We start from the raw sequence: 144,179 nt of genomic DNA on the forward strand, positions 1-144,179 counted from the left end.
AAGACAACTGGTATGGGTACCAAAACGTTTATTAAAATAAAGTACAGAACAGCTTTTCAATCTTCTTAGGAACACCTTCAGATTTACAGGTTGTTAAATGTTATTTATGCATCTACACCTTCAAACATTCAACGCTCATAGTTGAAGTAAATGGAAATAATCAAGAAAATGCATGATATAACTATAACAAAATTCATTCGGACTTACTTAAACTTGTGGTAAAAATTGATTCAAATAGTTGGAAATATATGACATGAAGTCCAAAAGAAGTAACAAATCATTACATCTATGTCGTCAATTATGCATTACATATACTGTATTAGATCTAAAGACAACAAATTTAACAATGTTATTCTTCTATGGATGTACTCCGTATCCTCATTTTACCGAGTAATCATATTCTCCTCTCCTCACTTCATCTATTGTTTTGGATCTGAGCCCCTTCCCTCCAAATGGTCTCTGCATAGATTTATAATTAAAGGTTTGAACTGCACGAAAACTTTGCTACAACTCAAATTTTTATCGTAGCTTAACTCGCGTACAGTCTTCATGATGCTGTAAATTTATCATTTTGGTGAAACTCATTTTAAGGTATTTCACTAATCATTTGGATGAGATGCTAACATGCTGATCATTAGATCAGTGGCTTTCAAGATTCCCCTACAATTAATACAAAATATTATTCCTCATAGAGAGATTCAGCTTTGAATGTCAACATAATAAAGCCAACTTACCACCCCCTACTAGTACAGCGGTAAGTCTACGGATTTACAAGGCTAAAACCAGGGGTTCGGTTCTCCTCGATGAGCTCAGCAGATAGCCCGATGTGACTTTGCTCTAAAAACACACACCCACTAGCTTACTTAATTATGCAAATTTTCACTTTACATGAAGATCTTATATTACTGGTGCAAATTAAAGCATGAAAATAGTGTTTACATTTTTTGATATATTTATCTTAAGTTGACTGCAGTAAAATATGATAAACTTTCATGTGCAAATAAAGTTGTAAATAAGTTAACTTTATAAATATACAGTTAAACTGTTAAAAACAAGGGATCACTTTTCATTACCATGTTCTTAGTCTGGCGTTGTATAATCTACATATGTTCAATGTTTGATTAACTTTTACATCCAGAAAGCATCTCGTATAACCACAAATTTTCTTTTGTGCTGAATAGTTCACAACTATTAATTAATGTATTATATATATTTAACAAAGAATTAAACACTTTAAAGTAAGATTTTCATGCATACAATTACATATCTAATGCCTTGGAGGGTTTGTTTGCTTTGAATTTCGAGCAAAGCTACACGTAGAAAACATTTACTAACTCGTACAATCGTTCCGACAGTTTCATCCACGTGGTTAAAGCACTCGACTCGTAATTTGAGGGTCGCGGGTTCAACTCCACGTCGCGCCAAACATGCTCACCCTTTCAGCCGTGGGGCGTTTTTATGTGATGATGGTCAATCCCACTAATCAATGGTAAGAGTAGTCTATGAGTTGGCGGTGGGTGGTGATATTTAGCTGCCTTCACTCTAGTCTTACACTGCTAAATTAGTGACGGCTAGCGCAGATAGCCCTTGTGTAGCTTTGCGCGAAATTAAAAACAAACAGTTTCACCCCAAACTCGCACGGCATGACTAGGTGGTTAGGGTGCTCGACTCGTAATCTGAGGCTTGCTGATTTGAACCCCCATCACACCAAATATGCTCGCCCTATCAGCTCACTGCTTTCACTGTTGTCTTACACTGTTAAATTAGGGACGGCTAGCGCAGATAACCTCGTGTAGCTTTCGCGAAATTAAAAAAAAAACAAACAGTTTAACCTCTTTGCTAAACTGAAGATAACAGAAAAAGGTCGAAACGTTGTTCTGTACTTTATTTTAATTAAAGTCCTAATATCCATACGAGCCATCTTAAGGATACGGTTTTCGTTCTTGCATGTGACGTATATTCTTCACTGTGTGTTGTGCCTGTTCTCGAAATTTGTAGAGTTTGTTTGTTTGTTTTTGAATTTCGCACAAAGCTACTCGAGGGCTATCTGCGCCAGCCGTCCCTAATTCATCAGTGTAAGACTAGAGGGAAGGAAGCTAGTCATCACCACACACCGCCAACTCTTGGGCTACTCTTTTACCAACGAATAGTCGGATTGACCGTCACATTATAACGCCCCCACGGCTGAAAGGGCGAGCATGTTTGGCGCGACGGGGATGCGAACCCGCGACCCTCAGATTACGAGTCGCACGCCTTAACGCGCTTGGCCACGAAATTTGTAGAGAAATTTTGAAAGTGAAAAGCAACAATATTTGTTTACGAAAATACACTAGATCATTGTTGCAACAAAACTTTGGTGAAGGTTTTAGAAACTCGCGTGATTTGTATAAAAGTAACGCGCCTAAAAGAATGTTATTGGACACCTACAATCAGTACGCTATAGATCTAGAAATCAATAAATATGATTAACGTCTATATTTAATTGGAAAACTACAGAATTTGACCAGGAACGTTATAGATTTCGAACATTACAAACCGTTAACTTCAGTGAATTACTTCTGACGTCAGAATTTCTACCAGGACATGAAATATCTTACTCGATAAGAAGTGAACTTCTAACTGGTGTGTGTGTTTTCTTATAGCAAAACCACATTGGGCTATTTGCAGAGTCCACAGAGGGGAATTGAACCCCTGATTTTAGCGTTGTAAATCCGTAGACTCACCACTGCACCAGCGTGGGCCTAATCGTTGTGAGGCTAGTCAAGAGAGATGTCATTAGCTCAAGCAAAGTGCAACAGTATCAACGCAGAATTAATTGGCTCGTCGATAAAATATTCAACTCTAGACCGGTTATAAGACTCAGTATCATTTGTAAAACTGTTGTATATAAATCATTATTTTTAATAACTGTTTTTATAAATTGTATTATTATATTTGTATATTAAAATATATTTCTGTTAAAAAAATGTAATTTTGTGTACCAATCTTGTTAGCAAATAACATTTAACACTCCTACGAAAAGACGTTTCTAGTCCTGATTTCTCCAAGCCCGTTCCCCTGGCTGTGGTTTCGCTATATAGTAGATAGGGACAGTGGGAATCTCGTTAATCCATTCATTAATGGATTTAAATGGCAATTTCATTTAAATACAAAATTATTAGCTTAATAATAATAACCTTTCAAGTTGCTCTGGGGCCTATTAGGCCCCACTTTTCGTAGGAGTGTTAATTAACTACTGAGCTCAACTTCAAGTTCCGGTTATTTGAAGTAGTAATACATAACGTAATAAATCGAAGACCCGCCTAAAATAAATAATAATTTTTGTTTTTGAAATTCGCACAAAGCTACTCGAGGGCTTTTCTATAAATCATTTTATTGCAAAGTGACAGTATATAGAGGATTGAATAGGTAATATTAAAATAATTTTGAATATGAAAATATCTTGGTTGATTACCACTGCCAGCATGAAATCACAAAGGAGCAGTAGAAAACAGAATTATATGTTGAAATTGCTTGCTTTATCACTGACAGCTGATCACGTTTTGGAAGTGTGTGGAAGAACTGTTTATAATATAAAGTATTCATACACATAGACCATATACATATATTCAGATTGGAGATTTAAAATTTACAAGACAGAGGCATACCTTGATTCTGGATCAATTAGGGACATTAGCACCATCCAGTGAGAGCCTCAACACATCATACTCAAACCATGACAAGTAAAATGCATTTTTTAATGTGTGAAAAATCTATGAAAACAAAGGTCAATAACAAAATCCATGTACATGTTCTAGGCAACAGTATGCCGCATAATCAAGAAGGATCTCCATCAGGAAATGGGACCAATAAAGCTGGGTTCACCATGATAAGTTTTCACTCATACCTTCTATTCAAGTATCAGATACCTCAAGCAGCTGAAGAATGAAATGGGTATTTATGCTATTCTACATTAAGACACAATGATCATGCTGCTACAGGTAGAGCCTATTTCTCATACACTAAATGGATTATAGAAAGCAAACAGGGATTGTTGTACTTAGGACTTAATGGCTTTACACACAAGGTTCGTTGTACTTAGGACATGACAGCTTTACAATGAAGTCTTTCGAAATTAAAATTATACTGCAGTTATTGTCAAGATGAAGTGTGATTAAAATAAAACAGAACTTGACAACATGGAACATAATGCAATAGTGAGGCTTCACACTAATTTTAACATAACATACTCAATCTGAGAATATATAAATATGTATATCTTATTGAATAAACAGATGAACGTCATGCATAAATTTTCAATTTATCAAATTTAGTTTCATGTTTTAATGTAGGGGAATAGTTTTAGCAACAAATCTAGTTTCTGTTATTTTAGTTTGATGGATGCATTAAAGTTAGTAATGAAAAAAATAATCTTTTAACTGTTTCTGTATAAAACATTAAACAATGTACTGATAAAAGGAGAATAACACTTGACATCCTGCATCCTTACTACTGAAGTTTTTTCTTTAGGAAGAATGCTGTTAAATATAAAAATTAAGAAATTTAACTTAATTTAAATAATGTTCAAATCACTGATGCAAATGATGCTGATATCTTGTGGCACAAATAGCACTTTACTGGCTAAAGTGTGCTTAAATATATTGTACACCACAATAGACGAATTGGGTGCTTTCTGTCCTTAATTTCATCAACTTCAAGTTTAAAATTATGTAGATGAAGAGTAACTCAGGTCTAATATCAACTACTAGAATTGTTCCAAACTGACAAATAAAGATCAATGCTGAAATCACATGATCATTTTCTTGTTGGAGTGCAGATAAACCTTAAAAAACAGCCAATATGTTTGTAATTTTAAAGACACCTACTCTAGTACGTGTTAAATTCATATATATAGTGTCCACTTGTTACTTAATAATAATATAATAATTGTTCACTCTCCCAGAACATAATGTTTTTGTTTGTTACACAATTATTAATGCCACTTTTATGGGCTTACACATTAAAATGTTTTCCCTTATTTATTAATTATGTGAATTAATTCCAACCAGTCATCCCATATGCAAAAATTTCCTTTTAACAATCATGTATAATTGACTGTTTGTAGGAAGTAACATGAATTTCCAAATATAAGATTTATCACAGAATCAAAATTTAAGACACTACTTTGAGTATTTTATTTTAAAAGAAAAGTATTTATTACATCCTGGCTAAATAATGGCAAGTAATAACAGCAACACATTTAGTAGTCTTTCTGAAAGAGACCCAGTAGGATATCACTGGTTCTGAGGTGGAGGTGCTTGTCTCAAATAAACCAACACACCAAGCAGAACTGCTAAAAATGTCATCACATACAAATCCCAGTCTGGCCCTAGCATTCTCACCAAGTTGATGTGGGGAAGAAGAGAGTCCAAATTAATCTGAAATAGAAAAAAACGTTGGTCACTTAAGGCATATGAAACCATAATTTTACCTATGCTAATAAAAGTATATAGCATATCATATTTCATACTTTATATGCATAATATAATCTATCATGTCTTTATCACAGACTTTCAATGTTCTAGATTTTGTATTCTGTTTTGTCATATAGATGTTTCTGTATTTTGGAGAATAGAAAACAAGATTAATATACACTGCTGGCCAAAATCTTAAGGCCAATGAACATAAAGAAAAAACATACATTTTGCATTGTTAGACTCAACCACTTATTTGAGTAGAGCTTCGAAGATGAAAATAAGGAAAAATAAAAATACTTTTTTAGCATTTAACAGGGAAAATGTGAACACTATGAAATTAGCCTAAATACCAGTTGGTCAAAAGTTTAAGATCATACTGAAACGAAGCATTAATCAGTACACACGTAACAAAATTTAGTAATTTTTGTTCAAGCATTAGCATTGTCAACATCTCCCACTGACATCTCCTATGTGTTACACTGGGTAAAAACATGACAAAGACTAAAAAGTTGACAGAGTTTGAACATGGCAGAATTGTCGATCTGCAAAAGCAAGGTCTCTCTCGATGTGCCATTGCTGGTGAGATTGGGCATAGTAAAACTGCTGTTGCAAATTTCTTAAAATACCCTGAGGGATATGGAATGAGAATTTCAAGTGGTTGGCTCAAGAAAACTTCACCAGCATTGAGCAGGAGGATTTGACAGGTTGTCCAGCAAGACATCAGCCGATCATCGAACCAGATTAAGGCCCTTATGGATGCAGAATGCAGTTCATGAACAATAAGATGGCATCTATGAGAGAAAGGCTTCAAAAACCGTAAACGACTTCTAAGGCCACACAACGAAACAGCATGGTTAAACTTTGCTGAGAAGCACCAAACATGGGACGTAAAAAAGTGAACAGAGGTTTTGTTCTCTGATGAGAAAAAATTTAACTTGGATGGTCCAGATGGCTTCCAACGTCAGTGGCACAATAAAGATATCACACTGGAGACATTTTCTACATGACACAGTGGAGAAGCTTCCATCATGATCTGGGATGCCTTCTCCTTCCATGAAACAATGGAGCATCAGGTTATACAGGGGCATCAAACAGCAGCTGGCTACATTGGCGTGTTGAAGAGAACATCCTTATTGACTGAAGGCCATCGCTTGTGTGAAAATGACTGGATCTTTCAGCAAGACAATGCCCAAAGGACTTTTTCATGGCGAATAACGTGATTCTTTTGGACCATTCAGTGTGTTCGGCTGAACTGAACCCCACTGAAAATGTTTGGGGGTGGATGGCAAGGGAAGTCTATAGAAATGGACATCAATTCCAAACAGTGCATGATCTTCGTGAAGCCATCTTCACCACTTGGAATAATCCCTCTGCAAACGCTTATATCGACCATGCCAAAGCGAATGTTTGAAGTTATTCACAATGTAGCTGTGCAACTCATTTCCTACCCTGTTTAGGACTTCTTTTTGGTATGATCTTAAACTTTTGACCAGCTAGTATTTAGGCTAATTTCATAGTGTTCACATTTTCCCTATTAAATGCTAAAAAAATTTTTTATTTCTATTTTCCCTTTTCTTATTTTCATCTTTCGAAGCTCAACTCAAATAAGTGGTTGAGTCTAACAATGCAAAATGCATATTTTTTCTTTATGTTCATTGGCCTTAAGATCTTGGCCAGCAGTGTATATGTAAAATGTATATTTTGTTTGTAGTTTTTGCCAAATGTTGGTTATTTTTCTGTTGATGTGAGGAATATGACATTCCAGTTAATACCAAATTTATTAAAAAATAGGCACAAAACTAAGGGCTATACTATGTAAAAACTACATTGACAAACACAACACCAACATTATTTATAAAATACAATGTGATAATTGCCATGACTTCTATATTGGAGAAACAAGTAGAAAAATTGAAACCAGATTCACAGAACACAAAAAGTCACCTTCACACGTTTTTGAACACTGCAAATCAAATAAACACAATATAACCATAGAAAACACCCAAATACTAAATAAAGAAACATAAATGCAAAATTAAAGAAGACTTACTTATACAACAACTCAAGCCCAAAATAAACCAATACAAAGGAACACCCTTATACCTATATTAATAAATATAATCCAACATTTAAGCACGCCCTCTACATTCCTACACTCAATTACACAACTGCCTTTAAACATGTGGTCAGCTATCGGTCAGTTACCTCTTTCTTTCTTCGTGAACCTGATGATAACCGAAGAAGGTTGAAACATTGTTTGCTGCTTTACATAGAGATTTCTCTACTCATACCACCCATTTTTACATATATATTTTTCTCTACAAGTGGGTTTTCTCATCATCACAGAGAAACCAAGATTATTTATAGCAATACAGCAGATGTACAACTTGGTCTAGATTCAAGTTGATGGCATTGCTACACAAATTAACATGAGGATATACAAATCATTTGAGATAAATACTTACAAATTATTATCTCAAAGATTATGTATTTCAAATAAACTTTTATTAAGGATATTTCACCATCAATTAATACCTAATTACTTTGAATATTTAATTTAAAAAACAAGCAACATTAAACTTCACTCAACATTTCTATGGTTTTATATTCTCCATTAGACTCCAAAAGTTCACACCTGATAATGGAATCTGAGCACAGGTTTATTCTCACAAGAAAAATAAATTCCCATGCACATCCTCTTTTTTTGATTATATCATTTTACTGTGAAAAATAGCCAGATAATCAGAACATTTTAATATCAGTGACTTGAAATACCAACTACAAAACTTAAATTGCAAAAAGAAAATACTTTTGTCAGTTTATCTCTGAACTTTAGAATTGTTCTTACAAAGCGGTGAAGAAGAAAATCATGCAACACTGAGGCTTACAGGCAGCTTATAAATAGGTTTGAACAGACAGAATCAATTGTTAATTTAATTTGAAACTCAGTAACACTCTTCCACTTCATTAAAGAATTTTGAAGGAAACAGTAGTCTTTATACAATTATTTTTTATAACTTACAGCATTTAAAGTATGGAAGAATATTTTTGAAAAAAGTACAATGTTTGGTATTCAAAATAACAAGATGAATATAAAGACAACTGTAATGCCAATAATATCACAAAATGGCAGGGTCTTTCGATTTGATCCTTATCAATTTTGTGGCTATAGAGCCACATAAGGTATTCAATATATTGTGACATGCTTGTGTACTTCTGAATGGCCACACCATAGAATTCAAACACAACAGGAAAGAGCATTTAATATTTTTTAATCTCATAAACAATTGTTAGCAGGCTTCTCCAGTGTAAAAACTGTCACAGCCTTTACGTGTAATTTGAATCAAGAATCCTGCAGTAATCTTGTTTGCATCAATGAAATTTGACTTACAATTTCTTTCTAGTGAGAAAAAAATGTCAGACCTAAATCCATGTTGTATTACTTAAATATTTTTAATCAAGTTTTCAGATGGCATGCAAAAGATGGTGTAATGCAATAAAAAGATGTATTTTCCAAATCGTTGATTGTATCTTTGGGTTGAGATTAGTTTTCCAAGGATGACAATAAAATTTTATTTATAACTGTAAAAGGATAGTTAATTTGTGTTTTAAGATGTGACTTTAAGACATTTATTTTAGTTGACAAAGCCTGTTGAAAGGAACAAATACTTTAGTTGTACAAAAAAGAATCTTTATGGTCTCTAGTTATTTTAGGAAAGAATTCCAATGAATGCAAAACTCCAGAATATATGTCTTTATGAAAAACAGTGAACTAAAATGTATTTCCATTTTTTTCCCAACCAAAACATTAAAAAAAATAATTAATTTCATTTTCATGTGATGTTGGGGTGCATTGCATTCAAATGTGAAACAAAACTATTGACATTAGTAATTTTCTTAAAGTCTTTAAAAATGTGATGTAAATAATAGATCAATAAAGTTGGAAGATGGAATAAAGTACAAATTTCTTCAATTCTTTCTCTGAATAAATTAGTTAAAATAGGTAAAACTGGATTTCCCAGAATCATATTACTGATCTGATCTTGATGAACACTGAAATAGAAAATTTACAAGAACATGATTGATGCATAACGTTAAGTGACCATTGTGAGAGGCAAACAAGCTATTGAAGTCCATTGCCTAGACTCATCAGTCCTTTCAGTCACAAATTGGAAGACTTTGCTTTTGCTATCACTCTACACATTTTGAAAGTAACTACTTTCTACACTAAACCTCGAAAGCATTTCAACAAAATATCAAATAAAGTGACAGCATTTGAAATTTTTGTTTGTTAAGAGAAAAATTTTCAAATTAGTTGCTGAAATATTTTTTAATTGTGTTTATTAAAAAAATGCTCCTAACTGTATCAACCTTTTAACTTTAAAAAAAGAAATGAGAATTTAAAATACCTTATGACAAAGAAGACACACACAAATTATGCTGACTCAATTATTTAAAGTTTATCACTTCCAAGCTCAACAAATATGCTTGCATCATGTGTGTTTCAAATCTCAGTACTTACACGGTCACTTTTGACATTTGTCTAAAATCAGGGAATATTAGCTTTTGCTCCTGATAAAGATGTATATACTCCCTTGTTAGTTGCAAGTGCAACGGGCAGTTGTTGTAACCAACTGCCCACATTTATGATCCTTGTTTTTCAACCATTTGCTTTCTAATCAAAAAACAAAAAATAGCTGGTTTTCTCATTCACAAGTAATCCAATCAATCAGCAATCATGTTTGTTTAGCCACAATTAACTTTAATGTAACTTTTTGAAACTATGCCATGGCTATTAAAAAACTAAAAACTTTATCAAGTTGGACAGTGTCACCATCACCAATAACACTGTCCAATGTTACGGACAAACCCTGGAACAGAACATGTTGAAAATAGTGCTGTCGTTGAGAGTCGTAACAATGGCAAGAAAGTAAAATGTGGCTTACAGTGATTTGAGTGTTACACAAACTACACACTGGTGCAACAGTTCCAGATAAAAGAAAACGATGAGTTAAAAAACTGTGACCAATGCGTAGTCTAGTTAGAACAACTTCCTCCTTCCGAACCTTACAGAAGCTAGACGGCCAAAGCCCAATATAAAAAAATATGAAAAAGCTTGTTGTCGCGTTGTTCACTACAAGTGGACTGCCAGACTTGAATATAGGACCATAGTCCATGTACAGAAAAGGCACAGTGGTGATAGTGCCAGAGCAGATAGATTTAGCTGCCATGCATGCAAGCTCGTTCCCATGAATATCAACGTGGCCTGGTATCCAGAAAAACTGGATAGAAGTTGATGTTAATGAGAAATGGGCCAGTCGGTTTTGAATATCAGTGAGAACAGAGTGTGAGCCAACGTGAAGTGATTCCAAGGCCAGCAGAGAACTAAGGGAGTCAGTATAAATAGCGCAGTCGGAGTACTGCTCAGCTTCAATATGATCCAGGGCATGAGATATGGCGTACAGTTCAGCAGTGATCACAGAAGCTGTAGAGGGGATTCTGCGCACAACCACCGAACCTCAATAAACCATAGCAGAGCCCACACAGTCACCTGATTTTGAACCATCCGTATAAATTGGAATAGAAAGATGGTTCGAAAGGTGTTCAGTAAATAAAAGATGGTACTTCCAATCAGGAGTATCTGCCTTTTTCAGATGACTTAAAGAAAGGTCACATTTGGGGGCTATAATAAGCCATGGTGGAATGGGCTGACCAGAGGATTCTGCAATGTTATCCAAGGACAGACCCAATTCATCCAATTGCACCTGGATGCGAAGGCCAAAAGAAGCAACGGCAGATCGTCTGTTCTGAAAAAGTGTGGCCCACTGAGGAAGGAAAACACATCCCCAGGTGAGATGCTTTGGTGAGGACCGAATTTTCAAAGAATATAGTAAAGACAGTTGCAAACAGTGAAGGTGCAAAGAAGGTTCATGAGATTCTACGTATAAGTTTTGAACTGGGGAGGTGTGGAAAGCCCCAGTGCAGAGTCGAAGTCCTTGATGATGAATGGGGTCCAGCATCTTTAAGGCCGAGGGTCAACCCTCCTTGAAAAATGGAATAATAATGAAGGGGAGCAAACCAAGAGATCAATAGTGGTAAAGGACTGATTAGGTGCATGAAAATAAGTAGAAGAACCAGTATTGAAAAGAGAAAGATTGTTATCAGAGAGCATACTCACTACAGAGCGACCCCTCCTATCAATAACAGCACTTCCCCAGAGAGGATGATGTCCATTAAAGTCCCCCAGGGTTACAAAGGGAGACGGCAACTGTTCAACGAGAGCATCAAGGTCTGATTGATCATATATCTCTTCAGGGGACAGGTAGAGAGAACAAACAGTGATGGTATGACCCAAGGAAACACGGATGGCTACTGCCTCCAAGGGTGTGTTGAGTGACAAATACAGGGTGGGCACATGCTGATCAACCAATAGTGCCACCCCTCCATGTACTCGTCCATCACACAGCTTGTCATTTCTGTACAGAGAAAACTGCCGAATGGTGACTGTATCAGCAGGTTTTAGAAATGTTTCTTGTAAGGAAAGACATACAGGATGGTAGGAAGCAATCAGTGTTTTGATATCATCCAGATTAGAACATAAACCTCGACAGTTCCATTGTATCAAGGTGGCTATTTTTAATGATGGGTAGATGAAGTGGCTGGAAAACCCTTCTGTTTATGTCCACGTCTTTTTCCTTACTGTCTTTATTCGGAGGACGTCTATCAACCTCCGTGGATCCTACCCTGGGTCCATTGGGCAGGTCTTTGTTGTTGGAAGGGGATTTCAGTGACTGAGGACACATATGAATGATTGTTTTGCATCTTGGGGTGGGAGAAAAAGATGTATCAGAAGAAATGCCTGTATTTGAAACCAAAGGATGTGGATCTTGAGGTTTGTTGAAATGTATGGGAGGAACAGAGATGGGTGTAGAAGTCGATTTATCAACCTTTTTAACCATGGACGTCAAAAGGCTTTTCATTTGTTTTGAAAACGATTCTCTTGGAGGCACAGAGAGATCTGTCTGCACTCCCACTGTAGTTGTGGAACGAAGTACAGCAGCATATGTCCGAGATGGAGTGGCGGACAGCACTTTCCGAGCCTCAGGATAACTAATGTTTTGAGTCGTTTTCAAACACTGCACTTCTTTTTCCTCCAACCATTTTGGGCAAGAACAAAAGTAGGAAGGGTGAGAACCATTGCAGTTGACATAATGTGGGTCTGTGTCACACTCATAGGCATCGTGGTCTATGCCACCACAACGAGTACATGTCAGGGAACCACGACATGACGTCCTTGAGTGGCCAAACATCTGACACTGGAAACATTGGAGAGGGTTTGGAATGTGCAGCCGTACCCTGCAAATTAGATAACCTGCCTTGATGGTGGCAGGTGCACGTGGTGATGTAAATGTCAAAATGAGGATATCTGTCGGCAGTGTAGCTCCATCTTTGCAAGTGGAGATGCGCCCTCACTGCAGAGACTCCTTGAGTGGAGAGACCAGCAAGAATCTCTGACTCGGTGACGTTCTTCAAATCCCTCTCAACAATAACTCCTCGTGATGAATTCAAGGTAGCATGAGGGGTAACCTCAATAGGTACATCCCCAATTGCCTTTGAATTCAAGAGGAGTTCACTGTGTTGGCATGTGGATGTTTCAACCAAGACAACTCCAGATCGAAGCTTCCTTACTGACTTTGGAGAGCCAGAAAGACCCTCTAGTCCCTTCTGAATAAAAAAAAGGGGGACATTTGCCCTAAAGGTTTTTCTAAAAGAGAATGTAATATAAGAAAATAAGATACGTGTATTACAGATGTTGAAGATTGCTGCTCAGAGTCTTCAAGATGTGGTTGTTTACCTATTGACTGTTTTTTCACTATTTTGCTTAAATGTTTTGTAGGAGGATCCATAGGAAAAAAGGAAAATTTCGGTACCCACTGACCCCACCCACCATGGAGCCCTATGAGGTGACGCACTACAAAGTCATGCAAGGACATTGCAGCAATGCCAGGGTTTCGTGAGCACTATACCCAAACATCAGCATCAGGCACAATGTCCACAACACCTGTTGAGAACTTCCAACACTGGTACTTGTTGACTCTAGCCGAAGTGAACCAGCCGACTGACCCAAGGGGGGCCACCCGTCTACAGGAATTCAAGGCCAAAGTGGTGTGTTAGGGTTGGACCCCTCAACCACCAAGATCCTTTCCTCCCCTTCACGGGTTGCCACGCATGGCAAACACGTGGGTAGACATTTAGATCCCAGAGGAGGTAAACTGAAAGAACAGAACCTTCCCTGGGAGGTCCCCTCACCACGTACAGGAATCCAAACCGAGGGGCAAATGAGAAAAGAAAACATATTAGAAAGTAATGGGGCATTATAAATTCCATACTGCTCAAATGTCAAGAGTTCTTTGTGACCTCCCAGACAATGAGCAAAGAAACAGAGCTATACAAATGGGGAGTCACAAGGTGCATCATCCCAAGAAAATTGTCACAAAAGTAAGCATAGGTTGCCAGTAAACATACAATGTGTATTAGCTCTGTGCTTAGGATTTTGTTGTCAACTGTTTACGAACATACAATTCATAAAGAAATTGGTGTGCTTTGCAATATGTGGAGCATCAAGTTATGTAAATAAGTGAGGAATAGACACAAATGTTTTGAGCTGATGATATTTTATTCTATGGTGAATAGTTTCTCATGTTTGTGTAGTTAGAAAAAGTACAGGATTGTGATTGCAAGCATAACTACAAATCAGAAGATTTTTGTTGTGAATAAAGAGATAGTGTTATTTCCAATTTCTCAGCAATCAGTTTTCCATGATTGGAAAATTTGATAAATTATATTCCAACTGTCACCCAATTATGCAATAATCAGCACAATTCTGATTGCTGAATCATTTATTAGTAAAACACTGTTCTTTTCAATTAATAATAAGTTATTTTAGTCATACATGTTGTTTGAATACAAAAATATTTTACTGTTACTTACCATACTCACAAAACCTGACTAAAATTTTTTTTATGCCTGATGTCTTTTCTTAAAAGAATATTTTTATCATTTTCAAAGATGTAATTTATCGCAAACATATTTAATGAATGAAAAAATCTAAAGAAACTATAAAACAAATCAAATCACATTATTTTGTGTACCATTATTTTAATCATCTGCTTATAAAAAAAAAAGGTGGTAATAAGGGGCTGTAGTTATAAACTGACTTACAGAAAAGGAAAAATAATAACATGAAAAATAAGATATTTAGTATAAAATATACAATATTTTCAAGGTATGAAATTTTGTAGCAAATATAAATCTAAATACTTGATAAGTGCATTATCTATAAAGGAGACAGACTCTTCACAATTACGCATAATTTAAAGTTGAAGATTTTTTTTTTGTTTCATTTTTGTTTGTGAATTACACAAAATAAATGTGACATTCAGTAGAAAGTTGTTTAAGTAGATTTAAATTTATTATATTTACTTAAATTTTGAAATTTGATATTCAGGCATGCACTTGAGATCTGAAAGGCAGTCACTGGTTAAGATGGGGTTAAAAAGATAAAATCCTACATGAGTAAAAAAGTAAATAATTAGTTAGTATTCTACAGAGTCATTTGTATTTTAGATTCATTTATTTCCAGTCTTACCTCTTCTACATAATGTAGGCTATATATTACTCCAAGTTTGGCAAGTGCTAGGGCAACAGGAATCTGAGCATCAGCACTTGTTTCTGCTGCCATATCATAATAACGTTTTGCTAGATGGTAGTCCTGTAACAAAATAGTTTATACAGTAATTCTTACCAACATTAATAGTTAGAACCAATTAGTAATCAAATACTTATATTATTTTTAGTGCTAATATAACTTTTGCTAACTTTCAAATGGAAAAAGGACATAGATGGGTATGATCTTAGCAATTAAAACTTTTCATTTCAATTGAGAAAAATTGCTCAACAAAATATTCTAATTTAATAATTGAGTCAATCATGTAAGAACATTACATCAAATAACTAAATAAACCTTTTTCTGGACTGAATAGGGTGTTTTATTCCAGAAAATTGTATGAAGTGTTTCAACCTAATGACCTTATCTCAGTCAAAGTATGCATGTCATGGCATTTTACAAAGTTACATTCAAAATTTAACTAAATAATTTTATTATCAATCTACATAATACATTTGGCATAAAAATAGTTTATAATTCAAAGTTTTATTTTTTTTAATTTCAAAAGATAATATTTAAATAATTTCTCTATATCTCTTTGACCTTAGGCCAAATACTGTTCTCTGTATCTCTATATTTCAATACAAGGGTTATACAACCCTGCCTGTGTTTATAAACTACTTTTGCTGGAAATGTGACTGAGAAACTGAAGATTGAGCAAAATATTACTGAAAGAGAATTTCAATTAATTATTGATATAGTGTCTACACTGCAACTAAAATTTATGTAAGAATATATTTCACTAAAACACACAAATCTATCATTCTTTCAATGCATGTACGTTCAGTTACAAAATCAACCAATTTCTATGAATTCTCCAAATGATGGAGAAAAGTGTTAATTGTACTGTCAGATGAATATGTTGACATAATTAAAAACTTGATAAACTCAAATAATAATCAAAATGCAGTTTTACCTCTCACAGTAAAAACACTACTTTCATTAAAAAATAGGAAAAGGCTTCCTATCTATCTATAATTACCTATTGCTCAAATTACTCTTCTGGAAAAAAGGTTTGTATTTTGCTATTTTCCTTAAAGAAATTCATCACCCTTACATTATTACAGGACTGGATGATACTCATCAAAGAACCCTAATCACTTTCAGCATGTGATCACAATAAATGTTTCTTTTTGATAAAAACCTTTATATATATATGGTTTTTTAATGTCCCCAAAACAGCAAATTACCCAGCCTTTACTATAAATGCACCAAATATTTCTTTTCTTTTGTTTAAAATGTAACATTCAACTTATGCCAATTTAAAATACAGGCTTTAAAGTCCAAAACTTCTACTATTATTTAAAAGCCAATAAAGATAATTTAGTGGTAATCATATACAGAAAAGAAAATCTAAAAAAATATTAATTGATCCTGAATTAAACATAGAAATTTTAACCTATTTCAAGGACACCACCTTCCCCCCCATCCAGAAAAAAACTCAACAGTTATCTATTATCACTAAAACAAGTCTTCTTTCTTTTAAATTGTACAATTTTTAAAATTACTGATTTCAGAAGTTCTCAATTATACTGTCTTACTAAAATCCATAATAAAAGTGGCAATTCCAACCACTCTCTCAGCAAATGGTGCTTACAATTAGAAACTAGACAACTTTCAGACAAAGGATGTCTCTCCTTAAGAAATTTGTATTTCGTTATGTATAAACAAATGAAAAGGGTCCAAAAATTTCAAAATTTTGATTCAAGTGTTCATACATTCAGTTATAATGTCATTTCTCTCTTCATGCAAGCAAAGGTTAAATTTTATTCCTGGCACAAAATGAAGTAGTGTTTGTTCACATAAACTCCAAGACAACCACATTAGTACCATACATCAAGCCATATAGGTGATACAAGGAGAAAGTCAATACCAGCATAAACAGACACAATCGTGCACTTTCTCATATCTCATGCTCTTCAAGTAATTTCTAAGGAGAACAATAAGTGAAAAAGTCAAGGAAACCATCTACAAACAAATATCTGGTTTCTTACTACATTTATTCACTGATGGTATTTCAGCTGCTTTATGATCGCTTCACTTTAACTGTTTTAGTGCCAAAGGTACTTGTATTTTGTACCTGGATAATGGCAAGTAAGATTGTAATAGCATTTTGTCTTTTATTGTTTTTAATCTTCTTTAACAAACATTTTATAATTTGTCTGAGCAATACTTTCAATCTCATTGCCTGGATATGAATAAATGCTTTACCTTTTTCATTCCAAGACCTTGCTCATGCATATAACCCAAGTTGAACATTGCTTGAGCATTGTGCTGTTGTTCTGATGCTAGTCGATAGTGACTGGCTGCTTCTTCATAATCAACATTTGTTCCATATCCATAGTAGTGATAATCTCCTAGTTTCACTCTTGCAGCAGAGTAACCTGCAAACATACAATATGGCAGTAAAGAAAGACTAAATATTATGCAAATGGTGTTTTTAGTTATCTTTTACATCACCTACGAACTAAACTACATTCATGTAGCATTTGACAAATATGTTGCATAAAAAACTACTAAAAATGATAAAACATAAAGACCACCACCTTGTCTTCTATTTTAATTTTTTCTTGTCTGCATTTACAGAGGAAGGAGAATACCTTGACACTGCTATTACCCAGTGATAAGTGGTGAATGAAATGTCAAATTGGATTTCATATTCATTTTTAAGACAAAATATGTTCAATATAAATAATTTAGAACTACTTTCAATATAGGCTCAAAACAGTGCATATGACATGATGACATCATTTCTTATGAATTTTTATTTTTTATTTTTATTTATTTATTTTTTGTTGGAGGAAGGGCCTCAGAATAAGTAAATTTCAATGTGGAGTTGCAAAGCCTCCTTAAAATCCAAAGAAAAGTAAAAAAAAGTCTTTAGGGAACATTGAAATTTACAATTTAATTTAATATACTCGATATTCCAAACAAAAATTATATAATATTATTTTTTACAGCTGATCCAACAACTTTAACACAGTAACTTCAACATGCGCTTTCAAATTTGAATCAGTACAATAAATGAAAATTTAAATTTTATAACACCTCTAAAAAAACAGGTACCTCCAAAATTTTAAAAAGGTACAGTGGTAAATGATACTCTACATACAGCACCAGAAAGTAATATTTAAAGTTATCATGAGTAATCAAAGTATGTTACAAACTAGACTAGAACATCATTTTAACACCAAACCTTGAGCTGCTGCTCTGTTCCAATACAAAAGTGCTCTAGTATAAGTTTCATTACTGGGGAAAAAGTCCACATCTCCTGTCAAATAATTAAATTACAGTATTAAATAACACATACTTTTAAAACTTACACCACCACCACTCCACATATTGTTCCTGAACAACACATTAAAGATGTCATTATTACAGAACATCTATATCATTACCATAGCACATAAAGAATACCAGTACCATAACACATCAAGGATATCACTATGAAACCACATTACACTCGTATTTCGTTATTATTATACACCACAATCATTTTTAAGATGCTGAAATCAGCAAATGAAATGCTTTTTAAAATATCATTTTATAACTACTCTAACATGTTAACATTAGCTTTACAAACATTATGTGAAACTTGAAGTTATTTCTTTCTGATTAGTTTTAAAACCCTAAGTAACCCTTACATCATTTACTACCATTATCCCCACATACATGAAAAGTACATTTTTATTTTATACTGTTTCTAACACCATGAATCATAAGACAATGCTAAAGGGTGACTACGAAGTAAATACTTGTTTTTGGGTTAAACCCTCCAAAAAGAGACAAGACCTTCAAATTTAATAACTACTTATTTTATGGAGACCTCTTTCCCACTTGAAATGAAAATGATTACACTTTCCACCTTGTCTGATGAAACAGAAAAGATATGTTAATAAAACTTGGGTTACGGTTACAGACCATCTCTACAAATTAAATCTTCAAATCTGATAAGATTATATAGGTAAGATATTCTTATCTCACAAACACACACAAAAGTAGATTTTTCTTATTACACATTTTCAAGTGAGATTAAACTCTTAGAACATACTCACATGCAAAAGTTTTGAAGAAAAAACTTTAGAAATGTCTTTTAGACTATAAAGACCTAATATGCATATAGTTATCAATGGAAAAGCTGTAAAAAGATGCTGAGGAGAACTCAAAGCTTTGATATTTGAAACAGGTACAACAAATTCAAGAAATATAACTTGAAAATTTTAAATATTAACACCAATTTTGTTTATTTCTAACATACCAATAATTATAATGAAAAAAACAAGACAAAAATATAACAACATAATTTTTTAAGTAACAGAATGGGATATGCAGAGGTTGGTGACTCATTTATACACATATTTGTCTGTATCATGAATAGTTAAATTCTCAATTTACTTAGACAGTCAGTGACTTATTGTTAAATGTATTATTGCAACCATGGAGAGAAGTACGTGTAAAAGATAATTTAACAATATGGAGAAAGAATCACTTTGTGTTTAAAAGAGCAAATTTGAATTATTCATGTATTATGGATATGTTTGTGACCACATTTTAATACTTTTTTTAAACATCTTGCATTATTCTGTGTTGTAGCCCCTTCTGTATATCCTAGATTAGGATTTTGGTTTATATACATATATTACTGAAGAAATCTTCAGCTACAATTAAATATGATGCAAAGGCTGTAGATAAAAACAAGTGCTATTTCTTTTTAACCTTATTGATTTGGGTATCCCTTTCTGAGCATGTTACAATTTTACATTTACATTTGGAATTTTATTAAACAGTTTTACTATCACTGTTTGGCAATGAAATTAGGCTTATAATGTATTTATATACTTCACAGTTTTAAACTATGTAAATTGTTACTCCTTTATTTAAAAAAAAACATTAAAAAATGTTTACTTATTTTGTTGTCACACAATGTAAGATGATTCACGATTTTTAACTTTTATTTTCTGAAAAATTTTGCATGTGTACCTCTAGATACAATCTATGTTTATTATATTATTTATGTGTTTGCTTCAGAGACTTTTGGTTTAACTTATTAAAAACTAAAACCCATGCCTACCTCTAATAACTTAGACTTGAGATTTTCAAACTATATGCACTTATTTGTAGTACATGTTTATAACAAACATAAAGAGCTTATTTTAAAGTAAAAGTTACCAATGGTTATTTTGAAATTGGAAGTCAATATTCATTAACAAGTATAACTAATGAAGTTATTTGTCCTCCATAGCATTAACTATTTTGCTTATCCACACAGATGTTAGTACAACAGAGTTAGTTGTACTTCAGTTTTAGTTTTACATTTTAGTGAATTAACTCTTATTTGTTTTAACATGCATACTTTAAAGTTATAATAATTTTTTTTTTAAATATAACTCAAACTTTGCCTCAGTTCATAAGGGTTTAACTTATGAAAGTGAAAAACATTTTGCTGAAGGTTTACATGTTTCTGCCAATAATATCAAAACATACTGGGGTCTTCCTGTTTTTGTATGTTGAGATGAATAATGAACAATAAAGGACTAGCTAGAAATATATAGCATTAAATATACACTATATGTGAAAAGGTAAAGAGGTGAAATTATGCACACATCCAAAAGATATTTTAAGATTATTCAATAAATAATTAAATACTATGGACATACTTCTATTTCTTAATTTTAAACAAATTGATTGCATCATACACTGATGATAATAGCTACAGTTAGTGACACAGTGGAGAAAATGAAAAATAACTATAAACATTTACCTTAAGCTTGATATTCATTTAGAACATTCTAGAGACAATGCAAATGAAATCTGATAAATATTAGGTTAAAAATTTATTGCCAATAAAAATCACATCACACTTGGATCAGTCTGAATAAAACTGATTAAAATAAACTGAAATAAATCTTAAGTTGAAATGCTATATTGAAAAAAATAATTATTTTTTGTGTACAAAATACTTTTAATCTTTAATAAAAATCTCTCCAACTTATGTAAATATACAATAAGAATATTCAGTTATAGCACGTATTCTTAACTGTTTGCTGCATGGCACAAACTTAATTTTTCTTTTATGAAAACTAAAATTATAATGTAAAGACACCATATTTTTGTATTTAAACAACTGAAAATTCAATATATTGCATATATTATGTTTTTAGTATAAATTACCTCTGTCTAGAAGATATGCAGCATTACTCTGGGCAACCTCATATCCCAGTTCTGCTAGTAAGGCATATTTCACAAAAGCTTCATTTACTCTGCCTTCCTTATAGTCATTGTAAGCTTGCATAAGCTTTTCACCCCATCTGCCTCTTTCAGCAACATTTTTAAAGAGCTGGAAAGAAACTGGTATTTTTTAAAGTGAAACTATTTTACTTCATGAGTTTAAAATAAATTATTTTTCCTACTTTACAAACCACAAATAAATGTGTATACAATTAACATTACTTGAAATTAGCATAAAATGCAAATTGGCAAAAACAATTTCAAATAACAAGAATGTTTCTTCAATACAACTATGGTACAAAAGTTAAGACATCTGATAAACACAAAGTAAACATTTTCTGTTTCATAATAAAATTCTTCAAAGTAGCTTAAAATAAACTGGCATAACAAATAATAACTTTACAAATTAGTTCATAAATCAAATTGTTTCATGCTCATATACTTGATATACAGAAACTGCTTTAATCCAAATAAACCAGTCTTTCAATTATTGAACTGATATACACATATATACACACACACACATATGTGATCAAGGTTGTTGACTATAAATTTAAAACAAGTTCTATAAAGTTCCAAAAATTATTTCATATAATATAAAAAACAGGCATAAAAATAATTATACACAAATAGTCAAACATTAAAACCAATTAATATCATCCAAATAGATTAAGTTTTTATTTTGCTTCTGTTGCCTAATAACAAGCTTAATATTAAAAAATGTGTCTTACATAGCACAAGATATTTTAATGGAATTAAATGAAATTCAAGAGTTAAAAATAAATAAGATAATGATAATAATTATTAGTGTTTCCTAGTTCAGTTTAGTTTAATAATAATAATAATAATAATAATTTTTTTTTATGATTCCCAGTTCAATAATATTAAGTTAATTTAACTTAACAATAAATATATTTGGGGTTACCAGTTCACTAATGCTGTTATTTTCTATACTGAATATATATATTTTAAATAGGCACTTGTATCCTCTCACATATATAGCCCCTCAATATGTAAAAATATTTTTAAATATCACAAGCCTTGAACTTCTATGTACCAAGCTATCACTTTGAAACTAGACAGAAGAGAAAGCTCTGATTTCCAGCTGGGAGGTAGAGTGGGAAGTGCAAAAAGAGTTAAGTACCTATCAGAAATATGTTTTCAGTATAGGAAAATAATTTCCAATATGGTACATTACATCCTTTCATGTGTATACCTAAAAATCCCATGCCAAAAGGCATGTTGTATACACTTGGAAAGTGGGAGGAGCACAATGAAGAAAGGGAAAGAGAACCAGGTGAGATGTAAAGGAAGCAACATGCCTAGACAATCTGGATCTATTTGCAATGGACCTAACAAATGCTAGGTGTGAAGACAGAGGGTGGGAAGGACAGGATGAAGGACTAGTGATCAAAGTTGATGTACTAGGAATGGAGTAAGAGAAAGAGGCAATGGATAAGTGGTGTGGAGCTAAAAGAATCAAGAAAACCAAGATTGTGCTAGTCAGTAAGGAGCAAGAAGGACCTGATAGAGAGTGGCATGAATAAGTTAAATGCATCTCAGTAAGGTGTCAGATGGGAGGGAAAACATAGAGGTAGCAGTTGGTACAATCCTGGCTGAGAGCATCCACAGGTCATGCCAAAGGATGAGGAGCAGGAAAACAAAATAGAGGTAACTTGGTATTAACCTGTTGATTACCAAGTATTTCAGCTGCTACAATACAACTCTAATGCTTCTTCATTTTGTAACTTTTTTCGTGATGCCATTTTGGATCGAAAGTGAAACAATTTGTAAGTGGGTCAAATGCATGTATGGTGCTGACATCTAGCGTTGAAGTTAGGTATTATTGAGAACGAATTAACTCATCCATGGCACTGTGTTACCGATTGGCTTGGATGAGTTATTTTGTCTATGGCACTGAACAGGTTAAGGCAAGCTGCAAATTTCAAAAACTCAGTTATATCTTTAGAAACAGAAAATGGAGAAAAGGAAATATTCATACGTCACTACAATAAGTGGAAGGTAGATGAACCTGTGACAAGACACTGTCAATCCTAATAGCAAAGAAACCACATGTGAAGGGATGGAGCTGAAGGGGACAATTGTACAAATGTGAAAGTAATGGAAGAAAAGGTATCCTTGAAAATCCCTCAGGAGATTGATTGAATGCTTCAGAAAAGAGGTATATGGTGGATAACTACCAAATGAAAGCAATAAGGGTAAGATAAAGGGAGAAAAACTGTGAATGAAATAAATAGACATAATTTAAAAAAATAAGAGCAAAGGTAAGTTATACAATCAACACTGCACTAAACTGGAGCAGAATAATAGATTGAAATCTACTTCATAGAAAATTTAAAGAAACATGAAGAGAGCATAATCAAGAAATGTCTGCAGTAGATCACTGCCAAACAATAAATGCTAGTTCTGTAAAATCAAAGAATAGATGGAATCATATATCAGACAGGTGTGTTGTACTCCTATTGATAGAGGGTTGTCACATGATGATTTACATGTGAAATACAACCAAACCATGTTGTTTCTATGGGATGTGAGAGTTCAAGACTTGTGGATTGTAAAAACATTTTTGCATACAGATGGTAGTACTGAATGAAAATACATTGAATAGAGGTAATGTAACATTGAAAATTAGGTTAGTTTATCTTATAATAATAATAGTCAATACTTTTGGTGTTCCTAAGTTCAGTGATATTAAGAGAAGTTACTTTATGTAATTGTAAATTAATACATCCTCTTAATCTATAAATGATGAGTAGGTATAAAATAGGAATCAATAAATAACTTGTATTGTTTTTTTAAATATAAATCTAACTGCTAGATGAAGTAAAATTTTTATGAATATTGATAACTGAGTTTTATCAAATGAATCATTAAATGTTCTAACAAGACAAGAGAGTAGTTTGAAATTAAGTTTTATTTAGTCTTGAGACAAGGATTTTAGCAAATAAACCATGCAACATACTAGCTAGTTAAAACAGTAATTTCAAATCAAGTTTTATTCAGTACAGACTTTGATTGAGATTTAGATTTTAGTAGTTTTAGAAGTTGTACTTTAGTACTCTTGCTATGGGTATGTCAAACTGTGCATATCATGACAATTTAACACTCAAAATTTAACTAAACTACATTATCGATGCACATGTGAATAAATGTGGCATCAAAATGTGGTTAATAAATGAACTGTTGATGTAAGTTTTATGTTCTTAATTTTAAAAAAGAAAATTTTTAAAAATGCTTAATTTCCCTTAGTATGAGAATTATGACATTTGGTCTCTATATCTTCTCCCTTCTTTAATTTATTTACCACCCCTTTCTAAAGTGAGGAATTGAACATAAATTACTTAACATATATTGTGTTTAGGCAAAGTCTAAATTTTATAGCTTTCAATTTTATTTATTTATGGAAACATAAATTAGAAATTAAAACCAACATACCTTGCTCACCCTTCACATTCTTCTTTCAAAAACAACCAATAGTTATCTCTGATGCTTTATACTGCATTATTTATAATCAACAGAAAGGAAAACATTTTATTTATCAAATGATGTATATAATTACATTGTTTTCAACACAGGGTACTGTCTATTTCTTCTTCACTTTGGAAGTTTCTCTTGCAGTGTTCAGATTGATAAGCTTAGCAAATTATTTAAATAATTAAAAAGCCAAAAAGTTAGAAAACCACTGAATTGGTTAAACTGACTGATTTTGCAAAATTTATAGCCATTACAGTTTCCATACTGTAACTTTAAATACAGTATGTGTATATTCACATAATTTGCCAGACATTTAGTAAAACTAGCTGGTCTTTTGTCACAAAAATCAGTTTTTTTTAAATAAATTATTTTCATGATAAAATTAAAAATACTTTTCTTTATCTCAAATTTCACTTGCATAATCTTAAAACCTCCTAAATAAATTTTAAACATTTTCTCCAGTAAAACTTTCTATTTTATCTGTTTTTTTTCTACTCTTAATTCTATACTATATTGGTTAATTTGACCAACTTCATAACCACCAAAACATTCAAAACAAATCTTAATTACCCATTTGTCTTTCTATAATGACATCATATTGTAATATGAAATTGCAATTATTTATACTAAATAGCTTAGAGGTCAAAACAGTGTACATATCTTCCTTGTTAAAATTTATTGTTTAATTGTCCTTTGAATTGTGTTTAGTTAATTAATATTAATATTCATGTTATATAAGTTGTAAATCATATGGCGAGCATACAGCTCATATTGCAGTGTCAAATTATAAACAGTGCATTGATTACTCATAGCTGTTTGTGAGCATACCTCATGAAAATTTTTTTATACTACTTTTTCACACTCAAAGATTTGCAATTTTTTTCACTTTAGTTACTTTTGTAATAATAAATAAGGTCTGCACATAAAAACCATAAAATAAACTATGTACTTGTATATTTTTTATACCTTCTACAGTTGATGATAATTAACCCTACTTTTTATATTAATGGTAGTGATGCATAAAAATTAATAAAATAGTGCATCAAAGAACACAGAATAATCAGATGCAAAAGTAGACAATGTCTCATAACTATTACAATTTTTTGGCTTTCTTCTTATTCAAGAAAAGTCATTACAAATTCAGCTAAACTCATCTTAGTATTTCCAATGGGAATAAAGTTTGAACTGAAAGCATGATTGAGAAATCTGTGTATAGAAAACAATGTAACATAATACATCATTTAACAGATTAAAAGCTTGGCTTTCTACTAGTTACAAATAACATAGCATTAAATGTCAGAAAGAACTATCAGCAATTTTGATACAGAGGTAGTGACAGGTGAGTGTTGGAAGAGGGCACTGATTTTCTATTTGATGGCTCTGTTACCAAATAAGATTAAAGGCTATAAAAGTATGCTGTGCCTGAGCAATGAAAATATTATAATATGTAATTTACATTGAATTTCATAATTCTTGGAAGAGTGACAAATAAAATAAGGAAGAGGAGATGCCAAGAGAAAAAAAAATCAAAATTATTGGACTATCGACAAAGAGAAATTCAGGTTTAATTTTTCTAAATATTGCCTTATAAAAATAATAACTTAAAATTTATACACTATTAAAATTTGGGTTATTGACTCCACTGAAAGTTAAACTATTTTTATCATGGTATATTTATAAGTTTGACATAAAAATGGAGCCAATCACCCAAATTACAATGAATAACTCATTTATTAGGTTGAGGAATAATTCGTGAGCATTTTTAAATAATTTCATTCAAGCATTACATGCAAGACTATACAATACTTCAATGCATGAACACATTACACCCAAAACATTTATTATGATACTTTATTTCATGTAATACCTAGGTATATAGTATGCATTGTTTTAAACGAAATTGCAAGAAATTAAATGCGAAAAGCAGATGGTGTCGAAAATGCTCGATTTTGTCCACTTGACATTCCATTTAATGAGCTGAAAATGAAAGCAAAATTAAAGACATATGAAAATCAAACATACCATCTATTAGAGCAAAAAATTATCTACCAAATGACATGAAATATTTTGAGAAAGTGTTTCATTTATGAATATATTTTTTAACTTGAAAAAACGCTCACGAACTATTCCTCAACCCAATACTTAAATAATGAACTTAAACTCAGAAATATAAAGCAAATAATTTCTTGAACAAGTACAATCACTATGAAAAAGTAGGTTTAAATTTTGCAAGCATTTGACATCATAAAACAAGAGGTTAAAGGTGTGCACTGTATTTTTTGGTATTAATGATTATCTTTTATTTATTATTGTAAAAGTACTTGAAATGTAAAAATCAGAAACTTATTAACTTAGATTATGTAAGCTAATGACTATTACTACCAAAACACTTCATTTGGTATGCCCAACCCTGTATAGTTATACTATAAAAAAACATAAAATATAAAATCTCTCTTTGAAATAATTATATTCAGTAAGCATTTTTATGGATTACACAAATGAAAGTTGAAAATTGTCATATTAAAAAGAGTATATCTTTAATCTTAACATCAAAATCATTAATTCTCTCAACATGGCCTCAGTTCATTTCATTGATTATGTAACCACTGTACTTGTTTAAAGTCTTTACAGTCTTCATGTTATTAACTTTTAATATAGTAAGTATATCTTCACAAAATTTGGCACACTTTCCATAAACATTATCAGTTTTTATATACAAAAATCATGTTTCTCTGTGAAGTATTTTTAATAAACTAAGACAAAAAACATATGTCCATGAATATAATTGTTTTTTTTTAATAGTCCAAGTGAAAAGTGCTTTTTCATGTTAAGGTTATTAAAAACACTTTTTCACCTTAAAAATATCAAATTTCATTCATGTAATCTCTAAAACCTCTTGGATACATTTCAAATTATTTTTTCAGTAAAACTTTACATTTTGTTATTTTCTCTACCCTAACTCTATACAAGGTTGGTTCATTTTTTGACCAGTCTCATAACCACAAAAAATAATTAAAATGGATCTACTTTACCATTTCTTTTTCTTTCTAGAATTATTTCAAGTTTTAACATGAAACAACCTGCATTTAATCTAAGTATCTTAAAACTTTTAACAGTATTCATCTATTTCTACTTAAATTTTATTGTTTTATTGCCATTTGAAGAATGTCTAACTATTTTTCATTTCATTACAAGTTGTAAATCATTTAGTGAATTTGGAGCTCATGTTATATTATCAAATTATAAGCTGCCAGCAGGCATGCCTTCTAAAATATTTTTATTATATTATTTATTTTACCTAGTCTAACCTTCACTGTCCAAAAGAGATCACTGTTTTTATATTTTTATCTACTTTTATAATAATAAATCAAGAATAAACGTTAAAAACAGTAGATAAAGTACTTACCTCAGCTTTTGTTTTTTCATGTTGTTGTTATCTTTTGATGACACTTAATCCTACTTTTTATATTAATGGTAGTAATACACCAAGTAAATATTATTTAATTATTGCAACAATGTTAATTGGTTTATAGCACAAAGCACTTAGGCTATCTGTGTCAAAAATCTGTTAAAATTAAAGTAAATTTAGTAAAATTCATGAAAGGAAATTAAGGTAATACAAAACAAAATTAAAAAAAAAGCATTCAAACCAATGTTTACATCTAGTCTATAGCAGTAAGAGAAAAACTACAATAATACAAGTTTGAAAGGACTGTAGCATAATTGTAATTATCATAACTCACCAGGAAAACAAACAGGTAAGTTCAAAAAACCACCATCAGTCACCTGAAGTTGGCCTCTCAAGTCCTGGTTCCGATTTATTTGACATTATGGCCATTTTCAAAAAGTAAAGTATTAAAAGTTTTAAAAGACTTGTAGCAAAATTTTAATTATAACTCGCCAGGATGACTAACAGGTAGTTCAAACAGCAGCATTAATCACCTGAATGGGCCTTTTTAGTCCTGGTTTCAAGTTATTTGATATTACAGCTATTTTTTAAGTTCAAATTCAACTAGATGGACTTTTATTCCTAAAAGGGAATCACATTAAAAAAGGTGTAATGTATAAACTAAAAAACTTAAATAGCATTAAAAAGATTAATGGTCTTTAACAAACTAAAAACATTTCCAAGGTGGACAATGTCACCATCACCAATAACACTGTCTAACATTATGAATAAACTTTGGGACAGAACATGTTTAAAATGATGCCATCATTGAGAGTCATAACGATGGCAAAACATTGGTTTTGCTTACTGTGACCTGAGTGTTACACAGACTACACATTGGTGCACCAGTTCCACATTAAAAACAAAACAAAACGATGAGTTAAAAAACTGTGACCAATGCATAGTCTAGTTAGAACAACTTCCTCTCACTGATCCTTACAGAAGCAAGATAGCCAAAGTCCAATAGAAAGTTTTATTTGGAAAAGCTTGTTTTCACGTTGCTCACTGCAAGTCAACTGCCAGCTGGCATGGAGCTGAGCCTTGAATACAAGACCACAGTCAATGTATGGAAGAGGCACAGTGGTGATAGTGCCAGAGCAGATAGATTTAGCTGCAGTGTTGGCAAGCTCATTCTCAAGAATACCAATATGGCCCAGTATCCAGAAAAACTGGATAGAAGTAAATGTTAAAGAAAAATGGGCCAGTCGGTTTTTAATATCGGTAAGAACAGGGTGTGAACCAACTTAAAGCAATTCCAGGGCCAGTAGAGAACTAAGCAATTCAGTATAAATAGTGCAGTTTGAGTACAGCTCAGCTTCTATGTGATACAGGGCAAGAGAAATGGCATACAGTTTAGCATTTAACACAAAAGCTGTAGAGGGTATTCTCCGCAAAACCACCAAACCACAACAAACGATGGCAGAGCCAACACAGTCACCTTATTTCAAACCATCTGTATAAATGGAAATGGAAGGATAGTTTGAAAGATGTTCAGCAAATAACAGACAGTATTTCCAATCAAGAATGTCTGCTTTTCTCAAATGACTTAATGATAGATCACATATGGGGACTGTAAGAGCCACAGTGTAATGGGCTGACAAGTGGATACAGCAGTGTTATCCAAGGACAGACCAATTCATCCAACTGCATCTGGATTCGAAGGCCAAAAGAAGCAATGGCAGATGATCTGTTCTCCAAAAGTATGACCCACCGAGGAAAGAAAACACAACCCCAGGTGGAATGTTTTGGTAAAGAACGAAGTTTCGTGGCATATAGTAAACACACTTGCAAACAGTGGACGTGCAAAGAAGGTTCATGAGACTCTGTGTATAAGCTCTGAAATGGGAAAGTATGGAAAGCCCCAGTGCAGAGTCAAAATCCTTGATGATGAATGTGGTCCAGCATCTTTAAGGCCGAGGTCCTGGCAGAGCCATAGACCAGTGATCCATAGTTGAGTTTCGATCAAATAAGAGCACAATACATCTTTAGCATAGATGAATCTACTCCTCAAGTGGTGGAAGAGAGCAGATGGAGGATGTTCAGTGCTCTTGTACATTTTACTCATAGTTGCTTGATGTGTGGTATAAAGGTCAGCTTACGGTCAAAGATAAGCCACAAGAACTTTGTCTCAGGGATCACAGGCAGCACAACTTTACCGATACAGAGTTCAGGATCAGGGTGAAAACCCCCATTGGTGACCAAAGTGCATGCAAAAGGTTTTGAGAAAGGTTGAAGCATTTGCTGTGGTCCACTTTAGTAAATGATTGAGGGCAGTCTGTAGCTGCCATCATGTTATACCTCATGTTTGACAACTGACATGAGGTGTGAAAGTCATCAACATAGAGCCCGTTTGCAACAATAAGAAAAAGTTGTTCAATGATGACATTAATCTTTATACGAAAAGTGTGACATTCAAAACACAACCCTGTAGAAAAGAACGGGAAAGTGTCAAACCCACATGAACTTAGAATCTCCTGTCCATTCAAAAAGTTTTAATAAAAATGGGCAAATGCCCACATAACCCATATATATGAAGGTCTCGCAAAATGCCATACCTCATCTTGCATCATAACCCTTCTCAATATCAAAGAATATTGATACAAGATGTTGTCATTTGAGGAAGGCTTCTCTGATTGACATTTATATCGAATTAGGTGGTCCATGGTAGAGCACTGCCATCAGAACCCACATTGGGTGGGCGAGAGGAGGTTGTTTGATTCAAGGAACCAAACAACACAAGCATTAACCATCCTCTCTAAGGTCTTACAGAGACAGCTCGTCAAAGCAATTGAACAGTAGTTTGAAGGAATTTTGGGATTCTTTCCAGGCTTAGAGAATGGCAGGACAATAGCCTGGTGCCAGGCATCAGGAAAAAGATTCTCCTGCCAGATCCAGTTAAAAACAATCAGAAGAATAGCAAGAGAAGCAGGAGATAGATGGGCACAGCATTTCATAGTGTACTTCATCAGGTCCAATGAAGGACCAGGTTGAGTTTCACCAGTGTAAAGGGACGATTATAGTAAAAGAGACAATCAGCTCAAAAGGAAAGAGGTGATCCCTGTGCCCGAGTCTTAATGGCTAAGAAGGTGGAGGATGAAGCAGAAGTGCTAAATACCCAGCAAAAGCTTAGATATCCAGTTTACTTGATCCAGCTTCTACCAGGGCACACGAATCGGGTGGCATCAACCACAGCCAGTCTCTCTCAAAATTACAGGAAAATAATCACTGCCTCATAGATTATTGTCAACCCTCCATGAAAAATAGAAGAATAGTGAAGGTGAGCAAATTAAGAGATCAATAGTAGTAGAGGACTGACTAGATGCATAAAAATAATTAGAAGAACTGCTATTGAAAACAGAAAGGTTGTGATCAGAGCTCTATGGAGTGACCCCTCCTATCAATATCAGCCCTCCCCAGAAGGGATGATGTCCATTAAAGTCCCCAGGATTATAAAGGGAGACGGCAACTGTTCAATGAGAGTATCAAGGTCTAATTGATCATAGGTCTCTCCAGGTGACAAGTAAAGAGAACAAACAGTGATGGTACAACCCAAGGAAACACTGATGACTAAGGCCTCCAAGGGTGTGTCGAGTAACAAAGACAGGGTGGGCACATGCTGATCAACCAATAGTGCCACCCCTCCATGCACTCGTCCATCACACAGCCTGTTATTTCTGTACAAAGAAAACTGCTGAAAGGTGATTGTATTGGCATTTTTCAGAAATGTTTCCTTTAAGGAAAGACATACAGGATGGTAGGAAGCAATTAGTGTTTTGATGTTATCCAGATTAGAACAGAAACCTCGACAGTTCCATTGTATCAAGGTGGCCATTTTTATTTATGTGTAGATGAATTTGGTGGAGAACCCTTCTGTTTATGACCATGTCTCTTTTCTTTACAATTTTACTGGCTTTCTAATTATACAAGAGCCATTTCAAAATCATCCATGCTAATCAATATTTTTCTTATGAGAATGAGGCATTTAATAAAAGAGAAACTGAAAATTCTTCATTCAGAAAACAACATAACATGTCATTTGATACATGAAAAGGTTGGCTTACTATTGGCTATATATAACAATATTAAACATAAGAAATAACTATTAACAACTACTGATAAATAGAATATAACAAACTGATGTAGCAAAATGGGTCTGATTTTTTATTTGATGGCTCCGTAACTAAACAAATTTGAATAATATAAAAAGTATGTTTTCTCTGAGTAATGACAACTTGATATTGAGTAATTTATGTTAATTTTCATACTTATCAGAGGGGTGGTAAATCAACTGCATAAGAGGGGATGCTTAGAGAAAGATTATAATACTTATCATACTAGGGGAAATTCAGAATTTCTTTTTAATACAGCCTTATAGAATAAAGAACTTAAAACTTACTATTACACACACACACACACACACATATATTATATAGATTATTAGCTAGGATTCTATGCTACACTCATTTATATAACATAAACAAGATGTAGTTTATGTTTTAAATATATGTCACTAAAAATCTTATGCTATGCACAGAAAAGGATGACTGTTGCAAAAAGGTTAATTAACAAGAACTATGTCAACATTATACAGGTGGAATATTTTATCAAAGACACTCCATTATCATAAATTGTTAATTTGAATATTTAATAAAACACATCTTTATTAGTATATACATATTCAAGAGAATGACCCTAGTTATATTCTGTAGTGTAATAAAGAATTTTAATATGTTCTAGTATTTTTAATAAATGAAAACTGTTGTAAAAGAAATGTTTATTGAACCAAACTATTTTACTTTTGTTTTATACAGTAAAAAACAGAGTAATTAATTTCAATTTCAGTATAGCTGGGTTCCTCTCAAAGTAGAATGCAGGAATAGTAATCATACTAAAGAGAAAAACTCATTACGCTAATTAAGAAAAAAGAAGGGTTTGTATGATATAACTATGGATTCTAAAGGACACAAATACCTCAACAGCTGTCTGACATGACCTTACTGTTCCTGTTCCTGTGGCATGCATCTGGGCAAGATTATAGAAAGCCAGCACATGACCTGACTGAGATGCTAAAGAGTAAAATTTGATGGCAAGCTTGTAATCTCGTTGAACGCCTAATCCACCTGTTATACATAACAAAAGATCACTTAGAAAAATAACATAATATCAAAAGTATAAACTGTGCAACACTGAAAACGTAAACCCTCCACTTCTTTTGAAAAAGTGCAATCTAACAGAACATTTAACCATATGACTACTAGTGCACACTTTCAATTCCTTTCTGTACATGTTACAAAGTGTTACTAAGTTACCTTCAAAATTTAATTAAAGTACTTTACAAACAATGTAGTTTAATGAATTTAAGCATTACCAAGTACATTATAATTCAACATTTTATATTATTTGTTTTTATTTCATTATTTCAAACAAAACCTCTAAAACATTAATTAAAAATTCATTTTCTTGCCATGTAATATGCTTATGATTAAAAATACCTTAGCTGTTCCTTCTTTTACTTCAACTGCATTATGTCTTAGTACAGTTTTTGCTCAGATGGTCAAAAGTACATACATACTGTATATTTACTTTTAATTAAGTCAAATTCCAAGAAAGATGTTATAAAAGTTTTCCCCACCAGAAGGATCCAGAGGTGTTGCTTAGCAATAGATTACATTTGAATGGCATGACTATGACCAATAAAAAGAGCAGATTTCAAAACACATTTCTGATTTGTTTTCTACAATCTCATGCAATGTTAAAGTTGATTATTAAAGGTGTAGAGATGCTAAGTGCATTCTTGAAGATCATTCCTAGAACTTGACCATTTTTCTCACCTGATACATATTAGTTTTATGGACAATTAAATTGCATTTCAATTTTACTTTTCTACCTTAGTTAATTATATATTACTTGTGTTTTATAATTCGTATTTGGAAGGTTTAATAATTAAAAAAAATTATTTTCTCTTCTTCGTTCAACATGTGTTTTGAAACATTTTACAAATTTTAGTAGTACAAGATGTAGTGATAGATAAAACAAGCACTACAGAGAAATTAGCTGTTTATTTGCATGCTGGAACACATATACAATGTGAAAATTGTAAGATAAATAAACAGTATTTTTACACATAAATGAACAATCACCTTGCATGTGAACTATTCAGGATATGAATATTTATGGATATTTCTGAACATATGAAAATGAATAGTGAATATTTTTATTAAAAATTGTAGAAAAAAATCAAAATTAAAAGTTGTTCACACTTTTAGGAACATTAGGGTCAACGTCTAAACAATTTCATTCACTAGTTTCATTTCTGTAAAGAACTTTCATAATGTTTACATCACCTACTTACAAACTAAGTATATTGTTGTTATAGGATTAAATAATACCTAAAACAATCTATATTTTTCATGTACAACAATACACCTATATAAAAATTATAACAAAATCAACCATAAGGAAGTTATATTTGAAATGTTAAAATAAATAATCAACCCAAATCATAAACAAAGACTGCTGTTTTAGTAATAAAAAATGTTATCAGTCTTGACTACATTGATGACATAAACTTTGAATTCAAAGTATTATCTTATGACTTACTCATTAAGTATTATAAATGTTCTCTTTAATATAATTAAAATTAGATTTGTTTTCATTTGAAGTACAACATTATTATAACAAAAAAACAATCCCCATACTGTAATACATATTTCCAAGCTGTAGCTGTCCATCTACCCATCCTTGATTAGCTGCTAAGGAGAAATATTTGAAAGCTTTACTGTAGTCCTGTTTAATAAAGAATGATCAACATATCAGAATTTATAAGAAATACTTTAGATAAGACGTAAAAGTAATAAAATACAGTGATTTTACTCAATACTATAAAATTTTCAAACTACACTACATAACAATAATGAAACTGATTATCCCATTTGTTATTTATAGAAATATTTAGGGCACTCCAAATGATAAAAATGGCATAACATTTCTACATGCCTATTTTTGCTAGACAGATGTGGCAAACACCTAGAAATTGCAATTCCACCGTTGATGCAGCAGCCTGTTCAAAGATTACAATTGTGATTGAATAGCAGAGTAATATTTCTGTCAGTAGTTAAAGAGTCAGACACCTTTAGAGTGAATACAATAAATAAAAACCAAGATATATTTCTTGTGGTTGTGTACTCAAAGTGTCCAACAGGAAGATCATATCTAATGTAAATGATGAAACCGAATGTTGTGGGTCTAAAATACTAAGGTTCTGGATACAAAACAGACAATGTTAATTGAAAAGACAATATAATCAGATGAATGAGATTTTGCAAGTGATGCTGATGACTAGAGATCATTAGTATTTAATCATTAAACAGCACCCACCATCAACTGATGCTGCTATCTACAACTTTCCCACCATTTAAGGGTTATGTTGACTGCAACTGTGATAGGGAAGGAGAGAAAAAGACAGCTGATGGAATATTTAAACTAGGAATGACAAGTGAGAGATATTACTGGTTGATAGACTGAACAAAATAATGCAATCTAATGTTGATAATCATATTAAGAGAAACAGAGATACTTGTATAAAACGAGGCAACTGTTGAAACATACTTGATTATATAATGGTACAACATTCCAATAAAAGTGTGTAAAGACTGTTTTTAATGATAAGTGCAGACAAAAAGTGTGAACAAAAACTGTTGAAAAATGCTAGAGCACATGAAGTTAAATAGAAGTAAGGTCTTCAGAGATATTACGTAAAAGCAAATTGAGCTTGAAGATGTATTTAATTACATGGTATCCAATTTGATATATCCTGTTTTGAGGGTGAAACTCCACCATTGAAAAAAAATTTAGAAAATAAATTTGAGCTTGCTTTCCAAGCACAAACAACTTCAACACAGATGTTTATTCAACAGAAGTTTATTTATTTTGTACAAATATCTTTTTGATTTCAAATTTTGAGATTGTTTCAGCATATTTCAAACAAAAACATTAGGCTGGCAAAGGAAAAAGAATACAGAGCTAGCTAGATAATTCCATGTCAAGTGAATTGTATCAGTATTAGCTTAAAATTAACTTGCTCATTGTGAACCCTAGATAAGATACCATAGAAGTGTCAGACCAGATAGAAAACTCAATACTGTTTGTAAGTTTGTTTAACTTTTGTATAAAGCTCATCATTATTGGTAGTAACTGTTACTGTAAACTATATTATTGTTTGTACATTAAAATATACTTGTATAAAAAAAGAAAACTGTGTATGTCAATCTTGTCATATAAACATTTATTTATCTTCTAAATTTAGATTATCATTTAATCAAGTTTCAGGCCACTTGAAATTATTAGATTATGTACTGAACTGGAGTTTTGTCCCAGATAAATTGTAAAATATAATATAATAAATTTGGAGCTTCTCTGGGTTCTAAATCAGAGACAAAATTTGATCTTAATAAAAACTCAAATCATAATTCAATTTATATTTATCCATGCCAACAAGGTTTGATCATGTCTGCTTATCAAGACTTTCTTGAATCACCACCCCTCAAACAACTAGAAAATATAACAAAAGTAAATTGCTTGAAACTGCCAAAGGTATACAACTAGAAGTACAGAAATCAATGAGAAAAAATAAACTGAAAATAATATTACTCATATACTATTTGATGAAGATTTGTTATATTAGGAAGTATTAGAATATTCTAGTGTCTTCACTGGCAAATCAGGGTTAAATGATAGTCAGAGATCCAACTGAAACTAAAAAAAAATTGAGCTTGAACAAGCTCATAAGTATTACTATTATTTACTTATATACACTAAATTTTTAGTTATCTTTCTTAAAGCATAGAACAATAACTAAAAAATATATAGAAAACTAACATTTCCAGTACTTTTTATGTTAAAAACTGATTAGCACTCGTGTTGTATTTACTAAGCCTTGTTTATTCTCTCAAGGGGGAAGGGGAAGACAAATCAAGTTTTTGTAGGTTTCAAAGCTACATTTCAGAAATTATCAAACTTTTACAGATATATACTGTAATGTACTTAATTTATTTTGGATCACAGCAGTGACTTAGTTAACCACATTGATACAGATCTTGTTTTCTCATCTTGTTTACTCCCATTCAAAATTTTATTCAACTATCATTTTGTGAATTTATTCCATAAGTTTGGTATCAGTTTGAAGATTCAAGTTTTAATATTATATATTTGTTAATTCATTAGTTTAAAAGTCAATATAAAAAAAGACACACCTAAATATTAAATTGCATGTTTGCTGCAGCTTTGTTTCAAATTAGATGTTTGGGACATTAAAATACAAAGTCTATAGTTTCTTATGAATTAGGAATTGAAATTACGTGTATTGACCAGTTAGAATATAAAAAAACACCTATATTTTCCTTTTGTTAAGATACCAATACATTTACTTACTGAAACACAGTGGCCATGCCCATACCTTTTTGATTTCTGGAAAAGTTTAAGTCTGTGACGTATGAATAAACAATAGAAAGCTCACAATGTCTCCCTAGGGTCTTTCTCAGCCTTTTTCAAATATATGGATATGGAACTCTTTAGTTTTATAAGGTTCCAACTAGTGTGAAATTTATAAGGCATAGCAACCTACAGCAAGGAGCAAATTAGTAAACAGTTTGTAACTGGTAGAGATAATTGATTGCTATACTTCTTTATTTACTGCTCTATGTTTTAAGAAAAATAAGTCTAAGAATATATTTCTAAATAGTAATAATGTATATATACATAAATGTTTATAACTGAAATGTGATCATATTTTACAAGATATTGGTTCACAGAATTGGCCAGTTTTATATTCTTGGATATGATAACATGAGTGCTTGTGTATCACATCATTGCAACATCTGTAATGTTAGTCAGACATGGTTGGAAAGGTCAATATAATAAATATGTATAAATGTTTAATGTTATGAGACTTAAGCAACTTAGACTAAACACTTGTGTTTTATCTTATAATCTGTAGTCATTTTAAAATGAGAAAAGCATAAAGTAAATTTAATTCCTAATTTTTTATGGTGGTTAGACAGTTGGTCAAATCAACAGACCATATGCAGAGTTAAGGTAGAGAATATCACAAATAAAATACAAAGTTTCACAAAAAAAAATTTTGGAAGTTGCAGATATTATACTAATGATATTTAAGATTTTCAGAATAAAGAATAGTTTTTTACTCATAAAATGAAAATCTCTTTGCACTTGGACTAATAACAGATTTGATAAATTCATAAACAAGTCTTTAGCATAAAATACTTCATTAAAAATCCAATTTTTTGTATGGAAAAGACTTGTAATGTTTACTAAAGGTCTACCAAATTTTATAAAAACAAATATACTTCATTAAAAGTTATAGTATAAATATTTAATGTTTGCAAATGTGTATACAAACTTGTGTATTTTATACCAAGCCTGTTACAAAATGGTTAACAGATTTTATCACACCCAGTAAAATTATAAGTTTCCTTTTCAAGCCAATTACAAATGACTGTCTTATTTAAGTAGCTTGGGATGTACTCTTTCTATTGGTTATAAACACATATTTAAAAGAAGTAGCCAACTGCAGACAAAAGATTTCAAATAAATTGAGTGGTAGACATGACTGCCTGGTTGTTTTACAAAATATATCGATATCTCAGCAATTAAAAAATGTGGGAAGTTTATATTTTTATTCTAGCTTTTAACTGTATTAAATTTGGGCTTATAATTTGTTAACCATTATAGATGTTGCATGGTAAGTGTGATATATTATAAACTATGAAATAAAACAAGAAAACATGCCACATGACATAAGAAGCATACTTAGCATTTAAAAAAAAATTGTATTTTGAATTAAGAAATTAAAACATATATAAATTACATTGTGATGCTAATTTTATTGGCATAAGATGGTAATAATGACCTGTCCATAGCAACATGGTTAAGCAAAGGGAATCAAATAATCATAACTTATTTATTCTGCATATGCATACTTTGCCAAAGTAAAACCTAGTACTTTTGATATTTTACTAGTAGTCTAAATTTAAATTCAAACAACATATTTAGAGCAATGACAATTTATTTTGTCAAACAAAACTTCTGATAATAGTAACTTTATATTAGAGTATGAAAACCTTTAAGAAAATGAATAAAAAGAAAATTTCAAATTTATTTGTTTCTGGCAAAGCTACTAAGGACACCTTCCACTTTCTCTAATTGTGATCTGCCAAAAAATTTATAGTGGGACTGACTAATTATAATGTTCCCACAGCTGAGAAGACAAACATATTAAAGATGAGTATCAAATCTATGGCTACTTGAAAAATAAATTGGGTGCTTTTGTTAAGAGGATGCATGGAACACTTTTAACAATGCATTAAGTAAAACAAACATTTGTAGCTTGAACCAGTAGGTTTTATTTTAAAGCTTCATTTTAGAAATTCTTGCTATTTTTTGATTTTTAACTAAACTTCCTGTGAATGTACTAAAGAATTCTATGTAAACATAACCTCTGGCACTTGTCTTATACTGTTGAGTGAATTTAAAGAATTTTTATGATAGCAGTCACAAACTAATCTGTTATAACACAGCAACTGTCTGCTCTGACAAGGCAATGAGTCAATGCAAAATCATGAACAGTGTACCAAACTGAGTTAGTCATGTCCAATAAACATGTCAGAGTTGGAAAATTTGTAACAATTAATGAAATTAAAAAAGTACTCAACTACAAACAAATCCATAACTTTTCATGATCTTACAATAAAATTCCAATTTTCCAGAATATTCATGTTTTTAAGAATCCATATAAAACCAATAAAAACAAAAAAGTCATAAATATGGTAAATGAGTCAAATACATGACCCGAAGACTGGATTCTGTTGTTAGAGCTAGTAATTATTGCAAAATGCAGTGAAAGCCATGACTGCAAAGAAATTTGGACAATCTTCTTGATATCCCATGCTTTTGACTTTATGATGAAGATTACAAGGAATAGGATGATTACGGTAGTGAGAAAAGATATCATGAAAACATTTTGGCACTGATAAACATCTTTGAAAAAGTGAGAGGGAAGCAGAATTTTACAGACCTATGACTAGTGCATATCAATTACTCCAAAACCTTTGAAACTGTAAAATATTAAAAAAATTATATACAAGTTCAATAATGTAAACGTAGAGAGAAAGGAGAATGAATGCAGGAGCTGCTTTAATATGAGAATGGAATGAGAAAAGGCTATCCAACACCCTCATTGGTATTCAAATACAGCTTTTATGAACATTATCAATATTACAAATGCTAGGCTGAAAAATTGAAAGTGTTGACACTGGTAGAATAAGGATATAAAATCTTTAGTATATGGATGAGAATTTCTATGAGAAAAAAAAGTGACAGGCAAATTGGAACACATCCAGAAAATGAAAAACATTAGCAAGGCACTCAATGTTATGGTAATAAAAGAATGACAATGGAGTACTGTTTCTTACTGATGTGGAAACTGACCCATGAAGAAAATCAAACATCATTTGAGACGTTGTACTGGAGGTGAGCACTTCAAGCAAATTTGAAGTACAATAGAACTGACGGGTGAGAAATGTGGTAAGAATCCTGGAAGGTTTGTCAGATGAAATGAAGAAAATTGTCAAAATAAGCTTTCTGCAAAGAAGAGGCACAAGCTAAGTACTGGCAACAAATGAAGACAATACATATTGTAATGACAGACAAGGAAGGGAAAAAGTGATAATGAATGAATAATGGCAAGTGGAGATGCAGGAATATACAATATACGGGATGAAGAACTGCAGTAAAATAAGGTCTCATCTGAAGAGCCCCAAAAATCCCTTAGGACTATGTGAAAAATCAAGCAATCAATTACAATAAAAATATCATTGAAAGAGTACTAATGATTGAAGCGTATGTAGGATTATGTTTTAACTTTTTGTATCATTACTGGAAGATAGATGCAACAGTTATTTCAGTTGGTGATGTACTTGACCTATACGAGTCCTAGGTTCATCTGTCCTGGTTAACGATACATAGTTTGGGGCCCTAGTATCAATTCAGGATTCTTCCAACAATGAAAATGGCACAATATTTCCATGTGCATGCTTTTCTTGTTCAGATTGGACAAAGTCATACTGCAGTTAAACTTTGATGCTTCAGCCTGTCTGAAGACTACAATCATCCTTTAAAAGCAAAATGGTGCCTCACAAGTTTCTAATACAGACAGATATTTTTAGGAATGAATGCAATTAATAAAGACTAAGATATGCTTTTATCAGTTGTGCCCCTCTTACACAAAAATTGATGTTAGTTTCTTGCTATAAGAAACATATAAAACATGAGAAAGTGGAGCAATAATTGAAAAGAGAATTCTTCTTAAAGTACAGGAGATTGCAATTTGGACATCCAAAAAAGCTAAAACCTACTTCATTTGATGTAACTTAGTAAAAGCTGCCCAGAAGAGTTGAACAGTAATTTAAAATGACAGGAAATATATTTACAATGTTTAAAATTTGTCCTCAAGTAACAAGTGGAAAATATAATGGTGAAAGGTGTTTTCTACACACCTTCTCTGAAAAGAACATTAGAATCTTTGTTACAAGAGAAGGGCTTATCTGAATAATACAGTCAATGTGGCAGTTTGCTTAATGCTGTGAAAACATCAGAAGACCATACTACCAAGCCCAACAGTTAAAACTGTTTAAAATTTCAATCTTGAATTAAGGAATGAAAGAAATAAGTAGAAATGAGCAACCTCAATGAAAAAATACCCTTAAAATAGTCTTTCAGTACTGTGCCTGTAAAATAAATCCTCCACAGACAGATTAAAAATGGGCAAATAAGGGTGTTCAAAATCCAGTAAAGCCATAAAAACAATATCTGCAAAATATAAAACTGCAACTCCAAACTCTTACTGAAAAGCCAGCAGAGTTCTTAACATTCCAATATGTGCCACACAACAAGTAACCAATTACTGGAAAATAAATAAAAGCCATATGCAAATGTAAACATTTGTTAGAATAAACTTAAAGAATTATGCGATTTTTAAATATTAAACTATAAAACAAATACTAGCTTTAAAATGAATTTAGATTCTTTAATAAGTAACTAGTACAAACAAACATCAACTTACTTTTGGTACACCTTTTCCATAAAGATACATCAGTCCAAGACCACTTTGACCAACTGGGTTGTTCTAGAAAGTTATGATATGATTAGATAAAAAATATGCTCTCCTTAATATATTTACAAATTACAAGTTAATTATCATGAGATAATAAAAACCACAGAAATTATTTACATGTTCCTGACTGATACAATTCAGTGACTATGAACTGGTCACACAGAAGCAGGAGAGAGCTATTTTCCAGACATACACACAGTTTTCTGATAGAATATGCATTAAGCATGAAAAACATAGTTATAACACACAAAAATCAGCTTCTCATCTGATGTATTACAAATGTAAGACTTGGAAATGGAAGTTAAAAAAGAAAACTATACATGTTTACTTCAGAAACTTAGAATAAAAAACAAAAACAAATGATATATATGTGTATGTTTAAAGAAGATGGACTGGAAGGTATTCATATGGAAGAAAAACAGATTAGAAACTACAGAAGAATTCACTTAACATCTCAAAGAGTACATACATATCTTCAGCAGTGGACTCCTAATTTCTGAAATATTATTTGAAAGCTCATAAATAGTACTAGTAATAAAAAATAAGATTAAATATTTTACAAGTATTTTAAAATAGAATAATATTCCATACACTTCTCAAATATTTCAGAATTATTCTAACCTAAAATAATTTTACCTTTTCAGCAGCCATGGAAAAATACTTAAATGCTGTATCATTACTCTGCTCAATCACTGGACTTCCTTCTAAATACATCTACCAAAAAGTTAAGAAAAATTAAACTTAACAAAATGAAAATATTTTATATTAGAGAAAACTTTATAAAGTTTGTTCTTAACTTAATACTTGGTTAAATCAAGTATTAAGTGTCATACAAATTGTAATAAATAATTTTCAAAATTAAAAGTACGTCAATAAACAATGAAAATATGGTTTATTGTTAAGTAACAAAAATAAAATTTATTATTGTGACACACTCTTGTAATTTACATAACAGAAAACTAATACTGAAAAATGCATCTATAACTATATTAAAATAATGAGATTCAAAATAAGAGCACTTACACACTGTGTGGTATCTATTGTCTAGTGTTATAACTTTATGCAATTCATTCCAAAACTTAGAATCAACATGAAACCACCTTTCAAGCAAACTGCTCAAAACAATTAAAGACCAATTAGAATGTTTTTACATTCTAGCTGTGACAAGGAACAACTACTGTTACGAAATAATGCCAGTCACCCTGAGTCTGCTTTATTCAAAACAAGTGACTGGTAATGTAAGTGCCTGCTGCTGAAGAAATGTCTGTAAATGTTCATTTGGGAGTCCAAAGTTTTAAGTCCAATAAATGTCACAAAAGTTTGTTATTAGATCAGCTGATCATCTCAGGCACTACACCAAGTCATACATCAATATGGAATACTTAAAATTAATGAATCAATGAATTGTTTTCAATTCATGAACAATACTTCATTTGAAGTGAATTTGGTGTGCCCAGATTCTTATTTCAATCGAGATGCAGTGAGCCAAAGCATTCTTTCAGATAGTTGCCAAGTTCAACAAGGTATCATCTATAACATGAAAGTTCTAATGAATTATACCTACTAATGGTAACACCAACTGATGAAATGCTTGTACCTGTGAAAGTTCAAGTGCCACATCACAGCACATACATTAACGAGGTCACCTATAATGAACCTTGCCATATGTATCTTTTCTCAGAAAAATTGCTAAATACATTTTATGAGAATTGTAGCAACCTTTTAATGACTTGTTGCATTTCACCAGCTTCTTGTTCATCGGCTACCTTTCACACTATGCAAGTTTCCAAATGCCTCTGTTTGGGTTCTGATACATTTCATTACCTGATTTTCTGTATACACACTGTAGTTGTTCAAATTAACTAAAACCAAAACTGTTTTCCTTTAATTCTCCACATCACTGAAAGTTAACACTCTAAAATTATATTGGTCTCTATAAGCACAAATTTTCACTTGCTGCTAGCCTTGATACTCCCACCTATCCTGATCTGTATTCATGTGCAATATCTATATGCTATCACATAAAATTATCATGCAGCAAACCTCTGCTAACAGGAGTGCAACACAACTCTTATCCTCACTAGTGCCCTGTGATTCAAGCAACCTATAATCACTTTACAGTAAAGCAGTAGATACCAACTACCACTGGATGTGAAATGGATGGGTGGGAAACATGAGATGAGGTATTTAAAAATATATATATATATATATATATATATGTAGAAAAAAATTAACTTCCAAAAGAGTATCTTAATTTTTTTTCACATACAGTTAAAATCTGATAATGAGTTTATTGCAGATCCATGAAGAAGACAATGTCCCTTTTTAAAGCACCCAAAGGAAGACAATAGGATGTGCAAACAAACAGGTCAACATGCTCTTGTAAGACTGTGCTACTTCTGAAACAGGAATTCTCTTTATCAACATGAAATTTTGTTGCAATAAGGATGGGAACAATGGAGGAAACTCCCCAATTTAATCTTGTGTGCACGTCCAACTCGATCAACACCACACCTACCACGAGCCAACATCTGGGGGCAAGGTGTACAGCAAAGTGCAACCAAATATGAATGAAATTATGGGACCATTGGTGTAGAGTGGCAAGGGTACATCAAACCATAAATGCGAGATTGACCTCAACCAACACAAGAGGAATTGTGATAGGGATATTCAGTCTATGATAGGAAAAGTCTTCTACCTTTCACCTCTGATATGGAAACAGGTAGGGAAGATGAGCCTCTGTAACAAGAATCAGCATTATCATCTTCACACATTTAACACAACAGAACCTAACAGAAGAGGAGAAGCATGCTAATTTGGCAATCAGGAGTGTCAGAGACTTCTCTGAAAACTTATCTTGGAAATGATGAATAGCCTCAGACAACAGATGTAGGAAGGACAAGCAATAGAGAAGGGCTAATAGAGTGATACTAATGTATTAAAAACAGTCTGGGAAAAGAAAAACAAAGTAATGGGATAAGTTCCCCATGAAAGGGCAAACAACTGCAAACCTTGTGAGTCTACATAGAGAAAAATTAAAATGACGGTATGGCAGAGCATGATTATCCAGAGTTTGTATGGGTAGAAGCATACCAATATCTGCATGAAAATGGTCCCGTAAACAACTTGCACAAACTCCAACATCAAGAGACTCATGAGCTAGTCACTGAAAAGGGCAGATATAGAATTATAAGAAACTGGAGATAAGAAGAAAACACGACAAACCTGATTGATTATGTCTAGAAATGGGAAAGGATAATTAAACACATCCCCCTAAATTACATAACTGTAAGGCATAGGCAGGATAGAGAAACTGGCTGTCTAAATCCTTATCATCCTATTCAGACAGCTCTTGCATAGGAGGAAAGGACAATCACCAGGCAACTCAAAAGTGCATAAAAGTAGCTAAATATCCCTATGAACTAGAACCATTACTTCTGAAGCACATAAAGTTTGCTTAGCTGCAGTAGAGGCCGTGTGGAATTGAGTACATTACTAGTAAAGTTAACAAGAAGAAAGAAAATTCTTCTGCAACTTCTTTAACAAACAATAAAATTCAAAAATGTACTGTATAAAAAAGCAACTGAAAAATGTTTCAGTGAGAATGACATGAGTGAAAAAGAAGTGATTATGAGCTACAGAAGAGAAAGCACCAGTTGTAATATGAGTTGTGCTGCACTCCTATTGGTGGAGGGTTGGTATTTGATCATTTGCATAATAGCATGCAGATGTCACACATGAATACACAAATAAGGGCACACAGGAGCATCAAAAATAGTGGCAAGAAAATATTTGCATATTTAGAGGGCAGTATGCATCAAGAAAAATCAAGAAAAGCTATGTATTGAGGAAGGAAGATATTTTGGAAATACGACAGGTTATTTAGCACTTTTCATATACAAATGAATGTAGGAGTGTCATGTCATTCACACTATTCAATAACAGTGATTATGCTCTGTCACAGAATAAAATTCCCATTAGCTCTTCATTGTTTTGAGTAGTGTAGTTCTATGTGTGTGTGTGTGTATATACACACACTCACAAATAATTAAGTTTTACCTTTCCAAGTAATGCCATGGCATTAGCATTTCCTGCTTCAGCTGCTTGCGTGAAGTAATTCAAGGCACGCTAAAATATAAAGCAGTTTCACTTATCACCACACATTTAATAAAGTATACCAGTGGATTTAGGCAGTAATCATGTTTTAAATCTCATATTGTTTTGCACGTCAACTCACATAAAGTTTAATTGTGAAATAAAAGAGAATGGCATGATTTAACAAAATGTATTTCTGTACATAAGCAAAATAATGAAAACATATATACAACCCTGAATACGGCTTAACAAACACACATTTTGAAATTTAATATTCAAACTGACTGTCAAATTCGACAAGTTATTTTCCAATTCAGTTTAACTAGCAAATTGCAGTAAGTAACTTCTATAGGGTTGATTACAAAATATTTGTTTTAACTAATTTTAACTTTTAAGAACCAAACAACCTCATAAACAAATTAAAACAATTGATTAGATAAAGTCACTAGCTATGATCCATGGATCTATCTTTTTTTGCTGTTGTCATTGTTTTTCTACCCAAATATTACTGAACTTGTGAATTCACATTTCCCAAAATACGAACTTTGAAAATCTTAGTTTTCTTGCATATGTTATATGATTTAACATTACAATGAACACAAAAACAGATTCATACTTTGCATGATTTTAATCATACATAGAATGTTTCATTGTAAATAATAAGGGTTATAAATATTTTAAAAATATTAAATACTGCTACAAAACAAAACTTGATCAAGAATAATCAAAGTAATGTAACCATTTGGAAAGTTTTGAAGTTCATATAACATTAACAAAACTACAGATCTTAAATACTTTTTACTTATTGCACTTAGTTCTGGAATTTCATGAAAATGGATTACAATACCCAAAAGCTTAGGGTATTTACTTTAAAATATGAGAAAGCAATTTTGATTTTAAGATTTATTTTAAAAGTAACAGAAGAACTGTAGAAATATAAAACTGATAGCTTGTGATACTTTCTTCTCATTTTAAGTGTAATATAAGAGCATTCAGATTTTTACATAAAAGTACTAACACTGAATTAAACTTGAAAAATTAAAAATTATCAAAACAAAGAATGCCATATAAAATTTTGAGAAGTTTAGGTAATTACAAAAACCATCATACATAATTGTTTCCAACTTGTGATATTTTTATTCCATACAAATAAACATAGGCAAATATGGTAATATAATGTTTGGCCTTTTTACTTGAGTCATCCTCAAGCATAAGAAAATAATGAAAGCTATATATAACAGAAAATACAATATCAAAAAAGTTCTTATTATGTGAAAGCAACAATAATAACAACAAAATTAAATGACATTATTGCCTACCTTATAATAATACCAATGAAGAGGAAATAAAATTTAATTTTCAAAAAATAAACATGGTACTTACAAAATTATTAATCAAAACATTTTATCAAAATACTTCCTTTAAAATAAATTAAATGTACAAAAGACTGTGTTATATTTAAAACAGAGGATATTTATTTCATTGATATTTACTTTGTTTAACACTTTCACTACTGACTTAGTGGATTACACTGACCACGTGATTTCAAAGTGGACACAAGTGTCCATACTATACTTTTATGTTTTATGTATTTTCATAAACTTTTTCAAGCTTTTAGTAAACATTAAGTCTTTTGGAAACAAAAAATAAGAAATGTTAATGAAGTAAGTTTACTAACAAATTTTCTGTGAGCGTATGGAATCAGAGTGTAGACTGTTCTGAGTGCAAAGTAAATTTCATGTTAAGATCAAAAATACTTTTAATGTGAAAAATTTCAAATTTCAACTGCTCAATCTCTAAAACATCCTAAATAAATATTAAATGTGTTTTATTTAAATTTAAAAATATTAAATTTATGTTTCATAAAATCTCTATATTTTATTTGTTATATTCTTCATCCCAGCTATATACATGGGTCAATCAATTTGACTAACCCCACAACCACCAAACAAATATATGAAAGAAATTTAAATTACCCTTTTCTTCTTACTAGAATGACTTCAAATTGTAACAAAAATCTACAATTGTTTGTTTTAAATAGCTTAAAGCTTTTAACAGTATATTTCTGTTTCTACTTAAATTTTAATGTTTATTGCCCTCTGAACCATGTCTAGTTTGTTTTTGAGTTTGGAGCAAAGCTAATCAAGGGCTATCTGCACTAGCCGTCCCTAATTTAGCAGTATAAGACTAGAGGGAAGGTAGCTAGTCATCACCACCCACAGCCAGCTCTTGGGTTACTCTTTTACCAACAATTAGTAGGATTGACCATCACATTATAAAGCCTCTATGGCTGAAAGGGCAAGCATGTTTGGTGTGATGAGGATTTGAACCCATGACCCTCAGATTATGAGTCAAACACCTTAACCCACCAGGCCATGCCAAGCCTAAAACCATGTCTAACTACTACTTATGCCACTTAAATGTAAATCACTTGGTGAATGTGCATTACATGTTACACTATCAAATTACATAACACATGGACTACACAGAAGTATACATCATGAAATATTTTCATTTTCACTATTAATATTTTTCTTTATTTTTACCTAATTTCTACTTTTTATATTTCAGTTACTTTTATAATAAAAAATAAAGAATAAACATGAAAAACAAGAAATATAGCACCTACCTGGGTCTTTTGTATTTTTAAACTGTCAACTGTTGATGGAACTTAAGCCTTATTTTTATACTAATGGTATTACCAAACTAAATTATTTTTATTTAATTAAATACTGCACCTAAAAACATATAATAACAACACACACAAAAACAGACAATGTCCTATAATTATTATAATTTTCTGGCTTGTGAACTATGCAATAAGCATCATTAAAAATTCAGCAAAACTTGTACATGTGTTTGTTTCCTAATGGAGTAAATTTGGGGCTGGAAGTGAAATAGACAATTCTCTGTACAAAATACAGTGGAATATGTTGTCATTTGATAGATTACAACTTTAGCTTTTTATTGGTTATAATTAATAAACATCAGACAAAGCTATTAGCACTTTTTTGAAAGAGAGGATGTGAAAGGCAGGCACACCAACTGGGTCAGGATTTTTAGTTTATGGATCCCTACACAAATAAAACTGAAGTCTATGATAAAAATTATGCTTTGCCTGAGAAATGAGAACATTATGATGAGTAATGTTCTAAATATTTAGAAGTGAATAGTTTTTTGAGATTTTCAACTTATGTAAATCACTTTCATCAGCTCCCAAATATAGCCTCCCATCATGTTTTCATTATACACTCCTTGGTAGCAGCATTCAAAGTCCAGTATATCTTGGTTGAAGTGATTGCCTTGCTCCTCTGAGTATGGCCCCATTTTCTCCTTGAATTTATCAAGATGAGTATCATCAAGGATATGGACTTTCAGGGACATCCTGCAGCCCATTTTGCCATAATTCTTCACCAGAGCCTCAACCAGTTCCAAATACTTTTCGGCCTTGTGATTGCCCAAGAAGCCCCAAACCACTGCAACAAAGCTGCCCAAAGCTTTTTTCCTTCCTGCAGAGCTTCTTGGGCAATTCTGTGCACTCCAGGATCTTCTTTATTTGTTGTCCAATGAAGACACCATCTTTGACCTTTGTGAACTATGCAATAAGCATTATTAAAAATTCAACAAAACGTGTAGATGTGTTTGTTTCCTAATGGAGTAAATTTGGGGCTGGAAGTGAAATAGACAATTCTCTGTACAAAATACAGTGAAATATGTTATGTCATTTGATAGATTACAACTTTAGTTTTTTATTGGTTATAATTAATAAACATCAGACAAAGCTGTTAGCACTTTTTTGAAAGAGAGGATGTGAAAGGCAGGCACACCAACTGGGTCAGGATTTTTAGTTTATGGATCCCTACACAAATAAAACTGAAGTCTATGATAAAAATTATGCTTTGCCTGAGAAATGAGAAAATTATGATGAGTAATTTGTGTTAAACATTGTATCAAATAAGAAGAGGGGATACCTAGAGAACAAATGTCACAGTATTCAAACTAGAAAAAATGATGGATTTTTTAAAACACTCTTATAAAATTAAAAACTGAAACATATAATATCAAAATATAGAAATTTAGATATGCATATAATTATAATAAAGTAGTTCAATTCAGTTTTGAAAGAAACTCTAAAAAGTCATAGTATGCACACTTTAACCTGACTGTGGATAGAAAATTAAAAGGTTGAAAAAGTAAAATGAACTGAATGATATGTTGTGAATAATATAAAGAAAAGTTTTCCTGTGTACATATGATAAAATCTAATGTGAAAGTAAGTGATACTATTCTATCTTTAGTATTGGGCACGAAGTTTCAAAGTACTTCTGAGAATTTCTACTTCATATCTATCACATTTATTTCCTGGGTTTATTTTACTGTTAGCTTTTGAATTAGTAACCTGCCAATTGAAAAGTAATGAATCATTGTTCCTGCCTTTAAACTGTTTAAATTAAATCATAATAGGGAACCATCAGTGGCAAATAAGTTTGTGCTGTTCAATTAACAGAATTTTTACACTAAAGTTATCATAATCCTGACTTTAAGAACCCAGTAGGAAAGAATTTAATGGTTTGTTTACAGTATAGTAGTTGCAAGGATAATTTCTTAAATTAATAAAAATGTGAGAAAATGTTTATGATATGGTTCAATACAATGTCAGTGGCAAATACAATAAACTTGGTAGATATTTGGATCTTAATTTTCCTTTCAGACTGGTTGGAATTTAGCAATGATATGTGTATAAAGTGTGTAAAATGCTTAGGAAAATGCATTATATTATCACTATTTATTCATAAATGTTTAATTTTTATTCAATTTCTTAAAAACATAAAATAGTACACAAAAAATACTTTTGCTAAGTCTTACTGTAAGCCTCATTTATTGTCTCAAATTAAGGAGTAAACAAATTAATATTTCTAAAATATCAAAGTAGCTTTGTAGGTTTGTAAAATATACCGATATGTCAGCAAATGAAACAAGTAAGGTTCTTAATTTATATGCTAGCTTGTAAATGTCTGAAGTTTGAGTTTCTAATTTATTAACCCTTACAGTAGTTGTATGGTAAGCAAAATAAAATATAAACTGAGCAATAACACAAGAAAACATGCCAATGTGGCACACAAAAATGTATATCTTGATTTTGTTTAAATATTTTTTTAATTAAGAAATTAAACCATATACAATATTAAAATATAATTTATAAACTATATTGTGATACTAATTATATTGACATACAATGATAACAAAGTTGTTTAACCAAATTTTGAAAATAACTCTCTACAGCATTGTGACATATATATAAGTTATATATAATGGCAATTTTGGATTGTTGAATTAGGAAATCTTAGACTGTTGTTACCTAAGGCATCTATTCTTAAAGCTCAGATACTTGTGTTTGACTTTATCTGACACAAACATGAATTACACTGATCACGCCAGCATCACTGTTTTATGAAGTGTAAAATTCCCATTTTCAGTATTCATACAAATGAAACAAAACTTACAGCATGATCCTGTTCTACACCTCTTCCTCCTTGGAAGTGAAGCTGGCCTAGTCCAACCTGTAATGTTTCACCAATTTAAGAAACAAAATTTTCACACTAATGTACCCATCAAAGTCTTTGAAATAAGAGAAATGTAACTGATAGGGAAAGCATTAAACAAAGTACTCAATGAAAGTTCTATTCATCTCCTCAAAGATGTAGAGTGTGAAAATGACAAAGATCAAAATAAGAAATACTATAAACTTTTAGGTAAGGCTCAGTTCTTTGAAAAATTAATTACACATAGATATAATAACAAATTTCAAGATTAAGCAATATGCAGATATTATTGACATTAAAAATAAACTGCTTCAATTAATACTTTATATTTCAACTATAATTACTTTTTCTATGTATATATGTAAAACAAATCCTCAATATAATTAAATGATACATTAACAATAATTTAAATAATGCAGTGTGCTAAGACAGGTTTTACTCAACAACTTGTTATTTTTACATTTACAACATTATAACATTTTCTCCAGATAAGCATCCATTTTTTAAACGTTTTTTTAGTGAAATTCTGGTCTATTTGAGCTTAAAATGAGAAAATCTTTGAGACTGTATGTCAAATGGAATTAATTTAATTCTTGATAGAAATTCTACAGAACTGCACATAAAATTACACTGATTCTGGTTAACCTGACAACTGTTATATCCAAGATTCTATAACATACTTTACTAAGAAAATTTATGATAATACAAGAGGTGTATTGATCAAAGTAAAAAGTTTAAAGTACAAAAATTAAGTTTTTAATCACAAACTGGAATGATGTTATTCACTACACTAATAATTTTCATTTCTGAATATTATTTTTTTAGTACTAACTATTACAAAATGAAAAAGGCTAGGTTTAATGACTTGTTGGGTTATCTTCTACAGAAAAGACTGCAAACTCCCACATGAAATTATTCTGGTGACTTCATATTCTAATGCAATGAACATAAATTTTACAAGAAAACTATAAAATTGATTCAAACTGTTTCAACAAATGAAGAACAAAAATATTGAGTAAGTGGAAAGAGAAAAGGTAGCATCTCAAAAAAATATTACTAAAAGATCTTGCTTATTTGGATCATTGTTAGGAAAAATGCCAATGAATACTATAAAAGGATATATTTCCAAAGTTATATTTTGGGTGGGTAAGTATGAGGAGCTATTTGGTATCCCTAAGAATTTAATAGAATGTTAAAATTCACATTACTCTGAAATTAACAGTTATAAAATAACAATACATTATTGCGTCCACAATAATTTTAAATTCTAATTCTGATAAACATATCATACATTTTTGGGAAATGCATTTATGCTGATGATTACTCACTCCTTAATACTTAGATGTTTAATTTGTAGTAAGCTAAGCTATAATGAAGCAGGTTTTAATTCCTTTATTTTACATTAATATGTTGAGACAGACAGTAATACGGTTAAAGCTTTCCTTATTTCATGATGCTATTTAATAGCATATATGTGTGGGTGTACGTGTGTGTATGCGTATGCATGGAGATACACTATTTCTTAGAAGCTACAGACCAAAAATGCTTAAAGATGATTTATCTGATTTCACCTGGGCTTGTACATCTCCTTTGTCAGCAAGAAACTGATAATATTGAATCAGATCATCATCAAGAACTCCAGACACAGAACCTGGACTTTCCTGCTCATCCAATAGCCTTATGCGTTGAATAACACCCCCACCACTTAAGGACACTTCTTCTTCAACTGTAAAAAAAATTCTCACTACTCATAAATTTCAAAAACAATAGTGAAAACATTTCTCAAAACATATACCTGAATAACTCTAGTAAAAGAATTCTTTGCAATTAATCATTTAATTAACTGTAGCACAAACATTCTCTTCTTCCTAACAGTTCTATAACTGCAGTAGAAAAATTCTAATCCAAGATTACATAAACTACAGCAGTAAGTTCCCTTCTATAATAACAAACATTTCTCTAAGTGTATTAAAACATTCCATAAAATAAAACATTTCACTTTTAGTAATGGGAAGTTTTCTCTCTAATCAAACTTTTTTTTCTAAATTCTTTCTTGTCTTCTTGTTTAAGGTTTTACTAAATGTATTAGAAAATTTGCTTTTTCATCAGTCATTTCACTAACTGTAGAAGAACATTCTCTCTTATTAAATAATTATCACACAAAGCTTATGTCTTAATTATATGAATAACACTATGTAACACAAATTTTGTTCCTGAATAGTATGTGTTATTTCTTAATTGCCTATGTTGTAAAAGTACAGAAAATGGTCATTATTCCCTTCAATCTTTGCTTTTGTAACCTGAATAATGAAATTTAGAAATTAACCTATTTTCTATGTAAAAAACAGGCAAATTTGCACATTTTTATTTACATAAGGTTTGAATAAAACAACATATGAATCAAGATTTACATGTATTTATGCTAAAGTTATATAAAAATGAAAAAAAAAATATTTAGAAGTGAATAGTTTTTGAGATTTGCAACTGTAATGTAAATCACTTTCACGTATCAGTCCCCAAATATAGTCTCCCATCATGTTTTCGTTATACACTAACGAAAGAAAGGTAGCGGCATTCAAAGAGCAGAATATCTTGGTTGAAGTGATCGCCTTGCTCCTCTAAGTATGCTCCCATTTGCTCCTTAAATTTGTCAAGATGAGTGTCAAGGATATGGACTTTCAGGGACATCCTGCAGCCCATTTTGCCATAATTCTTCACCAGAGCCTCAACCAGTTCCACATACTTTTCGGCCTTGTGATTTGCCCAAGAAGCCCCAAACCACTGCAACAAAGCTGCCCAAAGCTTTTTTTCCTTCCTGCAGAGCTTCTTCGGCAATTCTGTGCACTTCAGGATCTTCTTTATTTGTTGTCCAACGAAGACACCATCTTTGACCTTTGCCTCAGACAGCTTAGGGAAGAAGTCTCAAAGGTTCTTGGAGGCTGCAGTCTCCTTATCAAGAGTTATGACAACTTGTTTCATAAGACCCAATTTTATGTGTAATAATGGGAACAACACCTTCTGGAGGTCCACTAGTGGCTCATTGACATTGTGCCTCCCCACAGAGAACTCAGTCCATTGTGGCCAGTGCTTCTTGTTGTAGTGCATTGCAGTGTCCCTGCTGTCCCAAAGGGAAAGATAACAGGAAAACTAGGTAAAGCTCATCAGGAATGCCACCATTTTGAAGTCTTCTATAACCTCCCAGCCACACTCATCATACTTCAAGGCTTCTAGCAAGGACTTGATGCTGTAGTATTCCTCTTTGAGGTGCACCAAAAGATATTTAAATTTTAAAAGGTCTAAAATTTGTATAATATAAAATCTTACTATTCAAACAAGCAACAATTCCCTGTCTTATCTTTGAGTGTTTTTGCAGTGCTTGCAGGTAAAATGAGGTGCCCAGGGTTTGTCTTAATCCCTGACAGGCATGCTGAAATATGCCTTATAGTCTTCACACATTTTAGTAGATGTTGTCACAGAGTACTTTTTTGCTTGTCTTGATAAATTGGCCACATAAATAGCAGAATGCATCTGGAGAATGCTTGCAGCTTCTTGAAGCCATCTCTGATAAAACCAGATAGGTCTATGTGTTCACTTAGGCAGCTAGAACTAAACTGAAGTGGTGAGCCCCTGCATATATATTACTATGGAAAGTTCTAAAAAATTCTTGTAAGTTCTTGAAAGTTCAAGAAAATTCTCTATCAGCTACTCAGTGCTGAATCTACCTGGAATTTTCTGGAAAATGGGTAAATTTAAAAATTTCATTACCCAGGCCACAAAAGCAAAGTTTGAAGAAAAAAATAGGTTTTTTGCATTTACTGTAGGCATAAGCAATTGGGAAATAACACTTTCTGCCCAAGAACAAGAAAAAGTAAATATTTTGTTACATAGTGTAATTGTAACAGACAGTGGTGATTTGATATCAACAATTTTTGCAAATACCTTAAACAAGAGAGATCCTCAATAGCTGCTGCACTTGATATTCTTTTAAACAAAATTAGAGTAAATTAATCTATGAGACCTTGGCAACAGTCAAATACATCAGTTGAAATGATTTGACCTCCTGAGTTCAAACTGTAATTAGATCTCAAATCTGTCAAGTGATGACAGAGCTATAAGCTAAAAGTTTTTACCTGAAAACAAAAACAAGAAACAAACTTTGCCATAATATGAGCTGCTATTGTGCAACTGAAAATTATCTGTAATTCAGAAAATAATCTAAAAGAATTAAATATTTTGCCTTAGTTTATTTATAGATTCATGTGTATGTGTGTATTATGAACTGTCATGTAACTGACTGCATATGATGTACATATCTCCACACAAACAATGGCTAACCCTTTAAACAAGACAAATTACAATACCAATCATATTTGAACAATTTCATCCAGAACTTGAGTAAATAAACACATTATACTAACATAATAATTAATTTAAATTCAATAATACATAAAAGTTTAAACCCTACATAAACAAGTATGCTTATAAGTTAATGAAATACCATCAACACTAGAGTCATCAGAATGGTACACTAAATGACAGACTAGATCAGAAATATATAATCAACTGTTAAATAAAAATAAGTTAGGTCCACTTCAAATACGAGTTTCATGTAAGAGAAACATATTTCAACAAATTTAGCAAAATTAACTAAATCAAAAATAATGTTTCTTTATAGCCTGTACTGAGTACTTATTTAAGCTAAACAGTTACAAGTATCTTGCAAGCAAAAGTGAATTATAAAAAGCTTTGATATTCAACTGAATTGATTTTAGAGGAATAGTATAAAAAAAGCTGTACTCCCACATTATATAAAACTTCTCAGGTACAAAACATAACTTTTATATTTACATGCAGACAAATATGCAAGTTAATATCAATATAATTACAATTGTAATTAAAACCTAGTAATTGTTTAGAAAGAATTTACTACATGATGCTTGCTCCTTTAGTCAGTGTTATGTGGAACATGTTATTGCTGCTTAACACTAATTCAGTTGACCCTTTCACAACAGGCTTGGTATAACATACAAGTTCATAAATGCATTTGCACATGTTAAGTTTACATACTATAGCTTTTCATGCAGTATGCATATCTTAACAAAATTTAGTAGACTTTTAGTAAAGATTACAAGTCGTTTTGTTTGTGAAAATATCAAGCATGTTTTATTACTAGTCCAAGTGCAAAGTGATTTCATGTTATGATTAAAAAACTATTCTTCATCCCAAAAATCTCAAATATTGCTTGTGTAATCTATAAAACCTCATAAATACACTTCTGAGAACTGTTTTAAGTAAGATTTTATATTTTGTCTATTATTTTCTATACTCTAACTATATGGGATTTATAAGTTTGACCACCCTTGTAACTATCACAAAAAATTAAGAAAAAATATAAATTATGCTTTCTTAATGCTAGAATAACTACAAATTACAACACGAAAATACAAATGTTTGGTCAAAGTAGCTTAAATTTCATAACATTATATATTTATTATTTTTTTATTATATAGACCTTCCAATAGTGCCTCACTAACTTTATATAACTTGTGCTGATGTTATGCATATGTACTCATGTTACCATATGCAAAAATATAAAACTGACCTTTTGTCTTTACAAAGTTACCATGTCTTGGCTGTATTTTAGTAGACTAATACTGTAAAATATAAAGTTGAAATACAACTACTATACATCATATATGTATATAGAATATTAGTATTTAAAAGTCAGTTATTAAACATATTTTTCTTACAGTATAGAGTAATATATAAATAAGTCAAGAAATTAACTCTTCTAGTTACACACTTTGAATTTGGTTGCTAAGCCTTCTACAATTTCACACATTGAGGATATGAAACAAAATATTTTCTTTAGGTTTTATACATACAGTTGAATAACCAAAGAACCATAAATTACTAAATCATTACCACAGAATTTCACTATAATTTATCTGGCTTGTAACTAAGTTATATTTAGGTTTTAAAAAAATATGAAACTTCAAGCAGACAAAAGACACAACCTACTTCTTTGAACTCTTCATTCAAAAGAATGTGGTACCCATTTATCAGATTAAAATGGCTGAAAAAACCACTAGGGAGACATTCAAGCTGTTGATTTGTTATTCATGTCATATATTAAAGTGTATATGAGGAACAATTTCAAAATATAGAAAGATTTCAATAGGGTTATCATGTCTGATAAGCCACATCTCAGCAAAACAAAAAGATATCAGGTTCTTATTTTATATTCTAGCTTTTCAATATTATTAATTTGAGTTCTTCATTTGTATGAAACTACAGACTTAGTATCTTAACATCATAAACATCTAATTTTAACCAGTGTTGCATTCACCATAGCACCATAGAATGATAATTAGGTATGTTCTTTTAATATTTACTTTTAAATTAAAAAAGTAACTCAAATAGAATATTAAAGTTTGAATTATAATCTACAGTTTGACACCAAACTTAATGGCATAAATTATTAAAATAGTAGTTTAATGAACTTTTGAATGCAAGTCAACAAACATGATGACATGGCCTTTGACTCTTGACCTGTTGCAAAATGGTTAAGTAAACATTTTAGTATTATTGAGATCTTGAATGAAACTCCAATTATTTAACAGACCTATCTGATAGTTCTATACATTACTCTTACTAAGTGTGCATTCACAAAATTTGGCCACCTCATACACAGTTTGTAATCAAATATTTCTACTGAAAATTATCTGTGAATTTCCAAAGTCATTACTAAGTCAATTTACTTAGAATAAAAGTATTTTTTAATTTTTGTACTTTTTTGCATAACCTCTAGAACTTCCTAAACAAATATCAAACAATTATTTTTTGTTAAATCTTTCTATTTTAGCTCTCTCCTAACACAAGTTGTAGAAAAATCAACTTGAAATGAAATGACATGTTTAAAAATATGAAATAAAATTAATATTACCATACTTCATATGCACAGCCTGGAATATTGGTTAGAAAGTTCCAAATGACTTAAAATTTCAAAAGTTAAACATATTCACATCTGTTTTCAGATGGGTTTGACAAATTTATTGATATATCAGCAAATATAGAAGGTAGGAGGCTCATACTTTAGATTTTTGCTTATAATCATGTATCATTTGTGATTCTAACTGGAAAGAAACAGCAGCAACCTTTTTATAAACTGGAGAATTCCGGAGTGCAGAATTTAGAGCTCAGATAGAAAAATGAAGTTTCAAATTTTGTTTAATACTTTTCTTTGAAGTTAAAACTTAGATGACATAAAAATTTGAATAATAAACTGTGTTTTCATGTCAAGTTTATTGTCATACATAAAAAAAAAGTTTGAGTAAATTTTGAATCTAAAACTGCAAGGTCACAACACACGCTCTTTAACTCAGTCGTACAAAACAATATGACCAACACTGTAACCACTATATAATCATAATATTATTCACAGCATAAAATCTAAGTGTATCTTTATGAAATTGGGTAAACTTTTAATACACATTACAAATATGATGTGCATAAGAAAATAATCAGTTTTTAAGAAAGCATTTTTACTGAAGATTTCTCTGTGAATTCATGAAAATTTTACTGAATTATGTCTGAGTGAAAGGTGAATTTTTGTGTCAAAAACATTTATCTCACAGTTTCCATCTTTCACATGGCATAAATAACCCAGAAGTTCATAAATCAATATCAAAATTTTTTTGGGTAAAACTCTATAGTTTATCTCTTTCTTCCTTTTTCTTAACATTAATTGCAGTGAAAGCTGCAAAAAACATGAAATAACACCAAAAATACGTTTTTTTCCACAGTGACAAAGGCTTGTAACAGAGCTAGTTATTTACATTAAGAGCCTCAGGCTCCTAACTGATATGCTTTCATTTAATTTTACTGTTCTTTGAACTACATCTAAATAGCACAACAAAGTAACAGATCACGTGATGAGAGTTTAAAATAAACAAAGTATAAGATATACTATGCAACAGCAGCTGTACATTTCTTAACTCTCTTGCTACAGGCTCAGTCAATTTGACCAAGATTGTAAGTGCAAAGTGACTTTCAGAGCTTCCACATTATAAGAACTTTTAATATTTTTTGTGTATCTTTACAAAGTTTGCCATGTATTAGTAAATATACAAATATTTTGTAGACATAAAATCAGAATTTTTAATGAAGTATTTTTACTAAAACTTTCTCTATGAATACAAAGAGCCAAAGTGTTAACTGCTCTGAGTGCAAAGAGATTTTCATATTAAAACTAAAAATAGTTTTCCTCATCCAAAAATCTTCAAATTTCTTTGCACAATCATTAAAATTTCCTAAAAAAGTTTCAAACATTTTTTAGTAAAATTTTATAACATATCCATTATTCTTCTATCCTAACTCTATACAGAGTTGGTCAATTTGATAAACCTTATAACCACCATAAAAAATACAAAATAAAACTAAATTATCTTTAATTTGTAGTATTTCTTCAAATTGTAAAAGGAAACTACACTTATTTATCCTAAATAGCTTAAAGCTCATACAGTAAACATTTGTTTCTACTTAAAGTTTATTGTTTTATTGCCCTGTGAACCACATCAAACTAATGCAAATTCTAAATCACTGGGTGAACAGTGAAAATTTTATTATTTTCTCTATCTTACCAAATATAACCTTATCTAACCTAATATGTTCTTAATTTCTACATTTTAGTTACATTTATAATAATAACAAATACACATGAAAATCAAGCATTATATGGTATTTAATTGGGCCTCTCTCTCTTTTTTTTTGCAGTCAGCTGTTCATGAAACTTAATCTTACATGCCAATACTAATGGAGCTACTATATTAAATAATATATTTAATTAAACAATGCATCAAAAAACACAAAGAGTAACATGTAAAAAGCAGACAATGCCCTATAACTATCATAACCTTTCTAGATAAAATTGAAGAGAAACATTATAACACAAGCATTTTTGAAAGGCAGACCTTTCTTCTTCAGGGGAAAACTGGAAGTGGTAGTGTGATTGAACAAGTGATATACATAGAGGGTGTTTAGTGATATCATGAGGGGATCACTCAGTTTTCCAGAAATTGTTTATTTCTCTGTGTGAGCATCTCACTTCCAAGGCAATGTAGCTGAAGGTGAAAGTGTGTGTGTGTGAAAAGGTGTTAGTGATATTTTAATTTTGAAATGGCTAATTGTACATATAATTTAAAAATTAATATGCTTAGGTGTTAAAGTAAAATAAAATAAAGATAACACCTGAAGAGTTAGTGAAAAAGATACTTTATACTAATAATTTTTAAAAAATCAGCTTTGATATTTCATGAAGAAATAAGTGAAGAATAAAGTTATTTTTCTTTTTCTGACAGAGATTAAACTAATGATTGGAGATCAGTGATTCCTGGATCTAGATTAATTCTGAAAGGTTGAACAGTGTTTAGCTTGGCAATCCAATATGCTTCTTTTATTTCTCTATAGTTTTGCTTTAGTTTTGAATCCTGTTTCAACGCCAGTGAGAGTAACATTGTTAATGGAGTGGCCGTGTTGACTGAAGCAACAGGGAGATCTTTTTCCGGTGTTAATAGAATATTTATGATTGTTAAAACATTCCCTTAGAGTTGTTTGTGTATGTCCTACATGCTGATTATTGCATTTTTTACACTGTATAAGATAAATTGTGTTTTTTCTTTCACAAGTGATTTTTTCTAGCTTTCTAACTATGTGATTAGAGCCTTTAAATATTCAGCTAAGTTTGTTAATATGTCCTGTGAAAATAGTTTAAATTGGAAGCAAAATAACAATTCTCTGTCCAGAAAACATTGTAATATATTATGTCATCTAACAGATTAAAACTTTGACTTTCTGTTTATTATAAATTCTAGAGTATTAAACTTCAGAGAGAACTATTGGCAATATGTCAAAAAGGATGTGATGACTGGCTTGGCCAGTGGGTCTGATTTTCTAGTTTACTCTGCAAAAAAATAGATTGAAGGATATAAAAAATAAGCTTTGCTTGAGTAATAAGTATGCTATAATGAGCAATTTACATTGCATACTGTACTTCTTGAAGGGATGGTAAATATATTAGAAAACAAAGAAAACCTACACAGCAAATGTCACAATTCTCATACCAAGGTAGATTGAATATTCTTTCATAGACTTCCTTTTGCAATTAATGATTTAAAACTTAAGTAATATTAAAATTTGATTTATTAATTATGTTTTGATGTCAAGTTTATTCTACACCATGATAAGAGTTTAAATGCAATTCTCTTAAAACATTTAGTTATTCTTGTTAAAAAAAAAGACAATAAAAATATATATAAGAAAAAGCAAAGGACTTTAGCTCTTACTTTAAATTTGAGTTTTATTGCACTCAGATGTATGGTTTGGTAAGCCAATTTTTCTCACTATATTTGGTTGTCCCAATGTTACACAGACAGCTTTCAAATATGCATTTTATAACACAAAAGATGAATCAGGTACTACAATGAAATGTTCCAAAACTACTACATTTAACCTGGCTTTTAAAATAAGTTATAAATAGATTTGAAAAGTCCATTACTGCTTGGAGCAGTGTCTATAGTCTAAATACATCACACTTTCTTTGCAAACTATTGGTGTCACTTTTAACATAAAACAATCATCTGATTTATGTGGTTCAAAATACACTCTTTTTATTGGTGATAAACATGTCAAATAGCAGTCTCAGAAAAAATTAGACATTTCGTAAACAACACATAAGATGGAAGGAGCATGATGCGAGTTGAACAAATAGAACTGATATTGTAGTTAATCAAGAAAAGGTTGAAATTTTATATTCTGGCTTGTTAATAATTACAGCATGTTTCTAATTAGCTGGATAATCTGAAGCATTCATATGGTAAGAATAAAACAAATCTATATAAAAGAAGTCTGATCCCAGCACACAAGGTAAGCCAAGAGTGGTAAAGATTGAGAATTTATTTACATATTTCCTTTTAAAATTAAGATAGTAAAACTAAAATAATATAAAAATTTGAATTATAAACTATATTCTTGTGCCAAATTTATCAAATACATTGACAATAAAGTAGTTTAGTTAATTCTTGGATTAACATTGTAAAAAAAGGTTGCAACATGCATAACTTAACCCTCCATTATGCACAAGTTTAATTAAATACAAGTATTATGGTTGTGTTCTCAGTTTTATTTCATGAAAGAACATAGAGGCATAGATACTAAATAAATTTATGAAAATAATTACCATGTTTTGCCACTTTCCTATAATAAGTTAGAGCTGATTCACAACTCATCATTACTCCGATTCCTGACAAGTGACGATATCCCTACAAAATAAAAACATTCCTTAATTATAAAAATAACAATTATGAAAAACAGTTCACCTAGAAGGTGTTGCTCTGTCTTTTAATGTTTTACATTTATTATGTTTTAATATAAATGATTTTACTGATTCTGACTTGCACTTTGTGATGCCTCATAACATCTTAATATCAGTGAAAAATATGAGGTACATGTTTTTCATGATATCCTAATATTTGTAATAATTCTTACTTTTCACTATTTAACATTTAATTGTTATAGTAAATAATCTATATTAGTAATAACCTATTTCATTACACTGTGTTGGAACTTTTCATTAAGAGGTAACTCAATTTGCAAACAATTATATGCTCAAACACAGTTAAAACATTTTTTTCCTTAAATATAAGTTATTACAGTGATTACTGATTTGTGAAATAATTACATGCAAATATAAAACAGGTTTTCAATTAACTGATCAATAAACTACATGTTCTAAAACAAAGGCAGAAAGAATTTCTGAATGTAGTTGATACTTTTTCAAGAGCTGAGCATATGTTCATGAGAACTCTGACTACTAAATAATCCTTATTTCCAAACTATTTAATTCTATGCTGCACCACTGAGTTAAAAAAAATTACAGAAAATATAATTGCACTCATTCTTCCACCTGCATTTAAAACAATATATATTTTATTGGTCAGAAGTTATTAATATATAGAAAGTTAAATTCAAGTTCAAACAATTTCACCCAGTAGTTTTATTCTGAAAAGCTATTAAAATAAACTTTATGTCTGGGAGTTTAGAAATTATGATTATTGCCAAAATTCCTTTTTTTCTTTACTACATTTGGTCCAAATTACTGTTAAAATTATTTTACTGCTGAAAGATCCCATAGTGTGTTGATAAAAAAAAAATATTGGTGTTCATTATGCCTTATGGTGATTTGTATACCGATATTCATTTTATTCCAATTATCAGTTTGGTACTGTTGAGAGAGAAAGAGAGAGAGATAAGAAATAAAAGCAATGCTAGTTTGCAACAAAATTAATTTAAAAATTCAGTGTCACATCATTTTGGAAACATTTATATCATGTCAAAGCTTTCCTGAATGAGCCAATTCTCAATGTGCCTCTGGTGAAATTGTGATATCATAAGATAAGTAGTTTTTAATATATAATCATTTATAAGGATTCTCTAACAAACATATTATTTTTCTACTTACACTCATGTATACAATATCAAATTCCTATGATTAAAACTAATAAACATCACTTACTAGCATCATCTGAGCCCAATGATCTCCACCCAAAGCTGCAAAAGTGTAATACACAAGTGCCTAAAATTAAAATAAAAGAATGTATCTTTTCATACCTCACTGATAATATGTGCAAAAAATCTTTAACCATTTTCATTATGTGGTAGTTATAATGCTACCACATACCTTTTGTTAATAAAAATAACTCATAAAAGTCACTATATCAGGAACACATACTTCAAACACGTAGCACAGTTACAGAACTTCTCAAAATATAAGCTTCATTTTTTTGGGTTGATTTGTGATTTATAATACAAAATTACTACATAACACAGCTATTTATTATGCTATTGTGCATGACCCACATAGTAAGTTTTTGCACTTCAACTAATAGTAAACTTTACAATGCCATATGCTATGTCACTTTTAAGTAAAAAAATGATGCAATAAAATATTGTCTAAACCATTAAAACTAACAAATATATTACTATATTCCAAAAAGTATACAATTTATATATGCCCTCCTTTTAATAATTCATGTAAATATGTTCAAATGACCTTAAGTTATAAAATTTCAAAGTTATTATAAACAGAAAAGTATCTGCCAAGGCAATTACTTAAGTAAAATTGATATAAAGAGTCTTATTAAGTTAATTAATTATCATATCATAGCATACAAATAACAGAAAACCAGCTTACAAGACTTAAATCCCTCTTAGTCCCGAGATCCCTTGAAATATAAAATTTTTTTCTACTTCACAATCAAGTGCTACTAAACAAGAAAGGGAGGTAACTATATGTCCAATACAATGCAATACAGAAAGTACTTCAAGGTTTTAGCATATATATATTTATTATTTTGTCACCTTCATGAACTTGAAAAACAATAAAACATGAAAATAGTTCACTTTAAGAGTTTTTGACACCACCAACTTCAAACATTTACTGTTTTCTAATTATTTAATTTAAAAATAAACCTCAAATGAATGCAAGCTTGTTCATTCACTGACAAGTTGTATCTGCAGAGGTAGGAACTTTAGTAACTTCTACCACCTTAATAATAATTAAAATAAGGGCAAAATTTGAAAATTAGGCAAGCAGTTTAAATTTTCTTTAATTGCTTCATCCAAAACAAATGTCACAAAATCTTATATACAAATAAAATTTAAAATCATGACATCTCAGTTATAATTTTATTTCAAAGGTAGTTTTGTGGGATATATTTCACAATTTTCAATTGCCATTATTTTGCTCCTCTAAGAACTCAATACACTTGCTATAACACGGCTAAGCATATCCTCAAGTTATTAAATTGTGGAAATATTATACTTAACTCTTTTGCAACATGTCTGGGTTCAAAGACCATGTCATCAAGTTTCTTTACTTGCATTCAAAAAGGTTTTGAACTACTATTTTATGCATTTATGTCAATATGTTTCAAATCAAATTGTAAAGTATAATTCAAACTTTAATATTATATACATGAATTAATTTCTTAAAAGTAAATATTAAACAAACACACCAAAATATAGATTTAAGTGAGTCACATGGAATGTTAAATGCAGCACTGTTTAAAATTACATGTTCGTGATGTCAAAATACTAAGTCTATAAATTTGTACAAATTATGAACTCAAACTACTAATATTGACAAGCTAGAATATAAAATAAGAACTTCATATCTTTTTGTTTTGCTAAGATATGGGTTATGTATGAAATCAAACACAGTGGCCCCACTCAACTCCTTCCAGCTTTGTGCAAAATTCAAAACAAACCAAACCAACTCCTATTTTTGAAATAGTCCCTTAATACTCTTACTACAGTATATTACACATGAATAACCAAACAGCTTAGAATGTCCCCAGAGTGGTTTTCACAGCCATTTTCATCTTTTTAAAAGCTATTGCATTCTTTCAATCCAAGTTTTCAAAGAAGTAGGTTATGTCTTTAGCCTGCTTGAAGTTCAGTTTGTTTGTTTTAAATTGAAATAACTCTTAGTTACTTAGCTTAATAAATTATAGTGGAATTCTATGGTACCAGTGAAGTTATTTATGATTTTTTGATTATTCAACTGTATATATATAAACCCTAATAAAAAAAAATTATTCAATATCCTCCATGTGCAAAATTTTTAAAGGCTTAGTATCCTATGTCCAGCAGCAACTGAGTACAAAGGTTGTAGCGAGAAGAGATAATTGTTTGCTAAATTCTTGATTTATTGTTCTGTATTTTAAGAAAAATAAGTTTAATAATTTATTTCTTAAGAGTAATTATCTATATATATATAATGTATAATAATTGAAATGTGCCTGTATATTATAAAATACTAGTTCACTGGAAGATTAAAGGTCAGTTTTATATTACTGGATATGTGACCTGAGTGCATGCACACTGAGTCAATACAAATCATGTAATGTTAGGTAGACATGTCTAGAGGGTCAATATAATAAAAAAAAATATATATGTGTTCATATACAGTGTTATGAGTATTAAGCTATGTAGCTATGTTTCTATTTTCATGCTATAATTTGTAGTCGTTCCAGTATGAAAAAAAACATAATTTGTATTTATTTCCTAATGTTTTTGTGATTATTATGAGGCTGGCTAAGTAACAGAATCCACATAGTTAGAGTTAGACAAAAACAAAATATAAAATCTTATTCAAAACAAATATTTGAAACATATTTCGGAGGTTTCAGATATTACACAAATAATATTTGAGATTTTTGGAATGAAGAACGTTTTTTTAATCATAACATGAAATTACTTTGCACTCAAGACTACTAATGAAACAAACTATGTTTTCACAAACAAATCCTTAGTAAAAATATTTCATTAGAAATGTTTTTTTATTTAAAATACTTGTAATTTTTACCAAAATTCTGCCAAATTTTGTGAAGATATGCGTGTTGTAACAAAAATTATAGTGCAAATACTTAATGTGTCAAATGCATAAACAAACTCGTGTATTTTATACCAAGCCTGGTGCAAAAGAGTAATGAAAGATCAAAACAATTTTCACACACACACGCTAGCTCTGAACACTAGAGGTTCATAATTTTTTTATCTACAAATTTCATGAATAATTAGATTTGATTTTAGACATATTTCAGTTTCTTTTAACACATTTTAAAATTGTCAATCTTAATCATGATATTATTTGATTAAATCATTTCTTTCATAATAATTTAGTATGGTAGAACCATGAATATGAGAAAGCAGGCTCGAGTTTCATGGACAGTCAGCATCAAAAAAGAAACTCAACTATGTACTATATTTCTTACTTTTCATTTGTATTCTTTTTTATTATTATAAAAGTAACTAAAATGTAAAAATAAGAAACCTATTAACCAAGATGAAGTTGAATAACATAAAATAAATTTTAAAAAAATAAGAAGATTTCTTCATGAAGTATGTTTGCAAGTAGCTTGTGCATTATATAATTCAATAGGGTAAAATACTTAATGTTATCCAAAAAAGTTATCTTTGGAGTTCTTAAAACAAGAAGACTATATTCAGGTGGCAATATCAGACAGGACATGAACTGTACTGGATAAATTAGTGAATCTTTACCAATTATATTGTAATACAGTACCAATGCTAGGTCTAAATATCCTCTACTTCAAATTTTGACTATTAGTATTAGACATTAGCAATGTTAAGTGTGTATGTTATGTTAGAAGAAATTACAGTTACTGAGATCATATATAAGCAATGGTAAATATGGGTACGTTATACTACAGCCAAGATGCTAACAACTCTACATCTGTACACATAATTCTATTGGTCAGATACTAGGAAAGCATTTATTCACATCATTCCGTATTCCAGATACTGACAAAGCTACTGTTCCAAAAATAGCAAAGTTTGGCCCATACATATCATTCTACTATCCAGATGCCAGTAAAGCTTTGTCTGTGCACATCATTCTGATGTCCTAATACTTGGTCACATGAACTCGAGGGAGGGTGATTCAAGAAAACCTTGATAATCAGATACAATCAAATCTTCTTGCCACTGATAAATATAAATTAAATTATGATTTGAATGTGAGTTTAAAACGAATTTTGTCTTTGATTGAGATCTTGGACATAAGCCCCTAATTTGTTATATTATGTATTATTATCCCTCTCAGATGAATCTTTGATTTATGTTACATAAGTTATGTATTACGATTTCAAGTGGCTATAAATTTAAATTTATATGTTAACTGAATGTCAGTATATTTCAAATTTATATTTGCCAACAAGATTCATAAACACAATTTTCTTTCTTAACACAAATATATTTTAATATATAAATAACAATACAACTTATAATAACCGTTATTACAAATAATGATTTGTATACAAAACTGTTACATATTCACAAACAATGTTTGGTTTTCTATTTGGTCTGGAACTAAATATTTTAGTGATGGTCCAGGTGCATGACAAGTAAATTAATTCTGAGTTGATATTGTTATACTTCACTTAAGCTAACTAGCTGTCTATTTTTGCTGGCCTAATACCACTTACAAGCTTGTTTTTTACTGACAAAGATGTTTAATGTCCTCATAGACATACTAATTTCTGAAGTTAAACAGTTTGTAATGCTTGAAATCTATAAACATTCCTGGTCAAACATCCATTGTTTTCAGATTCATATCACAATTATAGCTTCCAAGGTTCATGGTTACAAACTGTAGCAGACCAACAACATTTATAAATGGTCTCTTGGTGCATCAATTTATAATCTTTGGGTGAAATTCTCAAAATTTCACATGGCAACAACATTCGAAGATACACTAGTGTTTTAGTAAAATGCATATTGTTGATTCTTACTCTTGAGAAGCTTTTACAAATTTAGACAACAGGCAGGACTTTCACAATACACATTAAACAATATAAGTTATATGCATTTAAAAATATACATTAAACTGAAACAAACATAGATATTAAAATAATACATTTAAACATTAGCAAAACTATCTTAACTAAATTGGAGGAAGTCTTGTGAACAAAGTTTTCTGAATGAAGGGCAAGGGGCCACGGTTTTGTTTTGACAAAACTTCAACTCTTATAAATTGCATAAAGCTAGTAAATTAATAAAGCAGAAGCTAATAACTCTCCTGCCAGAATTAAAAACAGACAAGCTAAAACTATCATGGACAACTCTATGAAATAAGCTTTTACCTTTGCTTGGCTTGAGTCTACTCCTAATCCAGTGGCATATAGAAAACCAAGATGCTACAAGATAAACAATACTTAATATATAAGGTATACAATAAATGATATGTGGTAAATAAATATTAAGTAGCAAAATATCTATTAGAAAATAAAGTAACAATGAAGATAAAGATCATAAAACAATATGAATTTAAGAAAAAGTAAAGGTGACAAATCAAAGCTAATTCTATAGATTATAGTGAAAATAAAAACTTCCATTTCTTTGCTTGTGGAACTACCAAGAGCTATAAATATATAGTAAAGCAAGGTATGTGAGAAGACATTATCTATAGATAATAAACATTTTTTTTCTAATAAAATAAACATTTGATAGGTTGCTAGTAAGTAGGTGTGATTGCTCAACATACTTGGTTTGTGTTTACAAACAGGAAAATTCTTGAAGACTGACTGAAACAGGACATATTAGCTGAACTGTATTTAAATGAAATTGATGTTGTCTTTTAGACACGTAGTTCCAATCTCAATGCGTCATTCACAAGATTTATATTTTTTACTTTATAATACAACACCTAAACATTTTTTTTAAAATATCATGACAGCAAACTTGTTCCTACTCATCTACCGACCTATAATCTCAGTTTCTCTATTAAAATCTCTCCTCAACCATGAAACAAGGGTCAAAACATAATCTACATCCATATACCTATACAACACAAGGTTTTCAAAGAATTCAAACTAACAAATCCAAAAGTTTATGCATTCCATCTCAGTTAGACTACAAGAATGACAGTTGATTTAAATTAAACCAACTATCATTCTAACTCTGGACTTTAACATGCTGATATCCTTTGTGTAGCAATGAAATCAAAATAGCAAATACTCTTCAATTGAGGCATCACCAATATTGTATTGGATAAGAATAACATTCTTGCTCTTAAAAATAATAATAATTTTAGCTTTTCCATCATAGCTAAATATCCAACAGAAAGACCTAGTTTTATTAACAATCACTCGCAAATCCTTCTTTTTCCACTTCAACAGTCTTTAAATCACTCCATTAAAACGCCTATTACAAATGTTTATAATCTAACTAAATAATTTTATATTTCTCAATACAGAAATTGATTTGCTACATTTTGGTCAAAGCACTGAGACTGTCAAGGTTCATATAAATACCAAGAACATTCAGAATAGAGTCAACTCTTACAAGCAACTTAGTATCATTAGATACCTTGGAATTTTTTATTTTCACAATCAAGCAAATTTTGTATCCACTTTCAAACTTTTCAACCAATTTATCCTATAAACATTCAAAACACTAAATCATCTTTTGCAAATCTTATCAAAGGTGTTTTTGGAAGTCCAAATACACAACAGCAAAAGAAATGCCCTTATTTAAAAAAAGTTGTATTAAAACATCTTCATCAGTTGGTAAAGAAATGAAGTCATTTGCTAAACTATGTAAAATCATTATTCAATGTCAACTTTTCATGTTTTTGTTCTAAATGCCTTTTGAGATTAAACTTCAGTTCTACACCAGTTTCAGCAGAAGCAACAAATATAATAAAAGTTGTGGTCACCAATATTCACAAGTTCTCTTTTAGATCAACAATTTCATACATACCACAAAGAAATTCTAAAATAGTATGTTCTTTATTAGGATAATTCACAAATTGAATATAAGAGGAATCATTTTCCATAACTTCAAGAAATTATTCAAATCCATGTGAAGAACATAGATGAATTCATTTTCTACTAAATGTAATACACCATAATGATAAGCCTGTCTCTACTGGTAAAGCATTTGCTTGCGCCCTCTCCATTCTTTGTCAACACGGAAGTCTTTAGGAAATGCCAATTAACATTTTATTTTTCCTTTTAGAATTCAAACATTCTGCATTCATTATACAACAAAGTATTATAATCCTGCTGTTTGGCATTCAGTGTTAGACTAGACTGCTCTGAAGCAGTAGAATACTTTTAACTTCTCAAGTCTTTGCTGCAAATATTCATTCCACTGTTGATGTGATTAGACCCTATCTAGCTACTCTGGTTTTAATAACAAATATTTCAAATAATGAATCATATAAAAAATTTCCTTCTCACAAGTTGAAAAACTGCAAGGTAAATACAATAGAATAGATACTCCAGATCAATATCTTAACACATTAAAGATCACTAAAGAATAATCATTAAAATGTTAGCTTCAGAGATTTCTTCTTGTAATCAATTTTATTTTGTATGAGGTGTAAATAAATTTCAAAACAAACCAAGCAGAAGTAATATTTGTGCAAAGTAAAAGCTAATGATGTATAATACATTTCTTATTATATGCAAGACAACATAATTATCACTTAGAATACTATCATTAAATAATCATTCTTTTAAAATGTATAAGCAAAGAGAAAATTTTCAAACATGACATATGCAGTCTCAACTGACGCTTTCTATACTGAAAAGACAATTTAACACAATTTAGCTTACCAATTGTCCTGCAGGAACACCTTTCCTAGCGAGTGAATCAAAGGCTTTCACTGATAATTCAATGTTCTGCGAAACAACATCACCAAAGAGATGTGCTTTTGCCATCATCTCCTGTGACACAGAGTGGCCAAGTTCTGCTGCTTGCACAAATATGTCATAGGCTCTGAAAAAATGTATTATACTGTTGCTTTGTAAAGTTCCTCTACTACATACAAGGGTTTTAACAAAATAATCTAATATTAACACTGAATGTATAGTGAAAACAAAACCAACATTTATTTTATATACAACTTTAAATGTTTAATCACAAATACATTGTATTAAATACAATTTCATTCTTAGAGTCTGGTAAAATGGGATAACTAAACAGTGCTTTTGAACTTACAAATACACATGCTATTTTTTGTTGGCTAATACGAAATGTTTCTGAATCTAACTATGTAATTCACTCAAAATGAGTTCAATTAATTTATTTTAACAGAATCTAAAATGGATTTGCATATTATTAAATAAAAACAACCTGCATTTTATGAAGTAAAAACATTATTGTAGTTTTACAGTTTATAATCAGTTTCATAAAACAGATCTTCTAGCTGCAGAACAATTAACACGTTTTTATGGCTGTAACTTGGTAGAAAATGTCACCTGTACTGATTAAGTTGAAGGAACTACTTGCAAAAGTAGATCCACTGCACTTACTGAGAAATTGTAATGATATGGGAAAATGTGTATAAAACATTGTGTTTTCAAACCTGGAGACAATTTTTACCAGCAGTCAGCATGGCTATTTTATAAACCAATGAGGAGACTCATTAGGCAAACTCTTTGTAAGTATAATAATACTGTCTCCTGTCTGGCCTGACAGCATACCTATGTATTGATGTATAATGTTTAAAGAATGGAAAATACTAAATATTAACTGTCTCTAAGATTTAGAAAAATTAATAAAAGGTATAAATGAATTACTAGATATACTGGAGAAATTACTATTGCAGTTGTATAACATGAAATAAGATTGAAGGAATTTTTCATACTACTTTGATAGATAACCTGTTCAATGTAATGACTATGTTGATAAACATAGTAGAAGGCTTGATTAATGAACATAACAGTATCCAAAATGAAGAGTAAGACACTTTTGATTCTAGATAATTTCAAGATAACTTTGAACATTTTATGGGAGAGAAATTTATCAATAACTTGTAATGAAAATTGTTTTGTGTTTGTATTACAACTGTTTTGATTCCATACATAAATGTATCAAGTTGGTGGTTTGTGTGTTTAACCCATGACTGCATAACCTGGATTTAAATAAATTCATTTGTAATGTGTGTTGAGTCAAACACAATGACTCCTTGTTCAAGAAAGGTACTAACTTGTTAGAAATGGTTCATAATGAAGGATATCAGAATGATTACAGAACTGGATGGATTATTTTATAAGGATAGATTAAGGCCTCTTAACTTGTCTTGAGGAAAGATGGATTAGAGGTGATCTTAATTAAGCTCACCAGATTATCAAGAGATTGACATAAAAAGAAGTTTAGCATTTGAAAAAGAGAGACTATGCTTCAGTTACGACAGTTTTATTTTCTCAAAAGAATGACTATCTTATGATAAAAGCTGAGGTCAGCATCATACAAGCATTTTATATGCATACATAAAGATAACTATATCCAATTGAAACATTGAAAAATAATCCAAAAGTCTTGAAGAAACACTAAAATGTTAAACATTTTAATACATACCTCTTCATATCAGGTTTTGTTGTATTAAGAATGGTCATAGCTGTATTAAAAAGCAGTTCCGCTACAAAATAGAAACAATGTACATTCATTTTACATCTAAAATCATTCAATATTTAACCTAAACATCTGAGAAAAATCCACAGCCAGACTTTCATATCTACAATACTTATTTAACTTACTACACACACATTACACAGTTATTGAATTCTGCCTATCTTAATATATACACAATGAATTCAAAGTTGTTTTTGTACACAGAGAAAGGCTCAAACGGACATTACAAAAGAAAACTTCAAAGCTATTTAAATTATATACACTAATATTTCCTGGACTCCCAGATCCTGTATTTTCCTCTTATCACATCAAATATGTCACCATTGAAAGCTATGATAGTATTCAGTGTCACAAGGCATAGGCTCCCCAATGGCTAACAAGAAGTATAAAGAAACTTAATTCTCATAACAAAATTTTTTATTTGTTTAATTTTGTTTACTCGAGTAAATTATTTCATGGGGAAATTTTTATGAAACTGTAATTTCATAGTTTTTCCAAAACTACTACTTAAAAACACCCATTTTTTCAGGATTTCAAGAACCCATGTGAACTATGAGAGAAGATGATGTTTGTAATAAAATTTATGAAGATGCAGGTGTGACAGAATTTAACTTAAAAATCAATTTCCTTACATCCAACAGTTAAAGATGACATTAACATAAGGTATTTTGCATTAGATATTCACCATTACATTTTTAAGCATTCCTCATTGTTTTTTCATAAATTATATTTTTAGAAAAATTAATAACTTAAACTTCATTTCTCCTTGGAATAAAACCTGTTTTAGCTTATTTGGCAGCACACAGCCCTTATGTGTCCTGCTTGCAACTTTCTGTTTAAACATCATTTATTACAATCCTTTGCTTTTTAATATTCTAAACCTCAATCAACTAAGCTAACTTTTCTTTTATAATCATTACCTGATCAAAATAAGCAGTAATATTTTTGAAAAATGTCAAATATGCTAACTATTCACCAAAATTGCAAACATTATTAGGTGGCTTTGAAAAGCACCTTTAACTCTCTCATTATGGGTTTGTTAAATCAACAAAGTTTGTTATCCCAAAGTGATTGTCAGAGTTATCATATTATGACTTTTAATGTTTTATGTATCTTCATAAAATTTGATAGGCCTTCAGTAAATATTACAAGTCATTTGTAACAAAAATAAGATTTTTAAACTATTTATTCTTGCTAAAAATTTGTTTATTAATGTATTTAGTCAAGAGTTTTAACTGCTTCGAGTGCAAAGTGGGTTTCATGTAAAAATTTAAAATATTTCTTTTATCTAGAATTTTTCAGATTTCACTTGCATACTCTCCAAAAATTTCCTAACTAAATATAATTTTTTTTTACCTAAAACTTCACATTCAATCTGTTATTTTCTCTACCTTAATTCTATACCTATTTGGTCAATTTGACCAATCATATAATCACCAGAAAAAAATAAATCTAAACTACTCTTTTTTTCCCTTCTAAAATGACTACAATTTGGAGCATAAAACTATAATTATTTATCCTAAATAGCTTAAAGCTAATAAAAGTATACATCTAACTATGATTAACTTTACTGTTTATCTTTTGAACCAATTCTAACTAAACATCCCCACCATGAACATTTTAAATCACTCAGTAAACAAGTAGCTCATGTTACCATATTGAATTTTGTAATGCATGAGTTGCTTGTGATCATATCTTATGAAGAATTATTAATTTTTGTTGTCTTACCTAATTTACCTTAGGTAACCTAATAAGTTGCTGCAGATAAAACTTAAACCTACTTGTTCATACTAATAGTACTGTTATACTAAAATTTATTTAATAATACACCTAAAAAGAACAATAACCTGCACAAAATAAACAATGTTCTTTAATTATTATTATTAATCTGTCCTTTCTAATGTTGAAATAAAAACCTTTAAAAATTCAGTTAAGTTTGTCAATGTGAATACCATGAGAAAAAGTTTCAAACTTTCATAGGCAATGCTCTGTACAGAAATAAGTGTAACATAATAGATTAAAACTCTAGCTTTCTATTGATCATAAATAATGTAGTATAAAACATCAGGAAGAACTATTGGTAATTTGTGATAAAATAGGTGTGATGGGTATATATGGCAGGTGAGTTTGATTTTCTAGTTTAAAGAAATATGGTTCAAGGCTATAAAATTATACTTTGCTTTTTGTAATTCTATATTATAATAAGTAATTCAGATTAAATTTGGTAAATTTAGGTGTGGTAAGTAAATTAAATATGGAATACCAAAAAAAAGGAAATACCACAATTTCCATAATAAGTGAGATTGAGAATTTAAAAAAAAATATTTCTTTATACGATTAAGAACTTGTATTAAAATTCATTATTAACTATGTTCTAATCTAAAGCTCAATGTAACTCTAATAGGTAGTGTAGTGACATACTCACTTTGACCTGTCCAGAGAATAATGGTTAAATAATCTTTCTAAACTGTTTACCACTATAGAAATAAGAGTAAATGGCTTAATACCTGGACAATGCTTGTCACGTCTTTTAAAAGCAGATATAACATCAGCCAGTCTTCTGGTACCTGTCTACTACCCAAATTCACACACACACAAAAAAATGTTTAGTGAGGGGCATATTTTTCCAATTCTTAATATTTTTAATACACTTGGAAAATTATTAGCTTGCTCAAGAGCCTTAACATTTTTGAACTTCTCAATTTTTCTCTAATAGTTTCATGGCTAACATTAAATTTATATACATTATCATATTTCCTACAAGTAATATCTCAAAATTTGGAACATTGTTCCATCTGCTAGAATGAATAATTATGAAAAATTCAGCATGTATACCATCCCATAATCAAATGTAATAACTCTTCTTTTAAGTATAAAAATATTACTTATTGTCTTATAGTTTGCACATTTAATTTTTATTTTTAGTGTAAATGTTTATATTTCAAATGTCCAAAATTAAAAAATGGAAATGTGCACTTTTACCTCTTCATTGAATAATTTTAAAATATATTCTTAGGGCCATATGCATAATTTCTATTCTTCACCTTCTTCACATTTTTTTTTATTTTAGTGTTATATTTTCCTTTTCACTTTTTCATATTTTATTATTTATATCAACCTCAATGAGTTCCAGAGAGTGATATAATGTTTAGATCACAGAATCTGCTTTGACCTTAGGCAAAATGTTTGCCCTCACTTTTTTTTTTACAAACCATGGCCAGCAAAGCAATGACTATAAAAACTTAATCATTAAATCTTTCAAACATGAAATTTAAAACACAAACAATACCTGACTAACTAAAAAAGTAAAACCTAAATGCAATTTAATTTATTATAATGCTTATAGACAATTATATCTTTCAAACATGAATATTAAAACACAAACAAAACCTGATTAACTAAAAAAGTAAATCCTAAATGCAATTTAATTTATTATAATTCTTATAGACAATCATATCTTTCAAACATGAATATTAAAACACAAACAATACCTGATTAACTAAAGAAGTAAATCCTAAATGCAATTTAATTGTCTATAAGCATCATAATCAAGTTAAAACTGTTTCTTGTCAATACATATTCTACTTTGCAAGTGGCCATTACCTACCTCAAAATAAATTTTTACAATGGTTTCCTCATGGGCAAGTTCTTGAAATATTCTTAAATCACTTGTATTCAACCTATATATGCTGTACTTTGAACATCTTAATGAAAACATCTACATTACATCCAAATTTCTTCTATACTAGCTCTTAAAGTTGATACTTGTAACTGTGAGTACTTTATGTGACAAGAAAACTGGTTTTAAATTATTGTTTAGAGGTTTTTTGAATTAAAGGAATAATAAATAATAAGTTAAAGTAAAATGTACTTCATAATTATTATTTCATTAAAATACAGGGATAGTGGAGTGATTAAATTAAATTTTGAACATAATGTGCAGTATCATGTTCAGAAAGAATTTAAAAATTTAAAAATGTTAGTGGTTGGTGTAGGGTTAAACTGCTAACTAGAGGGAAGGAAATGGGATGACATTACCTCTTGGCAATTTTTAATATTATTCTACATATCTTTGTTTGAGAGACTGCCTCATCAATAAACAGAGCTGTCAATTAATTAATTAGTAATTACCAATAATCACCCAGCTATACTCAGTACTTAAACACTTTTTAAATTTTTAATTTACTTCCTAACACTATTAAAGAGTTCCCTTGCTCACCTCAGAACATATTTACACTGAGCACTTATTTTTAAAATCCTCATAGATCTGAAAAATATTTCCATTTAATTTAATGTCCAAACTGATTAGTTCCTGTCTCTATTTAAAACTACATTGCAACTTAAAACAGATTAAAATCACTGCTTACCAACAGTACAGCATACACCTGGAAAGGCTTTAAAATTCACTTGGTAAAATCCATGAAAACTAGTTTTCACATATAAACTTCTACCATACATGTCTCAAAAATGTTTGCTAACATGTTACAGTACCTTGTTTCTCTTCTTCTGACAATGGTGTTTCATGATTGGTGTTTGTTTCTTCCAAGTTCTCACTATCTCTATCACTTGGCATAGAATTTTGCAGTATAGTATTTTTCTCATCCTTTTCAGTATCTCCTTTATCATCAATAGATTCTTTTTCCACTGCTCTATTTGACTTTTCTATATTATCAGCAGTTTCAAGTAACACAGATGTCTTCCTTAAAGGAGCATTATCTTCTGCAGATGTAAGCTTTTGTTTATCATTATGTGAACTATATTTTTCATATTCTTCTGATAATGATGCAGTTTCACCTTTCTCAGTCTTGAAGTTAACTAACTGATGGTATTCATGACTAGATACATACTGTGGTGTGATTGGACTAGATTGAGCATCAACGCTTTCCTTATTATTAATGTGTGAATTTTCATAACTCTGAACTTTCTCTACCTTCTTGTGCAATTCCCTAGAATCTGTTGGAACAGTTTGTTCACTTTCTTGTTTTTCAGGTGCAGAAATACTATTTCTATTTGAATCCTTTTGTTCTGATATGGATTCTGAATCAGCCTCTACTGGAAGTGTGTTGCCATTGCCTTCTAAAATCATTGCTACAGTAGGGACTTTAAAAATTAGGAAAAAGGCCAGCAATAAATAGAAAGTTACTGTAGATTCAAGGAATCTGTTCGTTACTTTCATGGTATTAGTGTTTTCAAATTGCCAATGATGGTAACAGTAACAATAAACCTGCAAATTATTAAAACACAAAATTACTTTTGAAAATGAAATTTTATTATTAAAAATAAAATACTCTGTAAGATACTGCTAGTTTTCTAAAAACTATTAAATTTCATTAAAAATAAACTAATAATTAAAAGAAGCTAAATTTGCTTCATACTAATTAAATTGGATATTATTATTACCAGGGAGACTGGAACCAAATTTTCAATAATACAAAGAATACATTTAAAAGGAATGGAACAAAAGTTAACATTTTCCTTACCTTACGTTGTTCTGTACCTTATTTTAATTAAAGTTTTAATACCCATATAAGCTGTCTTTAGAACACATTTTCTTTACCTGGAATGCATTTCAGACAGAAACATCTATCTTCACCACAAAGTACATGCCAACTTATACTGCACCAACTTATAACAATTATTATTAAACTGTATCCCTCCACCATTAGAAGAGCCCTATATTTTTCACATGCAATGATCCCCTTGACCATTAGCATTTGAACATAGGCTCATTCTTAATAAAGGAAACTAAATGAACTGAAAGCGAAGAAGAGAGGGTAAGTGATGAAGAACAGTATCTACCTTAAATACATTTTTAGGTAAAAAAAAATGTTAACTTCAGCTAAACTCCCACAATGAAGATGGTGGAAAGGTTAGTGCAAAAAATTAAATACTGAATATAAAACTGCTATAGAAACTGAAAATAGAAATACCCAATGTCATTGAGATATCCATTAACAAGAAAGGAAGGACAACAAAAGAAAATATCACAAGATTCTTTTTTACGGTGGTATAATGTCACTAAGGTGTGTGAAAAGGCAAGATTGTTCAAATGGCCATTATTTCATAATTAATAGCTGAACATAAGTGTATAGTGTGATTAAGGCTATATGTTACACCATTCAATACAGCAGAAGCACTTACTTGCAACACTTATTATAACAATTAGGTGCATAAAGAATCATTGAGAATGGCTTAGCTCATAATATAATGGGAAGTTTTGTGCTACACTGCCAAGTGATATCTCAGCCCTACTTCCCAAACAAGGGATTCATCTACTAATTCTTGTAATGGTAGGACTGCACCACTCAATGAGGAACTCTCCATGCTGACATCTCCAGTGGCTTGAGACAGGAGAAGTAAGGGTTCTCCCTTAGTCCACTAGAATAAAAAAACAAAATAATCTACATGATGGAGAACACTTACGAAATGTCCAAACTGTGTCATCAAGCACAATCATCTCGAATTACAACTCACACTGAAAGATAATACACAAATAAAGAAAACAGATATGAAGTAGTTGTGAGAGTAATTACATATTACTTAAGTGCCATCTTTTATTTTCTTTTTTTACATAACTACAAAATAGTCTAAAGATAAAATATACAGACACTGCCAAAGCAGTCTTGTGGAAAATCCATATCAATACTGGGCACTCAGCAGGTGGCTGTCAAATCTGAAAAAGGAGAAAAATAAACAACTGGTATCAAAGCCACTGTGAAACATGGAAAATGGTGAAAAGGCCAGGGTAATAAAATCTTCCCACACTGTGAGTAATGTAACACTAATGTGTTAAGGTTGTCAACATCACAGCATGTAATCATAGGGAATACAAATGGCTAGAGGCAAGAAGACCTGTGAAATAATAAATAGAAGAAATGGAGACATAAAGAATGTAAAAAAAAAAAAAGTCATCACCTCATCCACAAAGGAAGAAACTACCCCACAGGATATATAACCAACCAAGCTAAGCAAAAAGACTTGAGTGTCTAGAAAAAGAGAAATTCTACAGTAAGAACAGACAATAACAAATGCTCTAAAACCAGAGAGATGTGCAAGCAATATAACAAGACAATAAAAAGAAGAAAGGAAGGTGGGAAAAGTGGTTAAAACCATTTAACCACACTCCCATGCCAACCAAATATACAGGCCAGCAATGATTTTATTGTCTTGAAAGTTTTACACATTCTACAGTAATTATTGTGTGCTGATTCCAAAAATATTAAGTTTTCTCCATCACATACAGACTTTTCACAAAATATCATATGCACTTTTACTTAAGTGAATCATTTTCATTGAAATTGGGTCTCATTTTGTTATGCTTAAAATGCTGACAATAGACTCCTCTAGACCAATCACAGTGTAAGTCTTGTTGATTGTTCTAGACCCCACAAAACACACAGCTCTAGCATCCAAACAGTAAACAGGTCACATAAAGGTTGGTTAATTTGATGTTTTATGGCACAAAGAAGCTAGGCTATCTGTGCCAAACATCCAGTAAAAAGTTAATTTTGTAAAGAGGAGATTAAAGTAAAACAAAACAGAATTTAAAAACAAACAAATAGTATAAAACCAATGTTTACATCTAATATACAGCAGTAAGAGAAAACTACAGTAATACAAGTCATAAAGGACTTTCTGCAGCATAATTGTAATTATCATAACTCACCAGGAAAACTAACAGGTAAGTACAAACACCATCAGTCATCTGAAGTTGACCTTTCCAGTCCTGGTTCCGAGTTATTTGAAGTTATGGCAATTTTCGAAAAGTAATAAAAGTTTTAAAAGACTTGTAGCAAAATTTTAATAATAACTCATCAGGATGACCAACAGGTAGTTTAAACGGCAGTGTTAGTCACCTGAAGTTTGCCTTTCCAGTCCTGCTTTCAAGTTATTTCATGTTACGGCCATTTTCTAATTTCAAATCAAACAAGATGGACTGTGATTATTTAAATGGAATCACATTAAAAGAGGTTTAATGTATAAATTAAAAAACTTAAATGGCATTAAAAAGATTAATGGCCTTTAAAAAACTAAAAACATTTCCAAGGTGGATAGTGTCACCATCACCAAAAACACTGTCTAAAATTATGGATAAACCTTGGGACAGAACATATTTTAAATGATGCTGTCGTTGAAAGTCATAACTATGGCAAGAAAGTAAAATGTGGCTTATTGTGACCTGAATGTTACACAAAATACACATTAGTGCATCAGTTCCAGGTAAAAAAAAAAACGAGTTAAAAAACTGTGATCAATACGTAGTCAAGTTAGACAACTTCCTCTTTCCAATACTTATGGAAGTAAGATGGCCAAAGTCCAATATATGGTTTTATTTGGAAAAGCCTGTTTTCAGCTTGTTCACTCCAAGTCAACTGCCAGCTGGCACAGAGCCGTGCCTTGAATACAGAATCATAGTCTATGTATGGAACAGACACAGTGGTGATAGTGCCAGAGCAAATAGATTTAGCTGCAGTGTTGGCGAGCTCCTTCCCAGGGCCAGTAGAGAACTAAGTGAGTCAGTATAAATTGCAGTTTGAGAACTACTTAGCTTCTATGGGATCCACGGCAAGAGAAATGGCATACAGTTCAGCATTTAACACAAAAGCTGTAGAGGGGATTCTGTTTGCAACCACCAAACCACAACAAACCATGGCAGAGCCCAAAGTATTACCTAATTTCGAACCATCTGTATAAATATGAATGGAAAGATGGTTCGAAAGATATTCAGCAAATAACACACAGTATTTCCAATCAGAAGTGTCTGCTTTTCTTAGATAACTTAAATATAGGTCACATTTGGAGACTGTAAAAAGCCATGGTGGGATGGGCTGACCAGTGGATACAGCAATGTTATCCAATGACAAACCCAATTCATCCAGCTGCATCTGGATCGAAGGCCAAAAGGAGCAATGGCAGATTGTCTGTTCTCAAAATGTATGGCCCACTGAGAAAGTAAAACATAACCCCAGGTGAGATGCTTTGGTAAGAAACTATATGCTTTGAAGCATATAGTAAAGACAGTTGCAAACAATGGAGGTGCAAAGAAGGTTCATGAGACTCTATGTATAAGCTCTGAACTGGGGAAGTGCAGAAAACCCAGTGCAGAGCCAAAGTCCTTGATGATGAATGGGGTCCAGGATCTTTAAGTTTTGATTGAATAAGAGCATGATATATCTTTAGCATAGAACATCGATCTGCTCCCCAAGAGGTGGAAGAGAGGACACAGAGGATGTTCAGTGCTCTTGTACATTTGACCCATAGCTGCTTGATATGTGGTATAAATAAAGTTCAGCTTACAGTCAAATATAAGCCCTAAGAACTTTGTCACAGAGATCATGGGAATCACAACTTCACCAATATGGAGTTTAGTCTCAGGGTGAATATCCCATTGGCAGCAGAAGTGCATGCAAAAGGTATTTGAGAGAGAGAAGTTAAAGCATTTGCTGTGGTCCACTTTAGTAAATGATTAAGGGCAGTCTCAGTCTCAATATACCTCATGTTCGACAACTGATATGAGACGTGAAAGTCATCAACATAGAACCCTTTTGCAACAGTGAGAGGAAATTGTTCAGTGATGGCATTAATATTTAGTGTGATACTCAAAACACAGCCCTGAGGGACTCCAAGTTCCTGTAGAAAAGAACAGGAAAGTATCCAACCCACACAAACTTGGAATCTCCTGTCCATTAAACAATTTTTAATAAAAATGGGCAAATGCCCACATAACCCATATATATGAAGATCTTGCAAAATGCCATACCTCCATGTTGTATCATAAGCCTTCTAAATGTCAAAGAATATTGATGCAAGATGTTGTCATTTGAGAAAGGCTTCTCTGATTGACATTTCAAGTCAAATCTGGTGGTCCACAGTGGAGCGCTGTCCTTGGAACCAAACAAGACGAGCCTTAACAATCCTCTCTAAGGTCTTACAGAGACAGCTCGTCAAAGCAACTGGGTCATAATATGAAGGAATCTTGGGATCCTTCCCAGGCTTAGGAAAAGGTAGGACAATAGCCTGGTGCGAGGCATCAGGAAAACCACTCTCCTGCCAGATCCAGTTAAAACCAATTAGAAGAATAGCAAGAGAAGCAGGAGATAGATGGGCACAGCATTTCATAGTGTACTTCATCAGGTCCAATTAAGGACCAGGTTGAGTTTCACCAGTATAAAGGGACGATTATAGTCAAAGAGACAATCAGCTCAAAAGGAAAGAGGTGATCCCTCTGCCCGAGTCTTGATGGCTAAGAAGGTGGAGGATGAAGCAGAAGTGCTAGATACCCAGCAAAAGCTTTCACCAAGCTACTTCCTGGCCATAAGAGAGCAAGATAAAGTGGGGGACCCTTCATATCTTGTCCCATATGAATTTGGAACTCGCAGTAGAAGATATGCTGATTGTGAATTTAATCCAAGATCCCTTCTGGCTTTGATGTCTTGCACACCAAGCATGTGCATGGGCCTGCTAGAAAGGGATGGGGTGCAAGAGTGTGAGATACCTACAAAAAGTATCCCAAGCCCATTTTTGAGCCTTCCATGCCAAATCACAGGCAGGATTCCACCATGGATGAGGATATCATGGAAAACGTGTCAAATTTTAGGAATATGTTGAGCAGCTGCTTCTATAATACAGTCAGTTACTGCTGCCACCTTATCATCTATTGCTGGCTTACAGACGATGACAGGATCAAGTTCTGTGAGAGCAGTGAAAGAGGGCCAGTTTGCTTGATCCAGCTTTCACCAGTGCATGTGGGTCAGATGGCATCAACAACAGCTAGTCTCTCTCAAAATAAGAAAGTAATCACTGCCTCATGGGTTCTTTTCAACCCTCCATGAAAAATGGGAGAATAGCAGTAAAGGACTGATTAAGTGCATGAAAAAATGTAGAAGAACCAGTACTGAAAAGAGAAAGGTTGTGATCAGAGAGCATACAGTCTATGAAGTAACTGCTCCTCTCAATATCAGCACTACCCTAGAGGGAATGATGTCCATTAAAATCCCCCAGCATTAAAATGAGAGATGGTAACTGTTCAATAAGAGCATCAAGGTTTGATTAATCATAGGTCTCTCCAGGCAACAGGTAAAGAGAACAAACAGTGATGGTATGACCCAAGGAAACACAGATGGCTATGGCATCAAAGGGTATGTCGAGTGGCAAAGACAGGGTGGATACATGCTGATCAGCTACCAATACTATCGCTCCATGCACTCGTCCATCACACAGCCTGTCATTTCTCTACAAAGAAAACTGCCAAAAGATGACTGTATTGGCAGGTTTCAGAAATGTTTTCTGTAAGGAAAGACATACAGAATGGTAGAAAGCAATCAGTGCTTTGATGTCATCCAGATTAGAATGTAAACCTTGACAGTTCCATTGTATGAAGGTGGCTATTTTTATTTATGTGTAGGTGAATTGGGTGGATGGCACTTCTGTTTACAACCACGTCTTTTTTCTTTATTGTCTTTATTTGAAGTAGGTCTGTCAACTTTTCTTCCAACTATTTAGGGCAAGAATGAAAGCAAGATGGGTGAGAGCCATTACAATTGAGGCAATGAGGGTCCATTTCACACTCGTACGCATTGTGGTCCTGGCCACAGCAACAAGCCTATGTCAACGAAACATGACATAATGTCTTTGAGTGGCGAAACCACTGACACTGGATACATCTAAGAGAGTTTGGAATGTATGGCCATACCCTGCAATTAAGATAATCTGCCTTCACAGTAGCAGGTGGACATGGCAATGTAAATCTCAGAATGAGGACATCGGTCAGCATTGTAATTACATCTTTGTGAGTGAAGATATGCTTCATTGCAAAAACTCCTTGGGTGGAGAAACCAGCATCAATCTCTGAATCTGGGATGTTCTTCAAATCTCTCTCAACAATAACTCCTTGTGATGAATTAAAAGTAGCATGAGGTGTAACCTCGATAGGTATATCCCCAATCACCTTTGAATGCAAGAGGAGTTCACTGTGTTTAGATATGGATGTTTCTACCAATATGTCATCAGATCAAAGCTTCTTTACTAACTTTGGAGAGCCATCAAGTCCCTCTAGTCCCTTCTGAATGAAAAAGGGAGGTATTTGCCCTAAAGGTTTGTCTAAAAGAGAATGTAGTATTAGAAAATGAGGTACAACAGGTGTTACAAATGTTGAAGATCGCTGCTCGGAATCTTCAAGATGTGGTCATTTACCCATGCACTGTTTTTTTACTACTTAAGTTTTTATTTGGAGGATCTATAATAAAAAAAGGAATATTTCAGTGCTCACTGACCTCACCTACCATGGAGCCCTAAGAGGGGACGCACTACAATGCCAAACAAGGACACTGCAGCAACTGTACCCAAACACTAGCATCAAATACAATGTCCTCAACACCTGTTGAGAACATCCAACACTAGTACTTGGTTCCTAGCCCAAGTGGACCAGCTGATTGACCCTAGAGGAGTCACCCCAAGGTTGCCCATCTACAGGAATTCAAGGCAAAAGTGGTGTGTTAGAGTTGGACCCCTCAACCACCAGGATCCTCTCTTCCCCTTCATGGGTCACCATGCACGGTAAAGATGTGGGTGGATGTTTAGATCCCAGAGGAGGTAAACTGAAAGAACAGAACCTTCCCTGAGAGGTCCCCTCACTACACATAGGAATCCACACTGAGGGGGCTGCATAACATGTTACTTCTGTATAGTATTTGTTTTTACATGCGCTCTGAGATTATTTTTTTCTTTTCAATATTATTTTGTTGTTATGACAACAAAAGGATCTGTAAAAGACTCACACATATTGTTATATTTGTAGTAAATGTATTGTAAAGAAACAAAGGCATAACATTACAGAATTTATCAGAAAAGCATATATGTTACACATATTTTGAAATAACTTTCAATGGGCTCTGCACAAATTTTGTACCTTCTGCATTGAAGAGTTCTAAGAATGAACTAAAGACTAGGAAGTATTTGCATTTTGGAATTTCAATTGTCTTGCATGAGCCTAGAAACCATGGAGATGACTGTTATCTTTGCTCATATAATGTGCATGGTTACAACACTCAAAAGGGATATTGCTTTTCAGAACCTTCAGTCTGCTTTAAAACCTGTTGCTTGTGGACATGATGTACCCATACCCACTCCATAGGAAATTCTTGGTATAGTTTCACCTGCTCTTGAATGTGATGTTAATAGAAATAATGATAGGGATTGTTTTCAACCAGAAATGTCTGGTGAACTTCAATCTTTAACACAAGGTGAAATTAATGATTTGATGAGAGATTTGGGCCTTCCAAAGGAGTTTGTAACAGATTTTGGAGCTCAAATTTCAAGCTAAGAAATTGTTTTCTCCAGGAACATCATTTTACTGGTACAGAAATCATGAGAAAGGGTTTATACCATACTTTTCACAAGAAGGTTCACTGGTTTATAGCAACAATATTACTGAATTAATACCAACACCAAGAGCTACAGTCTATGAACTAAGTGAGTAGCAACTGTCCATTGATTTCTCAAAAAAAATTCTAAAAGGTGTTCTTGTTCATAATGGTAAGATATATGCATCGGCTCCTATTGCTCATTTGGTTCAGTTGAAAGAAACAAGAAAATCTCAAACTTCTTAGTAAGGTCAATTACAAAGAAAATGATTAGCTACTTTATGGAGACTTCAAAATCCTTTGTGTGTTGTTGGGTCAACAATCCAGTTGTACAAACCTTCCATGTTTTTTGTGTGAATGGGACAGCAGAGCCTGAAATCAGCACTTGATAAACAAGCAATGGCCACAAAGAAAACTGCTGAATGTGAAAACCTGATTGGGACAAAAATGTCCTATCACCTTCATTTCACATAAAACTGGGCTTGATGAAGTAGTTTGTAAAGGCCTCAAACAAAGATGGTGACTGTTTCAAGTATCTGTGTGGAAATTTCAAGCTCTTTCAAAAAAAAATTTAAAGAAGGGATTTTTGTTGGGCCTCAGATTAGGAAATTTACTTTGGATGAAGAGTTCAAAAAGACAATGAGCAAAGCTGAAAAAGAAGTATGGATTGCCTTTAAAGATGTTGTTGACAATTTTTTAGAAAACAACAACAATCCAAATTATGAAAATATTGTCAATAACATACTAAATAAATTCAAAGATTTGGTTTGTATTATGTACTTGGAAGTTCATTTCTTAAACTCACATTTTAACTCGTTCCCCAAAAATTTTGGTGCCATCAGCAAAGAACAAGGGGAAAAAAATTTCATCAAGACATGAGAGAAATAGAGAAAAGGTATTGGGGAAGGGAGAACATCAGCATGATGGCTAATTACTGCTGGTAATTACAAAATACATAAATGAAAGACCACAACACAGTTTTGAGACTGAAAACATGTAGAATGAAAATGCATATTTATTTAACATCAATGTTCTTCCCTTTTCTTCAGTTTGCTTGTATTTTTGTTAACAAATATAATAATTAAAATGTTCCTTGTGGTAAATGAAATAATTTGATATAAGCTTTTTTTTACTCCCAATTTTTAAAAAATATTAAGCATGAGAAAAAATAAATATTATTTCTGAAACCTGCATAGCTGAATTATAGAAAATCCATTATAAAAACCAAAATAACTTTAATGAATTTTAAATTTGTAGGCCTGTTATATTAAAGCAAACAGAAAAGAAAATGCACCAGTCTATGTAGTAAATTGTGTAGGAAAAGGTCAGCACAGTAACAGCTTCAAAAAGCAAGAAAAGTAATAAATATTTCCAAAGCATATAAAAAGAAGCTGAATCACTCCATAAACAGATTAACCTCAGCCAGCATTGTAGTATCTAAAATTAGATACCAAATTTTGGAAACAAGGAATGGTGTGGAGATGGAGAGGCAGTGTTGATTAGATGGCTAGTGATAGAAAATCTACTGGAAAGTATAGGGAAACAAGAAACCAAACTGATGGAATGACCAAAATCTAAGTGAGACAGTCCATCACAAAAGCCTCTGCTTTCAAGACATGAAAGACTGACAACATAATGTGGTGGTTGTGAGAAAGTTCAGAGCCAGGAAAACAGAAATAAAAGGAGCATATGCCCCCTCTTCTGGAAAATAGAAAAACAACAGAGGAAGTGTTTGAATGGGTCATGATAGAAAGATTAGACAGATAAGACTGAAGATGATGGCAAGCCTACAGAATATCTACAAGCTTGATGACATAAAAAGAAACCTTACATCTAGAAACCAGTCATCAGAAATGGATCAGGCATCCAAAACAACACTTCACTAGAACCAAAACAGTGAAATATTGTGGTCAAAGGATTAGTTGTTGGCAAGCAAAAAACCTACAAACAGTGCCATCTGTGCTGTGCTCACAACAGATGTGGAACCCATACATATGAACAGAAAGACTTCACTGAGTCATGAAGGATTTCAAACAGATGCAAGTCTGGATAAAATTATAGATTATTCAGTAAGACACCTGGATAAGATAGTCTATGGTATAAATATGGAGAAAAAAAAATGTTATCCAGGAGCAGAAGTTACGAATTTTCTTACACTGTAAATGTATTTTAAATAGGTACTTATCTCTTCTCGTCCAAAGCTATGTTTATGTTCTAAAGGTTCTAAGAGAACACATCAGCCATGGAGAGGAAGGTTTGTAAGTTGATTTTTTTATATTTATTGGTGCAAAGCAACAAGGCTATCTGCACCAAAAACTGGTAAAAAGAGGTAAAAGTAGAATTATTACAAAAGGTAAAAAATAAACCAAATGAAAACAAAACAATGTCAAAAATCCAGGCAAAATAGCCCATAAAAAGTTAAAAACAAAAGGAAGTCAGACAGTGTCACCATCACCAATGTCATTGTCCAACATCAGGAGTAAACTTACAGAAAAGACATGTCAAAAATGGTGCCATGCTCACAGTCGCAACAACATGACAGTAAAATGTGCTATTGTGACTTGAGTGTTTCAAAGGCCACACACTGGTGGATCAGTCCTAGATAACAGAAAATGATGAATTAAAAAAATACAACTAATACATAGCCTAGTTAGGACAATGTCCTCTTTCTAATCCTTATCGAAACAAGAGGTTTGATCTGAAAAAGCATGTTATGATCTTACTCACTCCAAGAAGACTGCTGGAAAGATGATCCTTTAATACAAAACTATATTCCATGTATGGGATATTGACATTGGCAAGTATACTAGGAACAATGGGCCAGTTGTTTTATAATATTGATATGAACAGGGTGAAAATGAACACTAGGTGATCCCAGGCCAGTAGCAAGCTAAGAAAATCAATGTAAATGGTACAATTGGTGTACTGTATAGCTTATATGGTCCAGGAGAAGAGAAATGGCACATAACTCAGCAATGTACATAGAAATTGTAGAGAGGACCCTGTGAGCAACCACCAAGTAACAACAAACCATGGAAGATCCCACAGAGTCACCTGATTTTGAATCTGTATAAATCGAAATGGAAGAATAGTTTGAAAGATGTTCGGGTAAAAGAAGATGGTGCTTCCAATTGGGAGCATCTGCCTTAATCAGACAATTCAAAGACAGGTCACAGATGGGAATAGGATTAAGCCATAATGAGATGAGGTGATAAGAAGAAATAGCAACATCATCCAATAATACAACCAACTCAGCCAGCTGTGCCTGGATACAAAGACCAAAGGAACAAATGGAAAACCGTCTACTCCCAAAGAGCAATGCTCATTGAAGAAGGAAGATACAACCCCTGGTGATATGCTATGGTAAGGAACCAAGTTTAATGGTATACTTCAAAGAAAGTTCCAAATGGCAGAGGTAAAGAGGAGGCTCATTAGAATCAGTGTACAAACTCTGGACTTCAGATGTGCAGAAAGCCCCTGTGCAGAAATGAAGCTCCAGATGGTGAATAGAGTCCAGCATCCTCAAGGCTGAAATTCTGGCAGAACCATACACCAGAGACCCACGTGGATGGTTATTTGGAGTTTTATGGCATAAAGCACCTAGGCTAGCTGCACCAAACAACAGGTCAAGACCTATCTGGAAAAGAATTGGAAATTGGCAAACTCACAGAGACTTTGAATTGCCTGTCCAATAAAAAGTTCTGAATGAAAATGGGTAAATGGCCACATGATCCATACCAGTGGAAGTCCTGCAAAATGCTTTCTCTCCACACAGAGTCATAAACATTTTCAAGGTCAAAGAACATAGATACAAGATGTTTCTTCTTGAGGAAGGCTTCCCTGATTAACATTTCAAGTCAAATCAGGTGGTCTATGGTGGAGAACTGTCGACAAAGCATACACTGGGTGGGTATGAAGAGATTGTTTGAATCGAGGAACCAAATAATATGAGCAATAACCATCCTCTCTAAGACCTTACAGAGACAGCTAATCAAAGCAACTGGATGACAGAAGGAATCTTGGAAATCCTTTCCAGGCTTAAAGAAAGGAAGCACAATATCCTGGTGCCAGGTATCAAGAAAAACATTCTCCAGCCAGCTTTGGTAAAAAATTACCAAATGAATAGCAAAAGTGAGATGAAGTACCATCTCATAGTGAACATCAACAGGTCCTACCAATGTAAAGGGGTGATTATAGTCAGAGAGATCACTTCTAACAAAGTTTCATGTAAAATACTAGCAAAGAAAATTATCACTATAAATGTGGGAAGTAAGTTAGGTCAATAGACTGAAAATAGATTTAGAGTAGAGGAAGCAGAGAATTGTAGTAAGTGACGTTCAATCAAATAGTAGTGGAGTTATAAGCATCATCATCAGGACTCTGTTCTGAGATGCTTACTCTTTTTGATACACATTACCAGTAATGATAATGGAATTCTTGAGGTCAGAAATCTGGGATCTTTGCCCTCCCACAACACATCTGCACATCAACCAAAGTGAAGAGAGCAAACAAATAGCCCACTGTCTAGACTAATGTTTGTAACAACATTTGTGTTTGTGATGAACACGGTTAATTCAACACTTAAAAATATGATGAAGATTATTAGATATTCCATTCCACCAATAAGAAGTTGAAAAAACATGAACTTCCCTTCTATTTCATACCTAGTCCTCCAGCTCACCTTAATAATAAGCATAATGCAAACATATGGAATTCTATTCCGAGTTTAGAATAGTCTTACGATAATTTGTTGATAACTCTTTTAAAAACTAGTTTGATACAGTAGTTTACTTTTTAGTGGATATTTTTCAGCTCAAAAACAAACTACTGAAAACAAGAGAACAGTACTGTGGCTGAAAGCTATCAACCATAGAATACAGGAAGCAAAAGGAAAGCTATGGGAATCAAAGTCTGACTATGTGTGTTCAGCTCATTTTATATCATGTAAATGTTATCTTCCAACTTTTTACTTCACACAAGGTAACTGCAGATGTTAAGGTACTGTACAATGAACCATTCTATTGGGAACAAAAATCAAGCCCAGATAACTAACTTTATTTGATATATCACTAATGCCACAGCTGACAACTTCTCCATGTATTGATAAGATATTGTAATGGATAAATTGACCACCAAACAATAATATATGAACAACAAATGAAGAATCTGCACAGAAGCTTCAGAAGTCACATGTGTATATGGTAGACCAATAAATTACATATATGCTGTTATTTGCCTCTTTGTCAAGATGGCAATCATGTACCAGGCACAATCATATGACTGTGATATCATGCCAACCTCAAGAATGGTTGATAAATGTGTCAACATTTGCTGATAATGATATTAAAGTTCTGAATGAAGTGCAATGTGAAGAGAATGCTGTTGTTTTTCAAATGGATTTGAATAATTTAACAAACTGGTTAAGTAGCATAATGGCATTTAATTTTTTTTAGTGTAAGATGATGCATGTGAACTAGTTACATTTAAACTATAATGACCATCTTGATGGAAATCGATTTAATATTTTCATGGAAAAATCTTAGTGTTTTGGTAAATCAAACAGGCATAAAGCATTAAGCCTCCCACTTTTAGGCAGTGTTGTTGTTGCTAGTGGTAATTGTGTAGTGAAGCAAATTGGATTTTAAATTGTACTTACAATGAATAAGAAATATAAATTTAATTAAGGTTTTTCTTACTTATCTCCGATTAAGACTCACTTAAAAATAAAAGTACCCCCAAACTTCGGTCGGATCCTTGCTTTACTTTTCAAGAAGGACACTAGGCTGTGTTAAGAATAACATTTACAAGCAGTTTTATTTTACGAATATTGAAACTTATCTTCAGACTTAACAAACACAAAACTGAAAGGTTTCAAGAGGAGGCTTGAAGAATGTTTGGGGCGTCGAGATGTGATTGGGGGGGGGGGAGTCAAATGACTGTTTGATTAAACAATTGCAACAGTCATGATAGGCCAAGGGAGCCAGTTCTTCACTTATATTTAATACTAATATTAGTACCAGTAGTGATAGCTTTAGTCATTACTACCAGTACCATTGAGAAACTACAATAATGTTACTTACGTCTTACTTAGCGAGATAGAACATCTTCTAACAATCCTACATTCATAATTTAATCAAATCAAGCATTTCTTTGCAAAAGTTAGTGTTAATTTACTTTTACTACATTATCCACGAACGCCACGTAGCTTAACTATCACTTGAATTAGGCCTTATTCATTTATTGATAAAAGTTTTCCTTCCCAGATGTCGCCAAAGTCATTTATTTTAAACTTGAAGTAACTTTTATTGTTTAAACTTCAGCCATTACATTATGTAACAAAACTTTTACTTTTTCTTGTTCCTGGGCAGAAAGTGTTACTTCCCAATTGCTTATGCCTAAAGTAAATGGAAAAGACCTATTTTTCTCTTTAAAATTTGCCTTTGTGATCTGGGTAATGAAATTTTCAAATTTACCCATTTTCCAGAACATTCTAGGTAAATTCAGTGTTGAGTAGCTGATAGAGAATTTCAAGAACTTTCTAGAATGTTGTAAAACTTACAAGAATTTTCAAGAACGTTGTAGAACTTACGAGAATTTTCAAAAACCTTTCAAGATTTTCTAGGACTTTCCATAGTAATATATATGCAGGGGCTCACAACTTCAGTTTAGTTCTAGCTTCTCAAGTGAACACATAGACCTATTTGATTTTATTAGAGATGGCATCAAGAAGTTACAAGCATTCTCCAAATGCATTCTGCGAAAAAGAGCGAAAAAGTATTCTGTGAAGCATACAAGGCATATTTCGGCATGCCTGTGGGGGGATCAAGACAAACCCTGGGCACCTCATTTCACCTGCGAGCGCTGCAAAATACTCTAGAAGGTAAGACGGACAATTTTTGCTTGCTTAAATAGCTGTAGGGAGGCACAATGTCAAGTGTGAGCCGTTAGTGGACCTCCAGAAGGTGTTGTTCCCACCATTGCACATAAAATTGAGTATTACGAAACAATCTGTCACAGCTCTTGATAAGAAGTCTGCAGTATTCAAGTACCTTCGATACTTCTTCCCTAAGCTGTCTGAGGTAAAGGTCAAAGATGATGTCTTCGTTGGAACACAAAAAAAGAAATCCTGGAGTACACAGAATTGCCCAAGAAGCTCAGTTGGAAGGGGAAAAGCTTTGGGCAGCTTTGTTGCAGTGGTTCGGGGCTTCTTGGGTAATTACAAAGCAGAAAAGTATGTAGAACTAGTTGAGACTCTGGTAAAGAACTACGGCAAAATGGGCTGCAGAATGTCCCTGAAAGTCAATATCCTTGACTCTTATCTTGACAAATTCAAGGAAAAAATGGGAGCATAGTCAGAGGAGCAAGGCGATCACTTCAACCAAGATATTCTGCTCTTTGAACGCCGCTACCAAGGAGCGTATAACGAAAACATGATGGGAGACTATATTTAGGGTCTGATATGTGAAAGTGATTTACATTACAGTTGCAAATCTCAAAAACTACTCACTTCTAAACATTTTTGTTCATTTTTATATAACTTTAGCATAAATACATGTAAATCTTGATTCATATATTGTTTTATTCAAACCTTATGTAAATTAAAATGTGCAAATTTGCCTATTTTTATATAGAAAATAGGTTAATTTCTAAATTTCATTATCCTGGTCACAAAAGCAAAGTTTGAAGGGAATAATGGCCATTTTCTGTACTTTTACAACATAAGCAATTAAAAAATAACACATACTATCCAGGAACAAAATTTGTGTTTCATCGTGTTATCGCATAAAAAGAAACTTGTTATATACCTATAGTATATAATTATATTTTCACTATTATTGGTCCAGCACTTCCTACTTATCTTGTCATATAAGTTTAGTGAGCTCCTTAATTATTGTTGGCATAAATGATAATTTCAGAACAATTATAAATTCAAAGGCACTCAATATTCTAAAATTGGTTTAAAAACCAAATTATACTTTTAAAAGCCGTTTTAAAGTAATATTTAGAATTAAAAACAGATTAAAATGTACAGAGGTAGAGTATGTGATATTAAAACAATTTTGAAACCTCACCATCCTAGATATACATAATCTAATGATTGTATCTTAGCCCCAAGAGTAGTTTCCATTGCAAAAGACTTCGTCCTCAAACTATCATGTTAAAATCACCCAGTTTTTCCTTGTGTGCCCATCCATAATCCTGGCGGCATACTGGTACGTCTTCATATTGTTGTGGGGCCCAGCATGGCCAAGCGTGTTAAGGCGTGCGACTCGTAATCCGAGGGTCGCGGGTTCGCATCTCAATCGCGCCAAACATGCTCGCCCTTTCAGCCGTGGGGGCGTTATAATGTCACGGTCAATCCTACTATTCGTTGGTAAAAGAGTAGCCCAAAAGTTGGCGGTGGGTGGTGATGACTAGCTGCCTTCCCTCTTGTCTTACACTGCTAAATTAGGGACGGCTAGCACAGATAGCCATCGAGTAGCTTTGTGCGAAATTCTAAAACAAACAAACAATCAATCATATTGTTGTAAGTTATATTTTGAAATGTTCACTGTGTTTGTTAGCTAAAGAGCGTAGAACACCTAGAATGTTATATGGATAATCAAAATAATATTACAGGTACAACCATACCGCAGGTATGGAGGTCAGGGTGGTCATTTGACCCCACACTTCGAAGATAACCATATGTTCTCGGAAGGAAAATGAAGAAAATAGGAAAAGAAAGAAAATGAGAGGAAAAAGAAAAAAGGAAAAAAATATGGAAGGAATGGGTTTGGTCTGAATTTCGAGCGAAGCTACGCAAGGACTATCTATCTGCGCTAGCCATCCCTAATTTAGCAGTGTAAGACTAGAGGGAAGGCGACTAGTTATCATCACCCACCGCCAATTGTTGTGATACTTTTTACCAACTAATAGTGGGATTCACTGTCACATTATAATGCCCTATGGCTAAAAGTAAGAACATGTTTGGTGTGACCGGGATTTGAACCCGCGATTCAGTTGTAGATTGGCCAGATCGAAACCTGAAAAAATCAAATTTCAAAATATCTGTACTCTTCTCTACAACGTAGGCCAGGTGTGGCCAGGTGGGTCAAGGCGTTCAACTCGGAATATGAGGGTCGCCCTTTTAGCCGTGGGGGAGTTATAATGATACGGTTAATCCTACTATTCGTTGGTAAAAGAGTAGCCAAAGAGTTGGCGGTGGGTGGTGATGACTAGCTGCTTTCCCTCTAGTCTTGCACTGCTAAATTAGGACGGCTAGCACAGATAGCCCTCGTGTAGCTATGCGAGAAATTTAAAAAACAAATAAACTCTACAACGTAATAAAACCGACTGTCTTAGAAAAACGTGTATTAAATCAGAAAATGGGTGTATTGTCTCCAGTGTTTACCAGTTCATATGTAACATCTGCAACTATAAGTACGTAGGAAAAACTGGAAGAACACTATGCACACAATGTTAGGAAAACACATTGACTCTTTTTTATGAACAACAATATGAAAGAAGCACAGTTGCAGATCATTTTCTAAGTAATCATGGACAAGTAACAGCCGACTTGAAACCACTATTTTCTTTACAAATCTCCACCGAAAGCACCAAGTACACTGTCTAAAAAATATTCAAAGAACCTCGTTTTGTCAAACAACTACAAGCACAGATGAACAGGATGACACCTATAATTATTATTTTTATTATGTTTTTGCATCCTAGTTTTTTGTTACAATCTGTTACAATATTTTTTATTAGAGGTAACAGTTAATATTTCAATAATATTTATCTTTCAACAAGAAGTTTTACTTACGTCAAAGCACACTTTAGAAATGCACACTATAAATTCGATTAGAATTTTTTTATGTAAGCCATTTGAAGTTTTTTACCGTCAAATAAAAAACAAAAGAAAAACATTTCAAAGGCAGACCATTTCAACATAAAAAAGAAATTGTTTTTAATATAAAAGACAATATCCTAAGAATTTTAGATTCACGCTCTTTATTTCACACACACACACTCACGCTTGAAAAAGTGAATGTTCCATCACAGTGAAGTTAAAGAAAATAAAATAATAATACTCAAGTAAAGAAATACATAAACTAAAGTTTCTGTATCCTTCCAGGTATCATACGAAGTACTGCTTTCATTCATCCTAAATCTTCAAATAAAATCTCCAGGCCAGATGTTGTCATGATTCTAGCTGCTCTTGATATATTAAAATCGTCCTAGACCTTCTTGAGAGTTTGCTTTGTTTTAGCAAGTCTGACCTATTGGATTTGTTCTTTTTGTTCATACTATGTTTGAGGAGTTTTCTTCCACCTTATATGATGTTTTTCTTGTTTGTACAACACCATGTTTTAATACATTTGCCGCTACCCACTTCCTAGCAATGACATTTAAATAATGGGATCTGCTCCAGTGTCAGGTGGCTTGTCCACCTTCTCTATCTTTGATGTCCACTGGCAAAAGTCCTGCTACCTCCTTTTGGAGTTCTGTCGCTTGCTATTGTGTTAAATGCTCCTTCTAGGCACTTAGTGGTCAGTACCAAGCCCTGTGATATGGAGCTCCTTTTCTGACAGAAAGATCTGGTTCATGAGTCGAGTAGTTTTGGCCTGGCAACCATTTATGATGCGTTTTTGTCCTGAATTGCCTTGTTGTCTGCCTTACCTCTGTTGTCTCAGGGTTTGAGTGCCCCTCAGAATGCATTAAGTGCTAGGAAGGCCTTCTTTAGCTTTGTTATGTGATGCTTCCTTCAAAGGTATGAGAACACCTGTCTACATATTTTGTTGAGGGTGTTGTAACACTCTTTGATAAAACAAGTCACTTTATATTTTACTGCGATGTTCAGTGGTGTTATTATTTGGACTGGTGAAGGCTGGGGAATGACTTAAACTCTTGGATCTTCGGGAGATTGGCTGGTTTTATCATTGCTGAACTAATTTCTGAAGGCAGTTATGTATCTCTTGGAAACAGAAAATCTAACGCAATGACAGATATGGTAAACTTTTCTGTGTTGAATCTATTGGACCAGTAACAGGTTTCCATCCATGAGCATTGACAATACTGATGACTAACTGCCTTCCCTCTGGTCTTACTAAATTAGGGACGGCTAGAGCAGATAGCCCTCGAGAAGCTTTGCGCAAATTTCAAATTAAAACAAACCCTCTAAACTTTCATGCTAAATTAGAGACGGCTAGCGCAGTTGAGCTGGTATGTAGTTTTACGCGATATTAAAAATAAACCGAAACAATCGAAAATGTATTTACATAAAAAAACTCACAGAAATTAAATTTCGAAGGTAAGGGTTAATGAGATGTTTAATAAAGTGTTTACACTCTAGTTTTATAACATATTAGGTAAATTTTTAATATTTATTAATAAGTTAAATAATATGAAGATTAAATATGAAAAAAGAAAATATCTATCATGAAATCTAAATACAACTTAATTAACCGAAACTTGTTTGTTTGTTTTGAATTTCACGCAAAGCTACTCGACGGCTATCTGCGCTAGCCGTCCCTAATTTAGCAGTGTAAGACTAGAGGGAAGGCAGCTAGTCATCACCACCCACTGCCAACTCTTGGGCTACTCTTTTACCAACGAATAGTGGGATTGACCGTACCATTATAACGCCCCCACGGCTGGGAGGGCGAGCATGTTTTGGCGCGAACCCGCGATCCTCAGATTACGAAGCGCACGCCTTAACGCGCTAGGCCATGCCAGGCCCTACCAACGAATAGTGGAATTGACTATCACATTATAACGACCCCACGGTTGAAAGGGCGAGCATATTTGGTGCGACGGGGATTCGAATCCCGCGACCCTCATATTACGACCCGAACGCCTTAACCCACCTGGCCTAACCGAAACTTAATATTTATAATACCTTTTCTTAAAATTATGTATGTAGAAATAATGGCCGATATTGAAATTATTCTCTCAGCATTATTTTATTATGCAATATATGAACTCTTGTATCGATGAAGTGTTCGGTTTATCAGGTGACATTGCAAATGGTTATACTTTGTATTGCACGAATTTGTGAGACATTTTATTAATGTACAGATATACAATACCTTTGTACGTATAAAATATTACATCACACTCTATAACATCGGCGCGACATTAAACAAAATGGCTGAAACAGAGGATGTTGGTGAAAGAGAAAGGAATGGAGAAGAGGAAGAAGAATGTGGAATTACTATGTTAGATCTTCTGGAAGACGAACAAGAACTGGAAGAAGATGCCAATGCAGTTTTAGGTGGGAGCGATGACAAAAACTGCACTTATCCAATGGTATGTTAATCATATATTACGTTTCTAGTGACTGTAACTGTAAGTTTTAACTTAAGCTAGTGGTTTATATTATGAATAATATTAATAAAAGCTATGTATGTAACATCAAATTAATATTCACAACATTATGGCTGTTTACAAGTTGAAGTTGTGATTCACTGATTTTGGTTATTTTTTTAATTATTGTAGTATTATCGTTACCAGTACCATAAGTTATTATTTGATACTAACAATATAGTAACACTGAGTAATGTCACTATCACTCCAAACTAACCTAAAATTCAGGCGCTAAATATATTTTAGGTTTTTTGTAATTGTATATGGATGCATTTCATTTATACTTGCAGAGCATCATATCTTTATGTTACTCAGTTGATATAGAATTGGCATGGCCATGTGGATAGAGTGCTTGACTTGTAGTCTGAGGGTTGCAGGTTATAATCCCTGTTCCACCAAATATGCTGGCCCTTTCAGCTGTGGAAGAAGCATTATAATGTGCTGGTCAATTCTGCTATTTGTTAGTAAAAACAGTATCCCAAAAGTTGTTGGTGGGTGGTGATGATTGGCTACCTTCCTTCTAGTTTCTCTCTGCTAAATTAGGGATAGCTAGAGCAGATAGACCTTATGTAGTTTTGTGTGAAATTAAAAACAAAACAAAAACAGTTACTGTTAAATTCATTTCTAGAACCTATGTGTTTTTTTAACAAAAGGAATAATTTGGGTTTGTAGTTGCACTGATGTGTGCATTAGTCTCGAGGTGACCGAATTCCTATGCAATATCTCTGTGTATTTTTTTGTCAAATTTTTTGAGCAGTACAAGCCATAAAAACTGATAGGATGACTGGCTTATACTTACAGAATGACTTGCTGTTAGCACTAGTGAAAGCTTGTATTTTTTAGGAGTTTGTGAATGGGTTTTCATGTGTATTAAATATGTCATTCAAATTATAACTCATGTGTGTGATATTGTACTTACTGTAATTAAAGATCATTTTAAGTTTAACCATTTAATTCTATACTTTTTAATACCTTGGCATCCAAAATATAATTAGAAATACTCAAAGTTTAATGTCATCAGCAGTCTTTAGTAATTCTACTTATGTCAATTTTGTAAATGGCCCAAATGTTAAGGCACTTTGCTAGTAACAAATATGTAAAGGTTGACTCCATTAATAAATTATTTTGATTTTCTCTTATCCAACCACAATACAGTTTACATGGTTAGTCTTTCACCAACCATCACTGGTATGATTTTCATAGCTAACATTTTTGTGGCACTTTATTAAAAACTTTTGAAAACATTCCCTTTTATCCTTCAATGAGTTTCAGGTAAAATGTAACATTATTCCAAATTCCCTGTTTTTTTTTCTTTCAAAATTATATTTCACTAAATGATTTTGTTAAACTTCTTTTATCAGATTCTTTAGAATTTTTCCCACTATAAAAATTAACTCACTCACGATATTCAAGGGAACTTGCATGACTTTCTTTAAGAATAAATGTAAAATTAGTAAAACCTCTAATCACCCCTTTAAAAATAGGAATAACATAAGTAACTTTCTCTACAATACTTTGAATCTGCTGATTATGTCCATAATTGACATACAGAATTGAAAGAGACTCGCATATATGATCTTTGATCTTCTGCTTTATTTGTTGCTGAAATGGTTTCTGTTATTGGGCAAGTACTTTTAGAATATTTGGTAAAAATATTAATGTGAAGTACAGTCCACTTAATAGTAATTAAAAACAGTTTTTATTTCTTTGACTGCAAGTTTTACAAGTACTAGTAACACTTGTACAATTTACATGTAACTTATAATTGGCCTGTCTTCACAAATAATGACTTGGTAAAGGTTCTACATACAATATTCTACATGTGTAAAACTACAAGTATCTTAAGTTTTCTGTTAAAAAGAAACACAAAATGTACAGCACTGAACTAATTACCTGGTTGAATCAATAATCACTTAGACTGCTAAGATATTTTTACATATTTTATACAACTACTATTATTTATTATATTTAGAATAAACTTCCAGTCAGCCATGCACTCATTTCATGTTATCAGTACTTTTCTGGTGAAATAAAATACAAAGATCTAACTTAAAAAAAAAAAAGACTGGCAGTGAATATTCCCTAGATTCAAGTCCCATGTACACTCCTATTACACACATGCAAAGAAAAAAAGAAATAGCAGCGTGACAGAATAGTTTTGTAAGATGGTAACTAGGTTACTTATGATAGCCTTAACCAGCTTGAAAATTAGCTGTTCATTAATATTATAAAGAACATTTATCCAGCACAAGTCATATAAACAAGTGTTAACCATACAACAATATTTTGGGACAAAAAGGAACCTATTGGTACATCTCATATGTCCAGTCCTCTAATCTAAGCTAAAACTGTTAAATAACTAAATTAAAAACAAAAATATGAAAGCCAGTCCTTACAATTCATACAGGTAAAACTTTCTGTTAAATTCACTTAAATTTACTGTCTTCACAACTACAGAAGGCAATATTCCAAAGGTCAATTACCCTGTTAGAAAAATAAAACTCCCAAGCTGGGAGCTGAAGATGACCCTTACCCTGCCAAAATATGTCTATCCTTGTTCTACTATACTTACTGTTTAGTATGAATAAAGATTGTGCTTCAACACTATTAGCTTCCTTTCTAATCTTAAAACGACTCAGATTTTCTTTAACTCTTCTTTCTCAAAGAGAAAACAGTTTGAAAGAGCTGAACTTCTCTACATATGACAAGCTCTCCATCCCAGACACCATTCTAGTGATCATTCTTTGAACCCTTTCCAAGAATTCTGTCTTTCCTAAGGTCAGGAGGTAAAGATTGAACACAAGATTCCAAATGTGGCTAATCAATGACCTACACAGTGAAATTGTAACCTCTTAAAATTTTCATTCAGTATTTCTGTAGATATAATTTAAAATCTTATTTGATCTAGCAGAAGCACACTGCTTCAATGACAGGCTTGTTATACACAAGTTTGTATACATATTTGTACATGTTAAGTATTTATACTATAAGTTGTAATGCTCTGTGTGCATCTTCTTTGGAATTTGGTAATTTTGAGTAATTATTCCAAGATATTGGGTCTGTTACTAATCTCAGTGCAAAGTGATTTTTGTGACGTGTTTAAAAACTGTTTTTCTTCAAAGATTTTAAATATTATTTGCGTAAACTATAAACCCTCCCAAATATATATAAAATGTTTGTTTTTAGTAAAACTTGATTTTGTCTCTTATTTTCTCTACCCTAACTGTGTGAGTCCTATCAACTTGGGTGACCTCATGAATGTTTTGTCTAAATAGCTTAAATTTCATATCATTGTATATTTATTTATTATGTTTATTTTTTTTACCTTTTGGTCATGTCTGGCTAACAGAAACAGAAGTTACAATGACACAGCACACTTGCACTCATGTTACTGTATCTAATAATATAAAAGTGACCTTTAATCTTTACAGAGAGACTGTCTTGGCTGTCTTTTAGTGGATTAGTATTATGTAGTTTGAATACTATTTATAATAATTCTTTATTTTCTTCCATGGAGCCAATCCTTCATCCAATTTGCTAACTTATTGCTAACACCTATAGAGAATTTTTTATAAATCTTTTTTATGTGGTATCTTGTCAAATGCTTTTTGAAAATTCAGATGCACCATATTTTCACCCTCATCCACATATGCAGTAAGCTTTTTAGAGAATGTTAGAAGATATGTAAGGCATGATTGTTCCTCAATGAAACCATGTTATCTTTCAAATAACATTCAAAATTTCATTAAATTACTTTGCAAAGCATCTTTTAACAAACTTTACAAAACTTTTCTCACAACTGATGTAAGACTAATTGGTTTGTAATTACTGGGACAGTTTTTATGACTTCCATTGAAAAGAGGATTGACAATAGTTTAAACTTTGAATCCTCTGATACCTGTCAACTAACTATTCATGGAGTGGCAAAAACTAGTTGTAAGTGGCTCACATATCAAATCTTTAACCTTTAAAACCCTTGGGGAAATATTATTTAGTCCAGGAGCCTCATCATTCTTTAAACTTTTCACTTTTATTATAACAGGCTCAGAATTAATCCAGTCTTCTTGTTCCATCTGTCAGTTGTTCAAGATGTGGAATACTGTTTAAATCAGTAGTTTTCAACCTTTTCTGACTAGCGGCACACTACGACAATCTAAACATTTTCGTAACACTCTTGGAAAGCCTTAATTTTTTTGAGGTACACGTTATACGGCAAGCATTAAAAGCCTTAGAACGAAAATCATGGCCAAAGCAAGCGATAATAATGTCATTGTGCATCATGTTTAGATACATGTAACACAGAAGAGTTAACTTAAAAAGCCTTAGAATGAAAATCACGTCCAGAGGAAGCGATATTAATGTCATGTGCACATTGACAATACTATCACTTGCTTTGACTTTGAGTGTCGTTCTAAGGATTTTTAATGATTTTGTGGTATAGCAGAAAAATCAAAACTTTCTATTTTTACATATGTTTTCAATGTGATGCTTGTGCCTGCTTCCAAGAGCAAATCAAATTGAAGTGAGGCTCTAACGTAGACAAACAAGCTCGCATTTCATCAGTGACTGTAAGAAGCTTCTCTCTCTTTTTGGCTTTATTTTCAGTCAATGCTGAAAATCCAATTTTGCAAAACCACGAAGATGCAAATGAAAGCAGAACTTCAATTGCCTTTGAACTGATTGCAGGATATGAATTTTTAATGGAGATCCAAAACTCATCCAAGCTCTTTTCGGGAAACAATAACTGATAAAATTTGCCATTTCGTAAATCAATGAGCTGTTCTTCCTCCTCAGTTGTAAGATTTGTTGTCTCATTGATTCCGAATAGATAGGTCACCCATTTATATTTGTCGACAGCAAGTGATGGGAAGTAATGTTTTAGTGCGGACTGTAGGTCACTTAATGTGTTCAAAATTTGAGGGACAATTTTCTTCTTTGGTGGACATTTGTTAACAGAAGGAAAACAAAAGGGCTTCAGTTTGGACGTTGCAGTAATAATGTTTTCAGATGGTCCTTGGAGACTTAAGTTCAGAGAATTTAATTTGTCAAACAAGTTGGAAAGAAATTGAACCTTCAGCCACCAGATCTCATCATGAATAGAAAATCCAAAACCTGCTTCTTTAACCTCCAAGAAAGAAATTACTTCAGTTTTTAGTTGGACAAGATGCTTTAACACCTTTCCTTTTGAAAGCCATCAAACTTCAGTGTGATATAGTAGCTTTTTGTAGTCTGAATCCATCACCTCACAGAGAAGAGAGAAAAGTCGAGATTGAAGTGGCTGAGACTTGATGAAATTCACCACTTGAATAACTTGATTCATAACAGACTGCAAATCTTTTGGCAAAGATTTGGAGGTGAGAACCTCTCTGTGAATCATGCAGTGAACAATCCTAATGTTTGGATTTTGTTGGCGCACCAGAGTGACAAATCCCTTCTTTTTCCTTGCATTGAAGGACAGCCATCAGTGCAAATGCTGACACAGTTATTCCAATGTAATTTGAAGAGCAAAATGTTTACATTCACCAACTTGAAAATGTCTTGGCCTTTCACTATACTTTTTAAATCTTTGCAAAAAGTATTTGTTATGAATTTTCCATCTTTTATGAATCGAACAAAAGCCAGGACTTGAGCTTTTCCACTAATGTCAGTAGATTCATCAACTTGAAGAGACCATAGCAGAGACAATTCTTCTTCAGGTGCTTCGAAGTGTTTGGAAACTAGATCCTTCAAATCTGATGAAAAGTCTACAATTCTGTGCGAAATTGTGTCATTGGACAGTGGAACTTGCTTAACCTTTTTGGCAGCATCCGTTACAAGCATAGTTTCAATGATGATTGCTAATGCTGGTGCAATGACTGATTCGGCCTCCGTATGTGCTTTCTTGCATTTTGCCAACAATTTAGCAATCTTAGAACTTGCAATCAATCCTTTTTTTTTTCACAGCTTCATGTAGTTCACAAGCTTCCTTGATTGTTTATGTTGTGAGCCGTGAGATTCTTGAAGTATTCTTTTGGTTTATCCTTCACAGCTGAATGTTTTGTTTCCAAGTGTCTCTTCAGTTTGCTAGGAACAAGTGCCTCATTTGATAAAGCTGCATTGCAGAGTAGGCAGAATGGTGATTGAGAATGTTTCGATTCCAAAGCGATAAAACCTTATTTGATGTATTCATTTGTGTACTTTCGTTTGATTCAACATATTCTCCTTTGCAGCATCAGACTTACTTAAATATTTTTCCATGGATAAATAATAAAGCTAATTCATACACAACAAGCACAAAGTTCTGCAATTGATATAAAATTCCTACCTACAGCGTAGTAGCTGTAGCTTACCTCAGAATGAGAGCGTGTTCCAGAAAGCAGTTTGATTGTTAGATGTATCATTTATGATGTACGAAGCGCTTGTTGTGCTACAATTAAACTAACAGTCGAACCGTTGCAGCCGAGAATGAAATTTAAGTATGAACTTCTCAGTGCTCGAGTTCAATGAAAACCATCTAATGTTTTGGAAGGTTTCAGAGTGTCTATATAGTAGCTTTTATTAACTGATGTGTTTGACTTGCTTGTAAAATCCCAAGAAAGTTGAATGTGTTTCAAAAACACTGTGGCACACCAGCCAATCTCTCACAGCACACAGATTGAGAATCACTGGTTTAAATCTTCACTGGTAAAAACTTTGTTTATTATCCATCTGGGGTCCTACTTCCACCTAACATTTTGTTTACCTTTAGTGTATTTAAAGAAATTATTATTGTTAATTTTTACATATACAGGCAACATTTTCTCATACATCCTGTTTTATGTCCTAATTTTGCTGTTTCAATAACTTTATCTTCTTTAAAGTTTTAATTTTCCTCTCATACCATTCAGTCAAAATTGCTTAAGTTTGTGGTCCATTTCTTTAACTTTATCTTTTGTACACTTTGTGAGCCAAACTTTTTTTTTACTTTCAGCTTTCCTTCTTTTTCTATTGGAATATGTTTAACTTGAATATTTGAAAATTTACATTTAAAAATTTTCCATGTCTGATTAGTGTGTCTGAGTAACTCAGCTGCCTAATTCACAATAGATAATTTGTGTTACATACATTCAAAGTTTTTTTTTTTAATTTGTGACCAAAACATTATTATTTCTGTTTTAATGTGCCGCAAAATGTTGAACTTAAAATAGCAATGATTGCCTGCACCCAGATATTCTCATATTTCTACCCTCTTGATCATTCCTATATTTGAAGTTAATAAATCTAAAATAGCACTGTTTGTTAAAGGCTTCTTGACTATTTGGTGAATAAAACTATCTTAAACAATTTCCAAAAGCATTTTCCTCATGACTGACTTCAGCATTTTCTAAACTGTATGCCTGAAATTCAAGTCATTAATAATTATGACTTCATTACAGCTGAAATCTTAGTCTCATTGTAAAGTTTCCTACTAATTTTATCAGCATTATCTGGTGGACTGTAACAAATTCTAAATAAAAGCCTCCACTTTTTATAATGGAGCAGTTTGTTATGCCAAAATGAGATTTAATGGTCATGAAAGCTACAGTGTATTATCATATGAAAGGGAATTTTCTGCCTTCTATGTTGTATGCAGTAAAAACATTTTTTTTTGGAAGAACATTATCAAATATTTGGCCAAAGACACTCACCCTAGGCTAAACCAATATTTTCATTTTTGATGTTATTGTAGAGAAAATTATACACTGAAGTGTGTTTCTTGGTGAAAATATTGTTACAAAATGCATAATTTTACTACATGACATAAAGGAAGTAACCAAGGAGTGTAATAAAACAAGAATAGAAAAATTTGTAAACCCTTGCCAAATAATATGTGCATTTAACTATAGAAATCACACATCAAACTGGAACCAAAATGTATTGTTTACATGTATTTGTCACAATCCGGAGTTTAAAGTAATCATATTAATGCAAATACTGATATATTCTTCCTTTTTAGCCAGCAATATTCATATGAAAAATATAAGAACCATTCATGTATGGTGTTTGATAGATTGGAATATCTCACAAATTATTGTGTTTGTTACAAGTGCTTAAGAAACTCTGGCATTGCTGTAGTATCCTTGTTTGTTGTTGTAGTACATCCTCTTGTATGGCTTCATGATGGGTAGAGCCAGTGAGCACTGAAATGTAGTGGAGACATTTTGGTGGAAACATCTTCACCACAACATACCAAACTCCTTTTGAAATCGAAGGCCATTGGGGATACACCCATCGAGGTAATTCCCCATGTATCTTTGAATTCTTCCAGGGAAGTTATAGTTGAGAGGAATTTAAGGAACATTCCTGAGTTGGAGATCTTTGCTTGTTTCTTCAGCCAAGATGTTTCATTGTCTGAATCTCTACTCACAAAGTATGGTGCCTACTAATGTTCTAATATTGATGTTTCTGTCACTATGTTCTCCTGCAACAGTAAAAGAAGGTTATCTGTGAAGCCATACATTCCCAACTTTCAGGCTTCCATTGTCAATGGTTTGGTTACTCAAAAAGATCACATTACGATTCTTTAAAATATGCTGATTGTGGTGGCAAAGACCACAGTGCTTATGAGTGCAGACTAGAACTGTGCTCTATTAACTGTTGTGGTCTACACCCCTCTTACCTTATTTCTTGCCCTAAATGAGCAGAGGAGAAAGAGGTGCAACACTTGAAGACTATAAATATCTTCTACCCAGAGGCTCAGAAATTATTGTTCCCAATTCCATCTCAGACGTATGCTGCCGCACTCCATTCCGCTGTCACAGTGGTAGTGCAGATAGATCTATCTGAGCCTAGCAGAGTCATTTGCAAAATGTTTGAAGAATCTTTTGCAATTCATGATTAAAAGAGTTGATAAATGTATGTCTACTTCCATCTCTGTCCCAGTGACTGCTCGGTTCGATTTCCTTTGGCTTTGTGTTTGGGTGTTTTCTCAGGTCCATCCTCTTCTGCAGCCCCAAGAAATAAAATGACCATTATTCACACCCTCAGTCACTAAAATCCTTCAGAGTTCCAAAATCCTTTTTGCCGATATTGAACATCAAGTGCGAATCACAGTAAGAACTTTGAAAGTGTTACAGAAAAAATATGGAGTTATCTACATTTATTTTTAGACTATTAGAAAATGATAAGCTTAAGGGAGCAATAGATCACAAATTACAAGCATTCATTAGTCTTGAAACAATAAGTAGAATCTAAATTTTCAATTTCATTACCCTAGCCTGGTGAAGGATATTAATATCAACTTTTTTTGTACTATCTAGTCACTGTTTTTTCAAACTACTCTAGATGCTGTATGTTGTTTAGTTGACAAAACCTTGTGAAAACAGTCATAAAAAGTTTCCTAAATACATGCATTTTCAAGAGATTGATGAAGAAAATTAAGAGCATTGATGACATGTTTACATTTATTTTTGACTCTGCTTTGTCTTTTAGTGACTCGGCCGTAAGCATGAAGGCTTATAACACTAGGAATTGGGTTTTGGTACCTGTGGCAGGCACAACACAGATAACTCATTTTATATCTTTGGGCTTAATGATAAATCAACAAATCTACATTTATTCACTGGATTAAAATGGAAGACTGGTTTATGTTTCTTCCTGTCTATATGAAACAAAAAGTTATAAAATGAAAAACATTGTAAGAATTTGCAGAAACTTTAGTTTGGTGAAGGAAATTGAGAATTTAAATAATAACGAAGTTCAACTATTAGTTTTGGCCTCACGTTTAATCATAAGAGAACAGTGATTCCAGAGTGGAATTTTCAGCTTATTAAAAGGTTTCAGACTTACCATAGTGAACATTAACAGAGAAACAGGAAATTTTAATTATTCACTCAAAATGTATTTCATTATGTGTTACTTCTTTGAATAAAATACATTTATATATGATTGTTGTTAACTGAGTTAGCATCCTACTTGCTGATCTTGGCGTGAATCTGGTGTGGAAAAATATATTGGCTAACTGCATGGAAATTTGGGTAAAAAGATTGGCTCACTACATAACAGTTTGGCTAATTGTTAGGAAGGATTGTCTAATTATTTTGCTCAAATATATTTGAAGCTAGCTCTAAGTGTAATTAATTCTTTATCTTGTTATTAATGTAAATAAGAAAAAGGCACTAGTGGGTTGTTCCTTCATTTTACATCTCTTCCATTGTGTGTTATCCTGGTTGTCCTTATCTTTCTCTGGGATTGTCTGACATCCAGTCATCAACCAGAAGCCATTCAGAATCTTCTGCACAAAGAGATCATAGAACTGTCATCTTCAGTGATTGGGTATTCACACTCACCATTATATGAAAGACTGGCCTCTTCTCATTCCTTCCTGCCATTTGGCAGAGCTATAAACTCAAGGTCTTCTATTTGAAGCTGTGACACCTGGGTTTCTTTAAAAAAAAAAAAGTGCTTTTTCAGTTTTTATTTCCAACTATATAATGCCCAACTTTTTCTATACTTTCAGGATATGGAATTAGCTGTTTTTTTAATACAGTTGTCTCCTTCACTGGTGTATGCAGTTCTGTCTGATTTGTGAATGTAGGCATCCTTGGAATCAGTAATTGTTGGTTTTCTTCAGTGATTATTATGAGACCAGTAAAACATTTGTATGGATGACTTGGATTGTCTGGTGTCCATATCAGCCTCCTTCCCATTTGATCTTTATTGATAGTTAAACATGGACAATACAACAGAACGTGTCCCCTCTCTTGCTGCCACAAGGTGCATCTTTTCAGTGATGGAGAACTTGTGTATGGGAAATGAAATTCAAAGGCCTCTGGACAGAAGAGAAATCTTCTTTCTACATCAGTCTTTTTGCACTTTTACTAGTTTAACAAACTGGGTTTTGGCCTCTCATAATCATCAGATTATTCTCCTTTCTTATCGTATTCCAGTTGTTGTGAACTTAGTGACTGAATGGCTATCTTATTCTAATAGAGTTATTTCCATGAAATAGATGCCTTATCCACAAGTTTTTATTAGACCTGTTCTCATCTCAGAACATCCATATTGATGCTTTTGCCTCCCACTGGAATGCCCAGCTCCTTTCCTTCCTTCTCCAGTCTCTTATCCTAAGGCTTTGGGTATAGATACTCTGCCAGGATTGTACGAGTCTGTGCGTGTATGCATTTCCTCTAATTTGTATGTTATCCAAGTTTGTTGCACTGATTAACTCCTTGTTCTGTTAAGTTCTTCTAGTGACATCATATTAATCAGGTCAGCCTTGGCTTCCACTTGTTTTTATTTTTAAGATTGCTAACCTCTTCTGCTTCTTCTCTTGCCATCCTTCTTTTGTCAGCCTCTGTTGAAAATTTTTCATCTGGTGATCCACATTCTCAGCTGCATGCCTGGCTTTTATCTAGTCCATTGCATGACATCAGGTATTAATCTCTTTGGTGGCACCTTTATAAACAATCTGTTTGACACTCTTCATTGGATGTTTATAAATGGAAATGGTCTGTCATTATTGACTTCTCAGACATGTTTATAATCTCTCTTGTTCTTTTTTGCGACATGTTTTTCAATTTCTCGGATGGTTTATTTAACAAAGGTTTGATATCTTCATCCATTTTTCTGTGTAAGGTAGTTTTTTCTGCTACTTTTTTTTTTTTTGGAAGATGTAAAGTTTTTGAATTTCCAGTTTTCTTTTCTCAGTGTCATTTCCAGATTCCTAATTAAGATATCTCAGTGGTTTTTCATGGCTTACCTCATCCATTGTCTGACCTTTGGCATCATTTTCCCTATATCACCCTATTCAGTTAAGACTGTTCTCTTGTTGGGTAGTTGATGTTTGGATGTGTTTTTAGTTCATGTTTACAAGACTTTTTTTTTACCATTCCACACGTGTGTTTTTTTTTGTATTATCTCAGTTGGTCATTTCTTTTCAAAATTTCATTGCCTAGAGAAAAGAACAAGACTTTCTCTCATTCATTCTCCCTCCATTTCTCTTGAATTCATTATTTCACTCGAGTAGAAAGGGGAAAAGGTGGGTGCCCTCCTTCCAATAACTCTGGAGATTTTCCCAGATATGTATGGTAGGAGCAGGACTAACCTACATGGGAGACTTCTCATAGTTCTGGTTCAAATATGGCTCTTGAGATGAATGTGAACTTTCTTTTTGGCCATTCTCTTCACTTCAGTGATCATGGAGGAGAGTCCTCATCTTCTCATAATTCTGCATGCAGAGCATCAGTTCCTTTTCTATTAGCTGAGTTAGTTTTTTTTTCTTCTACATCCTTCTTATAATTTTTGGGGCAGGAGATCTTGTCTTACATTTCCTGCTGGAGAGTCAGGTAATCTGTTTCTTCAGGTTGAGTGAGGTGTGACAGGCTCCATAATTCTGAGGTCAGTGTGTTGCATTAAGCACTTGAGGTTGGAATAAGAGCTTGTTCACTTGGTGTTACTTGCCTTCTCTTAGTCCAGTGATTCAACATGCATTGTTCTGTAGCTTTCAGGTTGAGTTCCAATACCATCATATTGCTAATCAAGACCAAATACAAAGTATTCTTTACACCCAAGCCATTTATACCTTAGATCTTAATTTGAATTCACAGCCCTATAGTTCCAATGACAAAATGTCTTGTTTTAATGTGGAGGAATTTATGTTGTTCTAATGAGGTTTAGATTTTGCCTCTGTAGCTGCTTTGCCTTTACCACCTAGTAATTTGATCTCATGTTGTTTAGGTGAAGAGCATACCTGTTCTAGAAATGGCATGGACCTTGTTAGTTTTCTGTTGCTTTATTTCATTTTTGAAGTTAGTTTCTGTGTGGACCTTTCCCTCACGTGCCTCTCCACTTTGTTATTGTGGAATTCTAGCTAAGGTGTGTAAGAGGAAGTGTGTTTAAGAAGTTAACATTTTCCTTTACCAAAAATGTATTTTCAATAATATTTACCTCATCTCACAGAAAATAGCCTTTAACTTCAGTTTTGTTGTCATATGAACCAAGAGCTATGAAAAATCTTGACATTCACACTTTTAGTCTTGAATAATATAACCCAAGTCTGGTAGGTAAAATTTTATACAGTATATTTAGAGAGATAAATAAATTGCATTTAGGTTTTACTTTTATGTCTTAGTTAATTATATATTATGTTTTAAGATACGTAATTGAAAGATTTAAACAGTTTTAAAATTTATCTCAAACATTGCTCCATTTCCTAAGGCTCATAATCTTGTGTAATTATGAGATAAATTTACCAAAGGCTTACTTATCTCTCTTAAAGATACTGCAATACTTCCTGAAAGCATTGTTGACTTGTGTCAAGTTGAATAACAAATGGTAAAGGGCAGAAAAGAAAAGTAAAAAATTAAGTATATATGAAAAGTAAAAGACCTAACATTACAAATATCATCCAAAAAAAGATCCTTTAGGATATTTCATGAAAAATTAAAAGGAATGTATAGTTAGTCATGTGATGGAGTATAATATAAATGTAAAATTTAAATGTTTATCTTAAAAATCTTTTGATAATCATTTATTAGGTTTTAGAGATTGTACAAATAAAACTCAAGCTGTAAGATGAAAATAGTGTTCTTATACTTAATATAAATATTATCTTGCACTCAGACTTAATTAAAATGTCATTCTTTGGAGTAAGATATTTGTAATCTTTAATAAAGCCTTATCAGTTTTTTGTGATAAAAGGTTAGAGTTACTATATGTATTGTTGAATATGTATTGCTTCCATGTTGGGTTCCTGCAAATTGCAGGAGACTAATGAGAAAAGGTTAAGTGCTGCATATGATCACAAAAACATGAGCTTAATTTCAAATATTTGATAAATTAAAAAATATACTAATATATGCTTTTAAACTTTAGACTGTATGGTTTAGAATTAAAGAATTGATTAAAGTTTCACCATGTAAGTAAAATGCACTGATATATTTCAGGGTTATGTTAAGAGGCAAGCATTATATGTCTGTGGAACTTGTAGCACAGTTAATAACGATCCAGCTGGAATATGTCTGGCATGTAGCTATGCCTGTCATGAAGGTCATGAATTGTTGGAGTTGTATACCAAAAGGTAAGGTGTATTCATAAACCTAGTCAACTTTCCAGAATACTTTCACAAACAACTACCAAAATTGTTTATCACGTAATGAAGATTTTATCCATTTTTTAATTTCTCAGAAGTTGAATTTTATGAAGATGTTGCTACAGTTATGTAAAGGTTTATTATTATGTGAAAATATTTTATATAATTTATTATGTCAGTTTTGTAGGAAACAGAAGTACATAAAAATTAAGCACAAATTTAGCTAAGGAACTAGGAAGTTGGCTTATGACATGCAATAAATGTTAGATGAAATATTAAGAATTTACAGATGAAATTTACTAAAATTGAATTAATTAAAAATATACTATTGGGATTAAACTAACTGCGAATTAATTAAAAATGAAGAGATGGAAAATATGTTTTAAAAGAAGTCTCATTTTTGAGATAATTTTGTAGGAAGAGCTTGTAATTGAGTTAAAGCTTTGTTTGTGGTTGTATTGTTACTGTTATCAGAGCTGCTACTATATAATGAAATACATAACACTTTCAATAAAGAATTTTCTGTAGGAAATCTTGCTTTCAGTAAGTTGGAGATCACATACATAAGAATGATAGAATTAATTTTGAATATATATAATTATACATATTTTCTCTTCACAGGAAGTTTCGATGTGATTGTGGGAACAGTAAATTTCCAAATACTGTTTGTCGTTTGTATGCAGTAAGTGAAATTCATTTTGTACTATAAATGAATTATTAGCCTGTTCACAGAAAAACTTTGTACACTACTAACACAAATGATAAAGCACTTATTTTTCCATTTTTATAAATTTGGCAATATAATTCTGATCTGGTAAGATAGTAATGTATTACTAATAAAGACAGCAGTTTTTTTTATAAAAATCATAATTTTCCTTTTCCTCTCCTTAGTCTTTTTTTTTAATGTTTTTTTAGCCACCTGGCCTTTGTGATTTCTTTGCATTTATAGTTAAGTGTTTTTGAAGTTGTTCAATCCTGACAAAGGTGGTCATTCCCTTTATATGGAAATCTTGGTGTTTAAGTTAAGAACTGTGTTTTGTTGAGGTGTCTGAAACTAATTTACTGCAAGTATTCATTTTTATTGACACTTGAAATTTTTGAAAATGTAACACTTTTTACTTGATATTGTCACTTGTTATGATTATGTGATAACTACCAGAAAACCTGCTATAATTTAACAATAATAATTACATATAGTCTTAATAATGGTAACAGGCAAACTAATTTTTTTTTTTAATTACACTCTGTCATATGTCAGGTGTTCCTGAACTGGCATTATGTGGGCTACATCTGGCTTACAAGGGTCTACTAACATATAACAAAAGGTTACAAATAGAATAAATAAAATACACATGGGATAAAAAAGGACAAACAGTGATACAGTAAATCAATTTGTAAGTAAGACAGTTTATCTTTTTAGCCCTCACAGTGGCACAGCAATATTTGTACAGACTTATTCTGCTAATAAATGGGTTTTGATACCCATGGTGGGCAGAGCAAGGATAGCCCTTTGTGTAGCTTTGTGCTTAATAACAAACAACTTGTCTTTGTATCTCACAAAGCAACATGTGCACATGACCCTAACCATTCCTCAGTGTGCATGATGATTGGCCTAACATGATCAGTGTAACAAACATTTAGTGATATTAAAATATATTTTAAGAAGTATGTTGGGTACCCTTGTTGTTAGGGGTATTTCAATAATAAAGTAGTTAATGGAGAGTTTGAGTGCTATGAAAATAGTAATTTTTTTTCCTGCAACCTAGAGTTCTCTATTTCAAGAAGCTTTAAGTGCATTGAGTTATTTAATATATAAAGTTTTATAATATTCACCTAAAAATAAAGTTTACAAGTATTTAAGAATGATTAAACCTTTATTGTACTTTTTTTGGTGGGATTTTTGTAGAAGAAAGATAGTTTGAATTATCAAAATGAATACAACCACAACTTCAGGGGAAGATACTGTTCATGCAAACGACCATATCCTGACCCAGATGATGAAGTGAGTATTTTTAAATGCTTTACTAGTTTACAGTATAAAAAAGAGAAGATCAGAATATAGGTGTTAAACATTAGAAAAGTGAAGAATTATCTGTTATTCTGATCTACAAAATATAGTGTGCTTTCATTTGCAAAAAGTGAGTGCTTGTGTTACAGCATGATGTAATATGTTAAAATAATATTTTTTCAACACTAATCTGTGTGATTTTTTTATAATTTTATGATTACATGATAGCAAAGTAGTTATTTAAAACAAATTTAGTAGTTGTTTAATATGTGTATGTAATGTAAAGTTATGTATAATGTGAAAAATGTTAAATATATCCTTCACTATTTTCTGATATTCTGGTGATTGTATGAAAATTATTTCAAAGTACACATTAGTAAAACACTAAACTAATTAGAGTAGTATTGAGTGATTATCTGACAAAATAAGAATTTTTTTTTTATATTTTTATGTTTTAGATGTAAGCTTATGATTTAAAATGCAGGAACTTTAGTTTTAGTTGTTTTTGCTTGTTAATACAATTTTTCCCCATCATTATCTTACCCTTGTTCTTAATTTCAACCAACTCTTCTGTCTTCCTATTCTGTGGAGGTACTTATTAAAAGCCTGGCTATTTAGAAGATTTAGGCTCACTTTGATGTCAATCAACTTATTTCCATGAATGTGTTATCTCTCTTTGAAGCAAGTATATTATGCTTAAGTACTTGCGTGCTGCAGAAGATGAAGGGAGGTTAAGGATATCAATAGCTTCCTTTCTCAGTGGAAATGATCCACAGATATTTTTTCACTGAATCAAACTGGACAATTTCTCTGACAGTGAGTATCATTCCCTCTTTACAGACATTTCTGTATAAATGCAGGTCTCCAGTGAACCTGTAAGAGCTTTTCAAAACTGTATTTTGAAAGTGGTCCTATTTTTTTTGTGAAAATGATCTGTGAAACTCGTTTTTTTTTTCTAAGCCAACCTGAATCACACACATACATATTTTCATAATAAATAGGTTAATCCATTCAATGTGGCTGGGAAGTATATTTCCAGTTGCACTAAGAAATATGTGTTCCAGTTATAATGAAAGGGTTAAACAATACTTTAAAGAAAAGGAAAAGTTCTTAACTTTCTCAACATGGGCTTGGTTAATTTTACTAATCACATGAACTCTTTGTACTCATTCAAAGTCGTTATAGATTTAACACTTCTAACTTTCAATATAATGTTTATATATCTTCATGAAATTTGAGAGTCTTTAGTAAATATTATATGTGTTTTACATACAAAGCCCCCATTTTTTGTGAAGTTTTTTAAGTTAGAAATAAACATTTGTCTGTTTCTCTTGGTTATAATTAATTTATAATTTAATGTAAAAGTGAACTATTAACAAATTATGAATGAGAGGATGTAGCATTAGGGGCTTGATTTTCCATTTGATAGCTCTGTAATCAAACAAGACTGAAGGTTATAAAATTATGGTTCATCTGAGCAGTAATGAACATATAGTGACTAACGTACATTGAATTTCATACTTATTGAAGGGCTGATGGATAAAATAGAGAAGAAGAGATGCTTAGAGAGCATGTGTCACACAAGGGAAATTTGGAATCTTGCCTTGTAAAATTAAGAACTTAAAAGTTATATACTATTAGAATATGTATCATTAGCTAAGATTTTTTGCTATGCTAATTGATATAACATGAACAAGAAGTAGATTAATAAAAGTTTGAATGTCACTAAAGCCTCATGCCATGTGCAGTAAAGGATAACCAGGACAATAACATTAACTCTCTTTCAGGATATATTAATAGTTCTCTGTCATGTTTAATTTTATATTAGCTATGATCAATAGAAATCCAAAATATTCATGTATCTAATAACATATTATATAATTTGTTTTCTGAGAAAGATAATAACTAGTCTGCATGATCTTGCAATGGTCCTTTTGCATAGTTAGAAAATCAGAAAAATTGTGATAGTTAAGGGAAATTATCTACTTTTTCATCTTGTGCTATATTCTTTGATGCATTTTTTTTAACTAAATGAACATTATTTTGTGGATTACTGTCAATTAGTATAGAAAAAGCAGGGTTAAGTGTCCTTGGCACACACACACAAAAGTAAGCATATTTTTTGTTTTTCATGTTTTTTCTTTATTATTATTATTATAAAAGTAACTAATGCAAAAATAGGGATCTTTTTTGGTTACTTTAAGTAAAAAAAAATGATGTAATTCAAAAGCATAATGTGAGCCACACATTCCTCAAGTTATTTACAACTTGTAACGGTGTGAATATTAGTTTGATATAGTTCAAAGGGAAATAAAACAATGAAATTTAATTATAAATAAATGTATACCATTATGAGTTTAAAGCTACTTAGGATAAACAAATGCAGTTTTGTATTTAAGTAAAATTTGAAGTTATTCTAGAGGGAAAAAAGGGTAATTTAGATTTATTTCAATTTCTTTTTTGGTGGCTACAAAGTCAGTCAAATTGACCAACTTTATATATTGTTTGGGTAGAGAAAATAACATAAAATATAAAGTTTTACTGAAAACAAATCTTGAAATATATTTAAGTTTTAAAGATTACACAAATGAAATCTGAGATTTTTCAGATGAAGAAAAGTATTTTAAATCTTAACAGGAAAATCACTGCATTTGGACTGTTCAAAACAAATACTCTATATTTATGGGCAAATGTTTTTTAGTTTATTTAAAATACTTCACAATAGAACATAATTTTTTTTGTATGTAAAATACATAATGTTTACTGAAATATTACAAAGTTTTGTGAAGATATATAGTACAGTTCAAATGTGTTAGGATAAAGTAAAAATGTTATTTCAGGTTATTTCCAAAGAACAGTGGAAGGTAAATCATGGAAGAAACATCAGAGTTTCATTAATCTTCATATTTATTAAAACAGAAACTCAGTGAAGTACTTAAATTCAGCGAACAGTTAATATTTTGTGTGTACCACTTTTACTTTAATAACTGCAGACAGTTTTTCAGACATTGTTGCAACATATCTAATCAAAGTATCCTTTGGGATTTTACTTCAAGTTTTTCTTATACACTCCCATAAAGTTTCATCAGAAGTAACTTGATTTATCAACTTTTGATCTGTCAAATCCCAGATCTGCACAGTGGAGTTGAAATTGGAGCTCTGTAGAGGCCTTTGCATCATTTGACTTCAGAAGCTTCTTTTTCAGCTAAGTAATTTCTGCATATGCTAGGTGAGTGTTTTGGGTTATTACCCCTTTGTAAGTAGAATCCTTTTTCAATAATATGCGAACCACTGGGTATACCAAGACAGATCAGTATCTGATTGTATACTTGCACTGATTCGTCATTCCATATATTTTGCAAATATCTTCTATGGCCTCATCAGAAAAACACCCTCAAACCATCACACTGTTTTCCCCATGCTACATGGTAAGCATCTTTCACCTTTTTTCCACTGGATGTACAATTTATGCTTTTAACTAAATATTTTAAACTTTGACTCATCTATGCATAACACCTTTTTCCAATCATCAGCAGCCCAGTTTTTGTACTTTGGAGATCGAAGTAAAGGTCTTTTAACTGCTAAATGACCAAATCTTACATTTTTGTTGAGTCTTCTTAATACTGTAGATTTGGGCACTTTTCTGTCATTTGGTTCATGGTTGTCTATCTCATGCTTGAGATCAGTGGTAGTGTTCCTTCTGTCCCAAAGGTTGCATAAATAAGATGCTTAACATCAGTGTCATTGAGTAAAGGTGTTCTGTTCTTTCCTATTTTAAAATTTACCTGTCTCAGTTTCATGATGTAGGGAGTACTTGACAGTGTTTGTGAAACATTTCAAATCCTCAGCAATTTGTTGGAGAGTCCAACCAGCATTACATAAGCTTTTATGCAAATTTTCTTCTCTACTGAATTCTCTGCACTTTTTGAGATGTGGTATGACAACAAAACTTAATATATAGTGGTAAACACTGTTTTTATCAAGGTGTATTTCTTTAGTGTTATTAAAGTGATTTTTTCCTAGCATATACCAGTACAATATGGTAGATTCTTGCTATCTTGTTTCTGTATTGTTAAGACGCTGCATATGGTACTAGGACAGTTATTTCAGGCTGTAAATTTGATCAGTATGCTCATTGAAGCAGAACTCTTATGACATGTCTTTGGTACAGGTATATGATAATTCTAAAGAATCATAAATATTCTCACCCTTGTTCATTCTGTTGTCAGCAGGGATCAGTGAAGCATTGTCATAGTGTTGAAATTTACTTTTCATAATGGTATGGAAGAATTAACCTTGTAAAATGGAAAGAATGACAAAAATATTATCTTTTTGTAATACTTTTGCATGTACATACTATATTAAAAGTTAGTAGTATCAAATCTGTAAAGACTTTATATGAGTAGAAAGAGTTCATATGGTTAGTCATATTGACTGAGCCTGTGTAGAGAGAATTAAGGTGTTTTTTGCCCAAACATTTTATTAGGGTTTTTCTGGTGGTCCCTAGACTGTAGCTCTGCCATAGAAACAGGCATTGAGCATATCATATTTTGATGCAGTAACTGTTTGGAAGATCTTGCAAAATTAAAGAGATTCTAAGAGTATCTGTGTGTTTCATAACACTCTTTATATGTTGCACATTTAACATCCCCAAATATTTTCTGTAAAAAGTTCATGTACTAAGTTTCCTCATACATCCATTTGTATCTAACCATACTTTCCAGATAGCTAAATTAAGAGTGAATTTAGGTGATCAGAAAGAGCAGTATCTTTGGCTGAACACACTTTGGCTCATACAAAAATTTTGAACTGATATGCCAAACATATATACCAGTAATCTGTCCTAATATTTCAATTGCCAATTGAAAATATGTTGACAAGTTTCAGTTGGTGACACATGGCAAATTTTTATTGATAGGATGAGTTATCAAGATAAAATTACTTGAATATCCTTATTTATTTTTGGCCTAACATTGTGTTCTCACAATAAATTGATTACGCCTTCCTGTCACATTGTAGTATTTCGGAGTCTTTTGTATATGCCTTTCAAGTAAGCCTATACTTAGTTATTTAGAATGTTCACAGTTGTTAGTAACTGACAGGTGGAATGCAAGTGTCTTAAAGTGATTGCATTGAAGAGTATTTATAAAGATTTATATATTTCTTATTTCCCTTGTTAGATGACAGAATTGTTCATCAGTCTTCACACAACTGAATGTTGACTGTTAATGTTAACTATTTGTTGTAGGCCTAGTCTGTGATAATTTATGTACAAATCAGTTTAAAAGTAAAGCCATCTTAACTTGATAATATGTATTGCATGATTTGTATATAATTTAACTATATAAATAAAAGAAAAACTGATAATTGGTAATTTTAAAGAGGTGTATTATTATTTTGTATCATTAACTGAACTTTTGTTAGAATGATATATAGCTTTCAGATGATTCATATAAGGTGTTTATACTTTTGGTTTTATTTATTCATATCAGACTGTTTTGGTTTGTTTTACCTTTTTTTTAGATGATGCTCAGATTTCATCTTGCATTCTGTAACATTTTATATCAAAACTGACTTTTGTCTCGTGAATAAAGTTTTATAAAATATTTTATGATTGATTAAATTTCAAATGATAAATTTAGTTAATACAGAAACTGAAATAATGTTCAAAAACACTTCATTATTTATTAAAATACTTCCATGAAATTGTAATTAAATGTTAGTTCCATATGTTAAAGATTTCAAAAATTAGCTTTTAAAATATACCTTTTCTAACCATGTTAAACATAATTTTTCTCAATTAACTGTTTAAGTTCTGTGCGCATATTTAAATAACTAACCTACATTCCACCTCAGTAAAGTTATATAACATACATATGATGGTCTGAAAGCTTGTTTTCCCACATTTAAATATTTTCTGCATGGCTAATGTTTGATTCTAGTGCCAAATCTTATGGGTTATTTTATCATTGTGAGATATACTTTTGTACCTGAATCTGAAACATCAAAGTTAAGAGTTTATATACTGTTGAACTATCTTGTATACACATTTCTATGTGTAAATTATGAATAAAAAAATTGTAAAAATATTAAGAGTAAAATTTTACAGATTTGTAACTTTAAGTCTTATATCATAATGGGGATAAAAAACATAAAATATCTAAAATCACCTACACATTTAGGTTTAAAACAAGAGGGAGGTGTGTCATTATAAGATATAAAAGTTTTGTTGATGATATCAAGTGGTATATCTAGAGTGTGGAGAGAGAAACTGTTACTGACATAAGTTTGTTATTTGAATGTGGAGTATTTTACTTCTATTTTATTTAAAGTAACAGTAAGCTCAGAATAGCAGGAACAGTAATGGAGATGAACAGTTAAAAGAAATGACAAAATATCGTGGTTGGAATTTGTATAAATTACCCAAATGAATATATCAAACCATCTTCAAATAACATTGAGGAAAGCCATTTTATTTGAAAGGATTATAAATAGCAAAATTTGTGCATACAATTCATAAAATAGAAACTAAATATTTCTTCAATAGTTCTGAACTTGTGTTGTATAAACAGATGAGTGACACTTATCACAAAGATGCATGTGAACTGTGAACCAGTGAGAACATTCTGGGAACTGTGTGTAATAACTGACAAGTAATTGCATTTTTATTCTAGAAAACTGAGTCAGAAAAAAAAAGTTATTTAATTAGTGTTGTTATATAACATTTATGTGTGTATTTAATGTATTTTAAGATTTGTTTTGGAGTCTAAGAATATCATTAAAAATTAATCATTACATATTTTCTTATCTATATTGAATTATCTGAGCTATGGCTTAAATCTGTTAGTATTATTATTAGAATATGATTAAAATCAGTCCTTAAACCTTTATCTTTTTTTAATTATTTGAACAATTATTGATTAAATTTTATCTTGAAAGTTATTAATTTTATTCTGTTTCTTGCACCAGATTCCAGATGAAATGGTCCAGTGTATTATTTGTGAAGACTGGTATCATGGAAGGGTAGGCATTTTAAGTTATGTCCTCTGATATACTTTTTTTATGAACATTTTGTGAAATGTTATATGTGTGTGTGTGTGTGTGTGTGTGTGTGTGTATATATATATATATATATATTTAAATGCTATAAATTACATCAATTGTATTATAAAAGAGATCAAATTGGCATTATTTAAAAATGGTAAAGTTAAAAATGGTAAGTAAAAATGGATCAAACTTTTATATAACAGTTATATAGTAGGCCTGGCTTAGCTAGATGGTTAGTGTTCTTGACTCACGATCTGTGGGCCATGGGTTTGAATCTCCATCACACCAAACATACTCGCTCTTTCAACTTGAGATTGCATTATGAGCAATGTATTAAATCTATTATTAATAGAAAAGCTTTAAAATTGTATTCCTTAAACCATATCTTTTTTAATTAATACTATCCACCAAGGTATTCTTTACTGCACATGATGCAAAGTTTCAGTATCATACATTCAAAATGTTATTATACTGCTTTTTGTTTATGTTACACCAATTAGAATAGCATAAAATCTTAACTAATAATCCATATTTTAATTGTATATAAGTTTTAAGTTCTTAATTCTACATGGCAGCATTTAATAAAAATTCTGAATTTCCCTTTGTGTGAGTGTGAGATATTTTCTATTGGCGTGTCATCATTTAAAATATGAAATTAAACTTAAATTACTCTATAAAATCATCATTGCCCAGATAAACCACATTAAGCTTGGTTACAGAGCTATCAAGTAAATAATTGCATGTTATTAGTTTATTTTTTGTAACATTATTTAATTAAATTAACATTATTAATTGCAATACTATAAGCAGTATAAAAAATAAGGGTAAACTCTCTTTGACAAGCGAGGGCATGAAAAAAGAAGATTGGATAAGGTATTATTTTATTTCTTGTTTATTCTTTATCTATAATTAAAAAAACAACTAAAATGTAAAAGTAAAGATATTCTAAGGTTAATTACAGTTAGATCAAGTAAAAGTAAATACAAAATTATAGCATAAGAAGAATATTTCACAAGGCACACATGCAAGCTACTTGTACTACAGTAAATCATGTCTAAGGCAGAATTGCAAGGGACCGAGTAAAATTTCCGGCTTAGTCAGTGAACATGTATTTCCTTAATTATATATAATTTTTTAGCGGAACACTATACTTGCTTGACTCAAGGGAAGTAAGATGTTTGTGAATAAAGTTATTATACTGTTTATGCTATATTTATTAGAATAAGAACAAAAATAGACATTCAAAATATACATAAGTATGCAAAATATTGATCAAATATATTTGAAGAAAGTGTCCAATTTCAACTGTTTCATTTTTTTTAATGGGCTTTCTCATGCAGTGAAAAGAGAAAGCCAATTCTACAGCATTTTCATGAAGTTAGTTCTTCCCCTTCATTTTTGCATACAGTTTGATAGCTTTAACATAACTTAACACTTGTGATGAAGTAGGAACTTCTATATCCTCACTCTGTTTTCCATTTTGTTCATTTTCTGAATCTGTCACACTGTTACCATCTTGCAATTTTATCAGTTTCTGTTCAAACATTCTTGTCAACTTTCACAGAATCATCTGCATCAATCTTCTCAGAGTTTGGACATAGGATAAACGAATATGATTTTATATTACAATATGAAGTTATTCTGTAAAGAAAAAAATGGTATTTTAGATTTATTTTGAATTTTTTCTGGTGGTTATTAGGTCGGTAAAATTGACCATTTCCATCTTGAGTTAGGGTAGAGAAAATAACAGATAAACTATCAAGTTTTACTTAACAAAGACATTGTAGATCTATTTTGGAAAGTTTTAGGGATTACACAAAGAAAATCTGAGCTTTTAAGATGAAGAAAAGTATTTTTATTTGTAATATGAAAATTACTTTACACATTGACCATTCATAACTCAGTATATTCATGGAAAAATCTTTATTTTATTTGATTGAAAATACTTTCCTAAAAACTTGACATTTTGTATATGAATAATAATAACTGAAAGACAATGAAATTTTGTGAAGGTGTACCTACTAACTTGAAAAGTTAAAAGTACTGAATTTATAAAGACATTATATGAATTCAAAGATAGCATGTGGTCAGCAAAATTGACCGAAACTGTGTTGAGAGAGTTAATGGACATTAAATCACACATCATATGTAAAGAAAAGACTGAAGACTTGAGAATAAATGGAGGAGTATATATGACAAACAAACCACCAAATAAGAGACTTTCCTTTTCACTGCTAATAACAATCAAGAAAACATGACAAAAGTTGAAAAAGTAACAGTAGCAAGAAACCTTCCAATCTCAACATTTTCTTTGATAACACTGATTCATTGATAAATTACAATAAGTAACTTATGTGTAATTTCATACTTTTTGGAGGGTGGTAGATAAAATAGAAGTGACAAGCTGCTTAGAGAAAATGTGTCACACAAAGGAAAATTAAGTAATTTTTGAATATTGCCTTGTAGAATTAAAAACATAAAATATATATACTATTAAAATATGAGTTAACAGATAGGATTTTATGCTGTACTAATTGGTATAATATAAACAAAAAGTAGTTTAAACAAATTTTAAATGTGAGACACTAAAATCTTGTGTCACAGTGCAGTGAAAGATACCAGTGTCGAAAGAATTAATCAAGGGTATAAACTGGGAAACTTTTCTTGGGAGATATTTAGAACTATTTGGTTTTGATGAATTGGTCTTCAATATTTATTTTTCTTTACAAATAGTTTTGTTGTTACATTCTTCATAATGGAAGAGAGAAATCTAACCAACTTTTTCCATGATTTCTTATTCTTTTCTAAAAGACCCACTACTTTGAAATGGTTCAGTATACTTTTATGGATAATCTTATAGGAGTGACACTTAATCAGAAAACCAACTTGAGCTGTTGTTTTTGTGAGGTTGAGAGTGTGAGCTTGGGTTAGCTAGACTGCATTATGGGTATATGTTTGAAGTTTGGAAACTCATTTAATTTCTGTAGTTCACATTAGTGTATCAAAGACATAAGTACTTGTAATAAATTACTTTATGACACCAAATTGTCGTTTTTATTTAGTTAGATTTTCAATGTGTGGCTTTTCATCCTCTTCAGGAGCATTAACTGAAACTTACACTACAATTCTTCAAATAATTTAAACAATAAATTATATTATAATCTATAATGTGCATTTCTCCTGTGCACTTCAAAGGAGTGTAAACTGGATATGTCACTAAAACCAAGATCCCAGCATATAGTAGTGCTACAGAAAGTCTGTCTTGGCTTATGCCTACAGTTTTGGTGCTGTAACTAAATTATGTTCCATCTAACTCAGATAATAGATAAGACCTGCTCTCATGAGTAAAGATGTGCCTCACTTAGTTACCAACACAACAATATTCTTAACATTGGACATTATAACTCTCTATCCATCTGTATAAACAGAGAATGACATCAGTGCAGCATGTGAATTCATATTGAATCACATAAGCAGTTTGAAAGTGTTCAAACTGACAGTACACACTGTTAGAGAAATCTTATATTTCATCCTTCTCAATGGATATTTTCATTTTGAAAACAAACTATATCTCGAACTCAGTAATGTCTTATTGGGTAACAATCACTGTTATTAATGTCGGAACATTTTTGCATATTTGTACAACAGCACTTCATAAATGGCATAAGATACCAATACTAGCCCTGATCTCTGGATTAGATACATGGAGGGTTTACTTGGATTATGGAACCATAGTCTTCTTTCTTTAATTCAGTTTTTAGACTTTCTAAGTTCCATAAAAGCCAAGATCAAATTCACCCTGAATCATTAGAGTGAAAAGAGGGACATAGATTTTATTCCTGTTATCTTAAGGATCAATAATAACAACAATTAAACCTACCTTGTATCAAAAACCAATTAGAAAATATCTGTTAATTTCAGCTTCAATCATCCCAAAGCTTCTTATTTATTGGTATTTTAACAGAATTGATCCTAACTATAGTGGAAGGAAAAATACACGCTCTGAACTAAAACTATTTTTTCTAGATAACAAGTATCCACCTTGTCACATTGAAAAAAAATTTACAGGGAAAAATTAGCATCATGCTTTCAACTTGAGAAAAACAAATGCACAAGGAGGAAAAAAAAATTTTGAAAGATAATATAAAAAAAATGTTTATTTAAAAAAAAAATTAAAAACATTTTAAATTGATTAAGCTATCTCCCAACAAGAAAAACTGTAATCAGGAAGTCTGAACTGCTGATTAAAGTTATGGAACAGTCAGATCCAACCATAAAAAAGCAACTGGTTTACACAAAACCTGCCTGCAATCTAAAGATGAGTATCTTGTCTCCAGTGTTGTTTACCAGCTTACATGGATCATCTGCCATCATATGAGGAGAAACAATTAGGACACTTGCACACAAAAATTACATTCTCAGATCATGTTTTAACTAATTATGGACAAATAGCAACTGATTTGAAACCATCATTCTCAGTACAAGTTTTTACCAAAACCACCAAGTATACTGACAGAAAATTCAAAGAAAATTTTCTTTTTGAACAATTACAACTAGAGGTGAATTGGGACAAAGAGTGGTGCCTATAATTATTTTATATTATTTTTATCCTTTATGTTATTTTACTTATAAATCGTGATAAAACTTTTGTTTACTATAAGTAGCAGTTAATTATTTCAACATTAAGCTTTACAACTTTATAAATCAAAAGCACACTATAGAGATTCATGTTAAAGATTCAGAAATTTATTATTTAAACCATTTGAATATTTCTAATGTTAGTTTAAGTTTGTGTTTTTGTGAATACTTCTGAGAAGCTTTGAAGTGAAATGTTGTTTAATTGACTAAAAACAATTTGGTGTTATAAGGTTTATTTCTGGTGTTAATACTTTTTCTTTTGCATTGCATAGTATTATCTTTAGCCACTCCTCTCTTATGCATGTGGTGATGTACTCTGTACTTCCCTACTACTAAACTGATTTTTGTATATCTTAATAAGGTTAACTTTCTCAATATGAGCTCAGTTCAAATTGACTGACCATGTGACTACTTCACACTTCTTAGAGTTTTGTTACTGTTATACTTACTGAAGTGTGAAGCAATTTTCATGTTAAGATTAAACATACATTTGATCTCAAAAATCTCAGGTTTGATTTGCATTACCTTTAAAACCTTCTAGATACATTTTGAACTGTTTTTTTCTAGTAGAACTTTATATTTTATCTGTTATTTCCTGTACCCTAACTGTATACAAGATTGGTAAATTTGATCAATCTTGTAACCACTAAAAAATTTAAGGTGTCATTTTTTCTTTCTAAAAATGACATTATATTATAACATGAAACAACATTTTTTATTTCAACTAGTTATAAAGTTGTCACAGTATTCATGTATTTATACTTAAATTCTAATATTTTACTGCTCTTTGAACTGTTTTTAACTACTAGATCTATTTGTGTCATTGCAGTATACGTTTCAAATCACTTGGGGATCATGCAGCTTACATCACGCTATCAAATTACGTTATTCTTGAGTTACTCAAGCTGCTCGCATGTGTGCCTCATAAAACATTTTTTATTTATATTCCCTAATCAAATTTTAACCAGTGTAAACCATTTCCTGTTTTTACATTTTTCTTTTGTTATGATAAATAAAGAATACTCATAAAAAACAAGAAATAAAGTACTCACCTAGACCTGTTTTTTGCTTTCAACTTTTTATGACAAGCCTTTTTTTTTATCCTAATGGTAAAATTACAATAAATAGTTTTTATTTAATTAAATAATGCACCAAAGAACATAGAATAATAGCATGTGCAAAAACAGGTAATATCCCATAACTACCACAATTTTTCCGGCTTTCTAACAATGCGATAAAAGCTTACAAATTCATTCAAGGTAGTCTGTGTGCGTCCCTTGGGAACAAATTTTGTACTAAAAAGAGAAATTGACAATATAATGTAACATTGTTATGTAATATGTCATTTGAGTGATAAAACCCTAGGTTTTCCATTGGTTATAAATATTCTAGTATCGTACATAAGAGAGAACTGTTGACAAATCTTGAAAGAGAGAATGTGATGACAGTTAGATGTAACAATAAAGGTCTGATTTTCCAACTAATGATTCTGTAACCAAACAAGATTGAAGACTATGAGAATCATGCTTTGTCTGAGTGATTACAACATTATTATATGTGATTTATGTTAAATTTCTTTCTTCTTGGAGGGTTTGTAATAGAATTAGAGAAGAAGGGATGCCAAGATGGTAAATGTTATACTTCTTACATGTGGAAATTCAGAATTTAAATGTTACATTATAAAATTAGATAAATTTATATACAATTAAAATGTGGATTATGAGCTACAATTTTATGCTATATTAATTGGTATAACATGAACAAAAAGTAGTTTAATTGAATTTTGAATGTGCCTTGCCAATAATTTTGTGACATGGGGAGAGGGTTAAGATGATTCCCAGGCACATGTGATGAAGTTGTATGTACTTCCTTACTCTTAATTTAATAAAGTTTAAACACTTCCTATGCACATATTGTCCTTGAAAATAAATGTGTGTTTATCATTGCAGTGACATAAAATAATGTCTACAGATAATTGTTTTTAACTCTAGCATGTTTTTGTTGGTTGATGTTTTGGATCACTGTCATCTAATTAATAAGAGGTTCTAAAAAGCCATTTATTAAGCAGCATGTTGCTTCTCAGTTGAAATAATCTATGGAAACTGTCAAGGATTTATCTATCTAAGTTTCAAATGTGGGTTTGATATTGAATTGGCTATTGATCCAAAACCTTTCATCCTCTTTTTAAAACTTATTTTTTTAAGCTGGATGAAGAGGAACTGCAATTTCTGACTGCTTCTGGTTATCAGGGCCTGAAAGCTTTAAACCCAAACTATCAACCAAGCTTTTTTAATTTTAATTTTTTTTAGTTTCTCATGAGATTGGCCAAGCAATGAGAGATATTATCTGCCCATTTATTGAAGATTTAGTGGTACATGTAGTTCAGTAATATTTTGGTTTTGCTTACAATAATGTAGTATTGATTATTATTAACACTCTGATTGAGATTTATATATAATTGAGATATAAATATTGCTTGGAATGCTCTTTAATCAGTTATTATTAAAGCTTTAGTTTAGATGTACACTGTTTTTTGATATGTGATTGTTAATGAGACAGTTTTTAATTAGTCATTATTAAAGTTGTGTATTTTTTATGTTTTATGTATGATGTTTATTGGGACACTCTTTGATGGGTTATTATTAAAGCTTTAGTCTAGACATACATATTGTTTATGTGTAATTATTATTGGGACAGTTTTTGATCAGTTATTATCAAAACGTAAGTTTATATTTACATATTGTTTTTTTATGTTTGACTGTTACTGGGATAGTCACTAGTTAGTCATGATCACAGTTTTAGTTTAAATTTACATATATTTTGTTAAAGTGTGAGTATTGTTGAAGAAATCTGAAATGTTTATGTATATTTCAGCACTTAGGAAAAACAATTCCAGAAAACCAAGATTTTTCGGAAATGATATGTTCTTGGTGCATGGGGAAACTTCCATTTCTTTGGTCCTACAGTGTTCAGTGTGCAGGTGAGAAAATATTAGGTTTGAAATTAAAAGTTTTTTCATTTTTACGTTTGGATATATTTTTCTTGCATTTGTATAAATGTAAGCATGGAAGTGGCTAGAGGTATTTGAATAAACTGCTAATTTAGCTTAAGTATCTGAATTTGAAAGTAATTCTAAATAATGATGAGTAATGACCCCCTGTCTCATTCAATTGCCAACTGAGATCAGTGAAACATTACAATAGTGTTGAAATTTACACTCTGTAATGGTAATAAAGAATTAGCTACATGATATGGAAATAATAACAAGATATCTTGTTCTAATGCTTTTGCACACTACTGTAGACTTGATTTTAATGTCTTATATTTTTTCCTGTTCTTTACCTTTTATTACTTATCTTGGCATAAGTGAACAGTGCCCTCTAAGTATAATTAGTGTCTTTAACAAAAATGCACAACCTTTGGCAAAATTAACTTACTCTCATGCAAAATCTTAAGAATTGGGAATTGACATAAACTTTGAAGTATATTTAAAGTGTGTTTAAACCTTTCAGTTATGCTCTTTGAAAGATAAAAATACATAATTAAGATATAAAAGTAAGACCTAAATACAGTCTAACCATCTTTCTACTTGTAACATACTTAGTCAAAAGAAATGTAATGCGCCACTGTGAATAAAGTAGTCAAAAATACTACAAGCAGTTATGTTTACCAAATGATGGCAGTTGTACACCAGTCTGAAATAAGAATTGTTGGATTGTAGTGTAAAAGTAGTTTTAGCTCTTTTTAATAACTGTATATACGAATATGTAACAACTGCATGTATGTTATAAAGTTTAAGGAAATGTATAGAAGGTGAGCATGGTGCCCATCAAGGTCTGAAAAATTTATTACTTGTTTCTGCTGCAATAAGCCGGATAATTTTAAAACTTTTGTATTAGTAGAACAAGTAAAGATACTTTTTGTCTAGACCTACATCTGCAAGACTGAAAGTGGGAATGCTGAGATTTTTCACAATTACTGGTTGAAGCGACAAGAAAAGTATTTTTTAAAGTTTCTTTTAAAATAAAGGATTTAAAACCTGTGTAAAATGACACTTTGAATTATACATTTTAATGTTAAATTGATTTACATACATTGATAAGGTAAGAAAGGTAGTTAATTAAATTTTGAATGTAACGTGGTGTCTTGTGCAGAAAAGTGTTTAAAGGGGAACCTGTGAAATAGCTAACACAAGGGATGAGAAAATATCATGCAGCATTCTAGATTATTGAAATAGGCCTACATTGCGTAATTTACAATCAAATACATTTACACAGGACTTCTAGAATATATGAAATTATACATGAAGTTTGAAATGTAGGCTACATATGTTTTCTACTATTTTTATAAATGAATCTACTGGTTCTGCACCTTTTGTTTTGGTCCAGCATGGCCAGGTGGTTAAGACACTCGACTTGTGTCACACTGAACATGCTCGCCCTTTCAGTCATGGGGTGTTATAATGTGACAGTCAATCCCACTATTCGTTGGTAAAAGAGTAGCCCAAGAGTTGGCAGTGAGTGGTGATGACTAGCTGCCTTTCCTCTAGTCTTACACTGCTAAATTAGAGATAGCTAGCGCAGATAGCCCTCATGTAGCTTTGTGTGAAATTCAAAACAAACCAAACCTTTTTTTTACAATTTTGCTGCACTTCATAGAAAGTATGCATTTAAATTAAATATTACAAATATCTCGCATCCTGAAGCTCTGTGATTCATCTGCATCAAATCAACCATATTCAGGCTTATCAAATAGATAAGTTTACAAGATTTACTTATTTGTAATATTTCTAAGCATAACTGTAATATACTGTCATTTTTATAAAATGGATGTACTTGCTGAGACGTGGTCTTTATCAAGCTGATGACTTGTTCTTTGTCAACATTTCTCTGTTAATGTTGGCTTTGTTTTGTTTTTTATATCCCACTGACTCTTAACTTATTGAAAAGGATTTTGAACACAATATTTTCTACAATCTTCATGTATATGGATAACTTTTTGTGTACTGTCTTATTTGTACTTTTATCAGCATTATCATTTATACAACTTTCAATTTTTTTCAATTTTCTCCTCTGCTATAGCGTTTTATATTTCCTCAGAGTTGTGTAGTGACCTATGTGTATGTGGCATTTCTTTCAATATAAGTTTCTTCAAACTCTTTGTTGATATTACTAATAAAGCAAGCCTATAGCTTTCTTATTTTTCCATTAATGCACTTAGATCTCTAGCCAAAACTTCACCAAAACATTTGTAAGTATGATATTTCCATCAACATACTTAGAACTATGGCTGACATCTTCATCTTCAGATGGCAACAACATAGTTAGAACTGTAGCTGACTTCATTATTTATTAGTATACTTGTGTATATCATTAACAACATGCCTTCACCTAAAGTTTGATAACTCTGTCAACATATATATAGTTTGATCTATAGCTTATAAATACAACCATCCATATGTCAAAGAGAGTCAGGGTCATTAGGGATTTATTCAAGATACCAGAGAATGGATGTATATTTTAATGCATAATAAATCTAGATCCATTACTCTTTGTTTTCCTATTGTTTGTGGATATCTGAAGTCTTAGTTTTTTGTTTGGGTTTTTCTTAAATTTTCATTTATGTATATGGTATTTTGTTGTTGGTGCAATCATTTTATGTTTTAGTGTGACAGTGATTAAAATGTACATATGAAAATTCAATAAATTAAATACCCAAAAGCTGTTTTTTTTTCATATATTTATAGCTTATTTTGCAAATACAATTGACATTCACTGATTATCATTTTTTGGTCAGTCAGCTATTTAAAATAAACATGTTTTCAATATAGCTGGTTATGATTACAGTTGATGAAGTTTAATTTGGTTTGTGGCATTAGCTGTGTAACTGAGATTTCTGCACCTTCAACATGCAGTTGATTAACATTCTTGAATATATAAATAGCAGTATGTATAAGGCAATATTACTTCCAGTCATACAGAAAGATTGAAATGTTTAGTGTACATTGCACACCACAAACATTTGTTAATGCTGTGCTCTAAGTATTATAACTGTTATAAATCATTTGTTGAAGGCTAAGAAGCCATTCAATATAAAATCAAAGATTCTTTGTTATGAACTTACTGCCTCCACCCCCCTCTGAAAATTTAATTACACTAGTTTTGGTGTATTTCTAGAAACATACAATAATGGAATATGGGGGATACAGTATTAATGGTTCTGCCTGAAGAGTGTTAAAGATTTAAAACACTAGACTTGTTTGATAATCAAAACTGAATGTCCATCATGTGATGGTAAATACTAATTTTTTTCTTTTTGAAAATTAGATCTTAATAAATGTTTTATGAACATATTTTCTAAAAAAATATACATGGAAAATGTCTATTCATTTTTTTGTAATATTTCACTAACATTTTCTCCACATATTTGGTCATCTCTTGTAAGTTGTTCTTGATTATAATTTTTATTCACATATACTTTTATTTCCAAACATTCTTCCTGATAAAGCCTTATAGTTATATGACTAACTGGTTCATAAAAAAATATTTCTTCAATGTCAGAAGTCTGATCCTGTTATTTATTGGTCTTAATGACAAGGCAATGAATGTTTTCATGAAGGTTAAGTTTTTTAAGTTATAACTTTTGAAAATACTAATAAATTTGTTACTATAGATGAAAAACATTAATAATGTGTTGTAGCACCATCTGTAGCATTGAAAACGTATTTAAGTTGTTTTTGACACAGAAAGTAATTTGTATTTATTATGTAATATATTGTTCCTTATTTAGTTTTGTTTCTATTATTTGGAATATTCAAAGATTTTTGTTGTAAGTATGATAATATATATATATTATTTGTATAAATAAATACATATATACAATAATAGTAAAAAATATTAACATAAAATCCTTACTTAGCTGGAATTTGAACTTTATACTTCTGCATGATAGTTAGTCGCTCTAACCATTGTGACTCTGTATTATATGTAATTCAGTGTTAATACCTCAGAGCTATATTGTAAATTATTGTGTTGTTTTTTTCTTATTATAATATCTTTCTCTAAATATGAGTTAATAATGAAAAGGAATTGTAAAAAAATCTTCACTCAGTTGGGATTAACTTGACAGTTTGAACATTACCACTAGAGAACTGAGGAGTCCAAACAGAGAGTGGATTCTATTATATAGTTTTTGCTTTGAGAGTTGTGAGCATTTAAAATGCTGGTGAAATTTACTTAATGATTCTGCTTTAGTGGCAACTAACATTATTTCTGGCAATAAAAGTTTGTTGCTCTTTTCATTGATACCTTGAAATTAATTAAATGAAAACTGTACAACTGAAGTAAGAACTAGAAAATTAAAGTTTAAGATTTTCAATAGACACTAAAGAAAATGTGTCTTTATGCTCAGAGCTTTTTTCTTTAGTTAGTTACTCAAATCTAGAATTAATCAGTAGATATTTTTGTAATTTACTGATATCTCAGGTTGTGATTGTCTGTACAATTTCAAATAATGCCATATTGTTGTAAGCTGTGTAATCAGTGTTATAATTTAGTTGCTTACTAGAGGAATTGCTACTCATGCTAATCAGTGGGTGTTAGTAGGATGAGTTATGTCTATTGAGTTAGTTGTTCATTATTAAGGATATTAGTTATCTGAAATTTCTGTTGGAACACTATTTGTAAACCTAGACCTACAAATAGTGTCAAAATAAATAGCTTGTAGAAATGTTACAGAAGAAATATACTAATTTTTCACTGCAATGTGGACTGGACTTGGCATTATTTATTAAGTAATGTAAAAACTTACCAATGATAGGACATGTTATAGCAATATTGGTTATGACATTACAATTTCTAGTACTATTGTTAAGTATTTAACAATGCCTGTTAATTTATTATTTAGTGTAAGCAGTTGTGACAAATAATGAAGTATTAATATAAAAAAAAAGCATAAAAGTATAGGAAATAACTTTTAGAAGTTTACAATAAATATTCTTCATAATTGTGGAGTATTTGATGGTTGCTTCCTTTCTCCCAATTTCTTCCACAGTACCTGAGTACACTCTTCACCTGCTGATATTAAGGTATTATTTTTAACAATGGGAGTACCTTATTAAACACCATAATTAACATAATTTATTTTTAGTTACATCTGTAATACATAGTAACTGCATGTAGCAATTCCAGTGTACATAAACAAAAACCAACTGTGCACTAAATTTTCACCTATATTTTGTTAATTTCATTTTTAAAAGTTCATATATGATTTGCCATAATTCTTTAAAATTTTTTTCAGTCTTTACTTTCCTGTTATTTAAAAGTATAAATTCAGTGAATAATGTTTTCAGAGTTGGTTTACTAAGACAGAATGAAATAAAGAATTCCTACATTTGCAGTAACCATTGATGTGCAGCTTTTTAATGGACTTTTCAGGTTACAGTGTCATTGCACCCAGTGGCACAGTGGTATATTTGTGGACTTACACTGCTAGAAACCAGTTTTCAATATCCTTGGTAGGCAGAATGCAGATAACCCTTTGTGTAGTTTTATTCTTAATAACAAATGCCAATGCGTATACACATGATTAAATTCAGACTTAGAGAACTAAGTTAAAATGTTATGTAGAATAGTTATTAGTGTGATTCGCTACTGAAGAAAAACATGTTTAGATTGTTTATAAGACTTCTAGAAATTATGTTTTGTATTGTTTGTAATTTTAATGCTAGAAGATATTAGATGTATACTTCAAATCATTAATAGGTTTAAAATTGAAAGAGGAAAAAACAGATGAAAATGTGGATATTGAAGGTGAAATATCAAAAGCTTTGACAGATCATGGTGTCAGAGAAGCCACAATTAAGTTTGAAACATTTGACAGCCAAAATATGAAAATGGATAACAGAGTGCCTCCTGGTCAGAGTATAGATACTTCAAAAGAAAGCCACTGTGCTTCAGTTACAGATGCAGTTTCTGTTGAAAATGATAAACAGAAATGCCAAGAAGATGAGAAGGTATAAAGTGTTCTTGTTGCAGATTCTTAGATTCAAAAGAGCATTGTAAAATATTTTGATAATGATATTACAGTAGTTAATGTGAAAAAAGTAAAGAATTACAATTTATTGTGGAACTGATGAAAGAGATTTATTGTAAAGCATTAACCCTAAAGTTACTGCATTTTTTTCATTTTTCACTGTTGGGGGAGTTACAAGTTCTCTGATGTGGAGTGACTACGATTTTAATATTAGTACTGTTGCAACACTCAGTTTGATTAAATGGGTATAAAAATTACATAACATTTTTTAAAACAAAACATTTATTATGACATACTTCAATAGGGATACTGTAATTTACAAACTCATAAATCCACAAACGTGTGATGCATATATAGTTCAGACAGGTGTGTTTTTAATAAACCACAGGTTTATGAATGCCTTACTAATAATTTAAGGGTTAAGATAAAACTTTAGTTAAAGTTAGATCATTTTTTCATCCACCTTTATTTTATGACATTACTGTAAATGGTTTTGGGTAACTAATACTACATGAATTTGTCATTTTGATAAACATATTTTATGTAATTAAGTCCAATTTTGTATACAATAGAAAAATACTACATATTTGAATTCTTTTATTAGACTTCATGTATGAAATCAGTACCAAAGTTTTTGAAATGGTATTGAAAGGAATGGTATGGTTATTTTTCTACTTGACTGAATCAAGTAAAATCAGTATATTACTTGTCATTGATTGTATTTAATTTACAATGTGCAGTAGGAACTACACAAAGATTTTTATTACTTGTTAGAACAACAGGTAGAAACTACGTATATACAGATTTTTTCATCACTTGTAAGTACTTGGGTTTGTTTCACAACACCAGTATAAAGTACATGTAAAAATTATTATTTGTTAGTGTTTGGGTTTGTCTCAAAATATCAGGTATAAATTACATGTAAATATCTTTGCTTGTCAGTGGTTAGGTTTGTTACACAACATCAGGTAGAAACTACTTAGAAATATCTTTGTTACTTGCCAGTGGTTGTGTTTGTTTTGTCATATCAGGTAGAAACTACATACGAAGGAACTTATTACTTGGATCTATGCATGAAGATTTTTATTACTTTCAAGTGGTTGGGTTTGTTACACAACATCAGGTAGAAACTACTTAGAAATATCTTTGTTACTTGCCAGTGGTTGTGTTTGTTTTGTAACATCAGGTAGAAACTACATATAAAGGAACTTATTACTTGGATCTATGCATGAAGATTTTTATTACTTTCAAGTGGTTGGGTTTGTTTTATAACATCAGGAAGGAACTACTTACAAAGATATTTATTACTTTTTAGTGGTTTGATTTCTTTTACATCATCAGCTATAAACAACATGAAGTTTTTTATTTTTACTATATAATCATATTTCACTTTAACTTTCACAGTAATGCCCGGGTAGCAGTATATTGCAGTGTTGCTGCTCTGCTATTTCATGATATTAATACACATGGTTTAACTTAAAATGTACATAAAATTAATAAGGAGTTTTTGTTGCAAGTTTCAACCATCATCAAAATGTTTGTCTTTGATTGGTGTATCTTTCTTAAAATGAAATTATTTTAATTAAGGATGAGATCACCTGTTGTTTACTCAACACTCTACCAAAATACAACTTACCTCCAGTTGGCCCAACATTCTGGACTGATGGATGGAGAAAGAAACTGTGCAAGTGTACAGAATGTATGGTTGGTACCACAGAGAATTTGTTTACTTACTAATATCAATATTAATATGATTACTGAAGAAAACCATTCAGTTTTGGCTTTCTAACTAATCTTAAATTCATTTCATGGGTAATAAATAGGTGATGTTTACAATATTAGTTAAACTTTCCATTTTTTTTTTATCTGTTGTGTAGAAACTAGTATAAAAATAATACACTGCTGACCAAAATCTTAAGGCCAATGAAAATAAAGAAAAAACATGCATTTTGAGTTGTGAGACTCAACCCCCTTATTTGGGTAGAGCTTCAAAAGACGAAAATAAGAAAAGGGAAGATAAAAATAAAAAAAATGTTTTTAGAATTTAATAGGGAAAATGTGAACACTATGAAATTAGCCTAAATACTAGCTGGTCAAAAGTTTAAGACTATACTGAAATGAACCGTTAATCGGTAAACATGTAATGAAATTTAGTTATTTGTGTTCAAGCATTAGTGTTGTCAACATCTCCCATTGACATCTCCTGTGTTACATTGGGTAAAAAGATGACCAAGGCTAAAAAGTTAACAGAGTTTGAATGTGTCAGAATTATTGAGCTGCAAAAGCAAGGTCTCTCTCAACGTGCCATTGCTGGTGACAGTGGGCATAGTAAAACTGCTGTTGAAAATTTCTTAAAAGATCCTGAGGGATATAGCACAAGAATTTCAAGTGGTCGGCCCAAGAATATTTCGCCAGCGTTGAGCAGGAGGATTCGACAGGTTGTCCAGCAAGACACCAGCCGATCGTCAAACCAGATTAAGGCCCTTATGGATGCAGAATGCAGTTCATGAACAATAAGATGGCATCTGATTTTGTTCTCTGATGAGAAAAAATTTAACCTGGATGGTCCAGATGGCTTTCAACATTACTCACACAATAAGAATATCCCACCAGAGACATTTTCTACATGACACAGTGAAGGAGGTTCCATCATGATCTGGGGTGCTTTCCCCCTTCCATGGAACAATGGAGCTTCAGGTTATGTAGGGGCAATAAACAGCAGCTGGCTATATTGGCATGTTGGAGAGAGCATTCTTATTGACTGAAGGCCCTCGGTTGTGTGGAAATGACTGGATTTTTCAGCAGGACAATGCTGCAATCCACAATGCCCGCAGGATAAAGGACAATTTCATGGCAAATAACGTGATTCTTTTGGACCATCCAGCGTGTTTGCCCGAACTGAACCCCATTGAAAATATTTGGTGGTGGATGGCAAGGGAAGTCTATAGAAATGGATGTCAATTCCAAACAGTGCATAATCTTCGTGAAGCCATCTTCACCACTTGGAATAACATTCCAGCCAGCTTATATCAGCCATGTCAAAGTGAATGTTTGAAGTTATTCACAATGACGGCCATACAACTCACTACTGAGACCTCTTGTTGGGCATTTCCTACCCTGTTTAGGACTTCTTTTTGGTATGGTCTTAAATTTTTACCAGCTAGTATTTAGGCTAATTTCATAGTGTTTACATTTTTGCTATGGTTTTAAACTTTTGACTAGCTAGTATTTTGGCTAATTTCATAGTGTTCACATTTTTCGTATTAAGTGCTAAAAAGTTTTTTATTTTTATTTTCCCTTTTCTTATTTTCATCTTTTGAAGCTCTACTCAAATAAGTGGTTGAGCTTAACAACACAAAATGCATATTTTTTCTTTATGTTCATTAGCTTTAAGATTTTGGCTAGCAGTGTATACAAATATTAGTACACATTTTTTATATTTCATTGCATTTGAGAAAAAATAAAAAGTAAATTGAAAATCAATGTAAAAGAAGATCTGTAAGAACTTGGACTTTTTACCTTAAGAATATCATTTTACTTTATTTTTACTTTTGTTAGGGTAGTGTGTGACTTGAAACTGATAAAAACCTTGTTTTTGAGTTTAGCTCATGGTAGGTTGCTCTAGTCTAAGAGGAATAAGTTGAGTTTTTAATAAAAAAAAGCTTGATTTGATATTTTGAAAAATTTACCACAAAAAGGAAAAAAAAAAGTGAGGTATATTGTAAACACAAATTGTGTTGTAAAAGTTTTCTTCCTGCGAGTTTTTGAATTATACAATTCTTAGAAAAAGCTGCAAAGTTCATTATACATTTATCTTAAATCATATAACAGTAGTTTTATATAGTGATATCTAATCAGAAGCTAACATATCCCTTTCTGTGTTGGCACAAAAAACATCCATGAAGGTTTAAAATTTCGTAGTCTGTATTAAACCTTGTATGTGTAAGAGGTAACAGCAGGATTTATAGAGGAAATTAATCCTTTGCATGTGAAGGTTACTGTGATTAATAACAACTTTAAGAAAGCTAGAAACAGTACTGTTATGGCTGGTATCGGATTTAATTGTAATGAATAGGTTTACGCCAGTAACAGATTTCACCCTTTAGTTTGTGCAGATGATGAACTTGAGGAGGTAAGAATAATCAAAGGGGCAGATATGTTTACCAGGAATAGTGTTTACCAGTTACTACCAATACTTTTTTATGCTTTACCAATTAGTATAGCATAAAATTGTAGTTGATAATCTATATTTTAATACTATACAAATTTTATAAAAAAAAATATTTTTCAAAATCATGAATTTCCCCTAGTATGAGAAATGTCACATTTGCTTTTAGGCATTCCATCTTTAATTTTTCACCCCTTCAAGAGATACAAAATTTCATATAACTTATTTATTACAATACTGTCATCACTCGTATAAGCATAATTTTCATAGCCTTCAATTTTGTTTGGTTGCAGAGCCAATAGATAGAAAACCAGACCAATCTTGCCTCAGTCGCCTGTCACATCCTCTATTTAAGGAGTTTCCAGTAGTTAAATACTCTATGATTTTTAACCAATAGAAAGCCAAGGTTTTCATATATTTAAAATGGCATATTATATTACAATGTTCTGTGTTAGAAAAATGTTAATTTCTCTTTCAATACAAGCTTCATTTTTATTGGAAACATATAGGCTTTGATGGATATATAACTGCCCTTTTTGTTTTCATGATTAGAAAGCCAGAAAACTTGTGATAGTTATGGGACATTGCTTTCTTCATGTTATTATTTTATGTTCTATAGACAATTATTTAATTAAATAAAAACTTTTCAATGCAGTATTGTAATAAGTATAAAAAAAGAGGGGTTAATTGTCATTGACAGTCAACAGAGAAAAGAGAAGGCTTGGTATTTTATTTCATGTTTTTTATGTGCATTCTTTATTTATCATTATCAAAGTAATTAAAATGTAAAAAAAGAAATACTTTATGTTAGTTAAGGTTAGATTAAGAAATATAAATAATAAAAAAAATGTTTTATGAGGCACAGATGTGAGCAGATCGGGGTAGGTTGTGGATAATGTAATTTAATAGCATAATGTGAGCCATGCTTTTCAAGTGAGTTATAGCTTATAATAATATGTTCAAGGTCATTTCATATTGAGTTTGTTGACTTGCACTCAAAATTTAATGGCACTAGTATTTCTAAAACATACCATCTGCTGACAATATGGCTATTCTTCAACATTGATTTTGCCTATTTAGGCATTTGCCTTGCATGTTCCAGTCTTTTATACCCCTATGTAAATGCCCTTGACAGTATCTGTTTTGCAAATTTCTTTCCCCTTGTCAGTGTGCCCTCTATCCTGATACTGTATATATGCACCTCAGATAATGTAATCACTTTTTCTAGACTAACATTGGTTTGTAGTGGGGAGGGAGGTTGGGAGAGTGTCAGTGGAGGTGAATATTATTGAAAATACATTTTCTGTTTAGGAAAATGTTAACTTCCAAAACATACTTACTATCTTTTGACAAAATTGTTTAAATCCCACATTGAGAAGAGGGAGGGACCAGTACAGACATGATCCATACAGAAAGTGTTTATATAGAACAGAGGTGTACCAAGATAACAGGTATACTTTACACCCAGACCTGAGCTCGTGTATTAAGGGTGGAATAGTGCAAGAGTAATCATTAGGGGCCAGTCCCAACTAGTTAGCCAAGGGTCCACAAATCAGGGCTGGTTACTAAGAGGTCTTTGTATTGCACATTGGTGGCTAAGGCTATTAGATCCCAAGCTGTAGCCATAGAGTGATGTGTTTCACGCTACTAGAATCACAACAAGAAAGTAAGCAATATCAAAGTAGACAAACTTTCTCTTCCACCTGAAGAAGTCCAAAATGCAAGACCCTATGCTTGGAATGATAAGATTGTGTATGACATACTCAACTAAAGGAACAGAACTCATCTGGTCTGGAATTAATGACCATTCATCCTCACTTTCCAGCCAAGTTGGTAAGAAGTATTCCACTTGTCCCTCAAATTATGGAGAGGATATGGAACCTGTGCTCAGCCAAGGACTTAGGATGGTACCACTTTATATTTGAAATTATGAGAAGACAATAGATATCCTTCCATGAACAGTATACAATATTAACATTGATCAAAGAAGATGACAATCCACACTCCAAACAGATACTTGGTGTCAAATCTGAACTGGAATTATGGGTGGGCTTTCGTGGAAGAGGGTGCCACTCCTACTGGCAACTTAGAAAAACATGCATGGACCCAAGCAGAAAGGCCCACAACTTTTCTCTCTTCTTGAAGAGTAGAGAAACACACTCTTAACACTTCAGAGGGAAAGTCTATATCCACTGACCCAGTGACTGGAAAATGGGTATGGTAAGGACAAAATAGGTCACTGTATAAGCCAGTTTTATATTCTTTGATATGGTAACAACAATGCACATGTTGTGCCATGTTATTGCAACTTCTATAATGTTAGCCAGGTACTGCTGAAAGACAAATATAGTTATAATAATAATAAATATGTATATGTGTATAATATGAAAATAAGCTACTTATATGAAACACTTGTGTTATTGTGTTATAATATTTATTCATACTAGAAAAACAACAACATTATTTATATTTATTTCCTAATTTTTTATGGTGGTTACAAGGTTGGTCAAATTTATACAACCCGATATAGTTAGGATAGAGAAAATAACAGATAAAATATAAAGTATTACTGAAAAAGAAATGTTTGAAATGTATTTAGGAGGTTTTGAAGATTATACAAATATGTGAGATTTTTGGGATGAAGAATAGTTTTTTTTTATCATAATGTGAAAATCACCTTTTGCTCAGAAGAGTGGTGAAAAAGGCTTAAATTTTGTGAAGATACACATACTTCATTAAAAGTCATAGTGTAAGTATTTAACATCTATGAATGTGTATAATAATCATCTTTATTTTATACTGAACTCATCAGAGAGGGGTTAAGCACTATTTAAAGGGCAATAAAATAATAAAGTTCAAGTATAAATATATATATGTGTATTTTATATAGCTTTGTATAGTTTATAGCCACTTAGGATAAACAAAAGTAGTTTCATGTTACAGTTTGAAGTTATTTCTAGAAAGAAAAAAGTTTTTTTTAACAATCTTGTATGGAGTTAGCGTGGAGAAAATAGTAATAAAATATTAAGTTTTACTAAAAAGAAATGTTTGAAATGTATTAAGGAAGTTTTATTGATTATGCATATAACATTTGAGATTTTAGAAAGGAACAAAGTTATTTTTAATCTTAAAACGAAAATAATTCTGCACTGAAACTGGTGAAAAAAAACTTCATATTCATGGGCAAACCTTTAGTAAAAACTCTGTTCGAAAGTGATTTGTGTGAAGACAACTTGTAATGCTTGCTAGGAAAGTTTGTGAGTATACACATATTGTATCAAAACTATACAAATGAACATGGTCACATAGTCTGTCCTTGGGACATTGTCTGTATTGAGAGAGCTTGTAATTGGCCCAGTACTAAATGC

The 144,179-nt window shown here is 31.7% G+C and overlaps 2 protein-coding genes across 3 annotated transcripts in view; one reads left to right on the plus strand and one right to left on the minus strand.

Annotated features, from left to right (window-relative positions):
• Positions 1–5,150: 5,150 nt before the first annotated feature.
• On the minus strand, positions 5,151–93,815 carry LOC143236946 (protein sel-1 homolog 1-like). Of its 2 annotated transcripts, XM_076475661.1 has the most exons (20): positions 93,624–93,778; positions 78,674–79,406; positions 76,690–76,753; positions 74,129–74,189; positions 72,382–72,544; positions 69,904–69,957; positions 64,752–64,811; positions 63,417–63,498; positions 53,752–53,906; positions 52,142–52,198; positions 46,602–46,670; positions 43,179–43,256; positions 42,492–42,554; positions 35,053–35,140; positions 33,326–33,474; positions 21,355–21,520; positions 18,380–18,454; positions 17,395–17,567; positions 15,106–15,228; positions 5,151–5,417 (listed from the first exon to the last, which is right to left on the minus strand). In XM_076475661.1, exons 2-20 carry the CDS (start codon positions 78,806–78,808, stop codon positions 5,274–5,276), a joined length of 1,959 nt encoding a protein of 652 aa, XP_076331776.1. In that variant the 5' UTR covers positions 78,809–79,406; positions 93,624–93,778; the 3' UTR covers positions 5,151–5,273. The 2 variants fall into 2 exon arrangements, with proteins under 2 accessions (XP_076331776.1, XP_076331775.1); XM_076475660.1 differs by lacking the exon at positions 76,690–76,753 and having other exon boundaries at positions 93,624–93,815.
• Positions 93,816–99,489: 5,674 nt separating this feature from the next.
• Positions 99,490–144,179, plus strand: part of LOC143236947 (putative E3 ubiquitin-protein ligase UBR7) — a 58,476-nt gene continuing 13,786 nt past the window's right edge. Inside the window, exons 1-8 of the mRNA XM_076475662.1 lie at positions 99,490–99,831; positions 113,772–113,905; positions 114,539–114,599; positions 115,824–115,919; positions 122,895–122,948; positions 130,485–130,590; positions 136,373–136,623; positions 138,231–138,347. Of these exons, the coding sequence (XP_076331777.1) occupies positions 99,670–99,831; positions 113,772–113,905; positions 114,539–114,599; positions 115,824–115,919; positions 122,895–122,948; positions 130,485–130,590; positions 136,373–136,623; positions 138,231–138,347 (981 nt within the window). The 5' untranslated portion in view covers positions 99,490–99,669. The remainder of the gene's footprint in view (positions 99,832–113,771; positions 113,906–114,538; positions 114,600–115,823; positions 115,920–122,894; positions 122,949–130,484; positions 130,591–136,372; positions 136,624–138,230; positions 138,348–144,179) is intronic.

Source organism: Tachypleus tridentatus, chromosome 13, assembly GCF_004210375.1.
Source record: "Tachypleus tridentatus isolate NWPU-2018 chromosome 13, ASM421037v1, whole genome shotgun sequence".
In the NCBI taxonomy this organism is placed as follows: domain Eukaryota; kingdom Metazoa; phylum Arthropoda; class Merostomata; order Xiphosura; family Limulidae; genus Tachypleus; species Tachypleus tridentatus.

What these genes read in the sequence shown, in the direction of transcription:
- LOC143236946 (XM_076475660.1), bottom strand. Translation starts at nt 79,358, where the DNA reads ATGAAAGTAACGAACAGATTCCTTGAATCTACAGTAACTTTCTATTTA. An exon ending in AAGGTCTTGGAATGAAAAAG is followed by an intron (nt 15,229 to 17,394) that starts GTAAAGCATTTA and finishes ATTTTGTTACAG; the next exon opens with GACTACCATCTAGCAAAACG. An exon ending in GCCTACATTATGTAGAAGAG is followed by an intron (nt 5,418 to 15,105) that starts GTAAGACTGGAA and finishes TTTCTATTTCAG; the next exon opens with ATTAATTTGGACTCTCTTCT.